The following is a 136,041-nucleotide window of genomic DNA, read 5'->3' on the forward strand; positions in this document are numbered from 1 at the left end:
GCTGTGCAGAAGCTTTTTATTTTGATGTAGTCCCAATAGTTTTGCTTTTGTTTCCCTTGCCTCAGGAGACATGACATATCTAGAAAGATGTTGTTATGGCTGATGTCAGAGAAATTACTGCTTGTGCTCTCTTCTAGGATTTTTATGGTTTCAGGTCCTTAATCTATTTCAAGTTTATTTTTGTATATGGTGAAAGAAAGTGGTCCAGTTTCATTCTTTTGTATGTAGCTGTCCAATTTTCCCAGCACCATTTGTTGAAGAGACTTTTACCCTTTGCCTATTCTTGTCTTCTTTGTCAAAGACTAATTGACCATATAATCATGAATTTATTTCTGGGCTCTCTATTCTGTTCCATTGATCTATGTGTCTATTTTCATCCTTTTCACTCTTAATACACTTCTAAGAACAGATTTTGGTGATATCCAAGGTTGTATACTTTCTTCTTTCCAACACCCCCATATCTGCCCTTCATAATACATCACATATCCATCGAATTCCCGTTATTTATAAAGACATTTCCTTAAATCACATGGGTGATTAGAAGGGGATTTCAGAACATCACTTGCTGACTCCTCGTGTTCAAATGTGGATATTCCAGAAGGCAACAAGACATTTATTAAAGATTCTAGAAGTCACTTGAACATTTTTTGAGAGGGAGAGAGAGAGAGCGTGAGTGCGTGGTGGTGGGGAGGGACAAAGGGAGAGGGAAAGGGAGAATCTTAAGCAGGCTCTATGCCCAGTGTGGAGCCCAATGCGGGGCTCAATCTCACAACCCTGAGACCATGACCTGAGTGGAAATACAGAGTAGGATGCTTAACCAACTGGGCCACTCAGGTGCCCCTCAATTGTCCTTTTTTTAGGAATGGGAATGAAGTAACAGTGGACCAAGCCTATGGACATTCTGTTGTGAGGCCTGGCCTCCTGGGATGAGTTGACATCATCGCCATCATCATCATCATCATTATCATCACTAAAGAACTAACAGCTTGAAGAATTTCCTGTTAACTTGACCCTGTGCTGAAGACTTCTCATGCATGATCTCACTGAAACGTGGTCACCATCCCAAGGTAGTACTATTCCTATATTTACTTTTACAGATGAGAAAACTGTGAGGCTCAGGGAGTATGAGTGGCTTGCTCAGGAACCCCGTTAGCACTCAGTCGAGCTGGTTCTCAAACTTGCATCTATCTGACTCCAGAATCCTTATTCTTAACTCTACTTGGCCTGCTTTCTTTCATCTTCAGTATATAAACACCTGATTAGTCAGCTAGTCAACCAACAGCCGAGATTGCATACCAGTTTTAAAGGAAAACAACGCTACATGTTGAGGGTGGGGTGTGAGACGAAAGAATAGAAAGCGCAGTTCCTGTACTCAAGGATGTACTTAGCCATAGCCACCCAGGAGACGAATGAGACTATGCACTCTGGGGCTACGATTGGGTGGAACTCATAATAAGGCAAGGCTTCCTGGAGGAGATGAGTGCTAGCTCTTTCCCCATCTAGAAGGAAGGGACAGACAGATGGGGAGAGGCATGCTAGACTCCAATCGGGAGAACTCAGAAGTCATCAGAGGTTGAAGGGACCTCAGAAAACATCTGGTTATTAGATTCTGGCCCAAACTTCTCATTTCCGAGATGAAGAAACATAGCAAGAGAAAAGTGGGTCACTTCTTGGGTTAGGGCTCATGACATGCCAGCCAGTGTTCTCTCTCTGGCATAGGGGAATTGGGAGACCAGCACGAGCAAAGTCCCAGAGGTGCTAAGAGGTCTCATGCAGGGAAGAATCAGACCAGGACAGCCATAAAACCAATTGTTCAGAACGCCCTTCAGCAGAGTCTAGGAAGTTTTGTTTTGATTTCCACCAAGTCCATGGGCTTCCGTCAACTCTCTTGACATTGCACGGCTTGCTTGTCACATGCTTCCGAGGACCAGGCTGATAGTGAACGTATCATTGGCCTGCCCACGCTGAAGCCATACTGTCAGGGGAACATGTTTATGGGTTCTATTTACCCAGCATAGAATATTTCCGGTAAGGAACTAAACTTCTTTATTCCAACAACAACTTACATATTTTCAAACAAAGGAACCATAGAGTCTTCATTTATAAACTTCTAGCTGCCCTGGTATTTGGTCAGGAAATACCAGTTTTTTACATGGTGTCAAAAATTAATTGACTTCCCATCTCCTCCCACAAAAATGTTGCTTCACAGACATCGAGATGTGGGGTTGGAATCCCAGCGCGCTTGGTTTCCAGACTACCTTGTCATGGAGTCCTCATAAATTAGAAGGCAACCCTCTCTGCTAGGTTTGTATTTATCTTTGCAGATGAACAAGGATGTCAAGTGGTGGAAGAAAAAAATCTCTTTCTCAGGCTCCCATTTGGAATCTGCCAGCAGTTCCCACCTGTCTTCAGTTAGGCAAGGCTTAGGGGCTGTGTGGATAGCAGGAGAGAATGTGTATTCCTTGACTCCAGAGTGGGTATTCTGGGTGCTTTTTTCCTTCCATCCATCCTTGGTCTTTAGCTCTCAGCTCTCCGTGGGCAGCTCAAAGGGACTGACGTCTTCCTGCCATGGCTACACTGATTCTGGTTGCTGCTTTCTGCTTACTGGGCTAACGGGTTGCCTCACTCTGGATGGACATGAGCAGAATGCACCCCTGATGTATGGGGAGGTGATACGTGAGGGCCATAGGATGGGGTGGGGCAAGTTGGGATGTGGAGTGAGGGAAGTGGATTTAGTTTCCACGAACCTGTCCTATCTAATCAGAATGTAGTCGTTTTAAGAGAGAGGGTTTTGAGGAGCTTTAAGACCCAGGGAAACACCCCACTGCTCTTATTTGGGATTCATAAGATCAAAAATCTATGTTTTGGAAACATGACTTTATACTACTTTAATTTTTGTAACTATTTCATTCTGTTCTTTCATTTATGCAACAAGTATTTGTTCAGCTGTCTGCTATGGCCAGGCACTGTGCTGGTCATAGTGAGTAGCAAAACCACACATGGTCCCGGCCCTCATGCAACTTACAGTCTAGTTGACAAGCCAGGTCTTCAGCACATAATCACAGGAATGAATGTTAAAACGCACTTGCAGAAAGTTCTAGAAGGGGTAGGGTATATGCTTTTGAGGTTACCTCCCAATAAACCCAACGTAAGTTGAAAGTACATTGAACACCCCTAACCTACAGAACATCAGGGCTTTGCCTAGCCTACCTTAAATGGGCTTAGAACACCTACATTAGCCTATAGGTGGGCAAAGCCTTCCAACAGAAAGCCTACTTTATGATAAAGTGTTGAGTATCTCATGTAATTTATTGGCTACTGTACTGAAAGTGAAAATAGGATGGTTGTGTGGGTACAGAATGGATGTTAGTGTATTGGTTGTTGACCCTCGCAATTGCACGGCTGACTGCTTGCTGTGGCTCCCTTCCCTGCCCAGCACCATGAAAGAGTATCATACCACATTATCACCAGTCCAGGAAAAGATCAAATTCAAAATTCGAAATAAGGTTTCTACTGCGTGTGTATTGCTTTCACACCATCATAAAGTCAAAAAATCGTAAGTTGAACCATCCTAGGTCAGAGACCACCTGTATATGCAAAGGCCCTGTGGTAGGTCTGCAAGAAGGCCAGTCTGGTGGAGCAGGGAGAGGATCAAGGGGAAGCACTGTGGGAGCTGAAGCTGCAGTCAGTAGCCCCCCAAGGCCAAGCAGCGCAGGGCCTTGAAGACCTTGCTAAGGAATTTAATCTTTATATTAAGAACCACAGGAAGTTCTTGGTCAAATTCTTTTTGAAAATGTCAGCCTGTTGGAAGGATAGTTTACTAGTTAAGAAAGAAAAGGGTTATTTTCTTACTCTGAGCATACGTAGGTCTATTCATATGTAAATAAATCTCATTTCCTACTTTCTTGGATTCCAAGGGGGAAAGTTCTCCTGAAATGGAGCAGAAATCTTCAGCCTGGGAAGAGCCTAACAAGATGGCAGACGATATCTATGGTGTTCTAGGAACTGTGGATCTGGCAGTCTTCCTTTAACAGCACTTGCCCAATTGGCACCTCCCTTTTATAATCTGGCCTGGGTCTCTATCTCCCCTCCAGCCACTGCACTCATTTAAATATTTTTTTATTTTTAAAAATTGTGGTAAAATATATATATAACATAAAGTCTACCACCTTAACCATTTTTTAAAAGATTTTGTTCTTAAGTAATCTCTACTCCCAATGTGGGGCTCGAACTTGCAACCCTGAGATCACCTACTGCTCCACTGACTAAGGCGGCCAGGCGTCCCTTCACCTTAACCATTTTTTTTTAAGAGAGAGAGAGCGCATGCCTGTGAGGGGCTGGGGGGGGCAGGGGGAGAGGAGGAGAGAGAATCTTTTTTTTTTAAAATAATGATTTTTTTATTATATTATGTTAGTCACCATACAGTACATCCCCGGTTTCCGATGTAAGGCTCAATGATTCATTAGTTGTGTATAACACCCAGTGCACCATGCAATACGTGCCCTCCTTACTACCCATCACCGGCCTATCCCATTTCCCCACCCCCCTCCCCTCTGTGGCCCTCAGTTTGTTTCTCATAGTCCATAGTCTCTCAAGTTTCATTCCCCCTTCTGATTACCCCCCCTATCTTTATCCCTTTCTTCCCCTACTGATCATAGATGAGAGAAATCATATGATAGTTGTCTTTCTCTGCTTGACTTATTTCACTTAGCATTATTTCCTCCAGTGCCATCCATGTTGTAGCAAATGTTGAGAACTCGTTCTTAGGAGAGAGAATCTTAAGCAGGTTCCAAGCCCAGAGTGGAGCCCAACGTAGGGCTCAATCCCACAACCCTGAGATCATGACCTGAGCTGAAATCAAGAGTTGTACACTTAACTGACTGAGCCACCCAGGCACCCCCACCTTAACCATTTTTAAGTGTGGAGTTTAGTGGCATTAAAAATTCACATTGTTGGGGGCACCTGGGTGGCTCAGTCGTTAAGCGTTTGCCTGCGGCTCAGGGCGTGATCCCGGGGTCCTGGGATCGAGCCCTGCATCAGGCTCCTCCTCTGGAAGCCTGCTTCTTCCTCTCCCACTCCCCCCGCTTGTGTTCCCTCTCTCGCTGGCTGTCTCTCTCTCTGTCAAATAAATAAATAAAATCTTTAAAAAAAATTCACATTGTTGGACTACATCACCACTGTCCATCCAGACAACCTTCATCTTACAAAATGGTAACTTCCCATTAAAAAACATTAAACTCCCCTTTCTCCCATCCCCCAGCCTCTGGTAACCACCATTCTAATTTCTCTCTCTATGTTTGATTGCTCCAGGTATCCTACATGAGTGGCATCTCACTGTATTTGTCTTTTTGTGACTGGCTTATTTCACTCAGCATAATGTCTGGAAGGTTCATCCGTGCTGTAGTATGTGTCAGAATTTCCTTCCTTTTTACAGCTAATATTCTATTATATGTATACACCATGTTTTGTTTATCCATTATGTCAATGGACATTTGGGTTGTTTCTACCTGTTGACTGTTGCAAATAATGTTACTATCAACATGGGTATACAAATCTCTTTTCAAGTCCCTGCTTTCGAGTCTTTTGAATACATATCCAGAAGAGGGATTGCTGGATCATGCGGTGGGTCTATTTTTATTTTTTTTTTTGAGGACCCTCTGTACTGTTTTCCATAGCAGTCACACCATTTTACATTCCTACCCATGGTGCACAAGGCTTCCAATTGCTCCACATCCTTGCCAACACTTACTGCTTCCTGTGTTTTCCCCCCCAAAGATTTATTTATTTATTTTAGGTGGGGGAGGGGCAGAGGGAGAGGAAGAGAGAACTTCTTCCAGCAAACTCTGTGCTGAGTGTGGAGCCTGACCCAGGGCTCGATCTCATAACCTTGAGATCATGACCTGAGCTGAAGCCAAGGTTTGGATGCTTAACAGACTGTGTCCCCCCACCCTGTGCCCTCGTTTTTTTTTTTTTAATAGTAGTCATCCTAATGGGTGGTGGTGAGGTGGTATCTCCTTGCTGTTTTGATTAACATTTCCTTAATGACAAGTGATCTTGAACATCTTCTTGGGTGCGTGTTGTCCATTTATACATCTTTGGAGAAATGTCTATTCAGGACCTTTGCCCTTTCTAAAAATTGGGTTGTTTGGTTTTTGTTGTTGAGTTGTAGGAGTTCTTTATATATTCTAGATAGTAATTCCTTAGCAAATACATGGTTTACAAATACTTTCTTCCATTCCACAGGTGCGCTCATTTTCATAGGATGACTTTTCTTAGAACAAGGGTCCCAGTTACGGTCCTAGCTCTACAATGGGCTAAGATAAGGGTAACACACCCCACGCTGCACAATGATAACAATAACAAACATTTATCAAGCACTTGCTAAGCACTGGGCACGTTAGAAGTGTATACTCATATTGACTTAATTAATCGTCCCACCAATACTGTGAAGTAGGTGCTATTTTATTTGCATCCTTATTTTACAAATGAGGAAACTGGGTCAGGGGAGCATGTGACTTGCCCAAGGCTACACAGACAGTAGGTGCCAGGGCTGCAATGTACCAAGGAGCCTGGTTTTACAACCCACGCGCTCACCCATTCCCCTGGGCTGCCTCCCGTACTCTGCTCTGGGCGTGAGCCACGGTGTGAGGCAGGCCTGTAAACTGTGAAGTGCACAGAGAGACAAGAGATAGTTTGCATTGCTGGGCATATTCAGAGAACAGTGATGCTTCACTGACGTGGATAAGCCACTTCTTGGCACACAAGGATCACGAGGATTCAGAGGGAGGCTTTTTCAAGGGACAGAGAGCCCTTGGTGTGGACTGTGGGCTTTGGAGCCCAGCCGCAAGACACGAAGAACATGAGAAGACATGCGCTGTCTCGTGTGGCCTCCCTCTGCCAGGCCCCCGTTGTAAGTGTTTGTCCCCTACGAAGACTTCCTTGCATCTCTTTAACACTTAGAAAATTAAATATAGTCACACACACGTTATTCTCTCAGATCTTCACAGTGATCCAGTTAGCCAGGAATGGTGGGGGGTATTGCTACTATTTTACAGATGTGAAAACTGAGACCCAGGAACCTTAAGGGCCTTGCCAAAAGCCCCAATGGTGGGCCAAGTCAGAAAAAAACCCCTAAAACAAAGATCCTTGAATCTTTTCCTTCACTCTTTAATAAATCTTTTGTACACTCATCAAAGGAGCCTATCCCTTCTCCAGCCAGCAGGCTAAATGGGCAGGACAAGCCAGGTGTGTTAACCTCTCCATGACCTGGACCAGAGCCTGACTCACAGTGCCCACACAAAAGCATTGCAGGTTATTGTTTGCTTTTGAGCCCACTGGTCAGCAGTGAGTGCTTGGCTTCGACCATTGCTCTGAGGGGCAGGGACCCCAGCATTTAGATCCCTCTCTAAGCCAACACTGTCTCTCTCTGGAGATTCAAGCACTCTATGAAGGCCGTCCCAAGGACGTTACTGCCTCCACCTAAGAGATGTGGAAACTGAGGCCCAGGGAGGAAAAGTCACATGCCTGAGGTCATGTAGCTATTAAGTGCTACAGTATGTGGTTTCAATATCAATATTTTTTATCACTACATCAAGCTACCAAGCTGCCCAAAGGCCCTCCTGGGGTGTGTGTGTGTGTGTGCAACTTAACTATCAGAGTGAGTGGCTAGGGACAGTTCTGGTGTGCCAGTATAGACATTTTGGGCAGCCCTGGCCCATGACAGGGAGCACACTGGAGTAGGCAGCCCGCTATGGGCTATGACATTGAGGGAACAGATGAAGACGACTCAAACAAGAACCAGGAGAGGCTATTGACCCCCGAGCTTTCTAGACAAGAGAGGCAGCCACCATCACTCAGCTTTGGCAGAGACTCAGAGGCACGCAGGGGAGTGGGAAAGCTTCACAGTGAAAGGAGGAAAGGTTTCGGGTATGACCGGGTTGGAGGCTGTTGGCATGGGGAAGCTGGAGGCGGGCTAACTAGAAGCAGGCAACCTGTGTGATTGGTTGGTGAAGATTATTTGCCTTCCTTTGGCTCTTCCTGAATTGCGAGAGTGGGGACAGTGGCAAAAACGGGGAATCTGGGAGTGATTACTGAGAGGTTGTACTTGGACTTCCCTGCTGGTTGCTGTAGAGGCATGGGTCAGAGTTCTATTGTCATATACGGTCTGGCTATTATCTGTTTGTATATTCACTTTCTCAACATAAGGGAGTGGAAAAATCGCCCCCAAATGAAAAATCTATCGCAGTGGTTACAATGTCCGTTATCAGAATTAAAAAGGATGAAAAAATGTCCTAAGGTTCTTCAAAATATATGTCATTTCCCGCAGGCTTCAGGTACTGTGATGCTGGAGATTTTTTGCACCAACCCTAACAGAGTTTGCATTTTGGGGATTGATTTTGATGGGCCCCTACGTGCCTGTCACTGTCCTGCCCCACACAGTAGTCTCCTGTGAATGAGAGAAGAGATCAGATAAAAGCTTGTGTTTGGTGTTGGGAAGTGGGGGTAGTATCTGGGTTCCTGGAGCTCTACCCAGTCTAATGAGACTAGGCTGGGGATTGGAGGAGGGCACTCAGGAGTGAGCACCCCGAAATTAAGTGGGTGGGCCTGAAGGGGCCTCCAAGACATTTTCCGGCTGGGGCCCCCCATTCAGAACACCTTTGCAGCAAATCAGTTGTTTTCATTTCCCCCATGCCATGCCTCACTGTGCCTCCCCCCCTTATTTAAATTAATTAACTTTTGTAAAGACTTCATTTTTTTTAGAGCAGTTGTGGGCTCACAGCAAGATGAGGAGGAAGGTACCGAGATTTCCCATATACCCCCTGCCTCCACACCCGCATAGCTTCCCTCACTCCCAACATCCCCCACCAGAGTGGCCCATTTGTTCCAACTGACGAACCTACACTGACCAGTCGTCATTGCCCAAGTCCATGGTTTACGTTCGGGCTCACTCTTGGTGTTGGACAGTCTATGAGTTTGGACAAACGTATAATGACACGTATCCATCATTACACTACCATCTAGAGGATTTTCATTGTCTTAAAAATTCTCTGGGCTCTGCCTATTCATCCCTCCCCCACCCAAATCCTCACAACCACTGATCTTTTTACTGTCTCCACACTTTTGCCTTTTTCCAGAATGTCATATAGGTGGTGTGGTATGTGGTATGTAGCCTTTTTCAGATTGGCTTCTGTCTTAGTTTGTTTGGGCTGCTAAAACAACACGTCATATCATGAGTGACTGATACACAACAAACATTTCTCACAGTCCCGGAGGCTGAAACTCCAAGATCAGGGTGCCAGGATGGTCAGGGGAAGGCCCTCTTCTGGGTTCTGGGTGCAGACTGTTGAGTTCTCAGTGCGTCATCACATGGTGGGAGGACTGGGCTAGCCCTGGGGCCTCTTTTCGAAGGGCCCTAACCCCATTCATGAGGGATCTGCGCTCAGGACCTAATCACCTCCCAAATGCCCCACCTCCTAGTACCATCACCTTGAGCATTTAGGTGTTAAACATACGGATTTTAGGCAGATACAAACATTCAGACCACAGCGGCTTCTTTGATTTAGCAATGTGAATTCGAGGATCTTCTATTCTTTTCATATCGTAGTAGTTCCTTTCATTTTAGTGCTGAATAATATCCCAGTGTCTGGATCTACCAGTTTATTTATCCATTCACTTATTGAAGGACATCTTGGTCACTTCCAAGTTTTGACAAATATGAATAAAGTGGCTATAAACATCTGCACGTATATTTTTGTGTGGGCATGAACATCTTTTCATATGTTTCTTGTTATCTGTATGTCTCCTCTGGTGAGTTGTCTCTGAAGGTCTTGGGCCCATTTTTGAATCAGGTTGTTTGTTTTCTTATTGCTGAGTTTTCAGAGTTCTTTGTATAATTTGGATAACAGTCCTCATCAGATGTGTCTTCTGCAAATATTTTCTCCCAGTCTGTGGCTTGTCTTCTTGTTCTCTTGACATTGTCTTTCACCAAGCAGAAATTTTTAATTTTAATGAAGTCTAGTGTATTGATTATTTCTTTCATAGATTGCGTCTTTGGTGCTGTATCTAAAAAGTCATTGAGAGGAGGAAGGAAAAAGATGGCAGAGGAGTAGGGGTCCCCTTTTTCAGCTGGTCCCCTGAGTCGAGCTGGATAGGTACCAGACCATCCTGAACACCCACAGAATCAGCCTGAGATGCAGAAAGATACACCTGGATCTCTACAAACGAACATCTCCAGTGCTGAGTATTCAGGTACGAAGCAGGGAGCCATGAATCCGTGCACAGATATCGGAAGATAAACGGAAGGGGGAGGGAGCCTCCGTGCTTTGGTGCCAGGAAGCAGTAGCCACTTGCACTGGGGAGCGGGCCGGACTTGAGGACCGGCACCTGTAAGAGAGCAGACTGAGACCATGAGCCAGGAGCGCGCATGTGACCAGACTGAAAACCGGAGCTCCGGAGCGTGCGTGAACCACACTGAAACAGGGAGCTCGGGAGCACGCGTGGGAACCGGGGGCGGCTGGCGGTGTTAGAAACACAAAGGACAGAGATGTTCCGGCCCTGGAAGTGAGGGCTGGGACGCCGGGTGTGGGGTGCACAACCTGGGGCACTGCAGGGTTGTTAGCAGCACCAACAGAAACAGAGTTAAAGTAGCCAAGAGAGCTCAGTGGAGAGCGGTCTGCGATCCCTCTGTTCTGAGACAGAGGCTGGGATTCGGCTACTGCTGCTCTGACTCTCAGAAGAGCCACAGAAAACCACCAGGGAAAGCCGCCAGAGAACAAAAGCCTGGAAATACCAGCTCACTCTGTGCCCATCTCCATCCCCCCTCGCAGGGGACAGGGAGACTCTACCCAAACAGGGTTGCCTGAGTATCAGCACAGCAGGCCCCTCCCCCAGAAGGCAGCCTGAAAAATCAAGAAGCCCACATCCCTAAGGACCCTATAAAACAAGTGCACACTGCATGGGTCCTGGTCAATAATTTGGGTTCTGGGCATCCCCCCAACCTCTCCTCATCAGAATGACAAGGAGGAGGAACCCCCAACAAAGGAAAGAAACAGAGACTGTGCCCTCTGCCACGGAACTAATGGATATGGATATAACCAAATTGTAGAAATAGGGTTCAGAGTAACAATGGTCAAGATGATGTGTAGGCTTGAAAAAAATATTAATGAAAATATTAACGAGAATATAGAATCTCTAAGGGCTGAAATGAGAGTGAATCTGGCAGAAATTAAAAATGCCATGAATCAAATGCAGTCTAAACTGGATGCTCTGATGGCCAGGGTAAATGAGGCAGAAGAACAAATTAGTGAATTGGAAGATGGGATGATAGAAAAGAAGGAAAAAATGAGAACTTGGCTCAAAAAAATCCAATCTCAAGAATGTAGATTATGGGAGATTACTGACTTAGTGAAATGTTCCAATGTCAGAATCATCGGCATCCCAAAGGGGGTGGAGAAAGAGAGAAGTCTAGAAGAGATATTTGAACAAATTGTAGCTGAAAACTTCCCTAATTTGGCTAAGGAAACAAGCATTCATGTCCAAGAGGCAGAGAGGACCCCTCCCAAGGTCAATGAGAACAGACCTACACCACGTCACATAATAGTACAATTCGCAAATATTAGATCCAAGGATACAATCTTAAAAGCAGCCAGGGGAAGAGAATCCTCACCTACAGAGGGAGGAACATCAGAATAACATCAGACCTGTCTACGGAGACCTGTGAAGCCAGAAAAAGCTGGCAAGACATATTCAGAGCACTAAGTGAGAAGAACATGCAGCCAAGGAGCCTTTATCCAGCAAGGCTGTCATTCAGAATTGATGGAGAGACAAGGACCTTCCAAGACCGGCAGAAACTGAAAGAATATGTGACCACCAAGCCAGCCCTACAAGAAATATTAAGGGGGGGTTCTATAAAAGTAAAAATACCCCAAGAGTGATACAGAACAGAAATTTACAATCTATAGAAACAAAGACTTCATAGGCAACATGACATCATTAAAATCATATCTCTCAATAATCACTCTCAATGTGAATGGCCTAAATGCTCCCATAAAACACCGCAGGGTTGCAGATTGGATAAAAAGACATGACCCATCCATATGCTGTCTACAAGAGACTCATTTTGAATGTAAAGATACATCCAGTCTGAAAGTGAAGGGATGGAGAACCATTTTTCATGCCAACGGACCTCAAAAGAAAGCTGGGGTAGCAATTCTCATATCAGACAGATTAGATTTTAAACTAAAGACTGCAGTGAGAGATACAGAAGGACACTATATTATTCTTAAAGGATGTATCCAGCAAGTGGATATGACAATTATAAATATCTATGCACCCAACAGGGGAGCAGCTAGATACAAAAGCCAACTCTTAACCAGAATAAAGAGACATATAGATAATAATATGTTAATAGTAGGGGACCTCAACAATCCACTCTCAGCAATAGACAGATCAACTAAGCAGAAAATCAACAAAGAAACAAGAGCAGCTTTGAATGACATACTGGACCAGATGGACCCCATAGATATATATAGAACACTACACCCCAGAACAACAGAATACTCATTCTTTTCGAATGCACATGGAACTTTCTCCAGAATAGACCATATACAGGGTCACGAAATGGGTCTCAACCGATACCAAAAGACTGAGATTATTCCCTGTGTATTCTCAGACCACAGTGCTTTGAAACTGGAACTCAATCACAAGGAAAAACTTGGAAGAAATTCAAACACTTGGAAACTAAGAACCACCCTGCTTAAGAATGATTGGGTAAACCAGGGAATTAAAGAAGAGCTTAAACAATTTATGGAAACCAATGAGAAAGAAAACACATCGGTCCAAAACCTATGGGACACTGCAAAGGCGGTCCTAAGGGGAAAATACATAGCCATCCAAGCCTCACTCAAAAGAATAGAAAAATCTAAAATGCAGTTTTTATATTCTCACCTCAAGAAGCTGGAGCTGGGACAGAAGAACAGGCCTAACCCATGCATGAGAAGGCAGTTGATCAAGATTAGAGCAGAGATCAATGAATTAGAAACCAGGAGCACAGTAGAGCAGATAAACAGAATTATAAGTTGGTTCTTTGAAAGAATAAATAAGATCAATAAGCCACTGGCAAGACTTATTCAAAAGAATAGAGAAAGGACCCAAATTAATAAAATTATGAATGAAAGGGGAGAGATCATGACCAACACCAAAGAAATAGAAAGAATCACTAGAAACTATTATCAACAACTATATGCCAATAATTTAAACAACCTGGAAGAAATGGATGCCTTCCTGGAAACCTATAAACTACCAAGACTGAAACAGGAAGAAATTGATTTTTTAAACAGACCAATTAATTATGAAGAGATTGAAGCAGTGATCAAAAACCTCCTCAAAAACAAGACTCCAGGGCCTGATGGATTCCCCGGGGAATTCTACCAAACATTCAAAGAAGAAATAATACCTTTTCTCCTGAAGCTGTTTCAAAAAAACAGAAACAGAAGGAAAACTACCAAACTCATTCTATGAAGCCAGTATTACCTTGATCCCCAAACCAGCCAAAGACCCCATCAAAAAGGAGAATTACAGACTGATATCCCTGATGAATATGGACACCAAAATTCTCAACAAGATCCTAGCTAAAAGGATCCAACAGTACATTAAAAGGATTATCCATCCTGACCAAGTGGGATTCATCCCTGGGATGCAAGGGTGGTTCAACATTCACAAATCGATCCGTGTGATAGATCATTTCAACAAGAAGAGAGTCAAGAACCATAGGAGCCTCTCAATTGATGCGGAAAAAGCATTTGACAAAATACAGCATCCTTTCCTGATTAAAACCCTTCAGAGTGTAGGGATAGAGGGTACATTCTTCAATTTCATAAAAACCATCTATGAAAAACCTACAGCAAATATCATTCTCAATGGGGAAAAGCTGAAAGCCTTTCCCTTAAGATCAGGAACACGACAAGGATGCCCACTCTCGCCATTATTGTTCAACATAGTACTAGAGGTCCTTGCAACAGCAATCAGACAACAAAAAGGAATAAAAGGTATTCAAATCAGCAAAGAAGAAGTCAAACTGTCTCTCTTCGCAGATGACATGATACTCTATATGGAAAACCCAAAAGACTCCATTCCCAAATTACTAGAACTCATAGAACAATTCAGTAATGTGGCAGGATACAAAATCAATGCTCAGAAATCAGTTACATTTCTATACACGAACAATGACACTGAAGAAAGAAGAATTAGGGAATCAATTCCATGTACAATAGCACCAAAAATCATATGATATCTCAGAATTAACTTAACCAGAGACGTAAAGGATCTATATTCTAGAAACTACAGATCACTGTTAAAAGACATTGAAGAAGACACAAAAAGATGGAAAAACATTCCATGCTCATGGATTGGAAGAATAAACATAGTTAAAATGTCTATGCTACCCAGAGCAATCTACGCTTTCAACACCATCCCGATCAAAATACCAATGACATTTTTCAAAGAGCTGGAAAAAACAGCCCTTAAATTTGTGTGGAACCAGAAAAGGCCCCAAATCACCAAGGAAATGTTGAAAAGGAAAAACAAAGCTGGGGGCATCACAATGCCGGATTTCAAGCTATACTACAAAGCTGTGATCACCAAGACAGCATGGTACTGACACAAAAACAGCCACATAGACCAATGGAACAGAATAGAGAACCCAGAAATGGACCCTCGGCTCTATGGTCAACTAATCTTTGACAAAGCAGGAAAAAACATCCAGTGGAAAAATGACAGTCTCTTCAATAAATGGTGCTGGGAAAATTGGACAGCTACATGCAAAAGAATGAAACTTGACCACTCTCTCACACCATACGCAAAGATGAACTCCAAATGGATGAAAGACCTCCATGTGAGACAGGAATCCATCAAAATCATAGAGGAGAACATAGGCTGTCACCTCTTTGACATTGGCCACAGCAACTTCTTTCATGACACATCTCCAAAGGCAAGAGAAACAAAAGAAAAAATGAACTTGTGGGACTTCATCAAGATAAAACGTTTCTGCACAGCAAAGGAAACAGTCATCAAAACAAAGAGGCAACCCACAGAATGGGAGAAGATATTTGCAAATGACACTACAGATAAAAGGCTGGTATCCAAGATCTATAAAGAATTTCTCAAACTCAATACACGAGAAACAAATAATCAAATCAAAAAATGGGTAGAAGATATGAACAGACACTTTTCCAATGAAGGCATACAAATGGCTAACAGACACATGAAAAAATGTTCAAAATCATTAGCCATCAGGGAAATTCAAATCAAAACCACACTAAGATACCACTTTACACCAGTTAGAATGGCAAAAATGGACAAGGAGAGAAACAACAAATGTTGGAGAGGATTTGGAGAAAGGGGATCCCTCTAACACTGTTGGTGGGAATGCAAGCTGGTACAGCCACTTTGGAAAACAGTGTGGAGGTCCCTCAAAAAGTTAAAAATAGAGCTACCCTATGACCCAGCAATTGCACTACTGGGTATTTACCCCAAAGATACAGACATAGTGAAGAGACGGGCCATATGCACCCCAAATGTTCATAGCAGCATTGTCCACAATAGCTAAATTGTGGAAGGAGCTGAGATGCCCTTCAACAGACAAATGGATAAAGAAGATGTGGTCCATATATACAATGGAATATTACTCAGCCATCAGAAAGAACGATTACCCAACATTTGCAGCAACATGGACGGGACTGGAGGAGATTATGCTAAGTGAAATAAGTCAAGCAGAGAAAGACAATTATCATATGGTTTCACTCATTTATGGAACATAAGAAATAGCAGGGAGATCAGTAGGAGAAGGAAGGGAAGAATGAAGGGGGAGGTAAACAGAAGGGGGAATGAACCGCGAGAGACTATGGACTCTGGGGAAAAAACTGAGGGCTTCAGAGGGGAGGGTGGTGGGGGATTGGGATAGGCCAGTGATGGGTATTAAGGAGGGGACATATTGCATGGAGCACTGGGTATTATACACAAACAATGAATCATGGAACACTCCATCAAAAACTAATGATGTACTGTATGGTGACTAGCATAACATAATAAAAAAATTTTAAAAATAAAAATAAAAAGTCATTGACATACCTGTGTCATACCATTGTCATCTAGGTTCTTTCCCGTGTTATCTTCCCAGAGTTTTACAGTTTTGTGTATTATATTTAGGCCTATGATTCATTGTGAGTTAATTTTTATGAAGGGTGTAAAATCTATGTCTAGATTTACCTTTTCTTTTTAAAGATTTTTATTTATTTATTTATTTGAGGGTGGGGGGCAGTGAAGCAGACTCCCTGCTCAGCAGGGAGCCCAGCACAGGGCTCAATCCCAGGACCCTGAGATCATGACTTGAGCTGAAGGCAGACTCTTAACCAACTGAGCCACCCAGATGTCCCTCTAGATTTATGTTTTCATATGTGGCTGTCCAGTGGTTCCTGTACCATTTGTTAAAAAGACCATCTTTGCCCATTGTATTGCCTTTGTTCCTTTGTCAAAGATCACTTGAGTATATTTATGTGAATCTATTTCTAGGCTTCCCATTCTGTTCCATTGATCTATGTCTATTCTTTACCAATATCATACTGTCTTGGTTACTGTAGCTTTATAGTAAGTCTTAAAGTCAGGTAGTGTCAGTTCTTCAACTTTGTTCTTAAATATTGTGTTGGCTATTCTGGGTCTTTTGCCTCTCAATATCAACTTTAGAATCACTTTGTCAATAGCCACAAAATAACTTGCTGGAATTTTTATTGGGATTGCATTTACTCTATAGATCAAGGTGGGAAGAACTGACATTTTGACAATATTGAGTCTTCCTATCCTTGAACATGGGATAGGTCTTTATTTATTCAGATCTTCTTTGATTTCATTCATCAGAGTTTTGTAGTTTTCCTCATAGGAAATTTGAAAATCTTGTACACATTTTTTTAGATTTATAGGTAAGATTTCATTTGTGGGGGTGTGAATATAAATGGTATTATGTTTTTAATTTCAGGTTACACTTGGTCATTGCTGACATATAGGAAAGCAATTAACATTTGTATATTAAGTTTGTATCCTGCAACCTTGCTATAATGGCTTATTAGTTTTAGTAGTGTTTTTGTTGATTCTTTCAGATTTCCTACGTAGACAATTTTATTATCTGTGAACAAAGACAGTTTTGTTTTTTCCTTTCCATTCTGTATACATTTACTTCCTATTTTGTCTTATTGCATTAGCCACGATTTCCAGTATGATTTTGAAAAAAAGTGGTGAGAGGGGACATCCTTGACTTGCTTCTGATCTTAGTGGGAAGTCTTTGAGTTTCTCATCAAGAATGATGTAAACTGTGAGTTTTTTGAACATATTCTTTTTTTTTAAAGATTTTATTTATTTATTTGACAGAGATAGAGACAGCCAGCGAGAGAGGGAACACAAGCAGGGGGAGTGGGAGAGGAAGAAACAGGCTCCTAGCGGAAGAGCCTGACGTGGGGCTCGATCCCATAACGCCGGGACCACGCCCTGAGCCGAAGGCAGACGCTTAACCGCTGTGCCACCCAGGCGCCCCTTTTGAACATATTCTTTATCAAGTTAGGGAAGTTTTTTTTATTCCTAGTTTATTGAGAGGTTTTTTTTTTTTTAATCATAAATGGGTGTTGGCTTTTGTGAAATGCTTTTTCTGTATCTATTGATATTCATATGATTTTTCTTTTTTAGCCTATTTAATTGATTTTTGAATGTTGAACTGTCCTGTATACCTGGAATACCTACCATTTGTTGTAGAATAAATACTATTTGTTTATACGTTGTTGGATTCAATTTGATAATATTTTGTTGAGGATTTTTGCATCTATGTTCTTGAGAGATATTGTTCTGTAGTTTTCTTATAATTTCTTTATCTGGTTTTGGTTTTAGGGTAATGCTGGCCTCATGGATGAGTTAAGAAATAGTTCCTCTGTTTTCATCTTCTGATAGAGATTGTAGAGAATTAGTATAATTTCTTACTTAAATGATTGGTAGAATTTGCCAGCGAACACATCTGGGCCTGTTGCTTTCTGTTTTGGAAGGTTATTTGGTCAATAAGTAATTTAAATAGCTTCTGTAATAGACGTAGGCCTATTTAAATTGTCTATTTCTTGCGTGAATTTGGCAAATTGTGTCTTTCAAGGAACTGGTCCATTTCATCTAGGTTATCAAATTTGTGGGCTTATAGTTGTCCATAGTATTCTTTTATTACTCTTTGAATGTCCGTAGGATTGGTAGTGATGTCCCTTCTTCCATTTCTAATATTAGTTATTGTATCCTGTTATTAGTATTTGTATCCTATTAGTATTTGTATCCTGTCTCTTTTTTTCTTAGTTAGCCTGGCTAGTTTTAAACTCTGGGTCTCCATCAACTTGTTAGTTACAGTTCAGATTTGTTTTTTTTTTAAACCCAGGCACCAGTTCCTGCGGCAGTTTCTGTTAGTGAATCTTGGCTTTGGGAAGTCGTGTCTCCCTGTATTTGCTTGTCTGTCTCTTCAATCTTGGGGACAACAGTTTGCCTAAGTCCTTCCCTCTCTTATAGATCCAAGAGGAGTTGCTGATTTTTCAGTCTGTTCAGCTTTTTATTTGTCATGAGGACAGAGTGGTGACTTCCAAAATTTTACATGCAGACCTGGAAACTAGAAGTTCTACTGTGTGATTTTTTCCCCAGCTTTATTGAGCTATAACTGCCATATAAGTCTAAGGTGTACAACATGATGATTTGATATACATATATCTTGTGAAATGCTTCCCACAATAAAGTTAGTTAACACATTCATCATGTCACATAATTATATTTTTTTGGGTGAGAACATGTAAAATCTACTCTCTTAGCAACTTTCAAGTATAGAATAGTCCTGTTAACTACAGTCACCATGCCGTACATTACATCCCCAGAACTTGTTCATCTGAAGTGCTGAGTAAACAAGACGGAGACTCTGGCGGTGAGTAAGAGAGAGAGGCCAGTGCAGCAGTTCTCCAATTTTCATTCCCAAGGATCATTTGAGAGTCTGTTGGTGTGCAGTTAGCAAAGGATGAGGGGCACTTTTTTGGCCTGGGAGGAAGATTGTCAAGATAGCTTACTAGGTAGATCAAAAGCAAATGCAGGAGCAGTGTAGAGCATGATTTGGTTGTTTCACTTTTGTTTTTGAAAGTAAATTACCCAAATATATATTTGTGTGTGTGTGTGTGTGTGTGTGTGTGTACACACACACACATACAACTTTTTTCTTTCCTGGAAGGAACCCGAGAAGTAGGGTATGAACTTTGGGAGATGAAAGGTAGAGAGGGGTCTTTCATGTTTCATTATTTTATACCTTTGGGTGCCATTAGAATTTTTAACCATTTTTTTTTCTTTCTCTTTTGGGAGATTCTTAGAGGCCAGCTGCCCTGGCTACATGCCTTTCCTTGTCCTACTGACCAGTCATTCAACTCAGGATGCTGAAGACTTGGGAGGAAGGATGAGGAACTCCTTCTCCAGGATGTTAAGCAATGCGGGAAATAAAATGACAGCAGGAGGCAGTTTGGGTAGGCTGGTGTGAATCACTGATTCCAGACCCGGGGGGGGGGGGGGTCGCTTCCCTCTCGGCTGCCTGTGCGAGGAAGCCAGAGCAGTTCTGGGCCTGACTAGGTGGTAAAAACCCCATTTACCGTGCCAAGCAAATCTTCCCCCTCCAGTGGGGGTGGCATTCCTGGCTGGGCCTTTGCCCCCTGGGCTGATGGTTGGATGGAGGGAGACATGCAGGCTTTGGACCGTGCTGCTTATAGGGGAAGTGACGCTTGGCAGGGTCTCTGACCGTGGAGGTGGCAGCTGTGGGGCCCCAGCTGCCTCACACCTCCAAGCTTTGGGCTAAGTGAAGTGTGAGTGATAAATGTGTGTGCTTTCTCTTTCCCGGTGATTTGCAGGTTGGAGATCATTAGTTTGGCCATGGCTGGAGGTGAGGGAAAAGAACGTTGATTCCTGCTTCCTGAGCACTGTTCCACCCCCAGGCTTTTGAGGGCCAGGCAGAGGGCAGAGTGGAGGGGATCGTTTTGGAGTTTTCGCCTGGCCAGAGGAAAGGAAATGAAGGCACTCAGCAAGGAGCTGGCAAGGACCTTCCACCATCCTTGCACCTTCTCTCCCAACATCTTTGGCCCCATCTGAGCTCCAGTTTCCACTTGAGAAAACGGCCGGCGGCTGGATGGGTGCGTGTTCAGACACATTCCACGATGCCTCTTGCAAACTCTTCTCTGTCTGTTCAGTCAGGCCCACACCTGGGACCAAGTTTGTGTTATTGGATATATAGCCTGAGAGTAATAAAACCACATTCTAAACATTCTATATAACCCAGACTTCCTCCAAAACTGGTTGCACTTCTCCACCACAAGGACAAGCCTGGAGCGTGGCAAGGGATGGTAATTTCCTGGTTGTCCCCTCCAATCCCCGATCTAAGGTGTCTAGGTGGAAGGAGATACTCAATGACTCTGAAAGGCAGGAAGAGGAGGAGGAGGAGGAGGAGGAGGAGGAGGAGGAGGAGGAGGAGGAAGTAGGCAGGACTGGGAACTACTCTTAGCAAATGCCTGCTATGTAAGCATTCCGCCTTTAATCCCTCCAACCCCAGGGAGGCGTCCCTCCCCTCCCCAGTTACTGGGTTCCCCCTCCCCACTTCTACCTCCTCCACCCTGAAGGCCAATCTACATCAGACTTGACCTATTTATAAATGTTGGGGATGGGGGACGTCCCTGCCCCACAGAGTATAGTTTTCCCCGGTCCTGCTCCCTTAGAGATGTTCCTGGCTCTTTCGGTCTTTAATTCCTGAATCCCACTGGCCTGCAGACCCCCCCAGGGCGTTGTGAGGGCAGATACTCTGTAGGCGTGCTGAGATGTCTGGATGAATGGCTCCATAGAAGCCATAAACCAGCTCTCTAGCTTGGCCTCCCAGGCTTCATGAGATGTCACTCTATCTGGGATGCTGCGATTGGCAGGGTCACCCGGATACAGACACTAAATGGCTTTGTCTCTCTCATTTCTAACCCCTAAATCCACTGCTTCTTTGCCAGCCTTTAGTAGGAAGAGAACTCATTCAGTGAGCCTCAGGAGGTAGAACCGAGGGGAGAAGAAAAGAGGAAGGAAGGAGACAGAAGCCAAAAGGAAAGGGAAGAGAGACACGGACTGAGAGGAACCTTCTGGAATGGTTTGCATGTGCTCAGAAGTGAGGGAGTCTCACCATTCTCCATCTTAGGCTCTAGTGCTCACAGAGAGCCAGATGTTTAAAGGTCCTGGCAGGGTTTTTGAAGTCAGTCCTGAAGGTTTCAGTTGAATTTATCCTGCCTGTTTTAGACTCACTGGAATCAATGGTTGGAGCCGGGAAGATCAGATTCCCTCCAAAAGCAATGGAGGCATTCATCCAAGAACTGGGGGGAGGGGTCGCTCGCAGTATTTGTGCTCTCCCCTTTGTTGAGGGAGCAGCTGTATCCCGCTACCCCTGGAAATCTGCTTTGTTGGCCTGGCATCCTAAGGATGTGCCTAACTTTCTTAGTAGAGGTCCTCCTCATCTGGCAAGCCAAGCAGCGGAATGTAAGCCCTCCTGGGATTTAAAAAAAGGTGAACACTCTTTCCAAAAATCTGGCGGTGCATGAATGTATCTACCTTCAATCTGAAGAATTTACGAAACCTATTCTGCAGTACTTGTCTTGGTAGCCTGCCTTCTTACCCAGCGCCCACTGTGCAATGCTGACACTCTCTTCTATGGGTCTGTCCTCAGGAATGGCTGGCCCTTGGACATGCGACCATTTTCCAGGCAATGTTATATGACCACAGATTTCACGGACCGGTACCTAACATCCGAGTTAACGCAAGAAGGTATTCCATTCACTAGCTCCGGGTTATGCAGGGCCATGCCAGCTACTACAGTAGATACAAGAAAAAGTTTGAGAAATGCGTTTTGCCCTCTGGAGGCTTAAAATTGGAGTGAAGGATATAGGATTCTGCATGTGAACACGCCAGGACAATGAGACAGTATATAACCACATGTGAAATGACGATGGCATGATAATAGTAACTGCTCCCAGTTCTAGAGGCCTTCCTAAGGGACAGGTACCATGTGAAGGGCATGACATTAGTTCTCTCAATTGAATTCCCATCAACAACCCTATGCGGGGAGGTTCTATTAATATGTCCATTTTCAAGCCGAGGGAACTCAGATTTGCAAGGAGTAAATAATTTGCTGCTGCCACAGTTGATCAGGGCAGGAAGAACTAAGACTTTATCCCCACCTTTTAATTTTGAAAACACTTGCAAACTACAGGGAAGTTGTAAGACTGGTATAATGAAGACCCATATAGGCTCACCTACGGTCACCAAATGTCAACGTCTTACTACATGCGCTCTCACATTCCGTTCCCTGTCTCTCTCTCTACACACACACACACACACACACACACACACACCCCAAGCCATTTTTACCCCCTGACCTACTTGAGCGTGAATTGCAGACATCATTACACTTCACCTCTAAATACTTCAGCACGGACCTCTTAAGAACCTTTTTGCTCACAAAATCCCGATCCAGCTATCACACGTCAGAAACTTCAGCAGGATTTGAACCCACCTCTGGCTCCAGAGCCCTGACCACAAGTGATGTGAGAATTCAGGAGAAGGAGCCATAAGTGCAGTCTGGGAATTCCAGGAGAGACTTTCTGTGGACCCTCCGCTCCTGATTATTCCTAGCAATGGAAGAAAGGAGTTGGCCCAATGATCACAAAGCACGTGTAGTCGAAAAACAAAAGTCTGTGAGGGACGCCAGGGTGGCTCAGTCAGTTGGGTGTCTGCCTTTGGCTCAGGTTGTGATCCCAGGGTCCGGGGATTGAGCCCCACGTCAGGCTCCTTGCTCAGCAGGGAGCCTGCTTCTCCCGCTCCCCCTGCTCGTGCACTCTCTCTCTCTCTGACAAATAAATAAATAAAATCCTTTAAAAAAATTCTGTGGTTTTTGGAGTGTGTTCTCTTTGAGTGGGAGGGGAATGACACAGATTTGCCTCCCTAATTAGCTTCTTCTCTGGCCAGTATTAAAACTGGTCCTTCCTAATAATAATAATAATAATAATAATAATAATAATAAAATTGGTCTTTTCTAACCACCCACTGACATGACAACTGGGGGTAGACAGAAGTTATGCGTTGATTAAACCATAATTCCAGAAACTCCATTAAGTGGGCAAGCCACATATGAATCATGGAGAACTGACCATAAACTCTAGCTAGAAAGAAATTCTTGCTAGAAATCTTAGCCACAGGTAAGGATTCAGCATGCACCGTGTAAATCTGGTCCTTGGGCAGTTATGCTCCACCCCCCCACTACCAAGTTAAGAAGAGAGGGGCCCACACACTGCCCTGCTCCCGAGAGTCCAGTCTAGACACCCAATGAAATTTCAGAAGCAGGGTGTTGCCTATCACAGATGGAAGGGAAAAGAAGTCCCCCTGCGACAGACTGGCTAAGACCCCAGGGGGCCAGGACCTGGTTTTCTTCTTTCTTCTAATCCAGAGAAGGCAGATTGAGAAAGGCAGTCAGATTAGGCCCAGTCCTGCAGTGTTTAATGATTCCCCCCCGAGCGCACACATAGGAGAGATCTTGACCTTTAAAAAAACCCTTGATTTCTCACAGTAATTTTTGAAAAGCTCAAAGCCCGCACCTACGTTTGCTTTGCTTTTCATGCTGTCATCAGACACTTCAAAAATCAAAATATTGCAAAATATTGCAAAATCAAATATTGCCTCCAGATCTCAGATGCCAGGGCAAGGATGCCTTTTTATTGAACTGGGGTTGGGAAAGAGGCCCCTCCTGGGTCTTTCAGGCCACAAGCCTTAGGTGGCACTTTTGCTCTTTCTCTAGTTCTCTCGGTTTTCTGCAGACACAACCTGAGCAGCCGGATCTCTGAATCCATAAACTGTGTGATAATGGGGATCTACTGTGCATACACAGCATGTCTTTGCTGGGGACTTCCATCTGAAGGGCACTGAGACAGGACATTCATGCTCTCTTCTCTCTCTCTCTCTCTCTCTCTCTCTCTCTCTCTCTCTCTCTCTGCTTTGTGACTCCAGCCTTGCTTAGGGTGTAAATCGTTCTCCTTAAGATTGAACGAGAAGAGCTCAGAAGGGTCAAAAGTAGTGTTCAGATTGGGGGGGGGGGATGTTTGCAACCTTGCTTTTTAAAGTCTGCCTGGCCTCTCTCTTCTCCCCTCTGCCCCCCTCCCACCCCCCCAGCCTGCAGCATCTAAAATGCCAGAAAGTGAATTATTCACATTGCCTTCCCAAAGCTGGTGAGTGTCCGTCTCTTTCCCCGGGGGCAAAGGTCTCGGCTAAGTCCCTAGAGAGCTTCCCCTCCTAAAGACCCCGCACCCTCGTGAGCCCTGCGGGGACACAGACGGCCTAAGACCGAGCATCTGGTATTTTGCACCGAGGATGCTGTGGTCGCGGCAAGTCGGAGGCAGAGGAGAAAGGGGAGTTAACAGTTCCCAGCCTCGTAAGGAACAAGCCCGGCCCTTTTTGGACCTCGTTCAGAAGACAGCGAGAGGCCTCAGAGCAGAAACTCCGTCTGGTTAGTGCACCGGCCCTCGGGTGTGGGCCGTGCGCGCGGACCCCTGGCTGCCGAGCTGTCCCACCGGCATGCCCGCCCCTGGGCAGCGCGGCAGCTGCGGAGCACCATGGCTGGCTTCTACGCCTGCCTCAAGACCCAAGAGTAAGTGGCGGGCACGCGCAGGGCTCCGACTGAGCTCCCGGCAGCCCAGGGTGGCGGAGCGCTCGGCCGCCGCCGCTGGGGTCTCTCCCCGCCCAAGGGGGGCGCTCGCCGCCCGCGGGGCCAGCCGGGAAGGAGCTGGGGGCCCGGGCTCGAACCCGCCGCCTAGGGGCAGCACGCGCGGGGAGCTGGGCGCAGGTGGGCGTGCGCCGGCCGGGGCGGGAGCTGGTATGGGGGGCCGCGCACTCTCTGCACTCCACCCCTCCCCGGCCGCACCTGGCTCACCTGAATCCCCCGGGGTCGGGGGCGAAGGGTGGCGCGGCGGGGCCGGGCCGCGGAGGCGGGGCGTCTCGCCGGAGCCGCTGTGGTTGTTGATTGGCCGCCCAGCGGAGGGAAGGAGGGCCGCCGGGTAGGGCCGCGGTGGCCAAGCGGCAGAGGTGGACCGGGGAGTACCATTATTACCGGGGTCCCCCTCCCCGCGCCGCGCGATGCCCCTCTTCTCACCCCGGGGCGAGGGTCGTCCGCGGGCCCCGGTGCAGCCTCGCCCGAGCGCGTGACAAATGGCTCGAGGGTCTGAGAGGGGACAGCTGCACCACGAGGGTGTTTCTGTCCCAGGCGGGCTGGCAGCCAGAGAGATGAGGGCAAAGCTACAGGTTCCAAGGCGCACGTGTCAATAAAGCTAGCCCGCGTCCTCTTAAAATAACGCGCCCCACGGACCTGGATTGGACGAGGTTCATTTCATCGACTAGGAACACCGGTAAATAACCTTCCAGTAATCATTCAGTGAAATCATGGGTTTCAGTGACCCCGAAGCGTTTGGTTCTGGCCCTAGTCAGCAGCCGGAGGGGCTGAAAATACACATATGGGGGGTGGGGAGACGCGGGGGCAAAAAGTGACAGAGACAAAGACAGAGAGGGACAGAGACAGAGAGACAGAAGAAGAAGAAGAAGAAGAAGAAGAAGAAGAAGAAGAAGAAGAAGAAGAAGAAGAAGAAGAAGGACGAGGAGGACGAGGAGGAGGAGAGAAAGCAAGGACAAAAGAGGGAAAGACGGATGGAAAGAGCAGAATTTGGATGAGTGGAGAAAATCACTTTAACCTTTCTGAGTTGTCTTAATTTGCTAAATGTGGTATTAGTTGTACAACTGTAGTCTCCCCGTTACTGGGCGGGCGCCCACACCAAGCGGTTTATTCTCACCTTGCACCCACAGAGGTGTTTTGGGGTGTCGCGTGTGCCTATTGGGGCCGTGACAACAGGAAGAAGATATTAAGCAAAATGGAGCCACTCGTATGGCTCATGGGTGGGGGTGCGAGCGTCCGTGATTATTCTCCAGTTTCATTCATGAAGCCGTGGGCATCTGGAGTGACGGCCGGAAACTCACCTAGCTCACCGCAGGTCCGCAACAGCACCCGGCCGGCTGCTCTGTCCTCTCGTGGAAAAGCACCGGATAGAGTGGGATGGGCAGCCTCCGGCCGGCAAGGCCCAGAGTGGTGCTCCACGTGGTCTTCCGTGGCACCCCCCTCGAGTGCTGAGGGAGGTGGTTCAGGCAGGGAGGTGCGGGGACCTCACCTCCCCCTTTGGCTGTTGTTTCAAAACGGCCCCGCAGCGCGCTCCTGCTCTTGATGGGTCTGGAGTCCTGACCTGTGAAAAGTGTCCTTGCCGCTCTTTGGAAAACCCCACCTCCCGGGCTCACCAGACTGTTGTGCCCTTGACCTCTGGCCTTGGATGCATGCGGTGGAAATGACGGCGCTTTCTCTGCGGGTTCGCTGTCTGTCGCACCAGATGACAGAGAGGTTGGCGGTGGAGGCTGTGGGAGGCGAGGGAGAGGGAGCCACTGCCGTGAGAGGCGACAACGCCAAGGTTACTGCTCAAAGGTGAGCGTCTAGCCCTTGGCGCTCGGTGTCCGGGTCTGTTAGATTCTCCTACTTGAACCAGGGGCCTTCCTCAGGGCCCCTTCATCCTGATGTCTGCCTTTCGTGGAGAGGCTCCGGGGGGGGCAGCCTGAGGCCTTTGGGGTGGAAAAGAGACACTCATGGACCAGTGGTTACTCCTGCAGCCCCCGCTGAAGGCCTGAGCTCCTTTGATCATTTCCTGAATTGAGGCTGAAGAACAGGAGAAATGATCAGAAGACATTGGAGGAGGTTAAGGAGACACGGCCTCTGTAAGTAAGTGGCTTGAGTCCTTCGGAGCACCTCACGGGTATAGAGAGAGACTCGCTAGACGTTCGAAAGCATGGTGCACCTGCCGTGTAGGAAGCTGCGTGCTCAACGCTGTGCGGGGAACGCATGCTTTCCTCTCCCTGAGCCAAACGGGCAAGGGGCCTGCCTCCAGCATTTGTTGAAGGCGTGCTGTCGACTGAACCAAGACTGAACCAAGACACCCTCGAGCGGCTTGCCTTCCTGGGGACAGCCGGCCCAGGAAGCAGCAGTCTGCGACAGGCGGGGTGGGAGGTATAAGCTTAGTCGGGGGAGAGCTGAGGGCAAGGAGAAAGGGAGGGAAAGGGAGAGTGAAGAGAGCACCTTACATATTCTGCGTCGTTTTAGGGTTCTCAGTTTCTTCCAAACTGGACAAGACGCAGTCTCCCAGTTACCAGATGTGGCCTAAGGGTCCTCTTCTGCGAGCTTTTCCCAGGCCTGCCGGAGGTCAGGGAAATCGTGCTGCTCGCTCACTGCTCCCCCTGCCCCCGCCTGCCCATCAGCCCTTGGTTCTCTCCCACCCTCCATCGCCCCAACACCCCCAACAAGAGAGTTTCCTAGAATCACAGCTTGGCCATATCAGGAGGCTGGCGCCCTTTCAAGGAACCCCAGTAGGCAGGCCTTGGAAGTTGAAGCGCAGGGTGGAAACCCAGGCGTGGCTCAGTTTCCTCTCCGGATCACACCTGCAGTCTAGATGGTAGAGGTGCGTACGTTTATGTGATGAGTTGGAGATATTTGCGGTGTTTGGCCAGTGGAGGAAATGGGTGTCTATTCGGAGCCAAGCATATCCTTGGAGGTCTTGACTCCATGCCACCCGCCTCATTGATGCCTTGCTCTACTCCAGTTGCTAGGGGACCAGTTTCGGTGTTTCAATTCTGAACTGGTTCTCGTGAATATAGTTCTTGCTTGAGGTAAATTGCTAGTAAGTCCTGTTATTTTCATAGACATGGTGAGACAGCAGGGGGACAGGAATTTATCAAGGGATCAGTGAATATGCTTATTGGCAGAAGGGAGAAAATACTAGTAGTCTTGAATTATGTGCCACCATAATTAGGTGCCAGTATATGAGGAGATGAAGGAAAAGCAAAAGAACTTTCTTAACCAGACAAGATCCTATCATGGTGGCACAGGTAAAAATGTCTATATTTTAAGGGTGAGGAAATTGAGCCCCAAAGATGTTAAGCGATTCTCCTTGGGCCACACAGTCGATGACAATTCCGAGATCAGAATCCTGAGTACCCTGACTTCCAGTATAGCCTGGGCTAGAGGAAGGATCGTCCTTTGAACAGAGAACCAGAAGCACGCTCCCCCTCCCCCGCCCCTGGGACCCTAGCTGGAGCTGCTGGAGAGGCCTGTTCAGCCCAAGGCAAAAGAGTGAGCTAGGGCAATTTTGTTCTTGGCCACCCCAATCTCTCCAGGTATAGCCCCTTTCCCACTTTAGCCCCTTCCCACCCCAGGTGTTCTGGGCCTAAACCTCGCCCTTCCCTCCAAGCCTGTCTTCCCCTGTCTGCCGTCCTAGGCTGTGGACTTCCCCTAGGCTGACACCTTGCCATCCTTGGTCCAGGGGCTGGCTCTCGGTCAAACCGACCCGTGATGTTGGATTTCTCCCGACAATGCGCGTTTCCATAGGACTTCAATGCTTTCGCGTCACTCCGATGCTTGGTGGCCATCTCAGGGAGCTTGCCAGGTCAGTGGGCCCCTTACACCATGCCAGTGGGCTTCTCCTACTCCAAGAACAGGATTCGGGAAGGTGAGGCTTAGCGCTTCGGCAACAGGCACCTGCCACCCATCCAGGGTGTGGCTGCTGTAATGGGTGTGCCAGCCTGCTCCCCTTGGCTGCAGGCCTTCCCTGATGCCCCCCACCCCCCAGGCAGTATCGACTGCTAGTGGAGACCAGAGGCCACGAATATTGACGTTTTATGAGTTCTTGATGCAGGTGTCCAGGGGACCAACGCATTCCTTCTTTGCCCTGCGGAGGCCCCTGGCACCCAGATGCTGGAAGAGGTCTCACCCCACAGATCCTTCCAGTAGCTGGCGGTCTTGGACTGGCTCCCCATTGCACCTGCATCCTGTTCTCCTGAACGCAAAGCCCGGCCCCGTGCGAGCTTCCAGCTGGGAGGGCGCGCTAAGCTAGCAGGAAGCAGCAGCAACGGTCAGCTGCTGTCGCTAATCTCCCAGCTTCCACGCCTCGCCATAACCGTTCCATGTGGTCGTTAGAGATCCCTGTGGCACTTCGCTTCCTTCTCTTTTTTTTCTTCTTCCCGGTGTTTCTTCTGCCTCCTCTTCCCCTTCTTCCCCTTTTCCTTCCTCCTTTTCCTCTTCCCCTTCTCCTCCTCCTTCTTCCTTCTTCTCCTCCTTCCTCCTCCTTCCCCTCCTTCTTCTTCTCCTTCCTCCTCCTCCTACCCCTCCCCCTTCTTCTTCTTCTCCTTTCTCTTCCTCCTCCTTCTTCTTCTCCTTCCTCCTCCTCCCCTCCTCCTCCTCCTTCTTCTCCTTTCTCCTCCTCCCTCTTCTTCTTCTTCTCCCTCCTCCTCCTCCCCCTTCTTCTTCTTCTCCTTCCTCCTACCCGTCCCTCTTCTTCTTCTCCTTCTCCTTCCTCCTCCTCGTACCCCTCCGCCTTCTTCTTCTCCTTCTCCTTCCTCCTCCTCCTCCTCCTCCTCTCCTCCCCCTTCTTCTTCTCTTTCCTCCTACCCGTCCCTTTTCTTATTCTCCTTCTTCCTCCTCCCCTCCTCCTCCTCCTTCTTTCTTCTTCTTCTTCTTCTCCTTCCTCCTCCTCCTCCCACTCCCCCTTCTTCTTCTCCTTCCTCTTCCTCCCCTCCTCCTCCTCCCCCTTCTTCTTCTCTTTCCTCCTACCCGTCCCTTTTCTTATTCTCCTTCTTCCTCCTCCCCTCCTCCTCCTCCTTCTTTCTTCTTCTTCTTCTTCTCCTTCCTCCTCCTACTCCCACTCCCCCTTCTTCTTCTCCTTCCTCCTCCTCCCCTCCTCCTCCTCCCCCTTCTTCTTCTCCTTCCTCCTCCTCCCCTCCTCCTCCTCTTTCTTCTCCTTCCTCCTCGTTCCCCTCCTTCTTCTTCTCCTTCTCCTTCCTCCTCCTCCTCCTCCTCCTCCTTCTTCTCCTCGTTTTAGAAGAAAAGCTGTTAAGTCCAGTTCCCTGGCAAAGGGCCCAGACTGGGTATTGGCATCTGCCCAAGGCACTTTCCACTCACCAGAGCCATAGGAGAGCCAGTGGAGTGGCAGGTGCCTACCCTGGGAAGGCACCGTCCCAGGCCCCCAGCCTCACCAGGGGCAAGTTCTTGAATAAACTACCTGCCATATCTACCAGTTTACCAAAAGTTGGCCTTTTTGGACTATTTATAATATAGGTAAACTTTTTAACTTGTAAAAATTCATTAGGAGGAAATGATTTTAAAGCTTTTTTTAAAAGCTTTTGGAGATTTCTCCGAAGATGCAGTTGGCAGGTTTCATTTGGTCGTAAGCAGCATCCCGAATGTCCCATTTGCCGTAGGGAGGTTGCGTTTCCTTGGGAATATATTTAAAATGTGGAAACATATATTATTTCATCAGTAACCAAAATTTCAGCATTTGATATAAGAATGTTTATACCAGTTTCATTTGAAGCTTTTGAAAGCCCATTTTCTGTTGGGTCAACTTTAGCATTTGGGGGATTCTTTCACTAACTTCTCAAGGGGCACAATTTTTGTTGTTTGTTATTTCTGGAAATCAGTAGCCAAAAGGTAGTATGCGATGTGGTTGCTCCTGTCATTTCCTAATTGATTTTCTCCTTTAATGCTCTTCTAGCTTTTTAAAGCAATCCATTTTGTATCTTTCCTTTACAAATTCGTAGTTATGGTTGGTGGCTGGGAAGTTTGAGGACCTGATCGTACAGGACATTACAGTAATCCCCTCTTGGCATCTTCCCTCATGTTCTGCTGCTTTAAATGCCTTTACTCTTTCCATGAAATCTCCCATTCAATGCCAATTGCTGTAAACCATGATTCAGTAGGAGAAATGAGTATGGGTGAAATAGCTTGTTTTCAGAAGGCCAAGGTAAGGTAGTGAAAGATTGGCCATTTGATTACTTCAAATACATTGCTAACCTTAACCCAGAGGTTCTCAGTAGGAACATGGGGACTGATTTTGCTCCCCCTGGGGGGGGGGGACGACACTGTTAGCTGTCACAACCAGGGGACAGGTGTGCTACTGACATCTAGTGGGTAGAGGCTAGGAACGCCGCTGAACATCTGCAGGGCTCAGGAAGCCCTCCCCCCCCCCAAGAATTTTTCAGCCCCAAATGTCAGTAGTGTCAAGATTGAGAAGCCCGGCCTTAAACTAATAACATTTTACCAAAATGGAACTCCGAAGAGGAGCACCCTAAGTGTTTAGACCAGCATTACCCAATAGAAGCTTCTATTGGTGATGGAAGTTTCTGGGGTGTTCTCTATCAGTTCTGTCCAATAATGAGAACCACTAGCCCCATGTGGCTACTGAGCGTTTGCCATGTGGCTAGTGTGACCAGGGAACTGAGTTTTTATTTTATTTCACTTAAATGCACTTAAAATGAAAGAGCCACACGCGCCAAGTGGCTGCCATATTAGACTCGGCTTGAGCAGCACGATAGCCCCCGTGGCACGTGGCTCCAGGACCAGACAGTGCTAAATCCGTGTTCCCGGAACGCCACTTTCTAGCTTGACAGCCTTGAGTCATCTAAGCCGCCTGAGCCTCAGTTTCCTCATCTGTAAAGCGGGGGTAATAATGGGACCTGCTCCTTAGAAGAAGATGAGTATCCAGTGCAATAATGCGTGAGCAAGACAGCACGTAGCACGGTGCCTAGCGCGGAAAGCATCTGCAAGACGTCAATCATTGTCAGAGATCTGTGGTCAGTAAAGTAATTGTCGTTCCGCAAGTGGGACTTCTGCGGGGCTTCTAAACAAGACCTCCCCTGCAATATTCTTGAGAGACCGCTGAGGCAGAGCCCTAAATCTCGGCCCTCACCGCATGACCATAGACGTGCCTCTTTGGGCCTTGCTCTTCTCATCTGTAAAATGGGAATAAGAAAAATGGTCATCACAGTCATGCTACTTCCCTCGCTGTTGATATCACAGGATTGCTGGGAGGGCCAAAGGGCTCTGGACGTGGTTTGAAGAGAACAAAGCCCTCTGTAAGCATGAGGCTTATGTTCTGAGTTTGCACACAAGACTGCTTTTGTTTCGAGTGGGCCCAGAAGTTCTGCCTTGGGAGAATTGTCATAAGTCCGAAACGAGAGTGCCTGAACCGGGGAGGTTGTCCTGGAGAGCAGCGGGAAACCAGGAGCTCTTCACAATGTTGGGCCCTCCTCCCTCCATCGCCCAGCCAAGCATGAGGCGGGAGAGTCCAGGCACCACTTTAAGGGGGCACGGAAGCGTGGCGTTTGGAGTTGGGGGGACAGGAGCAGTGTATGGACCCACCTGGCTCCCAGGCTGCTAATGGAGGAGCAAGGCATCCGGCCCAAGGGGAGAGGGGAGGGTCTCCCAGCAGCTCACAGCGGGCCATTAAAGCCATGCCCTCCGAGGGCTCGGCCACCCAGCACAGCGTCTGGCCTGAGAGCTACACACGCTGGGCACCACATAGTGGAAAGCGCATGACGCTTTGGAGCCAGACGTGGGTTTGAATCCTCGCAGCGTTACTTACTAGCTGTATGGCCACGGGTGAATGAAGGCCTTAGCCTGCCTGAGCCTCAGTTGTCTCCTCTGTAAAATGGACATAATGATTCCTCCTTCCCAGGGTTGTCACAAGGATTAAATCAGGTAACCGATGGGCCCATAGGTTGCCCTCAGGACACATGAGTTCCCTTGCCACCTGAGAGCGACCTTAGCCACTTAATTAGTCGAAATCCCGTTTTTGTTTCTCCGGGATGGAAAAGGAAATGAAAGTGTTGGCTGGGGGCATCGGAAAGCTGTTTAGGCCTTTCTTGGAGGCGGGGAGGGGGCAGGAGACTCCTTGCTGTGCCACGCACCTGCCCAGAAGAGCAGTCTGAACCGTCTGGGGACAGGTGAGGACAAAGGAGAGGGCACAGGGCTCTGAGGGAGTCACAGACGCGTTAATGAGGGGCCTAAGCAGCCTCGCCTGAACTTGGGAGCACCCTGAAAGAAGTCACCATGCTCTGTGCGCCCAGGGAGAGGCTTTCTGGGGACAGGGGGTGTCCCAGGCATTGGGAATTTCATCTCAAGCCGTATCCGTGGCCGGTGGATCCAGTGGCGGCTCAAGGGGAAAGGGCACAGATTGGACCCCGCTGGCTTTGCGCTCACGCAGCCGTGCCCCCCCCCCCGCCCCGCCCTCAATGCAGATGGCCATTTACAAAGCCGGCCACCAGGGGGCCACCGGAGAGGGTAGAGCTAACCGCAGGAAGTCTCATCCCTTGCTTTCTGGGAGAGTGATGGGGGCACGGGTCATCAACACCATGGGATGAGAATGAGGATAAGAATAGCTGACATGTCCTGAGGGCTTACCGTGTGTGACGCCCCATGCCGAGAGCTTTCTATGAGTTACCAAACCGCCTGTGAGAGCAGGACCCTTCTCTTTCTTGAGCACTGTTCTGGTCTCTTAGCACACAGCAGGTGCCCCACAAACAGTTATTAAATGAATGAGTCCTCGCAGGTGGCATATGATGAAGGCACTACTCTTAGCCCCACTTCACGGATAAGGAGGTTTAGATTTTGAAAAGCTCAGTGACTTGCAAGTAATTGACAAGAGCCAGGATTCAAACCTCGATTTGTTCAGCTCCATAGCTTAACCCTTTTGCAACAATGCTATGCTTCCTCTTCAGAAAGTCAAGGTGCCAGAATTCTCTTTCTGCAATAAAGGAATGTCTGCTCAGACACTATTGGATCACTGAATCAAGAACATTGCAGAAAGCCATGATATTGTGACCGCCGCACCTCCATCCTACCTACTCCCTCCATCTCCCAAATTCTGTCCCCAGACAGATTCGTTTCATGGATAAGGAAACTGAGGCATGGAGAAATTTTATGACTTGTTCCGGGTTACACAGCTTGTGAGGATCTTTATTAGTTTGCGTTTCTGTCCTTGAAAGGCTCAGAGCCTGATAGGGAGAGGAAGAGTTTCATCTATTGGGGCCAAGGCTAAATGGGAAAAAAATTAACAAAGGGCTCCATCCTGTTAAAGCAACTTACTTGAATTTTTTTTTGAAAGTAGAAACATAAAACATTTTCCTCATCTGATTTGAACATTTGAAGCTGCATTCCTTGTTACAAACACAACAAGATTATAACAATATAATTCATTTATCCTCTCTAGCATATAAGGGAGATGTTCAAAATGAGGAATGGAAACAAGAGGGGAGAAAAAGAAGAGATACAGGGCATGGGAATGTCTAGATACAGATAAGGAAAGAGCAACAAACTGGCAGGCACTGTATCTCACAAAAGATTATTACTAAAGATTGCTAAAGTCCTGTTGCGTTTTTCCATCAATAAGGTCATTATCTCTTATTTTCTGTCCTGTGGACCTCAGAGGCCAAGGACCAGCCCATCCTGTAAGCTATGGGTCATGTTAGTTCCTTACCCTGCATCAGATCTCGCTGCTTCAGATCTCCCCTTTCCCTAAGCTCAAGCGTTCTGGAAGAACGGAGAGAAAAGTAAGTCAAAGGGAGACTCCTCTGATGTCCGTGGGGGCGGGGGAAAGGAGAGGGTCCTGGGAGCTAGGGTGCATCTGCCTACCCACATGTGAAGCAGAGCCCAGAAGAGAAGGCAGAGAGTCTGCTTGCCTGAGTTTGCATAAAGCACATGGACTGAGTTTCCTGTGTTAGTTCACTATTCACGCTTGCTACTTACGGGGCGTCTCCAGAAGCGCTCTAAGGGGATAAAGTGGGGGGAAATCCCCACTAAACCTCCATCACTTGTTTTTGAAGGAGATAGTTTTACTTTGACATGTGAGGAATGTTTGTTTCTTCTGTGCCTGTGGCTCCAGAAGCCAAATGTCAAAGATGCAAAACCTTATGTCATGCGGAGCCGGGCTATGTTCACTCTTTCAGACTCAGAGGAAGCAGGAAACTCTCTGGGATGAGGAAGTTAGCTCCCTGATAGGGATGGGTTCCTGATTTGAAAAGAATGTTAAAAAATATATCTTTTGAAGGGGCAGAAAGAATGAGTGGGGAAGTTTAAGTCCAATCTCCTGCAACCCTGTGCAATTATTTTATTGTTTTTTAAAATTAAGTGTAATTAACATACAGCGTTTTGTTAGTTTCAGGTGTACAATCTAGTGATTCAGCAATTGTGTCCATTACTCAGGGCTCCTGGTGATAGGTGTACTCTGAATCCCCTTTACTTCCCTACTCACCTGCCCTCTGGCAACCAACAGATTGTTCTCTGTACTTAAGAGCCTGATTTTTTTTGGTCTGGTTTTTTTCTTTGTTTATTTGTTTGCTTTGTTCCTTAAATTCCACATACGAGTGAAGTCATACGGCATTTGTCTCTGTCTGACTGACTTAGTTCACTTGGCATTTTACACTCTAGGTCCATCTGTGTTGTTGCAAATGGCAAGATTTCATTCTTTTATGGCTGAGTAGTATTTCCTTGTGTGTGTGTGTGTGTGTGTGTGTGTGTCACATCTTCTTTATCCATTCATCTATCGATGGACACTGGGGCTGTTTCTATATCTTGGCTATTGGAAATAATACTGCAGTAAACATAGGGGTGCAGCTATCTTTTCGAATTAGCGTTTTCATTTTATTTGGGTAAATACCCAGTAGTGGAATTACTAGATCATATGGTCATTCTATTTTGATTTTTTAAAGGAAACTCCATACTGTTTTCCACAGTCTCTGCATTTTTAAAATGGAAAAAAATAGCTTAGGGATGGCTCTTGGATGGCTCAGTCGGTGAAGCGTCTGCCTTTGGCTCAGGTCATGATCCCAGGGTCCTGGGATCGAGCCCCACGTTGGGCTCCCTGCTCAGCGGGGTGCCTGCTTCTCCCTCTCCCTCTATGCGCACTCTCTCTCTCTCTTGCTTCACCCCCCACCTTGCTTGCTCTCTCTCAAATAATCTTTAAAAAAAAAAGAAAAAAAAATCGTTTTCTAAAAATTGTTTCTAAACCATCTGAAAGTGGGAGAGATTTCTGAAAACACTGACAGGCTTCTGAAGGGTCTGCTCTGAAGGCTGGTCTCCTCCTGGCCAACTCAAGCAGGGCTTATAGTGGGCCTCTCTGGCCTCTCCGGGGATGAACTGGCAATTTTGATAATGAATAATCAAATCCTAGAAGGTCCGGGCTAAAAGGAATCCTGGACTCCAATTCTAGTAAAATTCCTTAGTTCTCAGGTGAGGAAACAGGCCCAGAGAAAGGACTTGGTATGCCAAGGCCTCATGGCTAACTAATAGCAGAGCTGGGACGTCAACTCTCCAAAAGTTACTATGGGCCTCGTTGGAGGGTCCAGTTTTAGAGATGTTTATTAGAAAAACAAAATACCTTCCTTTGTGGTCACAGCCCTGTCTAGATATCATTCAAGTTGCTTTTTCTTCGCCATCCTGGCCCTGCTGTCCATGTCTTATGGCTTCCCACTTTAGCTTTTCTGTCCCAGTCATGCCCAGTATCCAATGTGATTCTCAGTAGGGTTTCCTTCAAGGGGGGCACCTGGACCCCCTACCTCAGGATTGCCTGGGAGCTTATAAAGCGAGCAGATCTCTGGGCCTGCTGCCAATGAGGAATCGGAATCCCTAGGGCTGAGGGCCCAGGCATCCATGTTCCTCAGACAGGATGTTGACTGGAGCCCGTTTCTCACACCCAAGTCCCTGTCTGTGGTAGTTGTTTAAAAACCCCTACTGTTCAGTGAGCACTTCCTTTGTACCCGACATGGTGCTCTTTTTCATGCACCATCTCCCTTACTCCTCAGATGCTGGCTAGGTCCTTCCCTGTCGCTCTCAAGTGGGCAACAGAGCGATGTCCGTGGGGGGGAGGGGCCAGCCACCTCCTGCCCCCTCTGAAGCGCTCCTCCCGGGTGCTCCCCCCAGTGCGCCTTCTTCTCCTAGGCCGTTCGGACCCAAGATCCTTCGAGCTGAAGGAAGCTCGGGAGATTTCTTCTCTCCAGGTTCTCCCTGCCGCTGTCCTTTCCGCTGAGGTGGTGACCGTACTGGGAAGAGCTCTGCGCACCTCACTGACTTCTTCCAAGTGGCAATCCTGTTCCTTTCCCGGCCAGGGAATGGCCCAGGCGGAGTGAGGGATGAGCTGGTGTTAGAATGCCTTGTCAAAACTCTGTGCATTGGGTTCCTCTCTGCTTCTGCGGCCGGAAGTGAACGCAGGAGAAGTGAACCAGGAATCTTCATTCTGCACTTGGCCATCTGGGCCTTTCTCTCCTCCCCCACTCATGCCCTTCTAGCCTGGCTTGGTTCCAGGCCCTCCTTCAGGGGACCCCTCCTTCTCTGCCCTCCTGGCGTCTGGCCTAGCACGAGGCTCTGGGACGCTCCATTTTCCAGTCGGTTGCCATCTGGTGTCCCCTGTCCTAGAGCCTCCTTCCTGTGGCCTGTCGGTATTGGGCCAGGAGCTTCTGGCTTCTTTTCCAGGCACTGGACCGAAGAGGTTCGAGAGTCAGATGTGAGAGCAGACTTGACCCCGGGGCAAAAGGGATGTAAGGGAGGCAGGCGTCACCCGTGCCTCATTGTCCCGAGCACATTGTTGTGGGCCAGGTTCTCCGGCCCTTCCCGGTGGCCCAGGGTCTGTGGCTGTCATCTGCCTCCTCTGCCCCCATCCCCACCCCCACCCCGACTCACCTACATTGACTTTCCAGGAAGCTGACAAGAAACTTTCCTGCCCAGCGGATGGCCCATCCTAAGGTGGCTCTCATCTCTCAGGCTTTTCATGATTCCTCTAGCCTCGTACTGCTCTAAATGGAGCCGCCCACGAAAGCACCTTCTAGAACTTCCTGTGGCTACACACCGTCCATTCCCCGGTTCTTCCATCTGCTCTTTCCCTTCCCTCTCACCTTCCCTTGTTCTTTGACTTTGAGATCTTAGCTCTCTGGCTTGTCTTTGCTGCTCCCTGCCTGCCTTGGCAATGCACATTCCAGCTTCCTGTTCCCGGACTCTTGGGGCCTACGGACCCCTCCTCTACACAGTCAGTACCCTAGAGTTAGGCTTTGAGTCCTTGTCATACAATGTCATCAGAGAGCACGTGCTCATTTAGTCTCACCTCCTCACATTACAAATGCGGGAACTGAGGCCCAGGATGGAGGAGGTGTGGCTTTGTGGCCGGGCCACAGGAATAATCTGTTGGAAGGGCAGAATCAGGACACAGGCCTTCTGATTCCTACTCGAATACGGTTTGCAATCTTTCCTGTGTGCTTGTTTCTTGTCAGCAGGGAGTGGGTCATTTTATGAAGCATGTGAGGACTCCGGAGTCAGACGGCCTCGCCTCACCCGCGGACTTGCCCATGACTCTGGGCAGTTACTTAGCCTTTCGGGTTCCCTCATCTACAGAATGGGGAGGATGGAGAATAAATAGTACTTACCTCATAGGATCGTTCCGAGGATCGAATGAGATGATGCGTGCCCCTGTTAACTGTCCAGTAAGTGTAACCGCTGTATTTCGTCATTGCAGCTCTGAGCGCGTGGTAAGTCTGATGAAGACTTTGAGGTAGCAAAGAGAGGGGCCTTGGGAAAGGCTGTTATGACTCTGTGGCCTGGCTCAGAGGGAGTGATTCCAATGGTGGGGACCCGAGGCCATGTGGAAAGAGAGGGCAATGCCATGGCTAGGGGAAAGGGAGAGATTTGGGGATCAGGGAACCTTTGGGTAACCCTTCCTGGGGCTCCAAATCCACAGCTACCTCAGCCTGGCTGCAGGGCCGTCCGTGGGCTTAAGGGCTAAGGAAATCTGGGGCCTCGGGCTCTCAGATATCACCTTGACCGGGAATGGCCAGGGCTCTCAGATTCTTGAGTGCGCCTTGATTTCCGGGGGCATGTGCCCTTTGCGGACGGCGGCCTCCCCCTCCCGGGACCCACCGCCTCCCCCTAAGGCACGGTGCGTTCTGAGACCTCTGTCCCTTGCCTTTCAGAGCGGGGAGGCCAAGGGCTAGTTATCATAACCACGAGGCAAAGCTGAGATTACCTCCCCCGGCCCCCACCCTGTGGGCTTAAAGGGCCTTAAGATTAAACCAAAAAGCTACAAGTTGCCTTCATAAAAGGTACAGATTGTGCAGCTTGGCATGGGGGCACATTCCTGGGGCCTGGTTTTCTCCCTCCTTTATCTCCCCTACCTCCTCCCCCACCCCTGGAGGAAAATGACTGCCCGTGTCTCATCTTCTAGGTGCCTTTCGAATTCAAAGGCCAGGAAGCATCCGGGCCATAGCCCACAGACTCCAACCAGCCATGTAGAGCTCAGGCCCCCCCGCCAGCACCGCCACCCCCCTTTCTCCTTTTGCCTTTCTACCCCCCCCTTGGAGATTTTTCACCCCCCCCAAACTGATGGATTATTGACTGCTAGCAACTGTAATAACAGCAAGCACAACAAATACCTCATAAAATAAAAAGCCACAGACACACTCCGCTTGGGATGGGCTTGAGGGCTGGCAGAGTTTGCGTGCAGAGCTCTTGGCACCCGACACACACTTCAAGCTGTGAAATCCATCCTCAGGGCCCCTTGATTCAATTCTGGCTCTCCCTTGAGTCCCCCAGGGCCCCTATACTCCCTGCTCCCCTGGCTGGTACCCTTCTTCAGCCTGGCCACCCAAGGAGCCCATGGGACAGATGTGTCCCCTTTAACACTGTGTGATGGCTCATGGCGATATGTGTTTCTAGAGAGCCATTTGGGGCAGGATTCTTCATTGTTAAACTGGCCAATGAATCTTGGCAAAGATGTTAGGGGCTGAGAGTGACCTGGCTAGTTGTCCTATTTTCGGGTCCTATCATAGGCCAGCATGTGAGATTCTCTGGGGGCAGGAGTGGGTGGGCATTTAATGCTTACCAGATTTTGCCGAGTCAGGAGGAAGGAGAGTGTGGTGGTCGAATCATGGGCTCTGAAACCTTCCAGAGCTGGATTTGAGTCTTAAGTCTATTACTCCTCTTGCGACCTTGCACAGATTACCTCATGTCAGTGAGCCTCAGTTTCTTCATCTGGGAAATGGGGATAAACATAAGAATGCCCACCCGCAGGGCTTTTGTGAGGCCTCAGTAAAGAATGCATGTAAAACCAGGTTCCGCAGTGCTTGCCTGGCACAGAGCAGGGCTCCCCAACTTCGTTCGTTGTGTTAATTGTGTAAAATTCATTGCCCCTGACTGCAAGAACAGAGGCTTTAATCGTGGGATATGTGGGCTGACAGAATGGGACTCCCCATCAGCTAGGCTTTGAGGCCACTGGAAAGGCGGCAGAAAGAATGTTTCAGCCAAGTTCTTTGCATTTTCGACCTCCTGAGGATCTAAGGTGTTAGGCGTGGCCTGAGTTGGGTCTTTCTGAGCCTCTACTGGTTTACTCTGGGGGGGCGTGAGGCGCAATGGGGAGGAAGGAAAGGCAGACCTGGAGGCAAGCTAAAGACCTTTGAAATGGAAGGGAGGAGGAAAAGGCACAAAGAAGCAAGAAGAAGGAAGAAGAGGAAGAGGAGGAGGAGAAGTTGCAGCCAGTGTGGCTGCTGTAGCTGCCCCCCTAAGATAAGCGGGGGATCTTTCCTCTTGCTCTCTTCTGGTGGTGGGACGTGTCTCCACAGAAATGCTGAGCGATCTTCCCACCGAGACACCTGTTCTTTTGAGGCCACTTCCGGTCTCCAGGACAAGCCTCCGCGCTCCTGGCTGATGATCAAGGTGCCAAGGGGTCTTCCTGAGATGGGCTTCCCTGTGGTGGGGACGTGGACGGTGGCAGGCTTGCATTCTTCTCTGGCCTCCTACAGTAGGAGAAAGGCCCAGGTGACACTTTTCTAGAGCGGGTGTCCATGGCAGGAGTCCCCTAGAGTGTCTGCTTGATGGCGTGGTGGTCACACGCCCAGAGGTGAGGGTGTGGAGTGTAGAGAAGTGACCCTCTATCCCTCGTATGTCTCCCTCCCTCCACGGGCACTCAGATGTCTGGCTTTGCAGAAGTCACTGGAGTTGTCCCTTTCTACTTTGGTCAGCTATCCAGCCAAGGGCTCTCAGAGCCAGGCTAAAAAAAATGACCATCAGGATTGTTTCCCTCTACCCGGGATACCATGAGGGGGCTCACGTCTGCTCCCGGCAGCATAGGCAAGTGGAAGTTCTAGAGCTAACGGGGCTGGGGGAGGGGCGCAGAGGATCACCTCAAGGGCCGCTTACCCAGTTCTGCGTTTCAGCTTCCGCAGCCCCAAACCTACCCCGATTCAGCCTTCTTCCTCAACTAGAGGGGCGCCCGCAGGACTTGCATTCGGTTCCTAGTGCTGTGTGACCAGTGACCCACATTTCCGCATCTCACACAGCGCACATGTTCCACCCCGCAGGGCCCGGGAGCCAGGAGCCCCGGTACCATGTTCGTCAGGGTCTCCCAAGGCTGCAGTCAGAGGATCGGCCATGGCTGAGGTCTCATCTGAGGTCGGAGCTTTTCTTCCAAACGGACTGGTGGGTGGCAGAATTCAGGCCTTTGAGATGGCAGGGTTGAGGTCCCTACTTTCTGGCCGGCTGTCCAGCAAGGCTTGTTCCCAGCCACGGGAGGCCCCCTGCCGTGCCTAGCCACGTGGTCCTCACTCCCCCACGACATAGCAGTTCGTTCCTTCAAGCCCAGCAGGACGGTGTCTGCCATGGCCTCGAATCTCTGTATCTGACCTCTGGACACGCTTTTAAGAAGTGCTTACCTGATTAGGCTAGGCCCACCCATACTCCAGGGGAGGGGGTTTACAGGGCACACATGTTTAGAATTCTGCTTACCACAGACCCTACGGAAAGCAGTCCAGCCTACCAGACGATTTTCTACAAAACGAGGCCAGCTGCTTTCCATTAGCGTTCCCTACTCTGGGAAGGCGGCAAAGCTGTCAAGCGAAGTCTTCTGACTCCTTGAACCTGAACCAGGCTGTGGTTAAAAAATTTCAACAGCCTTGGAAGACAGGCCTTATTCCCTTGTTGTTTCTCTCTCCCCTCGCCTCCCAGAGCCCTTGTTCAGCCCTCAAGTCAGACAGTCTGAGAAGCAAAAGGCAGCTGTGAGGTCTAAGCATCTAGGGTTGGCCGAGAGCAAGCAAGCATTTAAATGATGACCGATAATGAAACTTTTGATCTCTCCTGGGCCGGGCTTCCTGATGACCGTTATGACTTTATGCTCCTTGGAAGTGGTTCTGAAGGCCTCTCATTTACTGGATAAAAACATACATTATTTCCTCTTTCCCTACTCGGCTTGCCAGGTTTTTCATGGATTTCGTGCAGAGGGGATTTTTTTACTGTGTCTCATATTGTCCGCATGTGTTTAAAAAAAGGGGCCGCTTTCCCTAACGATTTCCTATTTGTCACTGCAGCACCCCCTCCTCCCTGCCCCTGTGTTCATCCATCCAGAAAAACATGCAGTGAGCGCCTTCCGTGCGCCTGGTCTTGTTCTAGGTGTCGGCGACATCCAGATGGGCAAGACGTGGTCCCTGTCTTCAAGGTGATATCAGCTGCCATGGAGGCATGCGCAAAGGGCCAAGAGCATGGGGCGCGGGTGGTGACCTTTGAGCCGGGTCTGGAGGAATAGGTAGGATTTTAAGGATGTGGGGGTGAGGGAGTTGACGTTCCAGGCCAAGTAGACAGAGCACCAAACGTGAGAGCACATGGTGCATCTGGGGGATGACGGGTAATTCTGGACGTGAGGGCATGAGTGGGGGGTGGACTTCTGGTACAAGGGAGGGGGACAGGGGACACCAGATTGCGGAGGGCCTCAGAGTCAAGGACTTGGCTCTCATCCGACCGGCAGCAGGAAGTTGATGAACTAGTTGAAGCCGGGGAAGCTCATGGTCAAGCTGGTATTTGGGACCAAACATTGTGACTTTTTTGAGATACTAATGAGGTGACAGCAGTGTTTGCTAAGTATCATACACAAAAGCATAGACCGGAAGAGGTGGCCCAAAGGCCACTCTTAAGAGGCCTGGTATAACGAAGGCACCAATTCACCTTAGGTTTATATTAGCCGTCATGAGACACGTGAAAGAAATACAAGGACGCCTCTGTGGGGAGGTACTTGGGAAGCAAAGCTCTGGTTCATAAGATCAGCCCAAGGACAAAGGGAAAGGAGTTTTGCCAGTGGTGGAGGCTGTAAGTCGGAGGAGGCAGGGTATCTCTTCCTGAAGCTTCCTCCGTGAGGTTCTGGGCCTAGCCCAGCTGAGTGGGGCTCCACACCCAAGGTTCTCGTGGCTGGGACACCTAGGAGTGGATTCTCTACACCGGGGACAGGAGGGGCCCGAGCGTGCTTGGTTCTACATAGATGAACAACCTAGGAGTGGGGCCCACCTCGCTAAGAGGGAAGGAAGGCCCTGCAAAGCTGGGAAAACAAGGGGGTCCCTCCCCCAGGACAAGTGCTCCTATAGCATGCCTCTACTTCTAAGAAAACTCTGACCACAAAGATGCCTCTTGCGTTACTTCCCCTTCTTTTATTGAATTTAGCCATTCGTGCACCAAACATTTATTGAGTGCCTGCTGTGTGCTAGGTACGGTTCTAGGGGCTGGGAGATCCAGTGACGGACAAAATACACAAGGCCCCTGACCTTATGGGATTTACATTCCAGTAGAGAAGACAGACAAGAAACAAGTAAATTACTATAGAATATGATTTCAGGTGGCACCGAGTGCTATAAAGATGTTAATAAAGGGTCATGTGGTGGAGAGAGACTGGAGGCTCTAACTAGGATGGTCATGGAGATCTTTTCCAGGAGGGAACATCTGAGCTAACTTGAAAGCTACAAAGGAGTCAACTGAGCAACTAGCTGGGGAAAGAGCCCTCTGGGCAAAGGGAGCAGCACGTGCCAAGGTCCTGAGATCAAAAGGTGCTGGGTGTGTTGGGAAGTGGTGAGAAGGCCAGTGAGTCTGCAGCAGAGGGAGAGAGGAGGGGGGTGGAAGAATTGGCAGTCATGGGGGCCTGAGCATGGGGGCCAGATCCCATAAGGCCCGGGGGGTAAGGAGCTGGGACTTTGAGCGTGATGGCAAGCCACTGGGGGGTTTCGAGCAGGGGGCTGGTGGGACTGACGTGGCCACTGTGTGGAGAATAAGGAGGTGAAAATGGAAGCCGGGAGACCAGTTGGGTCATTGCAGTGCTGTAGCAACAAGAGAATGGTGGCTCAGATGGGGCCAGAGATGGTCGGATTCCAGAAATCCGTGCAAGGAGATCTCGCAGGATTTACTATCGGATTGGATGTGGCATATGATGGAAAGAGAGGAATCAAGAGCTCCTAAATTTCAGTCTGAGCATTTGGTTAGTGGCATTTTTGGGGAGGGGACTGAGGTGGGGGGAGGAGTGAGTATGAGGGGAAGCAAGAGTTCCACGCACTGTTAGTTGGGGGTGTTGGCTAGGCAGTTGGTTATAGGGCCGTGAAGTACAGAGGAGACATCTAGTCTGGAGACAGACACTTTGGAGTCCAGTGTATAGACGGTACTTCAAGTCTGAACGAGATCATTTAGGGTATGGTAGCCGCTAGCCACGTGTGACCGTTGAGCACTTGAAATCGGCCAGCTCAAATTGAGATGTGCCGTATGTGTGAAATGCAAACCGGATTTCAAAGACTTAGCATGGGGGAAAAAAAAGAATGTAAAATATCCCCCTTGATACTAGTTTTATGATGATTGCCTGCCGAACTGCTACTATTTTGGTTGTATTGAGTTAAATAAAATATGATAATGTGTGGGCTCTACTGAGGTCAAAGTCACCCCACCTGTTTTCTTTTTGCCTTTTTAAAAGCGGCTACTAGGAATTTTGCAGTGGTGGCTCACGTTAATGTTTCAGCGGAATGGCACTGATTGAGGGAACGGTCATAGATAAAGAGGGCCAAGGACAGAGATTTTAGGGGCTACAACATTTCAGATCCAGGGAGAGGAGAAGATCGAGCAAAGGAGATTGAAGAAGAATCAGCCAATGAGGTTGGAGGAGAATTAGGGGAGTGTGATGGTCAAAAAGGCAAAGTGATAAAATTATACAAAAAGGAGGGAGTGTCAGATGTTGCTGGGGAGTGAGGGAACCCGTGGTGGCATTTAATAAGAGCTGCTTCAGTGAAGTGCTTTGGAAGCAGTTCGGGTTGGAAGCCTGAAGAGAAAGAGCCCAGGAGAGTAAGAAGTGAAGACGTAAGGCTAGTAAGTATAGATGACATGACTCTTTAAAGTTTTGCTTAAAAGAGACAGGGAGAATGGGGTGGTAACAGGAAGAGAATTTTAAATCAAGGGGAGACATGTGTGTTTCGCTGTGATGGTTGGTTTGTTGGTTGGTTGAGACAGGGAGACAGCTCAGCTGATGGTGGTGCTGTCTTCGGGGCCCTTGGGATTCGCTTAGGAGGATGAGGTAAGTGTGCCAGGAAGGATCGGAGAGGGTCTACACTCGAGAATTAGTCAAATCGAGTGATTCTATGAAGTGCTCTAAGGGATTCAGATGCCACCAAGATGTCCTCTTTCTTCTCCCTCTTGGCTTCCATATTTTTCTCTTTGGTTGTTGCTTTGCTGTCTTCTACCCCTGCCAGTGTTGGGTTAAGGACAGTATTAGCCTACTGTGGCCTGGTATTTTGGAAAACAGGCTCCTTTTCTATGGACTTCTCCAAAGCTCAGAGAGAGTTTATTTCCCCAGTGGCTCAGAAGCTTTCCTTAGCGCCGGGGTGGGGGTGCTGCTATGTTTATTAAGCTGACCCAGGAAACCACCCATGATGTGAATTGCTCTGGGTCCAAGGAATTCTCCTGTCCTCCCTCAGAATTTCTGAGGGACTTCTGAATTTCTCCATCCCTTTGCTCCTCCCAAATCTCCAGGTAGAACGTGTGTGTGTGTGTGTGTGTGTGTGTGTGTGTGTGTGAATTAGTGAGCATTGTGTGGGCTTGGGATTAAGTCATCTTCTGGCAGAAAGGTGATATTGGCTCATAGAGTTTGAGTGACTTGAACATAGTGTCAATACTTTTCAGCCAAGGCCGGACGGAACACACCTGTCATCGAACGAGTTGGGTTTATTGCTCATCACGGTAAGAAAGAACACACACTGTGGGAAATCGCAGGACTTCAAAGTGAGAGGGTCTGAAGCCTTCTCGACACCAGGGCCCTGTCAGCCCTCACTGTGGTTTGGAAGCATTTGCTTTCCAAGGCCTCAGTCACTCTTGCTGGTAACCTGTCAAGTCCACCTTAACCTCAGAGCCTATGGACATCCCTCTCTACTTCCGGAGATGTATCCGGGGTATATGGCTGGAGGGCAGGACAGGACCGTCCTGGAATCCATCCACGAAACAACAATGGCAGTTTGACTATGTCTGGGAGCTGAGCAGATCTGGGGTGGGGAGGGGGGCTCCAGAACCTACTTAACCCCACTTGATGGTCCTTCAGCCAGTCAGATCAAGACCCTAGGGGGAGCTCTTATGAGGCCCATCTCTGCCCACCTCTCTACAGTTTCCCAGCTGTGTAACATAGCATCCTTTCTCTGGGTTAGGGTGCTGATCAGATCCCCCTCCCCAGTGCACACAAACTCCCATAAAAAATGTCAGCATTGATTTTTAAAGATTTGGTTATCCACAGACATGTTTCCCTAGACCTGTCAGCCCTACCTTTTGCTAGAAGGCTAGATTGAATGGAAAATCTACAGTTGATGCTCAATCGATTATCTGTATTGATGGAGAAAAGCACAAGGACAAATGACCCTCCCCTGACGTAGAATCAGAGTCATGGGAGAATTACCTTTTGATGGTCACTTTGCTTCCCATTTTTGGCCATTTAAAACAATGCAGTGTACACATTCCGGCATGTATATTTCTGTGTATTTGCCTGTTCTAGACATTTCATATAAATGAAGTCATGATCTTTTTTTTTTAAGGAAGGGTAATTCTCTCTCAGGGCAATTCTCTTTGTCTGGTTTTCCTTGAATGGTTTAAGAATTAGGGGTAAGGTAAAATGAGTGTGCTATGCTCTGGATATCAAATGATTTGCTTTTTCACTCAATATTTTACTTTAGTGAGCCTACTATGGCTGAATCACTGAGTGAAGCTTCTGGAAGTCTGGAAGTTCTGGAGGCCAGTGACGAGGGTAAGTAGCCCCATGGAACCTTGCCAAGTAGAACTAGATTTGTTTACTGTGTTTAACCCCTAGGGAAAAATGAAGTCACAAGCGAACGAGTTCATATCAAATGTCTAATAGCATTAGACTCAATCTGCATTGACTTTGCAGGTTTTTTGGCCTCTTTTTTTTGGCGGGGGGGGGGGTTTCCAACTCTGATAGCACAAGGTTTGTCGGAGGCCCTGCAATCTTCTTTGAGGAATGGTTACCGGTTTCTCCTTACTAAGGCAGGGGAAGTATTTCTGCTTAATTGGAAAAAAAAAAATTGGAGCAGACCATGGTCTGAGAGATTCAACTGAGGTTTTACTGTAGATAGCAATCCAGATTTAACCAACAGATAAGTCTGTAATTTGAGGAATAAATGGGGAATACGAACAGAAGATGCTACCACAGCCTTCTATTAAGTAGGACTCAATTTACAAAAGTTCTTTTTGTAAAACTTACTCAGATGTGTGTCCATTCCCTAAACTGTGGGGCCACCTAGGAGCCGTACGTGACCGCGAGTGAATATCAGTTCAGGGAGGGAAAAGTCACTAGACGATGATAAGTTTCATCCACAACCCCCCACCGCAAAGGAACCGTCCGACATAAACTAAGGCACTGAATTTAAAGACAAGGCTAAATGCAACAGTTCACTGGGTTGTTTCTCAATTTTTATTGACGTAGTGTATGATGTGGAAGACTTGATCTGGAAGAACGGAATGGAACCTTCTTGTGGTTTCCTAGAGGCCTGATTTTATTGCTGATGTGGGGCGGGGGTTGCTGAACCTGGTGCACGGATCCTTGAGGGCAGGGCTTGGGTCTTTGTTTCTGCGTCACCATTGTTTAGTATTGGGTCTCAGAGAGAGCGTCCTTAGATACCCTGAATAGTCAATCAATGAATGGATAAAAAAAATGAATCACAGGCCTCTTCACCAAGGCAGCCCCCTACCAAACCAATGGACCTATCTTTTTGGATATGAGCTAGACAGATGCGTTCAAACGAAGGTGGCAACGCGGTGCATCTTGATGAAGAGTGAAGGTAAGGAAATGCCTTTTCTCTGTTCACAAGATTTTGTTGTTTAAAAGACCAGAGAGTTGGGTATATTTTTAAAACTAGTCGTTGCTGGCAGAGACTAGTGTGACTGTTTGGAGGTTGCTGGAGAGAAAGACTAGTTAGAAATGTTTTCTTTCTGAGCAGCAATGCAAGAGAACAAGGTCACGGTCATGCGATGCATTTTTAAAGCCCATTAAGTTCAACCCAGGTGGGCTGCCTGTGTGTGGGGCAGATAAGCAAATATACAACCCAGAAGTGATGATTTCTTCATTGGAGTTAATGGTGATTTCCTCTCTGGGGGAGAAAACTGCCTTCCGTGGGCTGTTTTCTGGCATGTGACACATTGCCCTCATTGGATGAGGGTGTTGAGAGCTCCTGCCTGTTTGGGAATTTGTAGTCCTTGGGCTCGGGCAGGGAAATCAGTGGCTTTGTTATAGGAGAAGTCCAGAAGCCAGCAGCTCACCGCCCACCACTGCAGTACTGGCGGGGGGCACGAGTTACCCAGTGTAGAGGTGACCTACATAAACGTTGCTGGCTACAAATGTGGGTTGCGACCTCTACCGGCTGCCTGGGTCTATCTAGCCTTTGGCACTTCAGCTTCTTTTGAAAACCAGCCTGGGCGGGGCTCAGCTGCTGGCAATTTAAAGGCACCCCTTTACAAAAGAGAGCTTGAAAGGCCAATCCATACACTTGAACATAGGGCAACTGTCTCAGATTTCAGTGGGGTTTCAGAAAACAGAGCTTGTGGACCATTCCCGGACTCGTATCTATTTCTCAGGGCCGATCTCCGCACATGGAGTCTGATGTGGTGGGGGCTCGGGAGGTCTCTTAAGCCAAAACAGGTGGAAGACTTGGACTCTTGGGTTGCTCGGTAAGGCCGTGTCCAGCTTCCTAGTCACTGTCCTAGGTCAGCGAGCCGCCAACGCACCAGGTCATTACCATCTCTTGGTGCACCCCCAGTTCTGCCAACAAGGCTCTACCCCCACCCCTACTCAGAGCTAGCCCACGGGACACATGGAAACATTCCTTCTAGTGCCCATGGTTGAAAGAGATACATTATTTAAGGTATGTTGGATCGTCATGGGAAAATAGGTGGTTGTTTTTGGCCAGCAGAAATGGAAAACTGGGGGGAGGGGGCGCGGAAATGGAAATACACGCATCATGAAATGTTAGCCCCTGTTATAGTTCGAAAGTCACTAGGCATTTTGTTGGTTTAGAGACATAAAAAGGTGTCAGTGCTTAATTTTGTCTGCCCATACGATGCTTATGAGTGGTACATTCAGTTTGAGAGCCTGAATGTTTATTAGAAGTGTTTTTATTCAACTATCAAGTGTTTATAGATGGCGTCACAAGGGCAGCTACTAGCTGCTGATTGTCTCCTCTCTGCCTTTGCTGGTTTGTGAGAAGCAGGCTTGCCCTCCTCCCTTCTAGTTGGGGGTTTTGAAGCAGGAGGGACAACAATCACTATGCTTCTAAACACTCTGAGCATCAAGACGGGCATTAGAAGAAGAAGGAGACCACCTGTTGAGAATCAATAAATCTTATTCGTTCTGGGTGCAAACGGGCAGGGACTTTTACACCAGACAGATAGGCAAATACTACAGATAAGGGCATTTCCCCTCAAGAGATCCAGTGATAAATCTTTTCCAGCAAAGAACTGATCATAGCAATTAGTATAACATAGTAACGCTCGGTCATTTTCGAGCCACCCCCAAGCATCGTTCTAAATAATTTATCATTACAGAAATTAGTTGAATTTTTCCTGAAAAAAATTACAGAAGGAAACTTGGAAAAAATATGTTTCCTGCTGTATCTTTGTGTTTTATTCTTTCTATCCGTAGGTAGAATTGCTGAGTCGGTCCCCAACGTGACCCCATTTAGGTACATCCTAGTAGATGAGACATAGCCCAAGCTCTCCCAAACGGAAATTGCTTCAGCAGCCATTAGCAAGCACACAGTCCTCTAGTCTTCTTGTATCACCCCACCCCATGCCAGCTTCTGCTTCTAATCATCACACTGTAGAGTCCGCTATCGATCGATCGATATGGGGCTGCTTCCCCTTATCTATAGATAAATAGAACCAAGAGACCAATTCTACAGGTAGAATTGAATCTGGTCTTAATAAACAAGTAATTATCGGGGCACCTGGCTGACTCCGTGGGTAGAGCATGCAACTCTTGATCTCAGGGTTGTGAGTTCAAGCCCCACGTTGGGCATAGAGCTTCTGTAAAAAAAACAATGAAAAAGAAACAAATAATTATTGATTCCCTAGTACTAGCTCACAGTTATTAGCGCTTGCACCATGCCAGACCCTACGCTAAGCTCTTTATCTACACTTTTTGCAACTTATATCAACCCTGACGAGGTCGTGTTTAAATTATAGGATGCTTAAGGGTGACTCTGCTTGGTGGCCTCAATTTCAGGAAAGTGACAGCCGTATTGGTATTCTGCACCCCTCAATGGACTCGGTTGTCCCTTGGGTGCTCCTGCCTGCCTTTCACGGTTCTGGTTGCTGAAGGGGATGAGAAAGAGGGCCTGCCTAGAGCCTCAAAGAGGGGGACGGTAGCTAAGATGCAGAACTGTATTGTATTCCTTTCTCATGGAAACCCAAAACACAGTGCTTGGTCTTAAATATTTGTTGGATGGATGGATGGATGGATGGATGGATGAATGGATGCATGGATGGATGGATGAGCAGACTAGAGAGCATTCAGATGTACAACTTGGAAGGCCAACAGTCAAGTTTTAAGCGTGCAAAGAGAAGGGTTGATTGCTGTGATCGGTGGGACACTGGACTGAAGACAGGCCCTGAAGTTTAGAAAGCTTTCTCATAGGCCACAGGATTCCAGAGCTAGAAGGAACCCTAGTTCAGCATTTCCCAAAGTGTGTTTTGCCAGACATTCTGCTTACATGCATTTTGGGAGGCAAGATTGCTGCCCAGTATCTTAGAGCTTCACTGTTCACATAGGCATGTTGAAGTTCCGGGAAAGTCTTATTGGAAAGCGGAACCCTAAACTTTGCCTAATCCAGGGTTTCTCAGAATGACTGGCCTGCTGATACCTTTCTCATGCAATAGGCCGATGATAGGCCTCTGAACACACTTTGGGAGATGCTGATTGGTGTGATCCCTTCATTTCCCCACGGAGTTCCAGAGAGGTTGAGTGACTTAACCAAAGTCACACAGCTAATTGATAGTAGAGCCAAGTCAAGGATCCCAGGCTGTTCTGACTCTTGGGTGGTGCTCTCCGTTACACCACTAAGCCTTTCTAATGTCAGCCCCATCGGCAACTCTCTTGCCTGGGCCCTTCCCTGCCGGTGCAGCGTCGCTATGCTGGCAAGAGGCCTTGTGGACACCAGACTGCTGGGAATTTGGATGAGACATTATTGCATGTGAAAGCAGTAAGGGCTGATTCCTTCCCTCTGAAGAATGCAGCACGGACCCCCCCTCTCCTCGCCCCTCTTCTGCTGAGCCCCAAGAAAGATACACGTGCTTGTTAGGAAACTAACAAAAGCCCAAACAGAGCCTTAGGAGCATTTAAAGCTCCCATGCCTCGCCGCGGCCCTGCCGGTTAATGTAGACAGAGCAAACTTTTAATTATTCGCAGGTGCAGAGGGCAGTAGCCCCGTAGATAATGCAAACCAATCGGCAATAATGGAAGAACACACACAGTACACATAGCGCACGCACGCATGCACGCACGCACGCACGCATGCGCTCACGCACGCATTCCTTGCAAAACCCTTAGGCATCTGATTCTGTCATGGCTTTTGCACAGGCAGCTTCGTTGCCTGGTGGCCCTTTCTTCCCAATTCCCAGCCCTCTCGCTTGCTCCTAAATCCCCTCCTGGAGGAAGGCTTCCCTGCCTGCACGGGCCCGATAGCACGCACCGCGCAGATCTCCATCCTTCCAGCGCACAAGCGGGGCAGAACCAGCGCCCGCCTGCAGCTCCAGGGGTCCCCAGGGGCTTTCTCGCCTGTGGAAGCTCGCCTCCCCAGCTGGGTGGCGGCGACTCCAGATACCAGCGTGAAGTCGGGGGGGGGGGTGTGTTCCCCGTGCTTATGTGGGCTCATGATGGCTGCTTATGAATGAACTTCTTGGGTCAGGAAAGAGGCGTGTGTTCCTGGTTGAGGTGGAGAGGCGGGTGGATGCCTGGGGAGTTGGGCCCGAAGAGAGGCCTGCCCAAAGACCACAAGCCGGGGCCGAGCGGCTGCTCCCCCCAGAAACCCAGACACTTTGTCCTACGGCGTTATGAAGAAGGGAGCAGGCCACATGCATGGTGTTGCGGTGTCGTCCTGTCGTGGGTCCGGGTCGGGGGGTGGGGCGAAGGCCAAGTCCGCAGGGCACCTGGGATCACAGTCCTTGCTCCTGTCACAAAGGTCTTGTTTCCTCTCCATCGTCCCTTCCACTGTCTCACTCTGCCTTGCTTTCGTTCCTTAACTTCCAGGAAAAAAGAAATCCAAATTTAAAGCCTTCAAGAACTTTTTTGGCAAGAAGAAGAAAAAGGAGCCGCAAGATGCCCAGGGAGGGAGGAGGCTCAAGGCAAGCTTGTCCAGCGGCAGTATTGACATCTCTTCTCTGAAGCCGGTTCTGGAAGGTTGTCGCTTGGAGGCCAGGTAACGTCTGGTGGGCCGCAGCCCCTGCCGGGGGCGACCATGGCCTGGGGGCCTTTCTCCACGCTTGCTCCTCACACCAATGCTTATTGTTGGGGTGCAGAGCTCAGTAGGTTGGCAGCCGCACGCCCCTGGCCCCGAGAGCCCTGGGTACAAGTAGACCAGGGCAGCCCTCCCCTGTCACAGCTGCAGTAACGGGGCCTAGCCCTAGCAAGGAGCTGGAGGCCTCTGCCCCATTCAGGAAGCCGGGCCTGATGTGCCTGCCGGGCCCTCGGACTGTGGATTTGCGATTACCCCGCCGGAGGAAGCTCCAGCTCTTACTGTGTGATTAAAATCTCAGACCCTGAAGCCACTCTAGCTGGGCGGAGGCCCGAGCTCGAAATCACTTGTGTTAATGTAGAAACAAGCAAAGAAACGAGCGGGCAACATCCCAGGAGATGGGGCAGGGGGTGCGGGGGGGGGGGAGATGCTGTAACTCGTCCCAGAATGGGGAAGACGGTTTCTCAGCCACCCCTGTTCCAATTGTCATCTGTGACGCTTCCACTTCCGTATCTGACCATCCAGGACCCCCGGCTGTTCCTGGCTCTGTCAGCTCCCCCTCAGCGCAGCGCCCCTTGGGCCTCTTCCCCAGGCCTGAACATTCCAAACTTAGCTGGACTGCCCACAGAGCTCACCTGTGCCTCGACCCTTTCCCTCGAGGCTTTGCTTGCTGGAAATGGGACAGTCAGCAAACACGACAGTTAGCACCTCAGCCTCCCTCAGGAGGCCCTTAATGGGTGCATTGGTTGTGAGGAATTTCAGCTAGCTTTGCTGGGGGTGGGGGGAGATGGTTTTGGACAGAGGGGCTTTTTTCATACCTCACAAATCATGCCATGCTGTAGACCACAGCCTGATAGCTCCAAGTGAGCCTACACTAGCCCTGCTAGAAACCAGTGAGTGGGGGAGGGGAGAGGGGAGTGTGGGTCTACTCTGCGTCGCCTCTATAGATTGGCAAGTTGGCTCTCTCTACTAAAGTCCTGCATTTCCCCCTTCCCACCTGTCCCTCCGCCTCCAAAATGGCCTGTTGGTTCTGATGCATTTTCCTCACTAAGATGGCAAGTGCGCACACAGCTTGCGGGGTGGGGGGAGGACAGGAGGAAGTGGGGGGAAAGGAAGAAGGAGGGGGTGAATGGAAGTGCGTGAACTAATTTATATATAAGGAAGGGTGTTTTTCTTAGGGCCTGAAATAGGCCTTTTTGGGGGGGGGCAAGGAGCATAAATTAATTAAGAGTATAATGTAGGAGGCCTGATGATCACCCCCGACCCCTGTCACTTGCTTAACGTGTTAGGGGGAAAACCCTGGAGAACGTCACTCAGGAGTTAGGAGGAAAGATCAGCCTCTTTGTCCATTGAAGCTGTCCGTCATAACAAAACTTACAGCCAGCCCTCCCCTCCCTATACCATAGGACCAGTATCCATTTCTAAGACTGTATTAAGCCGTATCTGATAAAATGGATACACCCCATGCCTCCATTTTGTTTTTCTTTAAATGGCTGCTGAGGTCATGTGTTTTATTGCCTTTAATTAAGGCCAAGATTTTGTTCGGAGTTTTGGATGCATTTTCTTGTTTCTGCCTCCAGGAAGCAGATCAGTACATGCTAGATAAGTTCAGCGGACAGGAGATTCGGTTTCTTTTTCTTTTTTTTTTGTTTTTGTTTTTAAACATTATATTTATTTATTTGACAGAGAGAGAGCACAAGTAGGCAGAGCAGCAGGCAGAGGGAGAGGGAGAAGCAGGCTCCCTGCTGAGCAGGGAGCCCAATGTGGGGCTCGATCCCAGACCCCTGGGATCATGACCTGAGCTGAAGGCAGACACTTAACCAACTGAGCCACCCAGGCACCGCGAGATTTGGTTTCTGACAAACATGGCCGCAGCCAGTGCTACTGGAATCCTTGGATCAGGGAGGGTCTGGCACTAAAGAGCCAGTTGAACAGCTGCACTCTGGCTGATGCCCAGCATGGAAATGACGGTTTCGAAGCCCACCCATGGCCCAAGATTTCCTTGCAGACGAGACACGGGTCCCAAGCCTGATTTGAGCTGGCAGGTCATAGAGCAACGGTGAATGAAAGCGTCTATGTGTGCATAATGGGGGAAAGCGTGTATAGAGAGGTGTCTGGGAACATTGCTGTCTCAATGCTGCATCAGTCATATGGCATCATTAAGCCTTTATCTGGAATCCTGTTCATTTTCTGTGGGACTGCCATTTTAGTAAGACAGAGCATGTTGCTTTCACCACCAGGCCGCCTGGGTAGCAGAGTTTTATAGGGAAGAAGTGGGTAGTACGAAGGCATCTGTCACCTCTCCTCTTGCTGGCCCACAAGCCACCTTCCTATGGGTTCCATTTTAATCCCCATAACACCAGATTGTCCTCAGAGCATGTCATGATCAGATCTACCCATGTTCATGACCCACAGTCAGACAGGCTCACAATGATGGGGTGGGTGCTGGTCCTACAGTGCCCGAGTTGTTACTCTGGGTACGATCTAAAGATTGTTTTTTAGGGGAGTGCCTGGGTGCCTCAGTCGGTTGAGCATTGGCCTCTTGATTTCAGCTCCAGTCGTGATCTCAGGGTCGTGAGATTGAGCCCAGTGACAGGCTCCATGCTGGGTGTGGAGCCAGCTCAAGATTCTCCCTCTCCCTCTGCCCACCCCCGCCGCTCACTCTCGCGCTCTTTCTCTCTAAAAAAAAAAAATGTTTTTTAGGGGCACCTGGCTGGCTCAGTAGAGCATGCAACTCTTGATCTCAGGGTCATGAGTTCAAGGGCCATGTTGGGCATGGAGCCCTAATTAGGGGAGCCCTACTTAGGTTGTTTTCTAAAGTGCCAACCTACGTGTATTAGAGCATATGTTTTATAATAAAGGTAATAAATGCAAAAAAAGTACATGCAATTTTAAACAATTATTTTATCTAATTTAAAAACATTTCCACCCCTCCCTAAAAGAAACCTTGTTCCCAGTAGCAGTCAATCCCCATCCATCCCCCACTCCAGCACAAGGTGCTTACTTATCTACTTTCTGTCTCTATCAGTTTGCTTTTTCTGGATACTTCCTATAAAATGTATCATATGGTTTGTGGCCTTTGGTGACTGGCTTGTTTCCCTTAGCATGTTTTTGTTTTCCAGTGTTATCCATGTGGTGGCATGAATCCAATACTTAATTCTTTCATACTACTGAATAGTATTCCAGTGTATGAATACACATTTTATCTGTTCATCAGATGACAGGTACTTGGGTGTTTCCACCTTTTGGCTATTATGGAGGAGTGTACTGGCTCATGGTAATTTAATGTTTAAGTTTTTGAGGAACCACCAGACTGTTTTCCAAAATGCCTGCACCATTTTACATTCCCACCAGCAGCACGCGGAGGTTCCAATTTCTCCGCAACCTTGCCAACACTTGTTACTATCTGAGCCTTTGCTTCTAGCCATTCTAGTGGGTCTGAAGTGGCATCTCATTATGGTTTGGATTTATATTTCCTGACTGGCTAATGCATGGTCGAGCATCTTTTCAAGTGCTTGTTGGCCATTTGTATATCTTCTTTGGAGAAATATCTATTGCGATCCTTTGCCCATTTAAAAAATTGGGTTATTATCTTTTTATTACTGAATTGTAAGAGTTCCTCCTGTATTCTAGATATGAATCCCTTATCAAATATACAATCTGCAGGGGCGCCTGGGTGGCTCAGTCGGTTAAGCATCTGCCTTCGGCTCGGGTCATGATCCCAGGGTCCTGGGATCGAGTCCTGCATTGGGGGGGGGGTCCCTGCTCAGCGGGGAGCCTGCTTCTCCCTCTCCCTCTGCCCCTCCCCCCTCTACTTGTGTTCTCTTTCATTCACTCTGCTCTCTCTCTCAAATAAATAATCTTTTAAAAAAAGGATATACAATCTGCAAATATTTCCCCCCCCTTATGTGGGTTGTCCTTTGACTTTCTCACTAGAATCCTTCAAAGCTTAATTCTTATCAAATCCATTTATTTATTCTTTTCTTCAGTTGCTTAAGCTTTTGGAGTCATATTCTAAGAATCCATTGCCAAATCTAGGTCATGAAAATATACTCCCGATCTTTTCTTTTAAGAGTTTTAGCTCTCATATTTAGGTCTTTGATCCATTTTGAGTTCATGTTTATATATGGTATGAGGTAGGGTCTAACTTCTCTCTTCTGTATGTATCTATCCTACGGTCTCAGCATCATTTGTTGAAAAAACTATTCATTCCCCATTGAACGGTCTTGGCACCCTTTTTGTAAATCAATGAACCATAGATGAATGAGTTTATTTCTGGACTCTCAATTCTATTCCATTGATCTCTATGTCTATCCTCATGTCAGTACTACACTGCCTTGATTACGGTAGCTTTGTAGTAAGTTTTGAAATTGGCAAGTCTGAGTTCTCCAACTTTGTACTTCTTTTTCAAGATTGTTTTATCAGTTTGTGGCCCCTTACATTTCACTATGATTTAAAGATCATCTTGCCCACTTCTGCCAAAGAAAATAAAAAAGGCAGCTGGAATTTCAATAATGATCGCATTAAATCTGCAGATCAATTTGCGGACTGTTGCCATCTTGACAAGATTAAGTCTTCCAAGCCCTGAGCATAGGCTGCTTTTTCATTTACTTAGGTTTTCTTCTTTAATTTCTTTCATCAGTGTTTTAGAGTGCTCAGAGTATAGTTTTTACACGCTTTTCGTTACATTTATTCCTAAGGGTTTTATTCTTATTGATGTTATTGTAAATGTTGAAAATTGGAAGTGTTTTTGTCATTTCACTTCCGGATTGTTCACTGCAAGTATATAGAAATACAATCAATTGTTATATATTGGTCTTTTATCCTGCAGCCTTGCTGAACTCATTGATTAGTTCTACTAGTTTTTATTGGATTCCTTAGGAGTTTTATACACAAGATTGTGTCATCTATGATTGGAGATAATTTCACGTCTTCCTGTCCAGTATGGATGCCTTTTATTTAATTTTCTTACCTAATTGCCCCAGCTAGAACCCCCAGGACAATGTTGAATAGAAGTGGCAATAGCAGACATCCTTGTCTTGTTCCTGATCTGAGAAAACATTCAGTCTTTCATCATTAAGTGTGACGTTAGCTAAGTGTTTCTCACAGATGTCCTCGGTCAAGGTTGAGTGTACTTATCATGAGTGTATTTATTATGTATTTGGATTTTACAAATGCTTTTTCTGTATTTATTGAAATGACCACACGGTTTTTGTTTTTATTCTGTTGATATGGTGTATTACGTTCATTGATTTTCACATATTAAGATAACCTTACATTTCTTGCAAGTTTTACTTGGTAATAGTGTATAATTCTTTGTCGCTGGATTCAGATGACTAGTATTTTATTGAAGATTCTTACATCTATTTCATTAGAGATATTACTCTGTAGTCTTCTTTTCTTGCGATGTCTTTGGTTGAAATTTTTAACAGGTAGCATGTATTCCCACATTCCAAAAGGAATCTTTTGTGCCTTTAGCCTTTCATTTGTTTCTAACTTTTCCCTGATTTGCCTTAGCACTTCATTGTTGTCGACCTGGCTTTATTCCCCATCAGAAGGTATTTCCATCTGGGTTTAGCAGGCTGGGGGTGGGGGTGGCGGGGTGGGTGCCTAGGACGGCTTTGAAAATCAGGCAGATGTATCCTGGAACCCTTGTGTGAAAGAGGAAAAGATCTAGTGAATGAGAGTCTCCAGTATCTGGGCAGGTGTTTGGTATTTTAAATCAAAACAAAAACACTAGAGAGAAATTTGGGTGTGAAAGCTTTTATAACTCTTACCTTAATAACGGAAAGACTCTGGGTCTTCCCTCCCATTGCACAGCGTTACCACTCTCGTACACTTTAAATGGGTGAATTGTATGGTATGTAAACCGTATCTCAAAACTATTATATAAAAAAGATTGTGTTGATAATTTAAAAAATCAAAATTATGCAGAAGTACATAAAGTAGGAAATTAAGGTGTCCCCCCCCACCCCCAGTGCCATTCCCCAGAGGGAACTACCACTAATTATTTGGTGAATATCCTTCCGGAATTTTTTCTATGAACATAAACTATATATGTAGCTAATATAGGTATATGTATAATTGATTGATTGATTGAGAGAGAGAGAGAGCACGAGTAGGGGGAAGAGCAGAGGGAGAAGCAGACTCCCCGCTGAGCAGGGAGCCTGACTCGAGGCTCCATCCCAGGACCCCGGGATCATGACCTGAGCCAAAGGGAGACGCTTCACCGACTGAGCCCCCCAGGCGCCCCTGGAAACACATATTAAATGGAAAACTTTCTCTGTCAGCACATGCGCACCCTTGCCCCCTTTCTGAGGTGTCTGTGATATGTCATGCTATAGATATACACGTGTCTTCAGTTCCTATGGCCCTTGGGCTTTTCTTACAAGACCTTTTCCTTCCTGTTCAGAGCCAAGAGCAGCATGGGCAGCAAAGCCCTGTCCCATGACAGCATCTTCATGTTGGATACTGAGCCTGAAATTTCAGCACGTAGAATATACCCATCTCCAGAGCCCCAGAGAGGCCGACCTCTACAGGTAATACTGAACTCCAGCCTCGGCGCCTAATTAGACTCCCTCATCCCAGTCTGCCAAAAAACAAGGGGTGGGGGAGTTTGGCCTTGCTCCCCAGCTGATTCTCCCCCACAGGGCTATTGTAAAGAAGGGAGAATGTAGAAATACACGTTGCGCTGACCTAGTGCCCAGCACACTATGTTGGCTGGCATTACCATATTCGTATGACCCACCTCAAGAATTAAGTATTAATTATTAATTAATTAAGCATTAAGTCTTAGGATGGGGACATTCCACTGTTGGTTAATGTGCAGGCATTCCAACCGCCATGTTCTTTCATTCTTCTACAGAGATCTCAAGTTTCCAGAACTCTGCCTAGATCTGGGACTAGTGATGTGCGTGGAGCTGTTTCCGGACTTATGTTTGGAGCTGTGCCCCGATATGTGCCTAGAAGTGGAATCTGGATTGGGGGCTCTAAGATCACTGAGGTAATAGAGTGGAATTGTGCCAAGTATGGCTGCTGAGTCAGACCGACCTGTGCTTGAATTCTTGCTCTGCTACTTCCTGGCTCTGTGACCTTGGGCTGATTGCTTAACCTCTCTGAGCCTTCCTTTCCTCAGCTGCAATGGGTAAAATATAAATATCTACCTCAAGCAGTTGCTTGTGAGGATAGAATAAAGACTCAGAGAGGTTAAAGAAATTGCTCAGTCTCACCCAGATAGTCTTCCCAATATCCCAGGCTTTAAGATATTCAGTTTCTTTGTGCCCGCCTCAACAGGGGGAGGGGTATACCTTTAGGCTATGCATATGCAGAGAACAGTCTTTTACCTCCAGATAACCCTAACAGTTGCTCAGTTAGACTCTTCTGGAGCTCTGATCTAGAAATATGCCAGGGGGAGCAGGAAAATAACCCTAAGCAGCCACCTTCCGCCTTCTCCCAGCTTGGGGGCGGGATGATACCCAAAGTGCCCTGTGTAACTGAGAAAGGCATACAAGGGGGAGACCCTTTTCCGCTGAGGGGCTGCATCCTTTCATGCGGCAGAAGGTAACTGGGGCTTATTTGTGGCGCGTCTGTTTAAGACCCCCCATCTCTCACTCCCGTTCCTGTGCCGTGTGTGAAAGTTCTGCTGGCCACGTTACCTGTGGAGGGTAGACAAGGAAACACCGAGATGGTCACCAGTGGGGCCGAGCTTGTGGCTGTAAAGCAGCCCCGAGGTCAGCAGACTGTTGCCCTGTTGCTCCACAGCAGGAAAAGTCACTTCCGGTCCTCAGTTTTGAGCGTCAAACACCAGCCTTGGCTTGTCTCCACAGCGACACTTCCTTGCCACCCAGTGGCAGAAATCCAGCTGTACATGACCAAGCCCTACAGGGTTATTTCTCACGTGCAGAAAGGGGAAACCTTCCTGGAAGCCTCCCTCTCTCCCTCTTCTCTTAGTCCCAGCAACAGACAGACTCTCATAGCAGAGACATGCCATTGCTCTAGAAAGATGATTTTGGGGGTGTGGGGGGGTGAGAGTTAAAGGTAAAGATTCTAGGGGCATTTCCTCTCACAATGCAGCGGGGGATAGGGAAAGCCACGGTAGCCCAACGGCAAGTTTTCTTAAGTGGCCGGTTTGGGCCCTCTCCTCGCATCTTCGGTCTGCTCCCGTAGTCCCTCTTCCAAGAAACAGGGCTGAAGACAGGGTAGGGGGTGTTAACAGAACACAAGCCATCAACCACCAGATGGACCTTTGCACGGGAGACCTGCCTTAAGTGCCAAGGTCACAGCCCTAAACGACAGGGTAGTTGAGAGCATCACGTCAAGGGTCCTGAGCCCGGTGCTGCATAGAGCAGTTGGAAATGGCCATATGGCTGGGTTCCTCGGAGGGGCAGGATCCGTAAAGGATTATGTGACATTCAGAGCAACTGGGAGAGTGTGGGAGAGGAACTGCCAGTGTATAGTTCTGTTAGAGACACCAAGACCGAACCGGCGTTTTAGTCCCTGCCAGGTTTTCACCTGATGTCTTATCTGAAGTGTGAGGACTGTGGGTGCCTGGATCACGCTCCATGATATATCGTGTTCTTTCTGTTCGAGGACGAAGAGATAAGAAGATGTGCTAGTAGATGGTTGGCATCTTCTTGTGGACTCAAATTGAATTCAGAAATTTAAGAAACTGAGGCTGCCAAGCAGTGTTCTTACTGCTCATAGACCTGACTCTCCCTCTGCAGCCCTTCTTAAGGAAGGGGGCGCATCATCTCTTCTGGGCGTTGCCTTTAAAGTCCCTGAACTTGAGTATGGGCCATCCCCTTCCTGGCTCTTACAGTTAGGAGACAGGAGTGCACAGTGGTTAAGAACACGGGCTCTAAAGGCAAGCAGACCTTTCAAATGCTTGCTCGGCCATCGTGAGAATTAGGGCCGGCCATGTCATCTCTCAGACTTGGTTTTCCCCACCTGGAAAATGGGGCCCACAAGAGCAGATGCTTCAAAGAGTTGTTGCAAGGTTCGAATGAAATGCATCAGTGAAGAACACTCAGTGTCTGGCAGGGAGAAAGATCTCAAAGCAATAACCTAACTACCTAACCTTTCAACAGAAGGAACCAGAAAGAGAAGAGCAAACTAAACCCAAAGCTAGCAAAAGGAAGGAATTAATACAGATGAAAGCAGAGTAAAGCCCTCAGTAAAAGTTAATTGTCATTATTGTTATTAGAATTGGGCTTGGGGCTGGTGAAGCTCCGAGACTTCTTCTCAAGAGCCCCTAGTGGGGCCTGGTGGTAATAAGGGGGCACCTGAGACCCTAGCCAGGAGCTCTCCAGGGGCAGAACCTTGGACAAATCCTCCTTGGGGCCCCTTGTCTTTGGCTTTGAGGGTTTGAGGGCCATATGTCCTGAACAGGAGACAGAAGAAAGCATGTCAGCTCCATGACAGCCAAGATTTTGTTTTGTTCATTACTGTAGGCCCAATGCTTAGAATGGGGTGTGGCACACTGTAGATGCTTAGCCAGTATTTGTTAAAGATCAGAGATTCTGATCCACACCAAAATGGCCATGGAAGAGACCAGTGCCTCAGATTCAAGTGTACCAGGAGGTTCAAACTGGAATGAACTAAATCCGTGTGCTGAAGGCCAAGGAAGACCCAAATGATCAATTTTATCCCCTTTGGAAAACTAGTAAAGCAATTCTTTTTTTTTTAAAGATTTTTTATTTATTTATTCAATAGAGATAGAGACAGCCAATGAGAGAGGGAACACAAGCAGGGGGAGTGGGAGAGGAAGAAGCAGGCTCATAGCAGAGGAGCCTGATGTGGGGCTCGATCCCACAACGCCGGGATCACGCCCTGAGCTGAAGGCAGACGCTTAACCGCTGTGCCACCCAGGCGCCCCTAGTAAAGCAATTCTAATGAGGGTTAGTTCTGTAGATTTTCTACTAATTCCAGAAGATCAATCTTGACAGGATTAAGATAAACAACCCACAGAGCCAGGATGTGATCCAGACAATTCCTGGAATGATAGGAGCAAGGATTGTAGTTTGGATGCCAAGCCTAGATCTTAACCCCAAAACTCACCTCCACGAGAACTGGGCCTTCCAAAGACAATGCCAAAATCAAAACAAAGATCAGACTCAAATAAGATTTATAGCTAGCATCAGTAGAGAGATAACACCAGAATTCTGGTTTTGATCAAACAAGCAGTTCAAAGTTTCTGTCTTTTTCTGGGGATTGGCACAAGTGTGCAGCAACCCAGAGCGTGACCCAAGGCTATGGGTCTTTGGTCTGCATAGGTACAAGAAGTGAAGACAGAGAGGAAGAAGATTCTTTCCTTGGCTTGTTTTTTCACTTTGGGGTCTTAGTCCTTCAACCATTAAGCAACAAGAGAATACCAGTAATTTGGAGGAAAGCACACAAGTTTTAACTTTTTTCCTTCTACTCTCCTCCTTGACAGCTCCCCTCACTGCGTCCACGCCGGTCCAGCAACAGCCCCCCTCTTATCCGATCTGACACAATCTCTGATGGCTTTGAAGAAATCTCTGTTGACGAGGAGTCACCTAAGACCCCAAAGAAGAAAACTTCACCACCCAAGATCGTGACATTGAAAAAGGTGAGTGTTAGCCCCATCCTAAGTGGTAGGTTTGGTTGGGGGACACAGGTCAGAGGCATAATCTCTTGCACTCTCTTCTGCTGTAGTTTAGCGCTAGGAGGCCATTTGGGGAAGGAGCGGCCATTTTGACTTTTGATTTGCATGGTGGTTTACATTTTCTGTCCAATTCCATGAAACGAATAATCGGCTCTTTAGTTTATAAGCAATGGAAGACAGTATTTCAGAAAACAATAATAGTTTGCAGATGTTTTCAGTTATTTTGGGAAGAAAACAATGGAGATTTTTATGGAAGTAAAGCCTCTATGTTTTTGGATGCCAAAATCTCAAAGGTTAGGCCATGTAGTATTGTTTGGTAGACACACACCCATATGAAAAATTATTTGACACATGAGAGGGCATGCATGTGCATTTCGTACGTGTAGGTTTGTCAACCAAATAATGTTGATCAACAATAGAAAAATTGGCAGATTGTGCCCATATCAATACTTCCATTCTCAAACTAATGTGTGGTTAATTTAACTGGTTGTTGTTGAACTTGAAGGGACTTTTGAAGATTGTTTCTATCTATCTATCTATCTATCTATCTATCTATCTATCTATCTATCTATCTATGAGAGAGAAAGCAGAGGGGCAAAGGCGGAGGGAGATGGACAAGCAGACTCGACGCTGAGCCCAACCCGGGGCTCAATCCCACAACCCTGAGATCACGACCCGAGCTGAAACCAAGTCAGATGCTCAACCAACTGAGCCCCCCAGGCACCCCAAACTTGAAAGGACTTTTAAAGTGAAGTAGAGTTTAGAACAATTAACCTTGGGAACTAAAAAGTAAACAGAAAGGTAATTGATATCGAAGATAATTGGCCAGTCAGCACAAAACTGTTTTGGTGTTAGAAGAGCCTATGGAGGGAAGCAGCACAATCAAGTTAGGAACAAGGTTAAAGTACAGGCGGGTGGTAGGTGGACATGGATGCTCACTGATTTATGGATTTAGACTCTATGTATTTTCTGCAGAATACCGCCAAATCAGACAATATAGTCTGAGTTGGTAGAAAGATTGAATTAGATAACATTTTTACTGTGATAAAATGCACATAATGAAATCGATCATGTTACAGTGTACAGTTCAGTGGCGTTAAGTACATTCACAGTGCTATGCAACCATCACCACTATCTAGTTCCCGAATAGCTTTGGTGCCCCTGAAGAGAAGCCCCATATTTACCCAGGCGGTCACTTGTCATTCCTCCCTCCTCTCAGCCCCTGGCAACCACCAATCTGCTTTCTGCCTCTGGATTTGTCTGTTCTGGGTACTTCATATGAATGTAATCATATAGTATGTGGCCTTTTGCATGTGGCTTCTTGCACTTAGTACGATGTTTTTGAGGTTCATCCATGTTATAGTATTTCAATCCTTTTTATGGCTGAATAATACTCCACTGTATGGATATACCATGTTTTGTTTAGCTGTTCATCCACTGATGGACATTTGGGTCCTATCTACCTATTGGTTATTGTGAATAATGCTGTGCTGAACATTCATATACAAGTTTTTGTGTGAACACTTACTTTCAGGTCTTTTGCGTGCATACCTAGGAGCGGAATTGTTAGATCATATGGTAATTCTATATTTAACTTTTTGAGGAATCACCAAACTGTTTTCCCCAGCAGCTACACCACTTTACATCCCCCCCCCCACTTATGTATAAGGGTTCTGATATCTCCAAATGCTGGCCAACACTTGTTATTTTCCATTTTTTTAAAAAAATAGTCATTCTAGTGGCTGTGAAGTGGTATCTCATTGTGGTCTTGATTTGCATTTCCCTAGTGGCTAACGATGTTAAGCATCTTTACATGTGCTTATTGGCCATTTGTATATCTTTCTTTGGAAAAAGGTATATTCAAGTCCTTTGCCCATTTTTAATTGTGTTGTTCAGTTTTTTTGTTGTTGAGTTATGAGTTCTTTATATATTCTGGATACTAGACCCTTTTCAGATATATGATTTGCAAATACTTCACCCATTCTGTGAGTTGTCTTTTAATTCTCTCAAAAGAATAACATTTTAAAACATATTTTAATTTTGATGAAGTCCAATTTATTGATTTTTTTTTCTTTTGGTACTTGTCATTGCAAAGAGACCATTGCCCAATCTAAGATCATGAGGATTTACCCCTATGTTTTCTTCTAAGAGTTTAAGCTCTTATATTTAGGTCTTTGATCCATTTTGAGTTCTTTTTTATATATGGTGTGAGAGAGGATCTCACTTCATTCTTTTGCACGTGGCTACCCAGTTGTCCCAGCACCATTTGTTGAAAAAACTGTTATTTCCTCCATTTAACGTTCTTAGAACGCTTGTTGCAAATCAGTCAACCTCAGATGAATGGATTTATTTTTGGGCTTTCAGTTCTCTTCCATTGATCTGTATGTCTCTGCTTATGCCAGTACTACACTGTCTTGATTACTGTTAGTTCGTAGTGAAGTTCAAAATCAGGAAGTGAGAATCCTCCTATTCTGTTCCTTTTTTTCTTTAAGATCATTTAGGCTTTTCGGGGTCCCTTGCAATTCCATGTCAATTTTACAATAAGTTTTTCCATATCTTCTAAAGAGCACACTGGGAGGGGCACCTGCATGACTCAGTCAGTTAAGCGTCTGACTTCAGCTTAGGTCATGATCGCAGGGTCCTAGGATTGAGCCCCACGTCAGGCTCCATGCTCAGCAGGGAGTCTGCTTCTCTCTCTCTGCCCCTCCCCCAGGTCTTATGAACTTTCTCTCTCAAATAAGTAAACAAAATCTTTAAAAATTTTTTTTTAAAAAGCACATTGGGATTTTGATAGGGATTGCATTGAATTTTTAGATGACTTTGGGGAGTGTCACCATCTTAACATTAAGTCTTCCAATTCATGAACACGGGATGTCTGTTCATTTATTTAGGTCTTTAATTTCTTTCAGTGATGTTTTGTAGTTTATAGTGTACAAGTCTCATACCTCTTTGGTTAAACTTATTTCTGAGTATTTTATTCTTTTTGATGCCGTTGTGAATGGAAGTGCTTTCTTTCTTTTTTTTTTTTAAGATTTTATTTATTTATTTGACAGAAATAGAGACAGCCAGCGAGAGAGGGAACACAAGCAGGGGGAGTGGGAGAGGAAGAAGCAGGCTCCCAGCAGAGGAGCCTGACATGGGGCTCGATCCCAGAACTCCGGGATCACGCCCTGAGCCGAAGGCAGACGCTTAACGACTGAGCCACCCAGGCGCCCCATGGAAGTGCTTTCTTAATTACCTTTTTAGATTGCTCATGCCCGGTGTATAGAAGTTCAACTGATTTTTGTGTGTTGATCCTTTATCTTTTAATTTTGATTAATTCATTTATTGGCGCTCCTACATTTATGGGGATTCTTTAGAATTTTATTTTTTGTTAATCTTTTAGTTTCTTTTCTTTATATTATGCCTTTTTCATTGACTTCTCCATATAAATTCACTTGGTATTTTCTTCTGCCTTGATGAGAATGGAAAATCTATTGGGAATTTTTTTCCCTAAACGTTGTAATTTTCAGTTCTAGGAATTTCTGTTTGGCTCCTTTTTTTATAGTTTCCATTTCTCTTTGAAATTCCCCACCTGACTATCCATTATAATTATATCGAGTACAACTATATATATATAATTTTTTATGTATGAGATTATGTCATTTGTAAATAGAGATAGTTTTACTTCTTCCTTTCCAATTTGCATGCTTTCTGTTTCTTTTCCTTGCCTAATTGGCTAGAACTTCCAGTAGAACGTTGAATAAAAGTGGTGTCTTATTCTTGATTTTAGGGGGAAAGATTTCAGTCTTTCACCATTGAGTATGATGTTAGCTATGGATTTTTCACATATGCGTTCTATCCCTAGTTTGTTAGGTGTTTTTAGCATGAAAAGGTATCAGATTTTGTCATATGCTTTTCTGCATCAGTTGGATGGTGGGATCATGTTATTTTTTCCTTCATTTTATTAATATGGTATATTTCATTGAGTGATTTTCATATGCAAACCTCCTTGCAATCCTGGGGTAAATCCCAACTGGTCATGCTATACAGTTGCCTTAATATGCTGTTGGATTTGGTCCGCTAGCATTTTTGCATGTGTTTTTATGAGGGATATAGGTCTATAGTGTTCTTTTCTCATGATACCTTTATCTGGCTTTGGAATCATGGCAGTGCTGGCCTTGCAGAATCAGGAAGTGTTCCCTCTTCCATTGTTTTTGAAATATTTGTTATGGGGGCGCCTGGGTGGCACAGCGGATGGGCGTCTGCCTTCGGCTCAGGGCGTGATCCCGGCGTTATGGGATCGAGCCCCACATCAGGCTCTTCTGCTATGAGCCTGCTTCTACCTCTCCCACTCCCCCTGCTTGTGTTCCCTCTCTCGCTGGCTGTCTCTATCTCTGTCAAATAAATAAATAAAATCTTAAAAAAAAAAGAAATATTTGTTATGGATTGGTGTGAATTATTCCTTAAAAGTTTGGTAGAATTCACCAGTGAGTCCATCTGGTCCTGGGTTGTGTTGTTGTTGTTGTTGTTGTTGGGAAGTTTTGATTACTGATTCAATCTCTTTACTTGTTATAGGTCAATTCAGATTTTCTATTTCTTCTTGGGTCAATTTTGGTAATTTGGGTGTGTCTAGGAATGTATCCCTTTCCTCTAGGTTATCTAATTTGTTGATATACAATTACGTATAGTATTGTCTTATAATTCTTCTTATTTCTTTAAGGTCAGTAGTGATAGTCCTCTTTCACTCCTGATTTTAGTAATTTGTGTCTTCTCTCTTTTTGCCTTAGTGAATCTAGCTAAAAATTTGTCAGTTTCATCTTACTTTTCAGGAACTCACCTTTGGTTTCATTGATTTTTCTCTGTTGTTTCTTTACTCCCTTTATTGTTATCTCTGCCTTAACCTTTATTCTTTCCTTCCTTTTGCTGGCTTTGAGTTTAGTCTTCTTCTTCTAGTTCCTTACGGTATTGATTTGTGATCTTTCTTCTTTGTTAACATAGGCATGTATATCTATACATTCCCAAGGACAGTTTTTACTGTATCACATTTATTTTTTTATGTTGTGTTTTAGTTTTTATTCATGTCAAAGCATTTTCTAACTTTGCTTTTGATTTCTTCTTTGATCCATTGGTTGCTTATAGCTGCATTGTTTAATTTCCACCTATTTGTGAATTTTCCAGCTTTCCTTCTGTTATTGATTTCTGGTTTCAATCCATTGCTTTGTATGATTTCCATCTTTTAAAATGTATTAAGACTTATTTTGTGGCCTCACATATGGTCTACCCAGAAGAATGTTCCAGTGTACTTCAGAAGAGTATGCGTTATGCTCTTGCTGTATGGAATGTTCTCTATATATCTGTTAGATTTACTTGGTTTATAGTATTGTTTCAAGTCTTCTATTTCCTTATTGATCTTCTGTCTAGTTGTTTATTTACTATTGAAAATGGGATACTGAAGTCTGTAACTACATTGTAGAACTATTTCTCCTTTCAGTTCTGTCCATTTTTTTTCATGTATTTAGGGGGCCCTGTTGTTTGGGGTGTACGTGCTTATGATTGTTCTTTCTTCCTGATGGATTGATCCTTTTATTAGGTCCATATCGATCTCCTATAACTATTTTGAGTTAAAGTCTATTTTGTCTGATACTGGTGTAGCCACCTGGCTCTTTTGGTTACTATTTGCTTTGAATATCTTTTATCGTCCTTTCACTTTCAACTTATTTGTGTCTTCGGATTTAAAGTGAGTCTCTTGTATACAGCATATAAAGAGATCATATTTCTTAAATCCATCTTGCCAATTTTTGCCTTTTGATTCAAGAGTTTAATTTATTTACATTCGTAGTAATCGCTAATAAAGAAGCACTTACTGCTGTCATTTTGATCTTTTTTCCTTGCGTATCTTGTATCTTTTTTGTTCCTCGGTTCTTCCACTGCTACCTTCTTTTGGACTTAATTGCTTTGTCTTAGTGTACCCATTTTCTTTCTTTTTTTTTTTAAGATTTTACTTATTTATTTGAGAGAGAGACAAAGAGAGCACAAGCAGGGGGACGGGTAGAGAGAAAGGGGAGGGACAAGCAGAGTCCCCACTGAGCAGGGAGCCTGATGCAGGACTCCATCCCAGGACTCTGAGATCATGACCTGAGCCAAAGGCAGACACTTAACCGACTGAGCCACCCAGACACCCCAGTGTACCCATTTTCATTCCCTTCTTATTTCCTTCTCTCTATATTTTTAAATTCTTTTCTTAGTATTTACCTTGGGGGGTACAATTTTAAAAATTAGGTAACATTTGAAGACACAGGGTTTTCTCTTTCTGTTAATTTGAGTAGTCTAACTATGTATTTTATAGGTCAATAGAGTTAAATTATTTATAGTCAGCATTCCCAAGCAGCAGTCTAAACATTTGCCCTGCTTAAATGTAACAAACTTTCTATTAGTAAATTCAAGTATTCAGTCAGGTTGCTTGCGATAGGTTAAATGTTGGGCTGCCAGGCCGGAAGTCTGTTCTTGGGCCGAATGGTCAAACCCCTTCCACCCCCAGGCATGAGAGTCTCTTAGCTGTTTCTGCCATGCTTTCTGGTTCATTAGTTCACTGTGGTGAACACGAGGGCAGGCGGCAGCAATAGCAACAGCAGCGGCATCCTGAGAAACAGCTGTAATCACCATCCCAGCCAGATGTGCTGGCCTGGATGCTATTCTAAGCTTCCCGTAAACGATGACCCTGAAGTCGTCTATCCCCAGAGGCTTTTCTACAAACCCAGCTCCAACTGCCTTTTCGCTGAGGATCCACTAGGGAGCTAGGCGGAAAACCACGTCATCCAAGTAGGGAAGTCAGACTGAAAGATACCTGAGGTTTTTTGGGGGGAGGGGGATGTCTTTCCAAGCTGGCTGTTTTATTTTCTTCTCTAAGCTGCTGCCTCCTGCTGGTGGCAGAGGGGAAACACGTGCTCTTTCAAGGATCCCAAGACCTGTAATAATTAAGATGGCAAAAAGTAGAGATAAAGAGAGAATTTTGAAAGGACACAGAAGACCTTTTACCCTAGGTTCGCTTTTTCCTTCAAACTACTGGGGGCAGTGTAGGAAGGATTTCCGGAAGCCTTGCTGTCTCTGCCTATTCCTTCCACATTTCCCTGAGTGAAGAGTTGAGTGCTTTCTCCCCTTTGAGTTTTGGTTTGGCAAAACTTGCTGTTTCTTCCCTGAATGATCTTCCTCCTGGGGGGGCCTCCCAGCCCTCTGTCCCAGTTCTGGGGCTCCAGTTCTTTGAGTACAGGCAAGACTGGCAATGAGGGTGAACAGCTATCTCTTTTGAGCATATGCGCCATAATGATTCACTGTGACTCTCGGCTTGGCCTCAGCTCTTGGCTTGGCCTCAGCGCTTAGCGCACAGAGAGATGCAAGCCCAGGGCTCCCCCAGCAGGCAGTCCGCCTTAGCAGGGCCTGACTCATCCACCCCACAGACCATCTTTCACCCACCCTTGGACCAGAGGACCCTCCTACTTAGCATGTCCCTGACCCCTGCCACTTTTCTAGCCCAGCTCATCTAAGCCATACAAATGCAACCCAATCAGTTTTCACTCTTGAGAAAGGGGTGTATCAGCTACTTAGATGCTTAAAATTTGAGCTGATTAAACACCTGGGCTTCGGTTCCACTGCAGGGTAGATGTCACTATCGAACATGGTGGGGGATAAGCAGCTGCCAGTTATTCCATTGTATTGGCTACAGAAGAGTTCATTTAGATGGCTGCAAAGCTGCCTCCTTGTCATGTCTTTTGCTTTACTCCTGATGGCCTACTCCATAATTCGCCATTATTATTTACAAAGAGGTCTCTGAAGCCCAGCGATATTATTTTTAATTCTCCGGTGACATCAAAGGAGAGCATAATGCCCCCCTCGCCACTGTTGCATAGACATTTGTAGCTTACAAAGGGATTTTGTATGTATAGATGCATTTGATTGTCTCAGGAGCTCTGTAAGATAGGTGGGGAAGAGAGCATTATTCCTGTTTTAGGTGAAAAAAAAAAACCAGGTTCAAGAGAGGTGAAATGACTTGGCCAAGGCTGCAGAGCCAACCAGAGAGAGAGCTGGGATTCAAACCCAGGAGTCCTGCCTAAATTCACACAACTTTTCACCAAATCACGTGGACTCCAGCAGCTCTCTAAGTTTGTACAACCAACACCCACGACAGCGACAGGCGCTCACACTTACTGAGACTTTCTTCTGTGAAAGGCACTTCCCCTGGATTGTTGAATTCCATCCTTACAACAGCACACTGAATTGTATATTAGTATTATTCCTTTTAGAGACGGTGTTTTAGAGACACAGAGATATGTTTTAGAGACATAGAAACGGAGGCTCAAAGAGGTCAAGTAACTTGTCCCAGGCCAAACGACTAGTAAATGGCATGACTAGGACCTCAAATTCAGGCCTCTTCAATTCCAAAGTTCCTGGTCTTCCTTCCCATACTAGTTAAGAAGAGATGGCCAGAGGAGGGGGGCTGCAGGGAATATGTGAAAGTCCACCTCCCAGAACTTTCTGGTTGGCAAAATGGCAGCCACAACAGCTTTTATGAAACAGAGATTCTGAGTGAAGCAGCAGTTGCACAGGAATTCTCAGGAATGGGCACAGACACCCAATGACACACCTGGGAAATGAAAATCCTAATAGCCAATATCGGGTCTCATACCCTGTGTCAGTACGTCTTGGAGAGAAGCCTCCCACTGAGAACCACTGTTTCCACCAGGAGCTGCTGCTCCTTCTGGAGAGCTTTCAGTGGCTACTTGCCCTTTGAGCCTTTGGCTAAACAGCTCACACAGAACGCAGCTCTCCAACGTCTAGTGTCAGAACGTCCCCGGCAGTCTCAGAAGGAGCTTTTCCCTGGGTGACAGCTTTTGGGGCCCAATGCTTGATGAAATCTGGGCCCAAATAGCCACCAGGTCATGCCTTTATTTAAGACATAACGATAGGGGTTCTCCTTTGTTCAAGAATCAGCAAAGTGCTCTCTGGCCTCCCTCAAGTGTTTCTTATCAACAGTTAAAAGAAAAGGGGGAGACTCTAGCATCAAACAACAGATAAAGAAACCATCAAAAAGATGACCAAAGGAGTGTGTTATTGACTGAAATATTTTGCACTTTGACAGAAGGGAAAAAGGGGAGCTAAAATGTGTTTTAATTTTCCAAAGAGCAGCCTTCATCTGAACTAACACAAAGGGGTATCCCGCACCACTACCAACCAGGGCTGAAGGATCCCTTCCTCCGGCCCGAAGCCTGACCCAGGTTCCTTCCCCAGGAAGATTCTGGGTTAGTAGGGGCCAGGCGTAGCACCTCTCCCAGATGTTGAGGCAAAGGGAGCTCATTTAACTCTAGCTGTTAATCAGAAGCTGTCTGTGCTAACGCCCCTCTAAAACACAGGAGAAGGAATGAAAACATCTTGTCTTTCCTTAATAATATGCGCCCTGGGTAGAGAGAAGGTATGTTGGCTCTCAGAGTGCAGGGAGGGAAGGAAGGGGTTGCATGAGGGAAAGGAAGAGTAAAGAAAGGAGTCCCATTTTCTTCACTTGATTTTCTTTCAGAAACCTGCCAGGAAGGGATTAGGCTTGCTTTTCCTGGGTAGCTCCTAAAATCCTCCGGTTGGCTCCTGTGGTAACTTCTCTAGGTTTCTTTTAACCAATATGGCTGAAGGAAAAGGTAGGGCCTAAGAAGGGGCCCCACTGCCCAGAGGGAATCCAGATATTGCTGGTTCCTCTTCTGAGGCAACTGGTAGGGTTATTTAGGATTTTGCTGTGCTTCTGTTTGAAAATAAGAGCCTTTCTCAGCATGCCAGAGAGTTAGGAGTGATTCACACCCAGGAAGACTCACTTGGAGAGCCCGTTAGGCCTTTCGTCAGGCCCCTCCCCTGATAGTCTTATTCATCAGATCTCGATGTGTCCTTTAAAACGTATTTTGTTCAACACTCACTCCAGGTGATTCTGATGCTGGGGGTTGGGGGAATCCCAGACCATACTTTCAGGAGCACTGCCCAGAGTTCCAGAGGGTTTATTTGAATCATTTATTTAATGAACTGTTTATTTAATTCACTTATGAGTTTCAGGAAGTTGTAAAACATCCACGGACTCTGTACCCACAGGACATACTCTAAACTCAATGACAGAGATCCCCTTAGGGCTGTTTTGAGTCACGTGCCTGAGCTGGAGTGCCGTGGACAGGTGGGGATAACGCTTGATGGCTTTGCTCTCTTATTTTTAGCTCCGTTTTGAAGATAGCTGTGGGTCTGGGTTTAAATCTAATACCCAGAGATTCCTTAACGAGAGTCAATCAAGCACGGGGAGACTAGTGGCTATTATTAAGTTTGATGGACGCTTGGCTTAGGCTGTGGTTGGGGACAGCTAAGCTCTCTCCTGCACACACTCAGTCTACCATTTGCCAGAATTTTGCTGAGCTTGATTTCTTTGTTTTGTTGTAGAGTGAGTTTCACGAAACGGCGCTATTGTCTGTAGTGTTTGCACTACAAAGTTTAGGATGCCAACCAAATTGAAAAATTCTTTGAATTCAGTGTGCTTTTGCTTGCTGTCTAGCCATCATAGGTTCGTTTTCGGGGAAAGCCAGTTGCATGGTGTCCCTTTAGGGTTTCTGGATCCCCAGACCTCCTTGAATTTTCCATTTACCTTCGGGTGGAGCTAGTGAGGTTTCAGAAGGAGTAACTTAAAATGCTACAGAGAACCAAGGAGCTTTCTCAGAAAGGCAACATCTGGTGGAAACTTTTAATATAATCAGTTCACCAGTTCCACAAACATTTATTGAGCAACTACTATGTCCCAGCACGTTTCTAGGTGTTAGGGATGCTGCGGTAAATAAAAACAAGTGAAAACCCTTCTTCGTGGAGTTTATAGTTGCCGTGGGGGATATGGACAATAAACACAAGATAAATAAGCAAAATACACAGTGTATTAGTGATAAAAGTGCCAAGGAGAAAGAAAACAACACAGGGAAGGGGATGATGACGTGTCAGGATGGAGGGATAAAATTTTGACTGGGTTAGCCAGGGAAGGAGCCCGCGAGAAGGTGGCTTGTGTATGAAGACCTGAAGGAGGTGAGAGAGGCAGCCATATGAACATGGGGGAAGAGCATGCCCGACAGAAGGAACAGCAAGCACAGATGCCCCGAGGGAAGGGCACACATGCAGTGTTTGAGGTGCAGCAAACCAGCAGTGTGTCTGGAGCAGAAGGTGATAGGAGACACAGTTACGGAGGCCACAGGGAGACAGATCATGTGAGGTTAGTGGGAGGATAGATATCGTCATCTAGTCCCCAAATACGGGAACTCCTAAGACCACCCTGAAGCACGATCACATGTCAGAACAAAATAAGAGACCTTACTCTATACACCGAGGATTAAATGAACAATTCCTAGAGATAATACAAGCAAATATACAGTGCCCAGAAGAGGTGTTCTAGAAATTCATAGATGAGAGTGGCATAAAGAAGTTAGAACAGGCCTGGGGGCCACTCCTCATTTTACGTGACTGTCCCTACCAAAGATAGCTAGCATTCCTTCCCCCTTGTCCTACAATCACAAGCAGAACAGTGACCTGGATCTCTCATTGGCCTGACCCATTAGCACCGTGTTGTGCCCCGGGCATTGGAATCACAGGCCATAAAAGAACCATACTTGGAACCGAGATAGTAGCTAAGGTTATCACCGGATGGTGGTGGGGATGTATGGAGAGCTGTGAAAGCTGCAAATGCCAAAGCGGCCCCTGGTGCTGTGGAAAGCTGGTTTGCAAAGAGCTAGTGAGTAAACCGAGACAGAGATTGTGTGCACCTGCTGAACGGTGTCCTTCACCATCGGTGTCCAGGAGAGAGATGGTTCACCACCTGGCCTTCAGAGGGGCTCTCCTGAACCGATATTGGGAGCTTCTCAGGAGTGGGAGGTGCTCTGGCGTGTGTCTTTGAGGTGTAGAGAATGCTATATCAAGAAGCCCAGAGGAGACCAGTTTGAAGCTCCTACAGAGGAACTGAACTGGGAGCCCTGGGATCAGATAGTTGGGACAGGTGGAGGCCAGCCTTGAGGACAAGGTGACAGGCTCCATCCCCACCTCCTTGGGGGTGGGGGCACCCAGTTCCTCAGGGTCCTCCCATCAGCCTGGCGTCCTTGAACAGTAAAGGAAATAAAGGTAGTGTGCCGTTTATACAAACACAGCTTTTTAAAAAAAAATTCAATTAGCCAACATATAGTACATCATTGGTTTTGAATGTAGTGTTCAGGAATTCCTCAGTTGCGTACCACCCCCAGGGCTCATCACATGCAAACGTGGCCTCCAGACAAGCCCTCTTCCAGCCTGATTTTCTCCCCTCCACCTGGCCCCCCTATGGAGAAACCCCACAGCCCTGATGGGTTTTCCTGACCCAGACTGTGCCTCTCACCCCAATTGGCCCCTCCTGTTAATTAAAAGGGTGTAGGGGACAAGAGAAAATGTAGTTCTTTGCCCTTGTAAACTCCACTAGATGGCTGAGTTCCTATCCTGAGGGGAATCCTGTCTAAGTAAGGGAGCAACCTGATTTTCTTCTTTCTCGTTTTCACCTACAAGGAACCCAGCGGAAGCGTGCACCTTGCCTCTAAGGAGCCTGTTGACCAGAAGGGTCAATATTGCTGGAGGACAAGGGACAGTAGTTCATGAAGGATTTCTTCTTTAATTTTTTTTTAACATTTTTATTTATTTATTTGTCAGAGAGAGAAAGAGAGCACAATCAGGGGGAGCAGCAGGCAGAGGGAGAAGCAGACTCCCCGCTGAGCAAGGAGCCCGATGCGGGGCTTGATCCCAGGACCCCTGGATCATGACCTGAGCCGAAGGCAGACGGTTAACCGACTGAGCCGCCCAGGCGCCCCAAGGATTTCTTCTTTAGGAGTGCTTCAGCCAGAGAAGTTTCCAGCTTTCGGGACCAGGGGCAGCATAGGGAGTTGACCCATTCCTTTTCTCCCCCCTCTCTCCAGAGCTCCTTTCAGCCCTCACCTGGACACATCCGCTCACAGTCCTTGACCACGTTTGCCATGATTGCCTCTCCCGGCAGCATTCACCTGCCCATGAGTTTCAACACCGCAGCCACCACTAAAGACTGTTTGGATTCCTCAGCTGCTCGACACAAGATGGCTTTAAACCCCCGGAAACAAAAGAAGATAAAGAACCCTCAGACCACTGTAAGTCCTTCAAGAGGCCTGGGAATAAGCTCCCATATAATAAAAGATGAGTTCCAACCTTCACAGACTGCTGCTAGGGATTGGTATGGTTTGAGGGATCTATGCCCTAAGTAAGGATGGTAAAGTCAGGGGCACTGTCCCAAGCTTGACACCAACCACCCCCCCCCAGAGAGGTGAGCAGACTTGCATCTAGTGGGTGGGATGTCCTATCCATGTGGAATTCACCCAAAAGGGACTGAAGAAAGCAGAAACGGTAGCCTAAACCCCAGGAACTGCTTCTTGGCTTAGCCTCTGGGAATTTCCTTAGCCCCCTTTGTAGAGGATAGTCAACCATGGCCCAGATCAGGTTTCTTTTAATCATTAATCAGGTAAGACCCACGAGCTACAGACTGTAGCACTGTTCAACTCCTTTGGAGGCCAGGCTTCCAGCATCTCCAAGCATTTAGAACAGAGCCATTAATACCCCCCAGAGATCTCTCAGTGTCTCATAAATGTCCCAAAGTTGTGTCACGTGATTTTCCAGCAGCCAGAGAGAGCTACACTGGGGCAGGCCAATTACGTTAAAAACATGGCTGCCAGACTGGGAGATCTGACAACAAAGAGAAGTGACTGTTGATAGCAGAGAAAGATGGCAGAAATGATCTGGGACCATTTAGTAGAGGGATCAAGAACCTTGCCCACCTCAATAAATCCCTCAGGGCCACACCCTGTCACGGTCCAGTGTAACAGATCGTGTTCATTATTTAGCCAAGTCATCAAGAAAAGTTGACCTGTGTTTCCTGATATCTGTTTAAGAAGATAGGGAAGTAATGCCTTTGGGAAAGATTTTTACTAAAAGGTAGAAGACGTTGGTGTTTAACTTTAATTTCTTAGAAGACGGTGGTGTTTAAAAAGATGTGTCAGTTACCTGGAAGATTCACTTTGGTCAGACACCCAATTCCTCAGTGACTCTGGGCTATAAGTAAAGGGTTGTATTCAGAGCTGGAAGACACTAAAGGATTTTATTAAATGAGAGTTTATTCCCAGGCCTCTTGAAGGACTTACAACCATTTTATAGGGAAGGACACTGAAGCACAAATAATTGCCACACCCTGATGCTAGCAGAGCTGGGGCCAGAACCCAGTCTTGACTTCCAACCCCGTACTCTTCTCACCCTACCATGTTGCATCGAGCTTAGACACCTCAATTTAGCTTTAAAAAGACAACAAGGGGCGCCTGGGTGGCTCGGTCGGTTAGGCATCCGACTCCTGATTTTGGCTCACGTTCAGATCTTGGGGTCATGGGATTGAGCCCCACATCAGGCTCTGTGCTCAGCAGGGAGTCTGCTTGGGGTTCTCTCTTTCTCTCCCTCCACCCCTCTCCCTGCTCGTGTGCTCTCTCTCTCTCTCAAAATAAATAAATAAATCTTGAAAAAAAAAGAAAGAGAAGAAATTATGAGTTGAAAGAACAGTCAGCAGGACAGCAGGTCCAGGGAGGCCCTCTAGTGGCCCCAAGAGGATCTCCTTGGCCGGTTGTCAAGAAGGTGACCCGTTACAATGCACTAAACCCTACATATGCGTTAGCACCTGGACGCGTCACCACAAACCTGGGAGATGGGGAACGTTGGCTAAGGGAAAGGTAGTATGAACCTTGGACTCTCTTCCATCTGTGTAGCCTAATTCAGAAAAGGCCTGGGCAGGATGCCTGGGTGGCTCAGTCGGCGAAGCGTCTGCCTTCGGCTCAGGTCATGATCTCCAGGGTCCTGGGATCGCGCCCCACGTTGGGCTCCCGGCTCAGTGGGGAGCCTGCTTCTCCCTCTCCCTCTGCCCCTCCCCGTGCTCATGCTCTCTCTCTCTGTATCTCTCTGTCTCAAACGAATAAATGAAAATCTTAAAAAAAAAAAAAAAGGCCTGGGCATCACTCTCTCAGAAGGTCAGGACACCTTCTTCCATGTGACTCTCCGTGACACATCGGTGAATATGAAAGGGCCCAGGACCATGTTGGACACAAAGGCCACTGTCACTTGCTCCTTGCCTTGGAGTTTCTTAGGTTTCCCCTCAGCCCTAATTTAGAGGTGTGTGCGGGCATAGAGATGTAGAGAACAACCCGGCCAAGCTCACACGGTGAGTAAATATTCAAAAGAGATTTGAACCCAGGTGTGTCTCACCTCATTCACTCAACAATAAATTCCTTTGCGCTGAGTGTGTTTGCACCGGCACCGTGAGTAGGACGTTTGTCCTCAGGCGTGCGTCACAGAGGCTCACACGGAGCAGATCCTGGCCGCTGTTCGGTGCAGCATTACCCTGACGTTTCCCGTAATCATCCGTAAAGCTTGTTTATATTAAATCAATTTCAACCTTCTCAGTGTAAGGGCCGAACCCTTCATCATTTTCTCTCTTCTTTCTCAGCAAAACCCCAATCCTCTTTCTTCTTTGGAGCCGGAAAGACATAATTCATGCTTTCACTAAATTCCCTGAAAAGAAGCCAAATGGGATTTGAGTTTGGCTCCCAGATCTGGCGAAACAAATTTGGGAATTCCAGTGTTGCCAAGAATATAATTGCCGTCAGGCCCAACAAGCCTGCTTTCAGACTGACTGCCTTGTAGTGTGGTTTGGCGGTTTTCGGGGAGTTGCAACAAACCGCTCAGAGATCAGAAACTTCCAATCTAGGTGAATCACTCCCAATAGGTAAAATGATCAGCAAGGGGATGAATGCCTTTGGCAATCGTTTCTATGGTTAACGGTATTGTTACGTTCCCAGCAGAGCCGTTTGGATATCAAGGACTCTTTCTTTCCTGATGTCATCTCCTTCCTCAACCACGCAGGGGTGGGTGGGAAGCACTTCTGTCTGAAGCTCTTTCTTTCCCTCTTTCAGGGGAAAGCAAAGCAAGAGGAGCCCATCCTTCTAGTGGTTTCTGGAGAAGAGAAGAGTACAACCAAACCAAAAGAAGCTGACCAAAAGAAGCCGAAAAAAGACCGTGCAGGTGGGCATATCCTCACCCTCAATCAGAAGCATGTGTGATGAGCTTAACTGCACAGTGCTCTGTGATGGGAGCTATGGAATGAGGCTTATCTAGGCTGGGGTCTGGCCCTGGCCCTCAGAGAGCTTTCAGTTTCAGATGCATATCAAAGGGGTCCCAGGTTCCTCTGTCTAAACTGCCTGACTCCTACCAGTTGCCACTTGTGTGGGATTAAGGTAAAAGATTATACCTGGATCGCTATTTTATCTAAATGAATTTCCAACCAGAGAGGTGTGTTGCGCTTGCTTATTTGTTTGTAAGCTTGTCTAATCCTCTCTAAGGCTAAAGAACACGTTCTTCCAGGAGCCCAGAAATCTGAGGGCAGCCAGTGATCCCCCCTTCAGTGTCCCCTGAGCGCCAGAACCAGACAATAATAACAGAATTAGCAACAAAACAAAACAAAACAAACACCCTAGTTTTTTAAGTTGGCTATTCTCTTCCAGTAGAGATAGAAAGGTCTTGTGATAACAGTAAGACCAGTTCCCACATCCACAGGCCAAGAGGGCTGGGGCAGCTGTAGACAGATGTCCTTGGCAACCAACACCTACCAAATCCTCCAAACCACAAATCCCACTGAAGTGTAAAACTGTGTGTGTGTGTGTGTGTGTGTGTGTGTGTGTCTGTGGGTGCGCGCGTGTGGATGGGGATGTTGGCTCTCGCTGATGGCAACCTAATTTGAAGCAAATCTTGATAAAACAAAACTCCAGTTCCACAATTAAGTTGGGCAGTTATTTCAAAGGATTTCCCATGCGGGTTCAAAAAAAAGGATATCCCTAAACACATTTTTCCATGAAAACTAGCAAAACCACAAAACTGTCCTGAAATATGCACACGCACACACACACACACAGAAGAAAATGAAATGAAAATTAAATTTACTTTCTTTTTAATCTTTTTCTCTAATTTATTTTTAATAGTTGTCCCTTTTACACACAAAGGATAGAACCGATTTGGCGATTTGGCGTCCATGGGGGCAAATACTTGGGTATTCCATATAATGGGAGTGGTTTGGAGTGCAGCCAGCTATGCCCAGTGCCCTGTGCTGGCTATGAAACCAGGAGATGGAGTTCGGTATGCACTGGATGGTGAGCGAGAGAAGGCAGCGATCCTTCCCAGGGGGGATCAAACTGAGTTCCTCAGCGAAAGTACTAGAGAGGAGAGGAGCTGTCTGTCACTGCTGCCTTGCGCTTGACATGAAGCCTATATGGACTGATGTCATTGTTAAGGCTTTCCAGTGATTGTTTTGCCTGTATATTACATCAGATTCGTTTAATACAAGAGCATAAAAAGCAAAAGAAAAGGGGGCCGCCATCTTACCTCCCAGATAACTCCCTCCCCCCATTGACACCTTTCTAAAAAATAAGACAATGCCCGCACACGATATGAAAATTAAATGGAATCAAGTAAAAAAATATAAGTACTAATTAGAAAATAAAATTCCCCTTTGTCCGGCCCCAGTCAGTTCCCTAAAGGGTAATCGTTACAGGTCCAAAAACTGCCTTTTCACGCATCACACCTAGCGGTGGACCAGACTATGGATTTGCTGTTGATGAGCCCACCTTGTAATCAGTTCGTAAAATTGGGATTTCCCTTTGATTCACACATTTCCAACGGCAGAGGCTAATTCGTGACCACGTCGCTCACTCTCTTCTGAATAGCTGCTTCTTTATACGGAGGAAATTAATAGTGAACTGGTACCCACGGGGCCGGGGCAGAATCCTCTTATTTTTTAGGAAGTCCAAGGCACGCATATTTTTCTTTTCCTCCTTTCTATCGCGTCCAGGTCTCTCAAGCCTGACACAGAGCAAGAGGAGCGAGCTGGATAAGACGACCGCCGAGCAGGCTGCGCGCGCAGACGCGGCGGGGAGTCGGAGCTACCCCCTGCCCGCGGGGCACGGAAGGCGCCGCACCAAGAAAGGCTCAGGCGCTTCAGCATCGAGTGAGTGCGCGCCGCGAGGGAGAAGCTTTCAACAGCCCGGTGGAGGGCCTGGCCTCGGGGACAGGGCTGGGTCGCCACCTGCCGAGAAGACTGCCAGAGATTGTCTTCCGTGGCCCCTGCCTCCAGAGCCGCACGTCGCTGAGCAGCCCCCGGCTCCGCAGGCAGCCCGCGCGCCTCGTCAGGAGCTGCTGGCAGATGCAGATGGCATGGCCAAGAGAAAGGCCGGCGCGGATTTGAAAGCCAGAAAAGGCCCGGTAGCGCCGCCCGCACCCGAAGATGCGGCGGACGCCACGGTCCGTGGTCCAGCGCCACGCGGTGGAGATGGGGCCTGCGGGGCCGAGCCGCCAGAAGCCGGCGCTGCTGCGCCCCCGGCGCCCGAGAGCCTCGCGACGACCCAGGACGATGTCATCCTCTCGGTGGCGATGGAGGCTCAAGTGTTCATGGATCCTTCTCAAATCCAGTCGGAAGGGGAAGAAGCCTTCAGCTTTGATCTGCAGGCTCTCAAATTTAAAATGGAGTCCGTTCAAGATATTCCAGCTGTCTGCCGAGAAAGGGCGCCGGGAAACATCCTGCGGGCCTTCACCGCAAGCATTGCGGCTCCGGCCAGCGCTCTGGCCGACGGAGGCCTTTCGGCCGAGAGGCTGACCCCTAGGAGCCTTTCCTGGGTCTTGGCCAAGCCCGCGGCTGACGACGCGCGCACCGACCCGGAGAGCGCCTCGGAGGAGAGCGGCTCGGAGCGGCCACTGCTTCCCGGGCAGTCTGTCCGGGGCCCGCGGGCGCCTGGCGCTCCCCAGCAAGCCTTCACCGACTCCGAGACCTCGGCGGCCGAGCTGAGCGGTCCCGAGCAGCCGCGGCTGCCTTCTAGGTACTCTCCCCGGGCCTTCGGCCGGCCCGCGGCTGGAGAAGCGTCCTCCGACCCGGAGAGCGCCTCGGAGGAGAGCAGCTCAGAGGAGAGCGGCTCGGAGGAGGACAGCGGCTCAGAGCGGCCGCCGGCGCCCAGGCGCGCCTTCCAGCCCTTGGGGAAGTCCGACGACGACGACGACGACGACGACCAGGAAGCGTCCGCCTCCGCCGCTGCCGGGGACTCGAGCGGCTCCAGCGAGCGGCTGATGCCCCGCCGTGTTGCCCCGGCCTTGGACGAGCCCGAAGACCCGGTCTCCACGGAATCGGCCAGCTACGTGGAGCAGTACAGCAGCGCCGACGACTGGAGCAGCGCTGAGGAACATGCGCCCGCCGGAGCCCCCGGCCGGGCCCTGGGGAAGCCCACCGACCCACGACAAGGCGCCTCGCGTTCCGAGAACCTCCCCGAGGAGTGGGCCGTTTCCGTGGAGCGGCTCGCGCAGGCCTTCTCGAGGCCCAGGCTTCAGCAGCAGCCGTCTTCGGGCGCCGCCAGGCCGCCCGCCCCGCGGAGCAGCCCCGTGGAGCCGGCGCCCGCCTGGCCGCCGGTCCCGTCGCCCTGGCTGAGCCCGCAGGCCGCGCAGCACGCGGCGGCCGGCCCTCCGAGCGGGAGCGCGAGCGCGGCCGCGGACTGGGCCAGCGCCCCGGAGCCGCTGCCCCCCAGAATCCCTTCCAAGCACCCGGGGAGGCCGAGGGCGGAGCAGCCCGGCTGCAAGGGTGCGGAGCCCGCCAGCGGCGTCAGGTTCTCTTCGGCCGAGCTGCCGCCGCCGCCGCCGCCCCCGAGGTCGCATTCCCAGCCGCCGCGGGAGCCCGTCGCGGAGCGAGCCGTCCGGGCCGATCCCGAGTGCCCGGCTGTGGAGGGGAGCATTTCCGTGCAGCTGCCGCCTCCCCGACGGCCCTCGCAGGCCGTCGTGAGACCAGTCGCCGAGCAGCACGTGTGCCTGGGCGCGGAAGGTGCCGTGGTCGAAAAGAGCGTCTCCGTGCCGCTGCCGCCACTCCCCAGATACCACGCTCAGCCCCTGACGCAACTGCCAGCCCCGCGACAGGCCCCTGCCGGTCCCGAAAGCCCGGCAGCGTCTGCGGAGCCTCTGCCTCCGAAAGGCCCGGCCGCGGCCTCCATGGACCTCAAAGGCGAACCGAATGTGTTCTCGGGTCTGGAGGGTGCCGCTGCCGAGAAGGCCGTTTCAGCGGAGCCCCTGCTCCCCAGATCCTCCTCTCCGTCCTCGACAAATCCTAAAGCCCAGCACGTGTTCGAGCCGGCCGTGAAGGAGGGCCCGCCCGTGGAGCCGCAGCCCAGAGGCCCCTCCCAGCCCTTGGTGAGGCCTAAAGTCCAGCCACAGCCCGGCCCCCTGGACTCAGTGGGCGCTTCCGCCTCCGCGTCGGGCGGCCGTCCCGCCCTGGCGCCCGCCCTGGGCCTCGCCCTGAGCCCTGCCCTGGTGCCCGGCCCCGCGTCCCCCAGAAGCGTCTACCAGTCCTGGCTGAGCCCCTCATTCGAGCAACAGGGCTCTGTGAGTGCAGAGAGCGTGGCTCTGGAGTGGGGCATTTCTCTGGAGCCGCTGCCTCCCCTGCCTCCGCTGCCTCCCAGAAAGCCCTCTCAGAACCCGCGGAAGCGGGGAGCCCAGCAAGCAGCCTCCCGGCGATCAGCGAGCGCCCCTCCAGAACGCAGCGCTCCCGCCCAGCCAAAGCCTCCCCGATGTGCTTTCCAGTCCCAGGTGAGCACGAAACTCAAGCAACCCATCTCCGAGGCTTTAGAGGGCTCCGAAGCCCAGAAGATCATTGCTATGGAGCAGCACTCTTCCAGAAAGGCTTCTCAGGCCCTGACCAGAGCACTGGTCATGCAGCCAGCCTCCACAGCTCCAGAGGGCTTCGTGGCCCAGAGGAGCGTGGCTATGGAACAGCCTTCTCCCAGAATGCCTTCTCAGACCTTGACCAAAGCAGCGGTCAAGCAACCAGCCTCTGAGGCTCCAGAGGGCTCCGTGGCCCAGAAGAGCATGGCTGTGGAACAGCCCTCTTCCAGAATGCCTTCTCAGACCCTGACCAAAGCATCAGTCAAGCAACCAGCCCCGGTGGTTCCAGAGGGCTCCGTGGCCCAGAGGATCGTGGCTATTGAGCAGCCCTCTCCCAGAATGCCTTCTCAGACCCTGACCAAAGCATCAGTCAAGCAACCAGCCTCTGGGGCTCCAGAGGGCTCTGTGGCCCAGAGGATCATGGCTATTGAGCAGCCCTCTCCCAAAAGGCCTTCTCAGACCCTGACCAAAGCAACAGTCAAGCAACCAGCCTCCGGGGCTCCAGAGGGCTCCGTGGCCCAGAGGAGCGTGGCTATGGAGCAGCCCTCTCCCAGAATGCCTTCTCAGACCCTGACCAAAGCATCAGTCAAGCAACCAGTCCCTGTGGTTCCAGAGGGCTCCGTGGCCCAGAGGATCGTGGCTATTGAGCAGCCCTCTCCCAAAAGGCCTTCTCAGACCCTGACCAAAGCATCGGTCAAGCAACCAGCCCCTGTGGTTCCAGAGGGCTCCGTGGCCCAGAGGATCGTGGCTATTGAGCAGCCATCTCCCAGAAGGTCTTCTCAGACCCTGACCAAAGCAGCGGTCAAGCAACCAGCCTCCAAGGCTCCAGGAAGGGTTGCCACTGAAGAGGGTGCTTCTAGAAAGCCGCTGCCTTCCGGGCAGTCTCCCCCGTCCCCTGGGAGATACAAAGTCCAGCAAATGTCGTCCAGTTTTGAGAGCGCTGCCACTGAGGCGGCCATGTCTGGGAAGCCAGTGCCTTCCAAACATCCCAGCCCGCTGTCATCAAGGTCTAAGGTTCAGGAGATATCCTCTCGTCTGGAGAATGCTGCTGCGGAAGCAGGCTCGGCCAAGAAACCGCTGGCGCCCAGGCACCCTTCCCAGTCGTTTGTCAAGTTTATGGCAGAGCAAGTGTTTTCAGAGAGCCCTGCGGGCCCTCTAGCGGCAAAGCCATCTTCCAAATCTCTGCGGAGGTCTAAAGTCCAGTACCCCCAGTTCTGGGGCCCCGAGAATGCCAGCACCCAGGGACGCATCTCTCAGCCTACGGCATGCCCTCCACAGCCTTCGGGGAGGCCCGAAGGCCCAAGAGAAGTTCCCCCACGTTCAGAGAGTGCCCCCACGAAGCTGAAGCAGAGCAGTTCCAAGGAGCCGCTGCCCCCCCAACAGCTCTCCCCGGCACCTGCGAAGCCAGTCTCCTCCTCGGTCTCTCAGCACTCTCCTGAAATACGGAAGAGTCTCGAAAAGCAGCTGCCTTCCAGAGGCCCTCCCCAAGCCAAGGCAGGGGCCCCAGCACAGCCGCGGCTTTTCTCACCACGCCCGGCGGCGGCGGGCGTCCCTGTAGAGTGGAGCAGGTCCGAGGAGCGCCGGCCTCGGCATCGCAGACACCCTCGCCAGGCTTTGGCGGACCTCGAGTACCCGCCACAGGCCCATTCGGGTTCCGGGAGCGCTGCCGCGGAGGCCGCCGTCTCCGAGAGCCGGCCCAGCACGCGGTCCCTACCCAGAGGCCCAGCTTCCCCAAACAAGACCAGGAAGCATCGACAGGGCTTGGAAGAGCTCCCGAAGAATACCCTGCCTCCTGCCACCAAACCCGTGAAGTCCACGACGGCTCCCGCCAGGCAGGCATCCACTTCTGGGGGCACTAAGAAGGAAGGTCTTGAGAGCGGCGATCGAAACGTTAGCCATGCAAACGTATCCACCGGCAGGGCTGGGGTCGAAACCCTGTTTGGAGTTCGCCTGAGAAAAGTCCCTTCCCTGAGCAAGTACAAGAGTGAGAAACACGATGATCTTACGAAGCTTTCTTCACTGTTCGTGGGCCCAGTCTCATCTTCCACAGGTAAAGAACAGCACATCAGAGGAAGCGTTTCCCAGGGGCTCCTGGGCGCCGCAGAGAAGCCCACCACAGCTTCTGACGTCGCAGAGAAGCAACAGAGCAGGCCCAAGTCCGAAAGCGTGGCCAAGAGGCAATCCATTTTCAAGGCCCCAGGTGAGACTTCCTCTTTCCAGAGGGCAAGGAGGTGTACCGAGTGGAGGGAAGAACTAGAAATCCAAGTCTTGAGTGGGAGGAAGTCTGTTCTAGCCTTGCGTGCCGAGTTGTTGCTTTGGCGGGGCTGGCTTGCGGATTTTACGAGCAGGGTGGTGCCCCATTCTGGCTTAATGGATTTGGAGCTGGTTAATTTTGAGTCATCCCTTTCCCAGGGAGACCCCCTCTGGACACCCATCCACATTGTGACGGACGCACAACCATCTGCCTATTCCTTCTGTGGGCCTTCCCTTTACATGGAATTTTACACCTTTCTCAGAATCCTCTGACACGTATTATGCTTCCCCCACAACACCATGTGGTTTTTAAAAGCCAACTCTTGAGTAGAGCCCTGCGTTCAGACACTCAGCTTGAAATCTTAATTTACTCCCGCAGCTGCTTCACACACCTGCGATGTCTAAGAATCCAGAGCTAGGTGATCTTTTGAGCACTAATCTCTCTCAAAGCCTTTGTACCTTCACGCTGACCATCCCATGGTCTTCGTGCCCAGAGCCACACCCGTGTAACCGCGTGCTTTCATGGGGGATGGCGAAGTAGCCAATACTACGAGATACTCCTTGGACTTCGAGGAATGACATCAACAGCCTGAGCCTCTGGCCTGTTGGGAGCGTTCCCAGCCCACCTGGCCGCCCTGGTCCTACCCTGATTTGGGGATAGGAAGAGGGATGGACGGGGGAGGGAGAGGGGGCCCCTTTCTAGGGGATCTCTGTTCATTTTCACCTGGCAATTAACAAGGATCCCATCTGGTACATTAGTGTGGGTCAGCCCCGGCCCGGCTCGAGACCCTGCCTGCCTCACTTCAGTTCTAACCACGCTCCTTCCTTTCTCAGGAAAGCCTGTTGGCCGACAGTCGGATTACGCCACCTCCGCCTCTGAGCCAGCTTGGATAACCATGGTAAAGCAGAGGCAGAAGAGCTCCCAGGCCAACATCCCTAAGAAAGAGGCCAATACCAAGAACAAAGCTGGAGTCAAGGCCGAGATCAAAGAGCCTAGACATGGGGCAGAACCTGCGACAGCCCACAAAACGACACTCCAGAAGGTCACTAGAGTGGGTTGACTAAGCTTGTGCCGGGGACTTTGCCAAGCCTGCAGCTCCCCACCTCTTTGGGGGCACTAATCAAGGCAGGCGGACTCTTCCTGGGGAAGAGTCTAGCCTGGTTCTCAGAAAATAACATGCCCTGCTTTATGCTCTGAAAGGGTTTGTGAAAAGTAATGACTACAGAGAAGGTTCTGTAAATCAAACCCTGTCCTGAATATTCTAGAGCGGGTTTCCATGAAATCGGTTGAGCAGCGAGGAATAAGTTATAGAAGAAAAAAAAAACCCCAAAGGTAACCGCTGAGGCGAGAATTGAGTAACTATCCTTACAGGCGTAGTAAAGAAGATATAAATGGAATCAAACTATACATACTATTTTTCATTTGACATTTCATTTCTGGGCACCTTTCCATATCATCCATAAGGATTGACTTTTTAAAGGTAATGCTCGGTAGTTGGGGCTTTGCGTATTGGTTTGCTTTGGCATCGTGCCTCCTACAGGTGAGAAGCAAAGTTACATGACGAGCTAGACGCACGGTCCCACCTGTGGATCAGGGATGATGGGAGGGTGTCTTGCTTGCAGCGTCGCATTTGTGATGTCTTTGGAGGTGCTGGAATGAGAACCCCTCTTGTCAAAACCGCAGAACACTGACCTAAGAAAACACATCACGTTTACATCCCAAGAGATATGTCTAAGTTCCTGTACTTTTAACTGCTTACTGTATCTGTCAAGGGATCACATCAGGATCTGCGTAACTCGGAAGATGTTTTCATTTTCGTCATTAGTATTTTTATGGGAGCAGGAGATACAGGGGTAAAGCGCACCTCGATTCAAGCTTTCGTTAGGGGAAAACGCAGCAGGGTATATAAACTCCGTAATTTAGACCAGTTGTGGCGAGGTGCATTTGGAAAACTTAAACTGTGCAATTCTGGAAAGACCTGTAGCTACGTCTCTTTCTAGTGCAGGGAGTGCAAGTCAGAGGTCAACAGTTATGCTAAGTGAGATCCCGTGAAACTCACTTCAATTCCTTGATAAGATTTGTTCATAACCCCCACATTCTGTTAGCTTGTTGTTAAGTGTTGGTAGTGTGCTAGGGAAAAGGTTATTCTCAGGTTAAATAATTCCATTAACCTGTTCACACCATTTGTAGGATTAGACAACCTTTCCTTCCAGATCTCAAAGATGGTTAAGCTTGAACCAGCTGAGGTTTTGTGAACCTAAATTCTGAGCCAAGGTCCTCTCAGGGCTATTTCCTTCCCCCGCCCCTCTTTCCTTTTGACTAATGTGGAACTCATGATGGCCAGGACAGGGCTTGCCCATTGTGGTTTTTTAATTCACTCTTCTCCACGTCAGGACTTAACGAGCTTTTTGTTTTCATTTTTGTATTAAAGGGAATTGGCCTTGCAAGTGAAAACCAACCCAGAAAGACTTTTACTTCTGATGTCGATAAACTGGTGAAGATAGCACAGAGGAAGCTACCTAAGTCTACTAAAACAGGTAAAAACGACCCCCCCCCAAAAGTCCTGGCAGCATATTGGGAAACTTTTGCAATTTCCATCTCAGACAACACATGTCTTTCCCCCACCCCTTCCTCTGCCCCAAATCAGCCTCATGACTCTCATGGCTCTTTGATTAGAGACAGATATTAGCTTGTTTCAGGAAAATCTGATTGTCAGGACCCCTCTGAGTCCAGTGTGTGACTTTCCGGGGGTCTCCCAGTCTTCCGCCTCGTCGAGGAAGCCAGTGTAGGCACAGAGCTGTGATCACTCACTGGAATGTTCCCACGGCTGCGATTCCTCTGGAATGTACCTCATGGCAAAGCAGTACTTTCTCACCTTCTGCAACCCCAGGGACGCTTTAAAATAATCCACTGTATAGGCCCAGTGGTGTCAAATTGTTTCTTTTCACTATTTCAAAGGCCGCCTTCTCCACCTTCTGAGCAGGGTGTGGGAGGTGGGGAGATGTTGAACGCAGAGCTGACGCTGGGCTGGGATAGAATAGAATGCAGTCTCAACAGTAGGGGTGTGTGCCAGAGGGATTTTCTTTTCGGCAGAAGCAGGGGGAGGGGAGGATGGGTTTGTACTGAATCATCTTTGTCCTCTCCCTTGGTCCCCTTCATGAAGAAGTTAGACTAGGAACTTAGGAAGCCATGGTCTGGCCACAAAATCGTGGCACCTGACCTGCTGATAGCTATTAATAATCTCACGGACACTCAGCTCCTGTCAGGTAGTTCTCAACTCTGTGCGTTAGAATCGCCTGGTGAGCTCCTAAAACATTTACAAAATTACAGATGGCCCTGGCTCCACTGCTAAAGATTCTAATTCTGTTAGTTCAGGAAATGGTGTGGGTATTAATGTTTTTATTTATTTTTATATTGTTTAAAGATTTATTTACTTATTTTGGAGGGGGAGGGGGAGGGGCAGAGGGAGAGAGAGAGAATCTTATTAAGCAGGCTCTGGGCGCGAAGCCTGATGCCAGGCTCGATTGCACCACCCTGAGATCAGGACCTGAGCTGAAATCGAGAGTCAGATGCTTAACCAGCTGAGCCACCCAGGTGCCCCTGAGCATTGGTATTTTTAAAAAGAACTCTAGCTGGGGCGCCTGGGTGGCTCGGTCACTTGGCTGTCTGCCTTCGGCTGGGGTCATGACCCTGGGGTCCTGGGATCGAGGCCCTCGTCAGGCTCCCTGCTCGGCGGGGAGTTTCCTTCTCTCTCTCCCTCTGCCTGCTGCTCCTCCTGCTTGTGTTCTTTCTCTCTATCAAATAAATAAATAAAATATTAAAAGAAAAAAAGAAGAAGAGCTCTAGCTGTATACCAGCAGTCTGGCCTCTACCCAAATCTTTGTTTCCTGAATGGCAATTCTAATTAACCAAATAAATGTCTGATTGCTTAAAAAAAAAGAGAGAGCGAGAGCTGTAGGTGATTGTAATGCATACCCCTGATGGGGTCAAAGCCATGGCCGCAGTCAGCCATAAGGCAGGATGAGGGAAGGAGTAGAACTGGGGGACAGGGAGGTTGTCTGCTGGGTCAGAGTAATTGGTACAACGCTCTTTAGCACAGACTTTTCCTGGATGGATCTACTAAGCCCTTACTAGTCATTTCATGGGACACGGATCGGCAAACCAGAAATAACGTTACCTGACTTGAAATGTGAAACACTGAATAGATAACATATTGTATGTTTCCTCTCTGGTCCCAATTCAAAAGTGTGAAACAGTCTAATAATAACCTCCCAAAGCTTGGCCGGTATTTTCTCTCGGGCCTTCCCTTGCCCAGGCCCCCTTGGCCACGGCCGTGCAGATTTTATCCCTTCGAGAGACCACCCGTAGCAGGCCACATGCACGGGACTTTTAAAAGCCCGAGGAAACCTGAAAGGAGGAGAACTTTTACTGTATCCCACGAACCTCCCTGGGTGTCTCTGGAGCTTCTTACTGCTTGTGTGTTATTCGCTGTGGTTCTCGTAGGATTTGAAGATCCGAAGATAGGTCAGCTGCCCGCCACGGCCAAAGAAACCAGGCGATCTTCGACTCTCCCCGCTGTGTTCCGTGAGCCAGCAGAGCCGGAGGAGCCAGTCTGGTTCTCCCTGGCCAAGGAGAAAGCCAAAGCTTGGAGCCATATTGCCGAAATCATGCAATGAGCAGCTCCCGGGCGGGCAGCCGCGCCGCAAACGGTCTTTGCCGGCAGCCGCACTAACGCCATGTAGTGATTTCTTCGCCATAACCACTTCGTATTAAGCAAAAGTGCCTTAAGGGGGGGATTAAAGCTAATGATTATTCGAATGTAACAAATGCCACGAATGCCTAACCTTCAGTACAGTCACGGCCAGCATCTGAAAACCCAGCATCTCCTCTATGAAACCAATGTGAATTGTTTGCACCGCTGTAGAACTGGGAAACCTTTAATTTGGGACGATGAGCTTTAGAAGAGAGAAAGTGAGCACATTTTGCGGGAGCAACTAAGAGGTGGTGGTCATGTCCCTGGATCAAATGAATTCGTTCGGGTGGAAACGGCCAGACGGTTTGGCCCAAGGGTCGGCTTTGAGGTTTCGTGAGGCTGGTTAAATGCTTCGGTTCCTTGGTTGCCGCCCCAAGCTTTCACAAAGGCGCTGAGAAGAGGTGGTGGAAGTGAACATTCTGGGTCTCCAAGAAAAGTTTCGCGCAGCTAGTCCCCCAGTTAGCCGTTGCCCTTTGAGACACCGCCCTTGTATCCCTGCCCCCACCCCCAATGCCTGCCTGCAAGGGCGCTAGGGCTCTCTGCGCATGCCCCACGCCGCTAGCCTGGCAGCAGTGAGCATCTCTTTCGGAGGCAGAACGTTTCTTGGGGATTATCGTGCTCCCCTAGATGGTTAGTTCATCAGTGTTTCACCTCTTGTCCCAATGCCACTGTGACTCTCTGCTTGCTGAGAAACGTACTGAATGCCATATATATCCTATTTTTTAAGCACTTAAGACCCTGGGCTCCTGGAGAGCTCTTTTCCCTGGCCCTAGCTTTAAGGTAGAAAGCTCCACGTAGCCTAGTTTTTTTAGTCTCTTCCCCTCAGCAGCCTCAGTTTCACAAGATTTTAGCCCAAAGCAAGACCGGAACCCCCAAGCCATAGAACAATTCACTTTCTGCAAACTGGAAGCCTTAGGTGATCAAATCAGCGTAGCTTCTCCCTGCGCTCATTCCTGGAGGCGCGCACCTCGAAAGTCACTAGACTGGATAGCTCCCCGCACACCCCGTACACCCCGTCCCCAATGAGCCACTCCCCCAAGTCCTTTCCTTCTGTTCCATCCCCCAAACACACCAAACGCTAAGGAAGAGCTCCCCTTGGATGCCTGGACAGTACCCAGCTCATTTTCTTCGGAGACCCAGAAGGATCTTCTGGCTACACCTGTCACTGTGTCTGTCTCTGTCGCCACGGGGCTGCTTTGCTAACACAGAAATGTAAGCCTAGACATCGAACTGTGCCTTTAAATTCTGCGGGGGGTGCTGCCTCATGCAAAGAAAATTCACAGAGGCAGCGAGGTGCCAGAGCTGCTTTAAATCCTTGGTGCTTGGTTTTGGTGATGATGGTATAACGTGACATTGTACAATCATACGCTGGGTTTTGCATTTTCTTTATAAAACATCTACTTTTCCTGATACTGTATCTTTATCATTCCGATGATGCTAGGATTTTGATTGATTGAGTCTGATTTCCTTTGTACCTCCATAGCGAACAGTTTATTTAGGTAGATGTCCTTTACCCGGGTGACCCCAGTAATTAGTCCCTACCCCCTTTCTTTAGGATGGACCACTATTAGCTCCTTCTCACTCTGAGAGCTCTCCATTAACAATTTCTTTTCCACAGTTAACAAAACTCTGTTTTTAAGTAAAGAGGTTCAGTTTTTTTTTAATGCCTGGATGCGCATTCTAACAAGTTTTCAGTTTCTTTTAGTATTCTCGATTTTTACTATATGTATGCAACGCAAATAAATTCAATAAAGCTTGCTCTGCAGTCTGTCTTTGTCATGTGGGGCGGGAAGTCCAATACGATATTGATAATGCAGACCTGAAGGTTGTCAGAGAAGCCAGATGTTCTCTGGAGATGAATACCCACCGTTTGCATCGACATGGAGGAGATTATGCTAAGTGAAATAAGTCAAGCAGGGAAAGACAATTATCATATGGTTTCACTCCTATGTGGAACGTAAGGAAGAGCGCAGAGGACCACCAGGGAAGGGAGGGAAAACTGAATGGGAAGAAATCAGAGAGGGAGACGAACCATGAGAGACTCTGGACTCTGGGAACCAAACTGAGGGTTTCAGAGGGGAGGGGGTGGAGGGAGGGGGTAGATGGGTGACGGGTATTAAGGAGGGCACGGGTCGTGATGAGCACTGGGTGTGATACGCAACTAATGAATCGTTGAACACTACATCAAAAACTAATGATGGACTATATGCTGGCTAATTGAACACAATAATAAAAAAATAATTAAAAAAAAAAGAGATTGTGCAGAGGACAAAGGGCCTCTGCACAGGTGTGCCTGACCGAGCTGACGGCCTGCAGGTGGGTATTTGTATGGGCAAGAAGTGGTACTGAAGAGAAGTTTTGTGTATAAACACCTGGAGAGCAAAGAAACGGAGCAGTGGGAGGGTACTGCAGCTGGGGGGTGAGTAGAGGGGGGCGAGATGGTTGGTGGTTGTACTCCAGCCTGGGCTAGGACTCGATCCAAGTCTTCTAGCAAGATGGGCTGTTAGAACTAGTATTTTCAGAAGCAAGGGGTCCCACTATGCATAGGTAACAAAGTGGAACATGGAGCGATGAGGGGAAAGGGGTGATAGACCATATATTGAACTTGGACTTCCTGTAACATTCGTCACATTTGCAGGGGTCAGAAAGAGTTCAGTTGGGGATCCACATACCATATATCTATATATTTGAAGCGTTTAAACCAGCATGTTTTAGTGAATGATTTATCTCTTTCCACTACACATGTACCTTCATAATGACCTGAAAGGATTTCGAATTCTCAGACTCCTCTAAGTCCTCTCCGATGCTGTAGGAAGAGCTGCTCCCTGCCCCACCCTGTCTCCTAGACCAGCCCCCCGCTTTCAGGCACACGGCCCCCTCCCCCTTAGGCGTGGGAGCGCAGGCCCCCGGCAGCATAGTCACCCTCCCAAGGACAGCTCCAAGACTGAGCACGCAGGCCCTGGCGACAGGCTTGGGACAGTTCCGGGCGGCCAGGGACCTGGAGCATGGGCTAGCAGGGGCACACCCCTTCTTCCCATGGACTGGGATCCTGGTCCTGTAGGGAGGGGCGGGGCCGGAAGAGGACCAGGGTGGGGGGGGGGGACACAGCTCAGGACACAGGTCCGTCTTGCTTGGGTCTTCGAGCAGGAGTCTACTACCACCAGCACAGCATAAACACTAGCAACCCGGAACCAGCTGGAAGGCCCTCGAATCACACTGTGCGGAAAACTGCCGACCTGCCCTTTCAGTTTAGGCGATGATGACCAGGCGTCTGTGCTCTGTGTCACCCCGTGGGTCTAGCCGATAAGGAACACATGCGAATACATTTTAAAACATCAACATTGGTGACAAAGGGGGAATAAAAAAGGATTGTGGGAGTGTTCGGTTTACTTCACTTTAACGGGCATTAGTGGGGTATCTACTAAGTGAAAAACTCAGGGCCTGGGGTTTTGGGGGAAAAAAGATAAAACCTTTTAAGGTCCCAGGCATTCAGAAGTTCACCGCCCGGAGCAGGGGGGGATATGGGGGGGGGTAGGTACACACACGTATGAATAACGCACAAATACTTGAACAGGAATGTTCACAGCGGCACTATTGGCCACAGCTGGAAACAATGCAAATGTCTGTGGACAGAAGATTGGATCAAGAAATTGTGCATACACGTACAATAAAATATGACTCGGTCATAAAAAAGAATGAAGTTCTGGTACCTGCTACAACACCGACGCATCTGGAAAACATGATGCCAAACGAAAGAAGCCAGACTCAAAAGGTCCCACAGTGTATGACTGCATTTCCATGAAATGTCTGGAACAGGGAAATTCGTGCAGATGGAAAACTGGTGGTTGCTAGGGGCTGGGGGAGGGGCAAATGGGGAGCGGCTCCTGAATGGGTGCGGAGTTCGGGGCTGCTGAGGACGTTTTGGAGCTAAACAGGTGTCTGTGGCACAAAATTGTGAATGTCCCTGAATTGCTCACTTTTAAATGGTTAATTTTAAGGGCATTTCCCTTCGATTAAAAAATAATGCTAATGTAAGTTAGCATAGGAAATGGGCTGGCACAGAATGTGAGAGAAGCTATGAGTGCCGTCAAGGGGCACCCAGGAAGCCTTAAAGGCAGAACTGAGGCCCTCTCCTCTCAACCCCCCAGGCCCTTCCCCTTCTCTGATCCTCCGGTCAGGTACGACTGTACCCCCCCACCCCCCTAAACAGAGTCTAGAGATTAAGCCCATTCTCTCTCTTTCCCCTTTTCCCTCTTTTTTTTTTCATTTTTTATTAGAATACTCTATCAACACCTATGTACCCACCACCCAGCTTAAGAAATGTAATCGAGTTGAAGCCGCTGGGGAGCCCTCCCCAACGGGAACACGTCCCTTTGTTTCCCCGAGAAGTAGCCGCCATCCTAAATGAGTTGTCTACCTTTCCCCGCACATGCCGTCCCACGTACTACATTTGTATGCGTCTCTCCTGTGCATGCTTCTTACCCCCGGCGTCTGTATCTACAGTCAATACATGGTGATCATTTTGCATGTATTTTAGACTTCATACACATGGTATCGTGTTTGTATCCTTCTGGAAGCAGCTCTTTCCCTTATGCAGCTTTCTGCTGCCATCAGTCCATCTGAGCCCCTCTGTGTCTCAGCCCCGTGTGAGTTCTGGCCTCCTCCCCACGCCAGCCGTTGCCATCCTGTTCGGTTTCCCTGTAAGTCCCAAGCCAGTGAATGAAGGCTGGTTCTACCAGAGGTGAGTCTCCGCTTCTTCCCCTGTGGCTCTTACCCAGTGCTTCCGAGACCTCGGCTGCGTCAGCATCCCCGAAGGGCTTAGGCAAACACAGAGTGCTGGGCTCACCCTCACAGTGTCTGATTCAGTAGGTCTTGGGTAGAGCCTAAGAATTCCTGGGTGATGCTGATGATGCTGTTGTGGGGACCAAACTTCGAGAACCACTGCTCTACATCAGTGTCTGGGCCCAGGCTCAGCAGCACCATCTGGCCTCCAGGCCAGCTGAGCCATCCAGGAGGTTTCGTTCAAAACCATGCTCTGGGGCGCCTGGGGGGCTCAGTAGGTTAAATGTCTGCCTTTGGCTCAGGTTATGATCCCAGGGTCCTGGGATCGAGCCCCGACTGGGCCCCCTGCTCAGCGGGGAGCCTGCTTCTCCCTCTGGCCCTCCCCCTGCTCGGGCTTTCTCTCTCAAATAAATAAATAAAATCTTAAAACAAAGCAAAACCATACTGTAGAGCAGCACTGTCTAATAGACATGTAATGCAAGTCACATGTATTAAGTTTTCTAGTAGCCACATCAAAAAGTAAAAAGAGGGGCGCCTGGGTGGCTCAGACAGTTAAGCATCTGACTCTTGATTTCAGCTCAGGTATGATCTCAGGGTTATGGGACCAAACCCCGATTGTCCCTCTCCCTCTGCTCCTCGCCCCCCTCAAATAAATAAATAAAATCTTTTAAAAAAAGTACAAAGAAATGGGCAAAATTAATTTTAATAGTATATTTTAACTCCATATATTGTCGTTTCACCATGTAATCCATATGAAATTATCAGTGAGTTCGTGTAACATTTCTATACTTAACAGCACGTATCAAATGAGACTAGCCACATTTCAGTAGCCCCGTATGGCCAGTTACTAATGGAGTGGGCAGTGTAGCTCTAAAGACTTGACCTACAGATCTCTCTCCTCACAAAAATTGTTTTAAACTTGACATTTTATCTTATTTGGGGCTGTAATAGAAAAATTTGAAGCAGGCTCACCAAATGATGGAAAGTGATACCTTTCAATGAAGGTACAGTGGGCCAAAACAAAGAGGAAAAAGAGAGATTTGAGTCAAGATACTTTAAGTAAAATCTACCTACATTCCAGTGTATTAATTTAAAACAAACTTATTTTTAACTAGAACAAATGCTGTCAAATATATCTATCGAATGTAAGAGAGGAGTCCTATTTCATCGGATATCACTTTTTGGGTGAGGCACTTTGGAATGACATCAGTGTTATTGAAATTCCCATGGGCTTCTAAAAACGGAAAAACCTAAAAACTATGAACAACAGATTCTTTCTTCTTTCTTCATCTTCTTCCTTTTGGGCCAACTGCAGGATGAAGTGAGAGAAAATGAACTGTTATTATGCAGCATTAACCAGCACCAGTGACTTTCTAAGCCTATGAAAATAGCCCTGTGTCCATGTGCTGCGTTTGCGTGCTGATCTCAGCAGCAGAGGACGACACACGCTCCTCTGGTGACCTGTGCCCTTGTGTGCAGGGTGCTCGTGCAATCCATGGCTTCAATTCTGTGATCAGACCAACCTTGTCTCCCTCTTGCCTAACACCATCAATGCTTCCCCGCCCCACCTTGAGAGGCCATTCTGGAATTTATGGAAATCTCTTCACCTTAAAAGCCTCTGCTCATTCCACAAACAATACTCCCTTACTCTCCCAGACCCTCGGTTTCCCTATCTACCATATGAGAGTGAACCTGTGATTATGAAATACACAGCTGTGAAATGCAAAAAAAGAAAAGGTAATCATTTCAATATATTCAAAGACAAGATATACCTCAAGACTTAATTACCAATTCAGTGATAAGTGATAACCATACTCTAAGTTTCTTTGGACCGTCACATAAAATACAAAAATGTACACCTGAATATTTAGGTATTAAACATTAGGTGTGGTCCTACTTGAAATTCTTGACCTTTTGCTATTTGTATGTAATCACCTTCGCAAAGGCATAGTCTCTCCTGGTTAGTACAAGGGGGTACATGTCCACAGCCAAGTAATGAATGTCCAACTAGTGCACAGCCCAGCCACTTTCGCTGCTGCTTCTGGTAACTGTTCTCTAAACAAATATTGGTCTCAGTTACTGACACATTTCCCGCTTGTTAGTAGTCTTCCAGGTAGAGGACAAAAGACCTCACAAGAACGAATGAGCAACCATGGAATACATTTCAGAATATACTGTATTTTCTATTACTAGGTACATGAGTATTCTACTAATGTTCTAAGCAGGTACAACTGAATTTTTAAACGAGGTTTAAACAAACTTCTTAATTTACTGGGAGAATTGGGGAAAAAAAAAAGACTGCCAGTAACAGGTAAATGCCAGGAATGGTGGGGTGATGTGCAAAGCTATACGGATACCTGGATTTTCCCGGCCTCTTCTCTGTTGGCACAGACCCTTTTTAGTCGGGTCCTTCTTGCTCTTTGTTGAACTTATCTTTTTCCTCCTCCCTGTCGGAGTGTTGGGCCTCTTTGTCAGACTTCTCACACTGATATTTAGTTGTTCCTTTGGTAAAGGATAATACAGACTTTGGAGCAGACATTCACAGGAAAAACCATCCCGCTGCATAATGAATAGTGACATCTAGTACTCTACCCGCAGAAGCAGGAGGATAGAAGTAACTCCGAAAAGAAATGGTGGGAAGCTTCCTACTGGTTGATGCAGCCCCTCCATGGCCCTCACCGTTCTGCTGCTTGATCACTTACTTTCACGGTGACATCCTTTCCAGTCACCCTGCCGCCCTGTGCTGCTGACTATTTCTGGCCCTTCCGAGAAGAAGGGATCAGAAGCATCAGGGTCTGCTGCCTTCTGTAAGTTTTTGTCAGAAATTTCTTGCAAAAATGTTGTGCCTCAACGACACATTCTATGGTGAAGCTCATTAGTTCCCCAACCCCTGAATATTTCACTTGTACTGGACACTCCCCTGTCAGTTCGTAATGATCGGGCATGAACTGTGTGACTCTTGACATTTTAAAAGCCCCGCCCACGAACGAGGTGTGCCATTGGCTCGCTCCTTCCCTTCAGGCCCCGCCCCCGCCCCGCCCCTCCCGCCAGACCCCCTGCGCGGACAATCACCTGCGGCTCACGTGCTGCCTCGCGGCCCTCAGCCGTCTTAGCCGAGGCTGCCCGAGGGCCGCAGGCTTCCTTCTCAAAGCCGTAGATCCCTAGGGAATGGGGCTCCCTCTCGGGCCCTCGGCCTTGGGTTTGGGGGAACCCCGACCCCGGCTTCCGCGTCCCGGGCCGCCCGCAGCCCCCGCCCCTCGGGCAGGCCGGTCCCTCCTCACCCTTGGGGGTCGCCGGCCCCTCCTCAGGCTCCTCGTCCGGCTCCTCTGCGGTCTCCCAGGCGGCCTCCTCCTCCGATGAGCCCTCGGACTCGGGGGCCGGGGCCGGCGCTACCCGCGCCGGCGGGGCTGCGGGGGGCGCGGGGTGCCAGCTGGGGGCGTCGGGCGATCGCGCCCCGGGCCGGACCATCACGCGGCCGCGGCCGGGCCGCACAAGGATGTGGTTGTTGTAGTAAATGCGGTGTAGCAGCGAGTGTACCAAGTCCAGGAACATGAAGCGGAAGCCCACCATGGGGAACTGGTGGGCATCCACTAGGATGTCCAGGCCCTCCTCCAGCTGCTCCTCGCCGTCCTCCTCCGCCGGCCCGAAGTCCGAGTCGTCATCCTCTGCCTCAGCGCTCCTGCCCTCGGGGCCGCGGGACAGACCCAGACCCACCGTAGCCTCCCCGAGGGCTCTCACGGGCCCCGCCACTTCGGCCACCTCGATGCGGGGGATCCCGGACTCGAAGGCCACCTCAATCCGGGGGGGCCCCGCGACTCTGATCACTTCAATTCGGGGGAGCCCGGACTCGAGGGCCACCTCCATCCGGGGGGGCCCGGACTCGGCCACCTCCATCTGGGGGGGCCCGGACTCGAGGGCCACCTCCATTTCGGGGGGCCTGGACTCGAGGGTCACCTCCATCAGGGGGGGCCCGGACTCGAGGGCCACCTCCATTTCGGGGGGCCCAGACTCGAGGGTCACCTCCATCTGGGGGGGCCCAGACTCGAGGGCCACCTCCATTTCGGGGGGCCCGGACTCAACCAACCCTTCCCAGAGGCCTCCCACGGGCTCCACCACTCCGGCCACCTCAATCCGGGGGAGCCCGGACTCGAAGGCCACCCCGTTGCCGCCTCTGGCCTCTGGGGCCCCCGCCCCCGCCCCCGCCACGCTCACGGGGCTCTCCTGGCCACCTGGGGCCTGGCCTGGATCCCCGGAGGCAGACATGGCAGCAAGAAGTACCTCACTGGGGCGACGACAGGACGACGCCAACGGCAAAGATGGTGGCCACCGAGGGGGCTCCCGCTGACCCGAGGCCGTGGGCAGCGGGGCCCGACGTGAGGTGGACGGGGTGGGGGGGTGCGAGGAGCCGACCACGGAGGGGACGACAGTCTTTGGCTGTGCCTGAGGAGGCCCGTGAGGGGCAGGGAAGGGGGTGGGTGTCACAAGCGGCCCACCCAGGGCCCCCTCAGGTGACAGTGAACAGGGGCTGAAAACGTCCCCCTAGGTCAGTGATGGAGGGCGGGGCCAGAAGCGTCAACAATGGGCCACGGCCCCTCTGCTTGACCTCCAGGTTCATTTGTCCAGAAGCAAGGATTGACATGCTCAGCCTCCAATGAGGGACCGAGGCCCTTAGGTTCTAGGGTTGCTCATGGTTACCTCCCTGTTCTTCTAGGCCTCAGGGTCCTCCATGACTCTCAGGTCCACAAAACTCCTGTCCCTTTAATTTTACCGGTGTCTGAAAAAGTATAGTAGTCCAATATGGAGACACCTAGGTTGGGGACAGAAAGTGAACATCTGGGTTTGGGGAAGCTCAGAGGTAGAGACCCTTCAGTAGGTACTTATATAAAGAGAGAGAAAACAAATTTCCACAAATATTTGATTGTTGAAACTAAAAATATAATAATTGCATACAGTTTTGTAATAATATAGGCCTATTAATGAGAAGAATGGAATTCTTTGGGGAGAATAACATTTTAATTGGGGTTCACAGTGTTCTCTGTCATCAAAATTGGTTGCATATGTTCATCTGTTGATCTCTAATGAGGTTTTCCATGGTTCATCTTTGCAAATGTCTTTTCGCAGAGATATTGGCAAATATCGATATCAATCCATTAGGTCAGTACTACTAAATACTGATATCAATTCACAAACATGATTTTCATTGAGCCTATTCATCTCTTGGGAGACATTTACAGAATTCTACTAGAGTCTTCTTTTGATATTTGCCTTTAGCAAGTCATTACGCTGCAGATTAATCACTTCCATTCGAAGTTTATGTGGAAGCTCCTGAAACGTACAGTTAAGTGGGTTTGAAATAAGAAAATTTCCTTTGTGCTTGCACAGTGGTCTGAAAAAAGCTGCTGGAACTTTGGTCTGAGCCTTGGATACATACCCACTGCAAATTTGTGTGAGAACAGAGATCTCGCTTGTTCTAACTTTTGACAGCATGGAAAGTATATAAAGTAGCCTGACATTACTTTGTTTCAAACAAGGTTCGTTGTCATTGAAATGACTTTGCCACAGTAGCAGTTTTGTATATAAGCGCTGCTCGCCGTGTAGCTTTAAGTTGAATTCATTAAGCAATAGTCCCAAATCCACAAGAGCTAATTTCCAAAAACATTCAGTATTCAATAATAACAGTCGCAAGAGATTTTTCTCAATCAAAAATAATTCAGTCTCCACTTTCAGCTCAAAAAACCCACACACACACACACTCACACACACTCCCACATCCCTTTACCACTGTGTAGCCACAGAATTGCTGTGTGATAGTGCAAGTGAGGGTATCCAGCTTCATTTCCGAGCGAGGTTCGCAGAACTGCCCTGGTTAAATTCACGCGAGGGAATGAAGTTCCCCATTGACTTAGTAACACACGAGATATTCAAGCATCTTCAAGGTAACTGCTGATAAATAGTGTCATGAATGACCATTAGACTTAAAGACCTTCCATTTTCACAAGTTTCTAAACTTGTGCCTGGGCCCAAAAGTCACCGCCTCCAGGCAGCCTCCTTTCCTGTGTCTACTCCCTGCCCCACCCCCATCCCCACAGCCTCTCCTGAATGACAGTGACCTGTGCAGACCTGGTTTAGCTCCCTTGTGAGCACAGGCCATTGAGGGGGGACGTCCGCACTTTGAGTTTGTGACAGTCACGGTGTCCTTGCGCGGGTGGGTGTGGGACAAATGTTTGTGGGCTGAGTTCCAAGAGCTTTGTAATGACTGTCCTCGTCAATGGCGTCGCTCTTCTATCTGCCTAGGGCTTGACTGTCTACCGGGGGCCTTATCCCCTCTCTGTTTCCGTCTCGGGACCCTCTCCACGGCCTCCCGTGAGGTCTCTGCTCCTGTGGCCCGTGGGACACTCGTGGTGCTGTGATGCTGGGCGGGGAGGGGCCGCAGCCCCTGGGTGCGAGCCTGTCCCTGGCCTCCTAGTCCCACCAAGTCACAGCCGGACGGGGCTGTGGGTGTTCTCCCACACGGGGGGTGCCGTCCCCCTGCAGGAGCCTGAAGCCCTGGGGCAAAGGGCCCGGAGCCCAGCCCCTTCTGCTGCTGGCGGAGGCCAGGGGAGACAAGGGGACCTTCAGGATCCGGCCGGCCTCTCGGGACTGGACCTTGCCTCCCCCGTCCCAGGAGGGTCGCCGCACAGGCCCGGGACTGGAGCCCAGCCCCTGGGAGTGGGGTGGGTGGTCAGCTCTCCATCGTTCCTGTGGAGCAGGAGTGCAGACCTGCCAGGTCCTGGGTGGTTGGCACCGCCGAAGGCTCACCTCGCTCGTGGGGTTTCCGTCTTCCCCACCCAGACTCCGTTGTCCACCCTAAACTGAAGCTCACGCATCACTCGGGCTGATCTTAACATCCACATGGACCACCGTTCCTCACCCCGGACTTTCACTTCCACGACTTCTTTTTCTGGCCCTTTCTACAACCTTCCATCACACACTCATCTCTATGATAGGACTCGCCGGTTTTCAATCACCAGAAACGGCCACTGAACCCGCTTCTATCTAGCGCTAGTTTCCCAGGGCCGTCAGACACTCCTGCAGTCCGTTTTCCCCACCAGTTTCCCCCTCTTCGTCAGCCTACCATTTTCTCCCTTTGCCTCCTTCCCCAGCTTAGAGTCCATCCACTGACTTTTGTCATAACCACTCCGTGGCAGGCAGAATATTGGCCACATCCTCATGCCTGGGACCCTGGGACCCTAAAACAGGTTACGTAGCCGAGGGGAATTCAGCTCGCAGATGGAGTTAGGGCTGCAGGCAGCAGAGGGGTCTTGTTCCTGCCGGTAGATCCTCGCACGGCAACCAGTGCGATTTTAATATATCACATAGACTCTTTCACTCCTTCTGCTTGAAAACCCTCACTGGGGGGGGGGGGTGCGGGGGCTCAGTCGTTAAGCGTCTGCCTTCGGCTGCAGTCATGATCCCAGGGTCCTGGGATCGAGTCCCCCATCAGGCTCCTGCTTCTCCCTCTGCCTCTGCCTGCCGCTCCCCCTGCTTGTGCTCACTCTCTCTCTGTCAAATAAATAAATGAAATCTAAAAACAAACAAGCAAACAAACAAAAAACAATCTTCACTGGCCTCTCATGGATTAAATAAGATACAAACCGCTTCTTTGACTCTGTAAGGCCCTGTGTGATCTGGCCTTTGCTTGCCCCCGGTCTCGAAGTTTCTAGAACGCATGAAGCACTTTCCTGCACATGCAGTTCCATCTGCTTCAAGTCAGCCACGGCAGCGTCCTAACCCCGGACTCCCATGTCAGTTCGCGCAGCTTGCTCTCCATACAAGGGCGTCTGGCCGAGGCGGAGGGTGGGCTGAGATGGAACCCATCCTCTGCTGTCGCAGCTGCGCGCCCAGGTGTGGGGCGGTAACTGCCTGGGGCAAGAACGTTCTCTCTCGGCCCCAGAGTGCCAGTGAGCACTTAGCACAAGTCAGCCGGGCTCTCTGTGTTCGGAGGGCAGTTGATTTTCCTTTCAGAACCAAGGCACTGCAGCAGTTGGAGGAGGGCCTAGTGTCAACTCTTCCCATAGCTGACTTCTCCTTCTCCAAGTGTCAGATCCGACGTCACCTCCTCCAAGAGGCCTGCTGTGACCTCAGTCACTCTCTACGCCGCAGCAGATCTCTTTTCTTCATAGAGCTCATCACCATCTGGCAGCATGGATTTGCTCGTCTGTCTTTCCCACTGTAAGCCCCGGGAGGACAGGGACGGTGTTTGTTGTGCGCAATACCGTGTGTCCAGCGCTGATACCCAATCACCCACTGAGAGATGGCAGCTGATGACAGAGAAGGAAAGTTCGAGGAGAGAATGCCTATAACACAGAGCCGCTCCTCTCCGCCCCTTCCAGGCTCCGGCTCAGTCCGAGTGCACTATCTAGAGATTGCCACTGGGTGGAGAGCTGTGACTGTGTTTTGGAGAAGAGATGGTGCTTTGCCACAGAGAAGACAAATCTGGTTTTGTGGTTTTGGGGGTTTCGTTGCTGTCGTTTTCTTTTTGTGTGTTTGTTTGGCAACTCTGACCTCAGATCTCCTTCCAGGAGCGTTGGCTAGCCGGTGCCTTCAGGAAAGTCACCATCCTGGTGTCTCCCTTGTCCCTCCAGGTTCACAATAAAAGGACACCTAACCTAGAGCTTCTCCCACTTCTCCTCACCCACCCCCACAAAGCTCAGCCACCTCTGGCCCTTCTCTTGACCTCTTCCCCCCCAACTTCACTGAGATACGATCGACATAGAACATCGTGCAAATTCAGGGTCTGTAATAGGATGGTTGGATATGTGTATGTGCTGTGAAATGATTACATTCACTTACGTTAACTAACAAGATTAGTTAACACTTCTGACATGTCGCATCATGACCACTTTTTCCACTGAGAATGTTTAAGATTACTCTCTCTGCAACTTGCAAGTCTCTAAGGCAGTGCTGTGAACACCGTGCTCTATGCTGCATCCCAAGACTTAGTCATGTAAGTTTGAACCCTTTGACCAACATCTCTCCATTTCCCCACCGCCCCCCAGGCCCCTGCTAGCCCCCATTCCTCTCTGGTTCTATGAGTCTGGCTTTTTTAGGGTCCGCATATAGGTGAGAACATACAGCATTTGTCTTTCTCTGTCTGACTTACTTCACTTAGCATAATGCCCTCAAGGTCCATTCATGTTGTCACAAATGGCAGCATTTCCTCGTTTTTTTACGGCTAAATAATATTCCACTGTATATACCACATTTTCTTTATCCATTCATCCATCGATGGACACGTAGTTTATTTTCATGTCTCGGTTATTGTGAATCATGCTGCAATGACCATGGGGGTGAAGAATTTCTTTGAGATAGTGATTTTACTTGCTCTAAATACACACCCAGAAGCACGATGGCTGGGATCACATGGTGGCTCTATTTTTAACTTTCTGAGGAAGTGCCATACTGTTTTCCAGAGTGGCTGCACCAGTTGGCATTCCCAACAGGGCACGAGGCTTCCCTTTCCTCCACAACTGCCCCAGTACTTGTCATTTCTCATCTTTTTGGTGAAAGCCGTTCGGACAGGCGATATCTCCTTGAGGGTTTGATCTGCGTTTCCCTGATGATGAGGGATGTTGAGCATCTTTTCATGTGTCTGTTGCCCATTTGGAAGAATGTCTAGTCAAGTCTTCTGCCCATTTTTAAATTAGACTATTGGGGGTTCTTTGGTTTTGTTTTTGCTGTTGAGTTGTATGAGTTCCCTATATACTTTTTTTTTAAGATTTTATTTATTTATTTGACAGAGATAGAGACAGCCAGCGAGAGAGGGAACACAAGCGGGGGAGTGGGAGAGGAAGAAGCAGGCTCCTAGTGGAAGAGCCTGATGTGGGGCTCGATCCTGTAACGCCAGGATCACTCCTTGAGCCGAAGGCAGACGCTTAACCGCTGTGCCACCCAGGCGCCCCTCCCTATATACTTTGAATATTAACTCCTTATCAAATAGATGGCTTTCAAATATTTGCTCCCATTCCATAGGGTTGCCTGTGCATTTTTTCAATTGCTTCTTTGGTTGTGCAAAAGCACGGAAGCACTAAAAGGCTTGATGGAGTCCCACTTGTTGATGTCTGCTTTCGTTGTTTGTACTTTTGGTTCATATCCAAAAACTCATTGCCGAGACCAATGTCAAGGAGGGGATTTAATTTCATTCCTTTGCGTGTGACTATCTAGTTTCCCTAACAACTTTTATTGAATAAACTATCCTTCTCTGATTGAGTCTTCTTGGCTACTTTGTCAAATATTGTATGACTATATATGGGTGGATTTATTTCCAGTCTCTTGATTCTGTTCCATTGGTCTGTGTGTCTGGTTTACGCCAGTACCATCCTGTTTTGCTTACTGTCACTTCATAATATAGTTTGAGATCCGGAAGTGCGATGCCCAGAGCTTTGTTCTTGCTCAGGATTGCTTTGGCTCTTCAGGGTCTTTTGTAGTTTCATGTGAATTTTAGGATTGTTTGTTCTATTTCTATGGAAAATGTGATTGGGATTTTAATAGGATTGCATCGGACCTCTAGCCCCACTTTTTCCCCGTCTTTTTTACTTCTTTTTTTATGGGTTTTTTTTTTTTTTTAGATTTTATTTATTTGTTTGACAGAGAGATTGAGAGCGAGAGAACACAAGCAGGGGGAGCAGCAGAGGGAGAGGGAGAAGCAGGCTCCCCCCTGAGCAGGGAGCCCAACACAGGGCTCGATCCCAGGACCCCGGGATCATGCCCTGAGTCGAAGGCAGATGCTTAATCATCTGAGCCACCCAGGCGACCCTTTTTTCCTCTTTTTTCACTTCTTTATCCTGTTTTCCTCTTTTCCTGGGAACCACTCTGTGCCTTGGTTTCCTTCCCTGCAAAACCAGGATAAGGGAGCATTGGGAGAATCTAAGGAGATACTTCATGCCAAATCACATTGATCTAACTCGGCACGTGGTGTCTTTATACACTTTCACGACACGGCTGCCTTGACCCACATAGCTACTCTGGTTAAGCAAGCACAGTTTATTAATGCCTATTTTCAAGAACATGCGTCATGTACGTGAATCATACCTAAGCAGCACTGGGAGGGGGGGAATGCATGCATACTGTCCCTCTGCCTTTTGCTCTCCATCATGAACCAGCCTCCCACTGTCCTGGATGGGGACGGGGCAGAAGGGGCAACAGAAAGGGCTGGGAAGAAGTGTTTTGTTTTCATCTAAAGATGGAGCTAATGGTAGTTCTTACTTCACGGGCTTGTTGTGTTAAATGCAAAAACCTCAGAACAGATCCTGGGGCATAAATGAGCTCTCAGCGCATAATTCCCGCCCTCGAGCAGCTTCGAGTTCAGTTGGAGAGGGAAGACTCAGGTGGTAAAATGCAATTGCAATTAACCTTACGTGCTGCCACTTAGCACCACGCATAGATTGCACGTAGCGTAAGGCCCTAAGACATCCTAGTGAGCCAGACAGCCTCAGCGTAACCTGAAAAGCGCCAATGAAGTAGAGTAAACAATAAAGACCCCGAGATCAGAGCAGCGAGAAAGTCCTTCAGGATGGAATGGTCAGAGAGTCATGGAAGAGGTAGAACTTGGGGGTGGGCCCCAGGAAGATGCCAGGGGCTGGGTAGATGGAGACAGTGGGGGTAGATGAAGATGCAGTGGGGGCAAGAGAATGTGGACTTAGAGACAGAAACACCTGCAGGGTGGAAAGGGAGGTCAGACCTATTTGAAACGCACATGCGGGAGCCCCTTGCACATGGCTTTCTGGTGCAACGCTCCACTAAGAAAGAGAAGAGCGTGTCTTGGCATCCAGGAGCTAGCCCGATACCGTCCGCTAAGCCTTGGTGTTGCCCGAAGCTGGCCCGGCACTAGTAGCAACACCAAACTAGGGCTTGGGGTTCCGTTGAACATAAGCAATTGCCCAGGACATCAATATCAGACAAGGCATCCCCACCATTACAACAGATAAAGACAAAAACGAGACAACTCCATAATGTGTGAACCCAGACAAAATATGAGCATTGTCCAAACCACAGAAATACCCGAATCTCTCTCGCGCGCGTGCACGCAGATAATACAAGTGACTACTTCTTCTTTACCAATGGCAGCTTCTGTTTCCCTCTTGTCTGCCCTCCTCCACCCCAGATAAAATCAACAGAAATAATAATAACAATCATAACAATCACAGGACTGTTCCACTTTCCGGAGGCACAGTTTCCTTTGACCTTCACCCAAGTCACCCAACAAAAGCTTGGATCCTAATAAAATAAGCCGTATTACTACTTCTTTCTTGAGATGCCTCAAAGCTCTCCGTGGTGCACGTTCTCTCTCACTGCACCAAGAGATAGTTCGATCAGTACAGGTGTGTCCCTGGTAGTCTTTGGCCAGAGAATATTGACATCCTCACTAAAATGATTGAGGGTGGTGGGTGCAGACCTACCACTCAGTTTCATTTCAGAAATGCCCGGGAATAATTGAAGACATCCCTGAAACAAAAGCAGCCCAACTTCATACGACACAGCATGGTAAATAAAATAACAGAGGTAATCCCAGGTGCTGCAGAGATGGAAGAAAGCCTTCTGATAGCAACAAATCACAGTCCCACAATCCACTGGGCAGAGTACTTTCCTTTCATCCTGATCATGCCCCAGTTCGGGGGATGACTAGACTCCTACCTGCTGCTGGTCCTATACCAACACCTGGACACCAGCTTTGCCCTTCCCAACAAGGCGTTCTTCCAAGGCTGGGTTTTCTCTGATCTCTGGCTAAGGGTCCAAGAGAGATGGGTCCAAGCTTCAGGCTGGTAAAATATAGAGCCCAACATAATTTGCTTATGGTCTTAGTGTCAAGAGGAAATTGCAATTATTACTCCTGCAGGAGCCCTCTTGTAGCTAGTTCTCTTCTAAGCAGGCTCCACCACCAGCACAGAGCCCAACATGGGGCTCGCACTCATGACCCTGAGATCAAGACCTAAGCCAAGATCAAGAGTCGGACGCTTCACCGACAGAGCCACCCAGGCGCCCCGTAAAGCATTTTTTAAATGCTTTACAGGGACCTAGACACCACGTTTATGACTTCCCCGAGCCTGTTCTCAATTGTTTCTGAGCATTTGTTTGGTTCCAAACTGTGTTAACCCACTGACGTGGTGGAGGAAGGAGTATATCTAAAGCATCTGATGCCAGGGGCACCTGTGTGGCTCAGTTGGTGAAGTGTCTGCCTTCGGCTCAGGTCATGATCTCAGAGTCACAGGATCAAGTCCCGCATCGGGATCTCCACTCAGCGGGGAGTCTGCTTCTCCTTCTCTCTCTGCCCCTCCCCACCCCACTTGTGCTCTCTCTCTCTCAAAATAAATAAAATCTTTAAAGTATCTGACACTAATCTTATTCTCAGGAAGTGTACACGCTGACTGGGGTAATAGCAAATCACTGACAAACAGAGCAAGAACGTGGGCACAGAAGAAGGTAGGAAATTACATGGTTCTTTGAGTGCCATCTGAACTTGTCCCATAAATGCGGGAGAAATTCTCACAGCAAGAGTTCATGGCAGGCCAGGGGAGTCTAGGAAGGCTTTGTGGAGGAGGAACAGAGGATAAAATCCAATTTAGATCCAAGGGCTTGGGGGAGGAAGAAGAATCTTATGCTTTAATTTATCTCTAGTATAAAGAGAAGTAGGATAATTAATTAATTTTGAGGGGATTGTACAATGCTCCTTTAGGGCAACTGGAACCAACCTGGGATGTGCTAGAAATGTTCACTTTTTATTGCAACCCCAGCTCCTGGGAAATGTAGCCTAGCAGCTATCTGCACATTTCATCAAATATCAATTTTCTCTCACATTTGGAAAAATCATAAAATCACAAGCATGCAAAGGCCTGAGATTTTTTATCTGAAGGGGCTGCCAGAGAGAATACAGGGAAAAGCATATTGCATAGTAAGCATAAACTAATGCTTACTGAAATTAAAAGACAAAAAATTTAACACATTTTATAGATTTTCATTTTTTTGTTGTAAAACATAGGGTCATCAGTGTACAGAAACCTGTTGCATTTCTTTTTTTTTTTAAAGATTTTTTTATTTATTTATGTGACAGAGAGACAGCCAGCGAGAGAGGGAACACAAGCAGGGGGAGTGGGAGAGGAAGAAGCAGGCTCCCAGCAGAGGAGCCCAACGTGGGACTTGATCCCTGAATGCCGGGATCACGCCCTGAGCCGAAGGCAGACGCTTAACGACTGCGCTACCCAGGGGCCCCCTGTTGCATTTCTATACACCAATAATGAACAGCAGAAAAAGAAATCAAGGACTTGATCTCGTTTACAATTGCACCAAAAATCATAGGATATCTAAGAATAAACCTAACCAAAGAGGTATATAAGATCTGTACTCTAAAAACTCTAGAACACTTATGAAAGAAATTGAAGAGGACACAAAGAAATGGAAAAGCATTCCATGCTCATGGATTGGAAATACAAACATTGTTAAAATGTCTGTACTACCCAAAGCAATCAACACATTTAATGCATTCCCTATCAAAATATCACCAGCATTTTTCACAGAGCTAGAACAAACAATCTTAAAATTTGTATGAAACCATAAAGACTCCGAATAGCTGAAGTAATCCTGAAAAAGAAAAGAGAAGCTGGAGGCATCACAATTCCCAACTTTAAGCTATATCACAAAGTTGTAATCATCAAGACAGTATGGTACTGGCACAAAAACAGACACATAGATCAATGGAACAGAATAGAGAGCCCAGAAATGGACCCAGGATTTTATGGTCAACTAATCTCTGACAAAGCAGGAAAGAATATCCAATGGGGAAAAGACTCTTCAATAAATGGTGTTGGGACAACTGGACAGCCACATGCAGAAGAATGAAACTGGACCACTTTCTTACACCACACACAAAAATAAATTCAAAATGGAGGAAAGACCTAAATGTGAGACAGGAAACCATCAAAATCCTAGAACAGAACACAGGCAGCAACTTCTGTGACCTCAGCCACAGCAACTTCTTACTAGACACGTCGGCAAAGGCAAGAGGGAAAAAAGTAAAAATGAATTATTGGGACTTCATCGAGAAGTTTCCGCACAGCAAAGGAAACGATCAACAAAACTAGAAGGCAACCTATGGAATGGGAGAAGATATTTTCAAATGACATGTCAGATAAAGGGTTAGTATCCAAAGTCTATAAAGAACTTACCAAACTCAACACCCCAAAAATAAATAATCCAGTTAAGAAATGGGCAGAAGCCATGAATAGACATTTTTCCAAGGAAGACATCCAGATGGCCAACAGACACATGAAAAGATGCTCAACATCACTCATCACCCGGGAAATACAAATCAAAAGTACAATGAGATACCGCCTCACACCTGCCAGAATGGCTAGAATTAATAACACAGGAAACAACAGATGTTGGCGAGGATGTGGAGAAAGGGGAACCCGCTTACACTGTTGGTGGGAATGCAAACTGGTGCAGCCACTGTGGAAAAGGGTATGGAGTTTCCCCAAAAAGTTAAAAATAGAACTACCTTATTATCCAGCAATTGCACTACTGGGTATTTACTCAAAAGATACAAAAATACATATTCAAAGGCGTACATTCACCCCAATGTTTATAGCACCATTATCAACAATAGCCAAACTACGGAAAGAGCCCAACTGTTTATCAACTGATGAGTGCATAAAGAAGGTGTGTGTGTGTGTGTGTGTGTGTGTGTGTGTGTGTGTGTGTGTGTGTACATATTCAGCCATCAAAAAAGTGAAATCTTGCCATTTGCAATGACATGGTTGGAGCTAGGGAGTATTACACTAAGCAAAATAAGTCAGTCAAAGACAAATACCCTGTGATTTCACTCATACGTGGAATTTTTTTTAAAAGATTTTATTTATTTATTTGATAGAGATTGAGACAGCCAGCGAGAGAGGGAACACAAGCAAGGGGAGTGGGAGAGGAAGAAGCAGGCTCCCAGCAGAGGAGCCTGATGTGAGGCTCGATCCCAGGACTCTGGGATCACGCCCTGAGCCGAAGGCAGATGCTTAACGACTGAGCCACCCAGGCGCCCCTCATACGTGGAATTTAAGAAACAAAACAGATGAACGTAGGGGAAGGGGAAAAAAGAGAGGGGAGAAATAAACCATAAGAGACTTTTAATGGTAGAGAACAAACTGAGGGTTGATAGAGGGAGGTGGGCAGAGGATGTGCTAAATGGGCAATAGGGATTAAGGAGGGCATTTGTTGTGATGAGCACTGGGTGTTATATGTAAGTGATGAATCCCTGAATTCTATTTCCAAAACCAATATTGCACTATATGTTAACTAACTAGAATTTAAATCAAAATTTGGAGGGGGAAAAAAAACCCAAAACAATTTAAAAGACCAAAAAACAATAAAACAAAAAAAATGTAGGGTCAAATTCTATCTTTTTATACATATAGATTCTATATTTGACTTTTTAACTTCATTTCATTTTAATGTGATTTATCTTCAGAATAATATGAGTCATGTTTTGGCATCATTTTCACTTTTTTATATTGTCTTGTTTGTTTCCCCTTGTGTTTAGCACGGTCACTCACCATCAGTGTCACTAGCATCAAAATAACATATGGGCCAGAAAGTCAAAAGTGGGTATGAAATAACTTATAGTGACAAGTTGTTCCTGCATAGACATATTTTAGTTTTATTTCACATGCCTACTTGACATTGAAGGAACATGCTTACATAATACATTTTCAAGTCTTTTTCTTAGATCTATTAAAATGCCTCTTGTAGAAGAAACAGCTAAACTTTTACTCAATCTTGGAAAGGTAATAATGTGAAGTATTTGAAACACGGTTAGCGGTAATTATGAAACTGCGAAATGGAAAGAACATTTCTGTATAGGACTTGGGAATTTCTGTGCTTTATAATTAAAAATATTCCATTTGAGCTGTGATCAATTTAACATTTTTAAAGAAAGTTTAACTGTGACTGCAGCTATTAAACATCTTTTCTTTTAGAAATGTCCTTTAACATTTGGATGCATCATCTTTTCAATTAATAACACGGTGACATTTTTTTCTGAAACTGATTATAGTATTTCCTTAGTTATGAATAAGTCACAGAGCCAAAATAACACATTCAAATTCATGTTCCTGCACCAATTATCTCTGAAACTTCAAATTTAGATTCCTTACTTGCACAGGAGCAGCCCACTCACTATAACAACGCAGAGGAAGTTCTGTGTGCCGTGATTTCAGAAACTTTTAAAGTACATTAAGTGTTCTCAGTAAAATGTTCAGTCCTGTTACCTTCATGTCATTAATGGTTTTGTATTAACATAAAACCAGGTCTGAAGGGCTCGTCTCTCACCATGCAACCTTTCAGTTGCCTGGTAATGTGCATCTATTCCTACTCCATTAACACCACTGTATCATTTCCAAGGGCAGTGCCGCCAAGCAGCAGAGAGCCGGTTGCCTTAGAAGTACTAAAAACCTCCGGGTCAGTTAGGGCAATACCCAGCAGGTGTTCCCGAATTTAAGTTTCAAACCGTAACAAATACAGAGATGTATTGAAGCTAAAACTGGAAACAACCAAAGTGCCCCTCAATAGGTGAGGAGATGAACAAATGTGGTATTTCCATGCAATGGCATTCAACCATCCACATCAACTATGAATCCACACAACATTATGGATGGAACTTGGGTGCGTTTTGCTAAGTGAAAGAGGTCAGACCAAAAGGCTACATAATGTATGATTCCATTCATTGACATTCTGGAAAAAGCAAAATTAGGGAGATAGAAAACAGGTTCCTGCTTGCCAGGAGTTTGGAGAGAAGAAGAACTTGACTAGGGGAGACACAGGAGATTTTTCTAGTGAGACAGAGCTAATCAGTATAGCACTATGGTGGTGATACACAATGCTGTGCATTTGTCAAAACCCTTAGAACCTTGCAGCACAAAGAGTAAAACCTTAATGTATGAGAAAAGCTTTTTTTTTTTAATCCACCAGGAAGTTGGAGGACCCAAGGGTGAAATGCAGGCTGTGAGTAATGGACTGCACTGTATTACCAATGGATGATGTAACTTCCCTGATGGGAGTGTGGGAAAATGATGCTGACCGAAGTAACTTTGCAAAATGGTGTTTTGTCTGGTTAATACAAAGCTAAAGACAAACGAGCACATAAAACCTCTACTCTGATTGTTTCCCATGGGGGCACAGGTATAATTCCGAAACTGCCCTACAGGTCTACATAGAGGAAGTAAGTAAATGGATGGCAGATGGTGGGAACCAGGTTCCCACCTGTAGTGGAAGGTTGTAGGGGGAGGCTACTGAGAAGCAAGGGGAGGATGCTAGAATGACCCATGTGGCAATGAATTGGAGTGGGAGATACCAGTATGAACTCATGTTCAGCTTAATACAGATACAGGTAGATAGAGAATAATTACTGATATGTGTGTATACATGGGTTGGTATGTATGCAGATACTTCCTAGCTCTGTTCACCGAGGGGGCCCAAAAGCAACCACAGCCCAGTAGCAGTGAGCACACCCAATCCCCTGATATTGGTTTGTAAGGCTATTCTCCAATCAAAGGAACCAAGGCTCCTTGGAGAAAGAGCCGATTCTAGGATGCGGGTAGGGAATGCACAAGGTGAACCTGGAACATCTTGTAGTGCCAGAAAGTAGGCAAGTGCTAAAAAGAAAAAAATCCCCAAATGATAGGGTATGTCCAAAGGACACAGGGGCCAATCTGAAAGAGTTTCCAGTGAACAACGCTGAACCAAATATGCTAGCTTTGGATTAGAACCCAAAGTAAAAAAGAAATACCTATGTGTCCGTACTGAGACAAATAAATGATTGAATAAATAAGTAAATATGAGAGAAGAGAGACAAATCTCCCATGCGGAAGAATTCCAAATGATTTATGTAGATATCGTGCCCTTAAAGAGGTGGGACGTAACTCCCTCCTCCTTAAGCCTGGGCTGGGCACATTGCTAGAGAGTTCAGTAGGAGCGGGCGGGCGGGGAAGAGTCATGTTACCGGGAAGAGAGCTGATAAACATGCCTCCAGCAGGGAGACCAAAGTCAACATCAATAGCGATAAGTCACATTGATAGCATGTACCCTAGATATGATGTGAGGAGAATGGCACTTGACTTCTGTGGTTTTCCTCTCCCTACACCCTTTTACAAACTCATGTTAAAAAAACATCACATGTGGGGGCACCTGGGTGGCTCAGCCGGTTAAGCATCGGACTCTTGATTTCAGCTCAGTTCTCAATCTAACAGTCATGAGTTCAAGCCCCACACTGGGCTCCACGTTGGGCGTGAAGCCTATTTAAAAAAAAAATCAGATGTAAATCCAATACAATTCCAACAAAATTTTTCCTTCGAAAACTAATGGTAAAATGTATACCAAAGAATAAAAGGCCAAAAATAGCCAGGATAACACCTAATACTAATAACACTAATAATGAATGCAGGATTCCCACTCCTCCCCCATGAAATAGAAGACTTATTATAAAGCTATAATTATTTTTAATTTTTGATTGACTACATCTGACATATCGTTGTATGGGAGAAAAAAAATCAGATGTATCCCAATGAGGGACAGGCTACAGACTACCTGACTCTACACGTCGGAACTACCAGGTCAACTAAATGTAACGTGGTCTCATAATGGGATCCCAGAACAGAGAAAGGACAGCAGGTAAAAACTAAGGAGCTCTGACTCAGCTCTGGACTGGAGTTAATCTTAACGCGTCAATATTAGTTCTCTAATCGTAACCTATGCCTCATTCCAGTGTCCGGTAGTAACAGTGGGAGAAACCGGGCGCCCAGGAGAGGAAGTCCACTGGAAATCTCTATACTCGGCAATAGCTTCTCAACTCTGAAACTATTCCAAAATCAAAAGTTTCTTTAAATAAGGACTTGCATGTTTAGCACATGTTTAGTTTTTAGTGTGATTGAGGCATGGGAGGAAACATAGTCGCGGATGAAACGGGGAACAAAAAACTCCCTGCCTCATGAACCTGACCTTCGAATGGGGGTGGGCAATGAGCAAAATCATTTCCCATATGAGCTGATGTAAGTGATAGGAAGACACATAGGCGGAAGAGGTAGAGGTAAAGGGGAGCTGAGGTTTTGAAACAGGACGTCTGGTCTAGGGGAGACTTCACTTCAAAGACCATCAGTACTGGGTCAAGGGCAAGAAAGCAGATTCGTACATTTTTAGGGGAAATTTTTTAAGGGTCCAAACATAGGAAATTATACATCCCCTCCTACCCTCCATTACTCGAAACAAGGCTCCCTCAGGTGTGTCCAGTGGTCGGGTTCCCTGCACGGTGCAAAGACGCGGTGTGTATCTTTTACCCGTTTGAGTTCTCTTTCCCCCAAATCTGTGTTGGTACCAAGTGAAGCAGAAGAGAATTGTGGGACTATAAAGAGAGTTGTGATTACCTCGGACTATTTTAAGATTCTCTTAACTTTTATTTATGGAAAGTTTGAGAAAGTAAGTAAATGTGCCCTCAGTAGAAGTAAATATTGGATAATTCCTGAGTTGGCAAATCTGTGTTTTTGTCCCCTTTATTTCTCAGGACATCTGTGGCCTATATTTAAATATAGCTTTCGCCCTCAGTTGGTGAAAACATTCTGAAGCATGATCAGATAACGCCAGTGATAATAAAAAAGGCATTTTCTATTTCTGTACGTTATTCATGAAATGCAGGGTAAGTTGATTAGATGGCTAGAGATCATGTCTTCTATATTAAGAATTCATAAGCTTCAACATATTAGTTTTCAAACTTTAGCAAAGGGACGACAGAAAGGCTAAAATAAATCAGTAAACAAAATCAATCTGTGTAAAGCCAGTTAATACCTAATCAAGGAAAAAAAAATAACCCGGACTCATATACTTGATGAGAATAAGACACTTGAAAAGCAATGGGGTTGAAAAACAAAAACAACAAAAAGAAAAGCAACGTGGTTGGAAATTAAGCAAGCCAATCTGTAAGGTGGACGTGGTCTCGGAGCACCCTGGGGCAGCCGAAAGCGTCCCTGCACTTGTGGGGGGAGGCGGATTGAGGAGGCCGGCCCTGGTTGCTTCTTCCTCTGTGCCTTGCTAGGTGTGTCGTATCCCGTCTGTGTATGCCCACCTTCCGGGCCACCCACGGGGACTCTTTTTCTTTTTTTAAGATTTTATTTATTTATTTGGGAGAGAGAGCACAAGCAGCGGTGCGGTGCGGGTGGGGAGAGACAGAGGGAGAGAGACAAGCAGACTCCCCGCTGATCGGGGAGCTCCACGCAGGGCTCGATCCCAAGACACGAGATCAGGACCTGAGCTGAAGGCAGCCGCTTCACCAACTGAGCCACCCAGGCACCCTGAGACTGAGGATTCTTAACTCTTTAGGACTTCAACATCGGGGTATCCTTTGGCACACAACAGATGCGCTCTCTTTCCTTCCTCCCTCCCTCCCATCCTCTGTCCCCTCCTCCCTCCCATCCTCCCTCCCTTCCTCCCTCTCATCCTCCCTCCTATCCTCTGTCCCTGCCTCCCTTCCTCCCTCCCTCCCTCCCTTCCTTTCTCAGTCTCTCTCTCTCTATATATATATATTTAATTACATACATATACATACTTTTAATTAAATGGTAGCGAAAGATTAGAAGCCTTAGTGTTCTGAGACCATGTGACTAACAAAAGGCTAAAAGCTCAGCAGGAATGAGGCTTCAGGATTGACTAAGATTAAGAACTAAAGTCCCAAAGTTTACAGCAACTAAAAATTGTAGCACTTCAAAGATTAAAAAAAAAAGCTGGAGGAAAAATCCTATCGTGGGGCCCTCTTAGTTCAAGGTGAACACATTTCAGCTCTAAATTGGGACCCGATCAGGTGCTGCAGGGCTGTGGCAAAGCAGGACACGTGAAGTAGGAGCTCCAGGAATTTAAGTGTAATAAGGGGTGGGAAACATAAAACAAGGACCAGTAACTACAGTACAAGTCAGAATATCTGCCCAACGAGAAGCGAATGGAAATGAGGCTGGATGAGATCTGCACACGGAGACATGGGAGGGAGTTGAGACTGAACAAATGGAGGGAGGAAAGTGTGGGTGATAACTGGGGTTTACGGAGATGTGGCTTTGATATATGATTCACATACCATACAAGTCACCCCCTGAAAGTGTACAGTGGAGCGTTTTGTCGTGTAGTCACAGACTTGTGCGTCTATCAACACAATTCATCTTAACATTTTCATTCCCCTTAAACGCATAGGTATTAGACATCAATACTGGCCCCTCCCCCATCCCTAAGAACCCCCTATGTTACTTTCTAATTATTTGCCTCGTCTGGACATCTCATATAAATGGAGTCATAATACGTGGCATTTTTACTTCCTGGGCTATTATGAATAACACTTCTACGAACGTTTGAGTACCAGTTTTTGGGTGGAAGTATGTTCTCTCTTTATTTGGGGTGTATACCTAGGAGTAGCACTGCTGGGATATATGCTAACTCCATGTTTAACCTTCTGGGGAATTGCCAAAATGTTTTCCAAAGCCATCGAACCATTTTCTGCAGTCACCAGCAAACTAGGAGTGTTCCAATTGCCCCACACCCTCATGGACACTTGCAAGTACCCGAGTTTTTGCTTACAGGCACCCTAGGGGTGCGAAGTGGTTTCTCATGGTGGTTTTGACTTATATTTTCCCTATGGGCTCATGGTGTTGAGCCTCTTATCCTGTGCTCATTGGCCATTTGTGTATCTTCTTCGGAAAAATGTCTATTCAGATCTTTCGTGTCCATTATTAAATTGAGTAATTTGTATCTTTATTGCTGAGTTCTACGAGTTCTTTGTATATTCTGGCCACAAGTCCTTTACCAGAAATATGATTTGCAAGTATTTTCTCCCATTCCGTGGGTTGTCTTTGCACTTTCTTGAAGATACCCTTTGAAACACGAAATATTTTGATTATGAGGATATCCAGTCGATCTATTTTTTCTTTGGTTGCTTGTGCATTTGGTGTCATATCTAATCAACCATTGCCTAACCAAGGTCACAAACATTTATGCCTCTATTTTCTTCTAAGAGTCTTCTAGTTTTAACTATTACATCTAGATCTTTGATCCATGGGGTGCCTGGGTGGCTCAGATGGGTATGTGTCTTCCTTGGGCTCAGGTCATGATCTTCAGGTCCTGGGATCGAGCCCCATGTGGGGTTCCCTGCTCATTGGGGAGTCTGCTTCCTCTCTCTCCCTCTGCCTCTCCCCCTGCTTGTGCTCTCTCTCTCTCAAATGAATAAAATCTTTAAAAAAAATCTTTGGTCCATTTTGAGCTAATTTTTATATATAGTATGAGGTAAGGACCCAACTTCATTCTTTTACATGGGACCATCCGGTTGTCCCAGCAATTGACCATAGATGAACTCGTTTCTGGACTCAATTCTATGCTATTGGCCTATACTTCTCTATTTATACTAGTATCACACGGTCTAGATTACCGTAGCTTTGGTGGTAAGCTTTGAAACTGGGAACTGAGCATCTTCCAAATTTGTTCTTCTTTTTAAAGATTGTCTTGGGTGTTTAGGGTCCCTTCCATTACCACACGAATTTTAGAATCAGATCAGAAATCAGTCTATTTCGGCAAAAAAAAAAAAATACAGCCAAGCTTTTGACAGAGATTGTCTTGAATCTGTAGATCAGTTTGGGAAGTATGCCATTGAACAATATTAAGTCTTCCAATCCATGAACATAGGGTAACTTTCCATTTATTTAGGTTTTCTTTAATTTCTTTCAGCAGTGTTTTATAGTTTTCAGAGTACAAGTCTTGTACCTCCTTGGTTAAATTTGCTCTTAAGTATTGTATTATATTTTTTGAGATTTATTTATTTATTTGAGAGGGAGAGTGCGTGGGGGGGCAGGCAGAGGGAGAGGGAGAGAGAGAATCCCAAGCAGACTCCCCACGGAGCATGGAGGCCAACGCAGGGCTCCATCCTCAGACCCTGAGACCACGCCCTGAGCCAAAATCAAGAATCAGATGCTTAACCGACTGAGCCACCCAGGCGCCTCTATATTATTTTTAGTACAATGGTCAATAGGCTTGTTTTCTTAATTATATTTTTGGAATGTTCATTGCTAGTATAGAGGAATACAACTGATTTTTGTATGTTAACCTTTTTCCTGCTATGGAAGGCTTTTGACTAGAGGCGTGACTTCTTACTACTTAATTCAAAACATTGTATCAGAGCTTAGTCTGAATAATCTCTAGGTTTTTTCCAAGCCGCGAGCTTCTACAGATAATGAGGTCTTGAAATACGAACAGTCGAAGTGAAGTGGAAGAGTTTGTAAGAGAACTTTGGTTTTATCGTGGAAGAGACTCGTTGTGTTTATCTCCTCCTTCCCACCCTCAATACCACTGCCTCAGTCTCAGCCCTTACCATCCTTCCCTTGCGCTTGTAGCAACAACGATTTTCTGACTGGTATCCTCCTATTTCCCATCCTCCCATCCTCCCCCGCCCACTCAGCCCCTTACCCACGCCCACACTACAGTCCTCTCTGAGATCGTGAATCTGATGTATCGCCAAGTCCAGTGATCGTTTCTCTGTCCTTTTCCTTTACCTTTTAGCAACATTCGACATGCTTGGCCACACTTCCCTTCGTGAAACACTCTCCTCACTTTACTCTGGGAGAGCACTCCCTTGATTTTCTTCGCACTTCACCAGCCCCTTCTTCCAAGTAGCTTTGGCAGGCCCCCGCTGCTCTGCTCAGTCTCTGAGTGTTGGGACCCCCCAGGGCTCTGTCCCGGGACTCTTGTTCTCCATGGATTCTCTCTAGCAATCTCCTCCAGTCCCATGGCTTTAAATACTGGCAATGCTGATGACTCTCAAAATTTTATCTCCAGAATTGACCTTTGCCATGAACTTCAGGCCTGTATACCTAGCTCTCCACTTGTATGGCATCTCAAACATGGTATGTCCCAAACAGTACTTTTGATTCCCTTGTACCTTCCATCAGTGTTTCCCATTTTAGTACCAAGCTACTCAAGCCCAAAGCCTAATAGTCACCTTTGTTTCCTTCCATTATCTTACCCCCATCTACAATCTTTTAGCAAGTCCTATTTCCTCTACCTTCAAGACATGTCCCAGTTCTATCCACTTATCTTCATCTCAACCACCACCACGTTAGGCCAGGCCACTACCATTTCCTTCCCAGATGACTAGAGAGGCTTCCCAACTGGTCTCTCTGCTTTAATTCATCACACACACACACACACACACACACACACACACACACCACATACACACACTCCATTCTCCATACAGTGGCCAGAGCAATCTTCTAAAACCATAAATCAGATCACGATATTCCTTTACTTAACTCATCAGTGACTGGGGCACCTGGCTGGCTCAGTGGGAAGAGCACGTGACTCTTGATCTCAGGGTCCTTTGTTCAAGCCCCACGTTGAGTATAGAGCTCACTTTAAAAAAAAACTTGGCAATGGCTTCCCCTAACACATAGAAGAAAACCTGAATCTCTCATATCCTACGTGCTTTATACACTAGGGACTCTGCCTATCATTATACCCCAATGTTATACCATCCTCCCGTTCTTGCTCACTATGTTCCAGTTACTTCAGCTGGATTTCGGTGTCTTACATACACTGAACACATTACAGTCGTAAAGTCTTGCTTCAGCTCTTTCCTCTGCCTGACAAGCTCTTTCCCCCCACATCTTCCCATGGTTGACTCTCTTCTGCCGTTCAGTTAGTGCCTTAAAAGTCACGTCCTCGGGAAGGCCTGACCTCCCAACTAAATGAGCTCCTTTACTTGATTCCATCACTATCCCATCACTCGGTTACATTTGCATCACAGAGCTCATTCCTCCTTGATATTTTCTTGTATATTTACGGTTTTGTTCACCTTCTCTTTCCTCTCCTTGATTTCTAAAGGAAGCTCTATGAGATCGGGGCTTGTTTATCTTATTCAGCACTTCATCCACAGCACCTAGGACATCCACTCAATACATATTGGGTGAATTAACTCTAAATTTGGAACAAAAGCTAAAGGTATGAGCAAAGGAGTGAGCGAGAGAGAGAGAGATTTAGGAGTATTCACAGGTGTAGATATTGCTGATAGTGGGGCGGAGGGCTGAGTATGGACTGATGTGGACCTCAATGGAAATATCATGATATATGAGTCTGGGTTCTCCGGAGAGTCAGGATCAATGAGATGTGTCTGTGTGTGTGTGTGTGTGTGTGTGTGTGTGTGTGTGTGTGTATCATTGGCAAGTTCTCAAATCTGCAGAGTCGGCAAGATAAAGCCCCACGAGGGCTCATGGTATAATTCCAGTCTGAAAGCCAGGAAGCTTGAGACCCAGGAAGAGCTGATGTCTCAGTGGAGTCTGAAAGCAGGAGAAAACTGATGTCCTAGCTCACAGGCAGTCAGACAGGAGGAATTCTCTCTTACTTAGGGGAAGATCAGCCTTCAACTGATTGGATGAGGCCCACCCTCATCAGGGAGGGTGATCTGCTATATATACTCTGTCTACTGATTCAAATGTTAATCCCACCCAGAAACACCCTCACGGACACACTCTGAGTAATGTTTGATCAAATATCTGGGCACCCTGTGGCCCAGTCAAGTTGCCACATAAAATTAACCATCACAAATCATAACTTCCATCTGTATCATTTGTCATTTTTCAAAGAACATTCACATATTTTCTCACATTGTCTTTACAGCCGCTCTGTGTGGGGAAGGGAGGTGCTAAACCTGGGGAACACTGAGCCTCTGAAAGGATCACTGAGACTGAAATCCAACTCTCCAGATTCCCAACTCTGTCCATCAGCTCAAACCCCAGTTGCAAAAAAAGGTATTCCCTAAACGACCAGACAGGTCCCCACAGCCTGTACATTCTAGCATTGCCTCTCTGTGGTTTTTGCCCATATGTGGGTTTAAATGAGTGGCTTTCATGTGTTGCTTTATGGCTTACCTTGGTGATACAGACGGCACCTAGTACCTAGCTGCAGGGGAAAAAGTGAGTGGGAAGTGTGTATGAAGAAACTGGGGAGGAGGGAGAGGTAGGAACAGAAACAGAGGACAGAGCCACTACCTCAAGTGGCTTTATGCAACCGGAATTCAGTGGGAGGAGATTTATGGATAACTGGAAAAGACAGAATAAATGCATGTATCCTTTCCAACAGCCCAGGATACCCTATCTATTCAGTTAATATTTTTTTAAAGATTTATTCATTTTTTTATTTGAGAGACAGTGCAAGGGGGGGGGCAGAGGGAGAGGGAGGAGGAAAGAAGCAGACTCCCTGCTGAGCGCGGAGCCCGATGCAGGGCTCGATCTCACGACCCTGAGATCCTGACCTGAGCCGAAATCAAGAGACAAGAGCCGAAATCAAGAGCCACCTAGGCGCTCTCAGTCAATGTTTTAATTCTTTAGTCATCTTTTTTATAAAGATTTTATTTATTCATTTGAGAGAGAGAGAGCCCGCCCCTGAGCACGAGCAGGGGGAGGGGTCGAGGGAGAGGGAGAAGCAGACTCCCTGTTGAACAGGGAGCCCCACTCAGGCCTTCATCCCAGGACCTGAGCCGACGGCAGACGCTTCACCAACTGAGCCACCCAGGCGCCCCCCATGTTGTAATTCTTTAATCTCTACCTTTTTTCCCTCTTAATTCCAACCTGTGCGTATTCGCTACGGCTCACCACGTTACCGTTCCTAAACACGGTATAGCGGTGACTGTCAATGAACGCATTCAGAAGGGGGAGAAGCTCCCAGACATAGCCTTACACATTTTCATGCCAGAAATTATCTTCTCGGGATTAAAATAAATAAACGCACATATAATTCTGCCATGCTGCCTAATAGACGCCAGTCAGTGCCAACACCCCCTTTAGTCTGGGTCGTCTTCCTCTCGGATTGGATCAATGAGCCCAGTAAATGAAATATTAAAGAGAGTGGTATGGTGTGATGTGTAACCTTGGCTCCGCTTACTTGACCTCTCTAAGCCTCTGTCTCTCCGTCTATAAAATGGGGACAATATACGTTTCCTCCTCTGAGCATGATTCTGTGGCCGAAATACGGTACTGCACTTAGGTCCTTGGCACAATTCCTGGCGCATAGGGAGGGGCCGATAATATGCGCCCTTGTTCAAGGTAAAACAAATACCATGACAGAGGAAAGGAGCAAACGTCCGGTTATAAAACAGATCAGTCACGGGGATGAAAAGTACAGCACCGGGAATACAGTCAATAATACTAATAATTTTGCCTGGTGACAGATCGTGACGCCCCTCGCCGTGGTGAGCCCTGGGTGATGTACCCAATTGTCGAGTCACCTGGTTGCACACCTGCCACTGATAGAACCGTACGTGATCGTGATGTGGTTCGATTTAAAAACATGTCCCTGGGGTTCTCGGGGGGAAAGCTGCAGTGGCTCCTGGTCGGGACCGCAGCGCTGTTCTGCCGGTGGCTGCAGTCAGCCGCCGTGAGAGTAGGGGGCCGCAGGCGCCCCCCACACTCGCCCACCCGGCGCCGAGGTTGGCTCTAAGCGCGAGTGGAGCGCGTCATTAGCCAGCCGCACGGGGCGCTGAGCCCACGCCTTCTCATCGACATTTCTGTGCCTCTCTGCATTTGGAACACAAGGGGGTGCTTCAGGGGCGCCCACACAATAGCTCTTCAATGACTGATTCTGGGACAATTAAAACATCCGCGCTGCTCTTGCCTTTGGCTTCGTGTGTGCGAACCAACACCTAAGCCTTGCTCCTGAAAACAAAACAAAACAAGACAAATGCTGCGTTTGGAGCCTGGAAGCCTGTCGATTTCTTATGGCTACAATCTGCCATTGAAAGGCTATGCGGCAAATTGGTCATTTTGATGGGCGAGGGTGCGGGTGGGGGGTGGGGGTCGTCCAAGCACAACCAGCCCTGAGATTGGCTTTCGGAGCCTGGTGTGGGAAAGACTTGGCAACAACTTCATGGAAGCTCACTTGCAGACTTTTCTTTCTCTGGAGGAAGAAAATGAAAGAGAAAGGAGGGAGGAAGGAAAGGAGGGCGGGAGGGGGAGGAAGGAAGCAAGACAGACGTGCTGGAAGAAACATCTTGATTGATGCGCTATTTCCCGAGAAAGAAACTAGCAAAATAGCCTCCAGTTTGAGGACGGGTCAGTTCCACTGGCGGAGTGTGTCAGAGTGACCAAGAGACACCTGCCCATAAGGGACATCAGGCGTGCAGGGAGCCCAGGGGGCACCCATGTAGCCAAAGGATACTTTCTACTGACAGGAAGGAGCAACACCCCTTTTCTGAATGGGTTGGACACACCATGCCATTAGCAGAAACATGGAGAACCCTGGGCTAGCCCTGCCCTTAGCAGAAGTCTGACGAGCGGAAGGGAGTTGAAGCATAATCTGTTCCCTACCACACACGCAGGAGGCACAGAGAGAGGCCCGTGTCTCACACGCGGCCATGTGGGCTGTGTGCCCTTTGATGTGACCAACCCAGGGCTGGTCCTTCGCTTTTCAGATGCGGAAATAAGATTGGGTCACTGCCTCCTCCTCCGGGGTGATGAGGTTCTGAGGGAATAATTCTCACTAACCAAGCTCATAATAGACTGATGGCCAAAAAGCTTTCCAAAAATAATTTGGGGCAAGACTTAATCATGATCCACAATCCTCGGGTACTTGCTCTGTGACAGGGACTCTGAAAGCATTCTTTACGTGGTAAGAATTCCTTATGTAGGTAAGGAAATGAAGCCTCAGACGGAGGAAGTAATCTACAGGCCATCAACGCCAGATCTATGCGACTCCCAAGCCCTTAGGACAGTCCTGTAATAATAGTAACAGCCCCTTCCTCAAGCAGCTCGGGAGAATATGGGAGGAGAGAGAGAAGAAGGCCTAGTAAGTGGAAACCACAGTCTCTCTCCTCCTGCCTATGACTCAGCTGCCGCCGTGACTCACGGAAGACTGAAGGGCACTGAGCAAGTTGGAAATGACCCTGGACTTTAGTATGAGAGCCAATGCCTGAGTTTTCCGCAGCTGACGCCTCTGACCACCACTCCCACTAAGTTCACCATTTTTCAGTCTTTACTCCTACCTGCTCTCAGGCAAATGTGATCAAAGACAACAAATAAGGTGCCCGAGCCTGCTGTTTGGGGGGGGGGCAGAGGTGGCTTCCGAGACCCAAGGGAAGTTGACCAAGGAGCAATTTCCGGGGTCCAGGATATGGTCTCAGCACTGGTACGGTTGGCAAGGTTGGGGACTCTGGCCCCTCTGATGGGGCTGGTGTTGACCAGACGCTGAGGAGATAGAATGTGTGTGTGTGTGTGTGTGTGTGTGTGTGTGTGTGTGTGTGTGTCTCCTTCATTGTATGACCCAGACTGGAAACAAATTCCTCTAAGTCAAACCCCGTTCTTAGCAGCAGGTGCAAAATAAAATAGCCGCCTGTGTAAGGCTCCGCCGTCCCCCACGCTAAACGAAAGTGGGTTGGTTCACCTATTTACATCTGGTTTGCAGACGTGTCGCTGAGAGGAAAGAAACGAATGGTGGGTATTCATTTCCAGCAGTCTCTGTATTAATCATCGCCTTTCCACCTGACGCTTACAGGCCTGGTGGGACCTTATGGTTGCTGTCATAGGTTGTGGTGTGGGGGGGAATGAGGGCAGCCAGGGATGTGGCAACCGGGCCGATCAGCCCTTTGAACCTTGGTAAACCCTCCAGTTCCCAAGCCTGGGTTTGGTTTTGGTTTGGGGGTTTTGCGGGTGTGTGTACAGGTACATTCCGGTCTTCCCGTGTGTTCTTGCCACACACCTGGCCTTCCTCTCGAGGGCGGGGGGCTTGTACTCATCTGCCCCCTGGCCTCCCGCCGAAAGAGGCCTGTCCCCTCTTGCCAGGGTGGCAGACCCTCAGGGAATCAGCCCGTCCAGGGAGCACCAGGCTTTTCAGACCTCAGTCTTCAGCTTTCTGCTTTGTCAGGTTCTGTTCTGTTCTTCCAGGCCCCCCGCCCTCCCCAACCTGACCCGAAGACAGAGACATAGCATCGATGCTCTGATCCCCACATCCTTCCCCCGGTTGAAGGCCCTCCAGCAGCCGGGCCGCCTGGCGTGGCCTCCGGCGTTTGTAAATCCCTGCTGGTCTCCTCCTTGGTGAGTGGGCTGTAACCTTCGCTTACGCCAGTCCCAGAACCGTTGGTCAGCCCAGTCCCACGAGGCTCTCCTCCGACCTAGCTGCGCCTGGTAATGTAGTGATTTCATAGGTGACGAAAGGGACGGCTGCCAGGTTGCTATAGAAACCTTTGTGCTACTGACCTTTTTTTTCCCCCTAATAAAAAGTGGTTTTTTTTTTTTAAAGTTAAATGAACTATTCAATGAGGGATGGGGTAAATGTTAAGTACACCGGGCTCTTTCACACTGGGGAATGCTCGAATGTCTTCTACCTTGGCCAAATTCAGTTTGTCCCCTGGGTGTTTTGTTTTGTTTTGTTTTGGATTTTTCCATTTGCAGTCAAATAATCGTACTGAGTTCCCCGAAAGGGGAAATCATCCGGGAATGACCCCTTCGCTCTATGTGCGGCTCAAGGACTAACTTCCTCGCCGTGCCTGGACCTGAAGGCAGCGAGGAAGACCCAGCAGAGGAAGGGGGGGGTATTGGAAGTCTGACGAGCCTCAGGTCACATTCCCAAACCTCTCAGTTAAGCATTAGGCTCTGGAGTAAGGGATGAGGCCACGGAAGCTGCCACTGCATCTCAGGCTGCCCCTCCTCGGTTTCCAAGCCGTTGGGAATCCACGTTTACGCAGAAATCAGGTCCTCCCGTCAGAATCAACCAGTCTTGGCAGCCAAGGGCAAGCTGGACAGGCTGGAGGGGGCGCATCTTAAGGCAGCTTTCGGATGAGGAATGATAACGAAGGACCCCAGAAAGGAGGGCAAAGGGAAGTAGGGAAGGAAAAAGGAAAAGATCGCCTCAGGCCCGGGGTTCGCCCAGCCAGCACCTCCGATGGCTGGAGCGCTGCTCAAATTGCCTGACTCCTAGGAGCCCTGAGGCCACCCCCCCCAGCCAACTTTGAGCATCCCTGCCACTTCGTGGCCTTTGTAGCTGAGCTACTCTTGGGATACAGACGTGGACCTCAGTCAGAGGAGTCGGTGGTCTCCATTAGAAGCCACAGAAGCCATCTCCAACCGAGCTAGGGAGAAAGAAGATGTATTTACGTCTAGCTTCTTAGTAGCTCGCAGAGTTGCTGGGGGGAGCTAAGGAGCCACGCCCAGGTCCGCGCAAGCAAGGACCACGGCCAGCACACTGCAGAACTAGCCCGCTCCCGACGGTCACCGCCGTTGCCAGCGAGCGGCCCCCCCCAATGCGGCAGCCGGCCCCCTGGACACTCTCATGGCTGAGCTGCGAACCCCACCTTGCTGCACCCACTGTTGCTGCTAGAGAGGCCTCGCCTGTCCCCCCAAGGAGGGGCTTGGAGTCTGGGAAGTAAGAAAGGGGGACTGAGCGTGTAGGGCTACCATGACAAAATAACCCAGACGGGGGGGGGGTGACAGGACAATTTCTACACGACAGAAATTGATTTACTCACAGCTGTGAAGGCCTGAAGTCCAAGATCAAGGTGCTGGCAAGTGTGGCGCCTCCTGCCTCTCTCCTCGGCTCACAGAGGGCCGCCTGCTCTCTGGGTCCCCACATGGCCCTTCCTCTTATAAGGACACCCATCAGATGGAATTGGGGCTCACCCCGATGGCCTCGTTTTACCTTAATTACCTCTTTAAATGCCATATGTCCAAATACAGTCACATTCTGAGGTCCTGGGCGGTTAGGGTTTGTGCATATGAACTTTGCAGGGGACACAGTTCAGCCCACAATAGGGACAAATGTTTATTCGCCAGACTGGGGGGAAATGAGTAAAATGGGGCCATGGGAGTGAGCCCCAATCCCACTGATCTAACACCAGCTGCTTTCTCTTCTCTACCAGGTCTCCATCGAGGTTCCAGCATGCTTTGTGGCCACACTTTCCCAAATTAAAACACCTGGAGTTCTTAAGCCTCCTGCTTCAATACTCTTGATGAACTATTAAGACTCCAAACCGGCACGGCTAGTGGCACACTGTTCCGGTACAAGTATCAGCTCGTGCCCCAAGGACCAGATAGGTGGAAATATTTAGGAACATTTAACTATCGGGTTCCTTAAGATAACCTCTGGAGACAATGATTCAGATTGCAGTCCCGCCGCCCTTGAAAAGATCACAGTGTATATGCACTGCTATTAAGCGAAAAAGGCCAGGGACAGATGTCAGGTTGTCATGATCAGAAATACACGATTATCTTTCTGCAATGTACTTTTGGGTCAATGAGGAATGTTAACCCAGGAGTTTCCTAGCTCTCATTTTGCAAATTTCCATAATCCTGATTTGTAAACGGATAGTCCTTCATTCCCCGCCCCCCTACCCCAACCAATGCACGGCTGTTAGTAGAACTGACCTAGTGAAAACGCTGTTGGAAAAGAATGAAATGAGGTTATTTTGTTTATGAGCCCCCACGTACATGCCTCTGGGTTCCATCTGATGACCTCTTTCCTTTAGCCAAGTAGAAACAACGTGCTATTCTTTAGCTGCCCCGCTTAGGGGTGGGAGAGGTCGGAAGAGGTGCATTGCTACTCCCGGCAATGGAGGGGTTTTGAATGGTGGAAGCCGAAAGGGGGAAAGCATAGTCAGACTAGACTTAAAAAAATGTGTCACAGTGGCTTCCTGAGTTGTGGGTTTTTACAAATATTTTTATTCTTGAAGTATAGCTGACACACGATGTTGTATTAGTTTCAGGTGTACAATATAGTGATCCGACAATTCTACACATCACACAGTGCTCTGCACGCTACGTGTGGTCTCCATCGCGGGTTTGGTTTGGTTTTGGCAAAGCTGAAATCTATGGGAATCATAATTTCAATGCAAATATATGTTGGGAAGCCATAATGAAACTCTTCGGAAGAAGAAGGCACAGCCCATTTGTGGGAGATGCTGGGCCAGGCAGAGAAGGATCAGGCATGCAGTGTTCAGAGGCTACTGGGGGAAGAGGGGAGCTGAGACCAGAACAGAACAGTGTCCCAGAAGCCTCAAGGAAATAAGAGTTAAAGGAGTGAGGGAGGGAAACAGGTGGAGATACGACTATGGATCCAGGACGGGAGGGCACACGTGTGGGGAGGCAAGGACAGAGACTACCAGGTGAGTAAGGCAGGAAGTGAATGTCCACGTGGCTGTAGTCAGAGAAGGATCATTTCCCAGAAGGGCCCGGGTCAGAAGACAGAGAGCAGATAGAACATGATGGACGACGGAGACCTGTCAGGGGGCCGAAAGCCCCAGCTCTGTGTGCCCAGGTATATGGCTTTCAGCTGCTTCTCGAAGGTGGAACAACTTACATACATTTTCTCTTTACACAGAACGGCCCCAGAGAGATTCGATGAGTATCTGTATTTGCTCGTTTGCTAGACAATTCTAGGCTGTAGCCCAACAGCCAACATGCTAGGGAGACTAAGTCAGAGGGAGGGGTAGGGGGCAGTCCTCGAACTTCTCAGACTGGGGAAGTTGGGAGTTTGGGTCAAATCCAAATGTAACATATTGTCCTGATGTGCTGAACCACCACCAAGTCACTGGACTGTGACGGGCTCTCACGTTCACCTTGGTGGCCTCAAACAATTATGGCTTGGAACTTCCTGTGAAAGATGGCGGACTTCAGTGTGTAGCGAGTTCTTATACAGAGAACACACGGATGGACTTCATGGATTCAGAGGCCTGTAAACTGTACAGAGTGTATTTAAAATAGTGTGTGTGTGTGTATGAGAGAGAGAGAGAGCGCAATGCGTGTGTGCACATATCTCTTTCTAGAAAACTGATACATAACGTTCCACGTTTGTGTGTGACACAATCACGCTGACGACCCCCAAGGTGCGGCAGTGTAAAGAACGATGAAATAAGGGTCAACTATCTGCTCAGATGACCAAAATGTCAGGACAAGATTGCCTTGGCCTGGAAGGTCTTTGAGGCTTGTGCGCCTTTTCTGGAAGCGACGGTGAGAGCCAGGGCCAGGAAACCCAGTGGCACTGACGAATGTGAGGGACCCTCTGGCACCAGGAGCCGTCCGTCAGAGCACACACGGATGGGCAGCCGGGACAGCCATTTGATCAAGGCCTTACCCTCGTGGAGTCTATCTTGCATATGTTCACTGAGAATCACGAAGCCGACATTCGTCATTCAACTTAAAGCTCACGTGCCATTTCCAGAGCTTACTGCACATAGCTCAGGACAAATGAATTTTTATATACATCCTGGATTTGTATTAGCTTGCTTGTTTGAATACATTGCAAAGGCTCGCACAAGGTCAGGGATCGGGGACTTTCGCAGCTTCTGTGGTTTTTTCACTCACCACTCAAGTTCAGCCGGCCGGCTAAGCCCCCACGCGTGCCACCGCACAACGGCCAGGCGGAAGGAACAGGCTGGTCAGAGAGAGCCGGGGCCGAGCCCGGCGGAGGAATGGGGAGCACCACGAGGACAGCTCTGGCAGCAGAAAGCTCTGGAAGCAGACTGACTGCCTCATTCATCTCTCCCTCCACCGCTTGATTGCTGTGTGCCCCTTGGCAAGGTCCTCAACCTCTCTGAGCCTCCCAGTTTGCTCTTCTATAAAACGAGGGTGGTAATAGCATTTGCCTTACAGAACTGGTGCTGTTAAGGTACATAGTAGGCACTCAATATATATTAGCTGCTGCCAACTATTATTACTATTATTAATCCTTGTGTGGTGGTGGTGGAAGGAAACCTCTCTTGCTGGGAGTTCCTGGGCTGAGGACAAAATGTAAATCCATTTTGTCACGACCTCAGTGGGATGAATGGGATTCAACAGCTTAATTCCACTGAAATCCGAAGCAGGAGAAATAGTTTCAGCCTTGCGGTGTGGAGGGGTGGGTGTGGAGGGATGGCCTTAAGCGGAAGCATAGGAGATTGTAGTTGATCGTCTATATCTCAACAGCGTCTGAAAAGGCGATCGAAAAATCTCTCTCCGTCACCCCATCATGGTGTGTCCCGAAGATCTCTGCTAAAGCAGAAAGGACCTCAGAGCCCAAACCAGAAATCTAGACTCCTGGCGCTTCACGTGTGCATGTGAATTCGTTTTCAGCATTGCTCTTGTCCCTGAAAACGGCTATTGGCATCGGAGGTGAGCTCAGGGAGGGAGAAAGGAAAAATATCCAGAGCCAGTGGCATGTTGGTAAAAATGCAGCCAACAGCTCTCTGGGAGGGGAGCCCTGGTTTCTGGTGTGGCGTAAATACTCCCACCCTGGCTGATGTCAGCCACCAACCTGGCCTGTCCCCGAACGGGGACTCGGAAAGAGATGCTCGGTGGCGTGCCGTTATGTAGCCTTTCCACCCTACGGTTGCAGTAGGACCTAAATAACTTCTAGAGCATAGATACAGAGTAAAAAGTAGTACGATAATTAGGACTTGATAAGCTTTGAGTATTTCTTACTTTGGGTTTAATGTCATTTATTTAATTGTAAGTTTATACAACTTATTTTTTTAAATAAAGGCTGTGCTTAACAACTGGCTTGTAAAATTTCTGACCTCTCAACCATTGGCTCTCATTGCTGCCAATCCCTCCCTCTCTCCCTCCGGTCCAGGCCCTGCAGGGGCTGCTGGGCTCAGCACCAGGAATCAGGCGGTGCCTGGAGGTCTCCCGTGGCGGTTACACAGTGAGCTCTGACTTGGTCAGTGAGCGCGGCTCTCATTCACTAGTCCTTCCCCCTCGCCCGGAAGCCTGCTACACAGGCCTCCCCAGAGACCAGCTGGGGGGTTTCAATCAGGAACAAAGTGTGAGAAATTGGGCCCTGCTTCCCTGTCATGCCGTCAGCCCTGTGCTGAATTGCTCCCAGCATTCCATATGACTGGCCAGCCCTCTCCCTATAGACCACTAGATTCCTTCACGTGTTTCTTCTGCCTGGAATGTTCCTCAACCCCTTTCCATTCTTTCACCTGGAAAACTTCTTATCCTTTATGATTCAGCTCCAGCATCACCTCCTCCAGGAAGCCTTCCCTGAAGCCCTCCCCAAGCGAGATTAGGGACCTTTCCTCTGAGGCACCACTATGCTCTGGGTGATGCTGTGTTTTCCTCCCCAGGTTGTGAGCCTCTCAAGGGCATGGACGGTATTGTATTCCTCCCTGTAGCCCAATGCCTAGCATATGTGTACTGTAAACATTTGTTCCATTAATAAGTGAACAAGTTGGAGGTCCTGATGCCTGTGGAGAGCCTGAACTAGAAACCGCCACTGTGGTTGAGCCCTTATTTTCCTGGCAGTTCCTACAGGTGGAAAGGCCTCTGGCGAACACCCTTGCATGTGAACTTTGAATAGATGTACGCACCGGAAGACTCCTTTTCCGCTTCATTTCTCTTTTGAACACGTGTTAAAGATTTTATTTAACTCATTCATTAATGAGGGAACCAGCATGACGTTACAACCTGCTCCAAGGAGACTCGAAGCATCTTTTTCCCCTGTAAAAATTCCTTGTCTGTGGACTTACAGTCCTGCATTGCTGATGGCCAAGAAACCCTCCCCTTCAGGCAGCTGGCCTCCGGCAGGAAGGACTGGCTGGACAGCCTTCTTCACGAAGCCGTTTCCATCAGGGGCTTTAAGAACATCAAGGAAAGATGGAGACAGGCCAGACACTCGGTGAGGTCATCGGACCTCTGAACCAACCCCGAACTCTGTTGGCTCTGGTCTTCCTATTGCAGGAGACAGTAAATGTCTGTTTGGGGGCGGGGTGGGGCTGTAGGAAGCCTCTGGATGACCCGTCCTTTGAAAAGCAAGACCGAGTATGTGTGGGTGGCCTGCCCCGGGAGGCCATCTTTGGACAGATGGAAACGAGGAGAGGAAACCACAACCACCTGCTAGATCGCATGCGCAGTGAGTGGCCGCGGCAAGATTCTAACCTCAATAGTCTAACCCTGGAGCCGGTTCCTCCCAAGCAGCGGGTTGTGCGAAAGACAAGCGCCTTGAATGGAGAAGCAGCCTGAAGACAAACGGCGAGGCAGTGGGGAATGTGGCGGGGGGACCGGGAACAATAATCCCCAAAGGGGCCTTACCGAATAGGCGTAGCTGCTTTTACAAAATTATTTTTTCTGCCCAAAGAAAGCTCCATCTCCAAGACGCCCCCCATCAGAACATTCACGAGGTGTGGAGGGGCAGCTGGGAGCTCCCCTAGTGTGACATGGGCATCAAATAGGAGGCTCTACGATGGCCGCTGCCTCATGGTGGACAAGACCGGCCGGAGGCAGGAAACTGAGCGAGAGGATTTCTTAAGGCCTCTTCCGGCCGTGGGATGGATGGCTCTAGAACTATGGTGTTGCAGTGTTTGAATTTTTTTATGCATTTTACCTTTCGAATCTCCAAATCTCTGTCCGTCCTTCGGTGGCCGAAGACTATTCAAGCAGCCACTGATGTGGGGAGGGGAAGGGGCTAGCTGGGCCAGCCGTGTTGACAACCAGGCCACCCGGAGTTTGTAGTCCCTAGGGAGACACGCCTTCATGGAGGGGGCCTCCAAAGACGGAAGAGGGGCAAGTCTTTGGGGAACTAGAATTGGAAAGAATACGCTAGAACCCAGGAATCAAGGCCGGCCCCTCTCCTCCCTGTGGCTCAGAAAGAGAAAGCAACTTGTAGAAGGCCGCGAAGCTAGGAGGCAGGGAGGCTGGCCTTGGAACCCAGGCTGTCAGACCCCACAGTGTCCTCCTCAGTAAGGGGCGGGTAACTATAGCCCCTGCCTAAGGACTACATGAGATCATAAGCGCAGCGCCCTGCTCGCAGCGCACATTCCATCCATGGGAGGTGCTGGTGCTGTTTTGCTGTCATCGGTACTGGAAGTTCCCCACGGGGTGTCCACAAGCTGAGTGGCTCTCCTGGGTCCATGCCACGGCATGATGCGTGACTCAGGTAGCACTTCAGGGCGTGGGCTCTGGAATCAGACCCCCCGGGTTTTCATCGGTAGGACCAGAGGCGAGTCACAGAAGCACACTGTGCCGCAGTTTACTCGCCTGTAACACGGGCATAGAGATCTACTTTGTAGATTACGGTGAGGATCGAATGAGAAGCTAAATGCTTCACACACACACACACACACACACACACCCCTAGAAAAGAGCCCGGCATGCAGCGAACATGCAATGGACATTAGCTGGGCCCGTGGCTGCCTCGGGGTGCAAGAACAGGGCTCCTGTTTCCCAAACACATGACTGCTGTTTGGGTTTGGGCATAAACGGCCTCCCCAGTCGGGCTGGAAGACCAAGCCCAGTGACTATGAGAAAAGAACGCACGAAGTTCTGCCCAGGAGGAGGCGACTTCAGCTGTTCAGACTTCGGTAGCAGCTCCAGTCTGCCGGTTAGCCACGTCCATGTGAACGCATCCCCATGGAAGGCCCAAGCAGAAGGGCTTGACGCCGCTCGTGGGCCCAGTGTTCCCCGTCACCGCTGGTCGTCTTGTGAAAGAGCTCGTTTGGGCTTGCGGGAGGAGCGCGTGGCCCCGAGAACGTAGCTGTATGCTGGGGGTGACGAGAGGTATCCTGAGGGGCCAAAGGGGAAGTGACGTCCCCTGCCCCCTGACTCTGCTAAATATTCCCATAACATACCTCTAAAATGCAAGAAGCAAGCTTCTTAGAGCAAAACTAGACCTCGGGTGAGTGGGTTATTTCAGGACTTAATTTGTTGCACTTTATGGCATCCAGAAATGGCTAATAGGGACTCACTGGACGCTGGGCAGGATTCTGCAGGGGGGTTTGGGGCCAGCACTTCAGTAAGTGGAAGAAAGGGTTTTTCAGGGCTTTCTAACGCAACGATGCTATTTGCTAATGCATGTGTATCAAAGTGGGCCCTCAACGTGGACGGCTGGTCAATGCCAGGATAGGTTGGAAAGGGAAAGTCAGTCACAGAAAACCAGAAAGGGTGGGAGAAGGGGGCTCAGAGACCCAGAGGCAGGGCTCCTCGGGGCCTGCACTCTCCTGCCTTGACCAGGGCATGCCTTTACATTGGGCTGAACGTGGACAAGGCCGGCTGGGAAATTTCTGCATTACTTGGA

The 136,041-nt window shown here is 48.1% G+C and overlaps 2 protein-coding genes and 1 long non-coding RNA gene across 3 annotated transcripts in view; 2 read left to right on the top strand and 1 right to left on the bottom strand.

Moving 5' to 3' along the window:
- LOC148106873 (uncharacterized) overlaps window positions 1–1,056 on the top strand; it is a 14,267-nt gene extending 13,211 nt beyond the window's left edge. The window contains exon 3 of the long non-coding RNA XR_015723434.1: window positions 861–1,056. This is a non-coding gene — a long non-coding RNA (uncharacterized LOC148106873). The remainder of the gene's footprint in view (window positions 1–860) is intronic.
- A 23,556-nt stretch (window positions 1,057–24,612) lies between these two features.
- On the top strand, window positions 24,613–92,929 carry KIAA1210 (KIAA1210 ortholog). The gene is made up of 11 exons (XM_087859608.1): window positions 24,613–24,748; window positions 46,993–47,063; window positions 52,575–52,743; window positions 59,192–59,318; window positions 59,645–59,782; window positions 76,369–76,572; window positions 79,426–79,534; window positions 81,354–86,393; window positions 87,281–87,489; window positions 88,879–88,984; window positions 90,951–92,929. Exons 1-11 carry the CDS (start codon window positions 24,714–24,716, stop codon window positions 91,121–91,123), a joined length of 6,381 nt encoding a protein of 2,126 aa, XP_087715734.1. The 5' UTR covers window positions 24,613–24,713; the 3' UTR covers window positions 91,124–92,929.
- Window positions 92,930–98,380: 5,451 nt separating this feature from the next.
- On the bottom strand, window positions 98,381–100,245 carry CT47C1 (cancer/testis antigen family 47 member C1). The gene is made up of 2 exons (XM_087860063.1): window positions 99,264–100,245; window positions 98,381–98,484 (listed from the first exon to the last, which is right to left on the bottom strand). Exons 1-2 carry the CDS (start codon window positions 100,243–100,245, stop codon window positions 98,381–98,383), a joined length of 1,086 nt encoding a protein of 361 aa, XP_087716189.1.
- Window positions 100,246–136,041: the final 35,796 nt, after the last annotated feature.

The sequence above is a fragment of the Ursus americanus genome, chromosome X (assembly GCF_024610735.1).
Source record: "Ursus americanus isolate L20-20 chromosome X, mUrsAme1.1.p, whole genome shotgun sequence".
Taxonomy (NCBI): Eukaryota; Metazoa; Chordata; class Mammalia; order Carnivora; family Ursidae; genus Ursus; species Ursus americanus.

Bases quoted from the DNA above. Each gene is read 5' to 3' on its own strand.
- CT47C1 (XM_087860063.1), bottom strand. From the start codon at position 100,245: ATGTCTGCCTCCGGGGATCCAGGCCAGGCCCCAGGTGGCCAGGAGAGC. The intron at 98,485-99,263 runs GTGAGGAGGGAC...CCTTTACCAAAG, and splicing joins GGGGCCGGCGACCCCCAAGG to GAACAACTAAATATCAGTGT.
- KIAA1210 (XM_087859608.1), top strand. From the start codon at position 24,714: ATGGCTGGCTTCTACGCCTGCCTCAAGACCCAAGA. The intron at 47,064-52,574 runs GTAAGTAGCCCC...CTTAACTTCCAG, and splicing joins TCTGGAGGCCAGTGACGAGG to GAAAAAAGAAATCCAAATTT. The intron at 59,319-59,644 runs GTAATACTGAAC...ATTCTTCTACAG, and splicing joins AGAGAGGCCGACCTCTACAG to AGATCTCAAGTTTCCAGAAC.